This window comes from Callorhinchus milii, unplaced genomic scaffold (assembly GCF_018977255.1).
Source record: "Callorhinchus milii isolate IMCB2004 unplaced genomic scaffold, IMCB_Cmil_1.0 Scaffold4, whole genome shotgun sequence".
NCBI classification, from domain to species: Eukaryota; Metazoa; Chordata; class Chondrichthyes; order Chimaeriformes; family Callorhinchidae; genus Callorhinchus; species Callorhinchus milii.
In genome coordinates, this window is record NW_024704745.1 from 65,895,504 (window position 1) to 66,031,669 (window position 136,166).

General features: G+C 41.5%; 1 protein-coding gene across 2 annotated transcripts; it reads right to left on the reverse strand.

Annotated features, from left to right (window-relative positions):
- Positions 1-35,092: 35,092 nt before the first annotated feature.
- Positions 35,093-98,685, reverse strand: LOC103186508 (rho GTPase-activating protein 20). 2 transcript variants are annotated; one of them, XM_007905607.2, is made up of 15 exons: positions 98,655-98,685; positions 83,275-83,360; positions 73,274-73,444; positions 69,068-69,217; positions 67,234-67,275; positions 66,341-66,425; positions 62,799-62,876; positions 61,503-61,569; positions 52,117-52,305; positions 48,234-48,412; positions 47,620-47,781; positions 43,191-43,300; positions 40,637-40,826; positions 38,494-38,611; positions 35,093-37,799 (listed from the first exon to the last, which is right to left on the reverse strand). In XM_007905607.2, the coding sequence occupies exons 2-15, from the start codon at positions 83,355-83,357 to the stop codon at positions 35,890-35,892; spliced, it is 3,534 nt and encodes a 1,177-aa protein (XP_007903798.2). In that variant the 5' UTR covers positions 83,358-83,360; positions 98,655-98,685; the 3' UTR covers positions 35,093-35,889. The 2 variants fall into 2 exon arrangements, with proteins under 2 accessions (XP_007903798.2, XP_007903796.2); XM_007905605.2 differs by lacking the exon at positions 98,655-98,685 and adding an exon at positions 96,469-96,625.
- Between the last annotated feature and the right edge of the window lie 37,481 nt (positions 98,686-136,166).

Below are 136,166 nucleotides of genomic sequence, written 5' to 3' on the forward strand. Positions count from 1 at the left end.
GATTAATAGAGTCCAGGAGAAATAAAAAAAACAAGATAATGCTAAACAATAATGAGACACTGGATGAATAAAGACATAAGGGCAAAGTTGAGGAGGAGGAAAGAGGTGTTCACTAAGTACATAAACCACAAGGGAGATCATAACAAAAAAAGGTTAGGAAAGACGTCAAAAAACAATTAGGAAGGCAAAGAGGAAAGATGAAATTAAATTATCAAGGAATATAAAAAGAAATAGTAAAATGTTCTACAGACATACAAATAACAAAAAGAAAAATCAAAAAAAGGAATAGGGCCACTAAGGGATGCACAGGATAAGCTCACAGGCAGCGACAGCGAAATGGCAGAAATATTGAACAGTGACTTTGCCTCAATATTTATCAGGGAGGTGGATCAGGTGGGCATGACAGTAGAAGAGATCAAAAATTATATAAATACATTTAAGATAAAAGGGGGGAGACAGCCGATAACGAAACTCAGGCAGGATAAAAGCCCTTTTCCGGATGGATTGAATTGCATATATTAAAAGCATCTAGGGAAGAGATAGCAGAGGCACTATTATACACACATATATAATAATTCATTAGAAAAGGGCGTAGTGCCAGAGGACTAGAGAATAGCTAATGTTATACCTATATTTAAAAAAGGAGATAGAACAATCTTAGGGAAGTATCGACCTGTCCGCTTAACATCAGTGGTAGTAAAGATAATGGAATCATTACTAAAAGAGGTAATAGAAAAACATCCAGAAACCGAAAATATAATAAAGAATACTCAGCACGGATTTCAAAAAGGAAGGTCATGCTTGACAACCTCATTGAATTCATTGAAGAGGTAACAGAAAGAGTAGACAAGTGTAATGCAGTAGATGTAATATATTTGGAGTTCCAAAAGGCATTCGATAAGGTACCACATAATAGACTAATGAATAAGGTCAGAGCATGTGGTGTCAGGGGAAAAGTAACAAAATGCAAGCTGTTTGCAAAACAGAAAACAGTAGGGGTAAAGGGTAGCTACTCAGACTGGCAGAGGGTGGGAAGTGGTGTTTCACAAGGATCGATATTGGGACCACTGGTGGTCATAATTTATATAACGATTTGGACTCGGGGATCAAAAGTACAATTTCACAATTTGTGGATGACACCAAATTGGGGGCTGTAGTTAATACTGAGAAGGACTGCAACAAATTACAAGACATTAATAATCTTGCTGAATGGACATTTAATTGGCAAATGAATTTCAATATACCTCAAATGTGAGGTGGTACATTTTGGTAGGAGGAATAAGGAGGTCACATACTGTCTGGAAAATAAGAATCCAAATGGGGTAGAGGAGCAAAGGGATCTATGGTACAGATACACAAATGGCTAAAAGTAGCGATGCAGGTTAATAAGGCCATAAAAAAAACAAACCAGGGTTCATTTCTAGAGCGATAGAAATGAAAAGCAGAGAAGTAATGCTAAATTTATATTGAACCTTAATTAGACCAGACTTGGAGTACTGTGTACATTTCTGGTCTCCATATTATAGGAAGGACATAGAGGCACTGGAGAAGGTGCAAAGGAGATTTATAAGGATGATACCAAAACTGTGAGGTTATACTTATCAGGAATGGCTGAACAAGCTTGGACTCTTGAAAAGAGAAGGATGAGGGGTGACCTAATAGAAGTCTTTAAAATGATGAAAAGTTTTGTTAGGGTAGACATAAAGAAGATGTTTCCACTTGTGGGGGAGAGCAAAACCAGGGGCAATAAATATAAAATAGTCATAATAAATCAAATAGGGAAGTCAGAAGAAACTTCTTTATTCTGAGATTGGTGGGAATGTGGAACTTGCTACCACAAGGAGTAGTTGAGGCGAATGGCATAGATGCATTTAAGGGGAAGCTAGATAAGTACATGAGGGAGAAAGGAATAGAAGGTTATTGTTGATAGGGTTAGTTGAGGGAGGGCAGGAGGAGGCTCATGTGGAGCATAAACGCCGGCACAGACCAATTGGGCCGATTTAGAAAATATTCTGTTTTGCTATTTTTTGATCCATAGTGGTTTTGCCCACTCACTTTATCTAAGTGTCTTTGAATCTTCCTGCTCCCATCTACACAATTTACTGCCTTCGTTCAGTGGGCTCCGGCCTGCTCCATATCTCCCGCCCGACCCGCCCTACCATCGGTGGCCAGGCTTTCAGCCTCTCTGCCCCACACTCTGGAACTCCATCCCATGGTCCCTTTGCCTCATTTCCTCCCTTGCCTCCTTCAAGGCCGGTCTCAAGACCCTCCTCTTCGATCGTGCCTTCAGTTGCCCTCCCACCTCTCTGCCTTCCCTCACCCCTACCCCACCCCTCCCCCATGCTCGTGTCCTGACCCCTGACCGTCCAGTGCCTTGGGACGTCCTCCCGTGCGGAACCTTATCAAATGCCTTCTGAAAGTCCATGTGGATGACATCTGTAGACACTTTCTTATCCACCATATCTCCTCAAAATATTCAATTAGATTCATTAGACACGACCTGCCCCTCACAAATCTGTGCTGACTTTCTTTGATTAGCTCATATTTGTCCAAGTGCTCAGTCACTCTGTCCCGGATAAGAGATTCCAGTAGCTTCCCCACAACTAAAGTTAGGCTGACAGATCAGTAGTCACCTGGATTATTCCTCCCTCCCTTCTTAAATAATGGAGTGACATTTGCAATTCTCCAATCCAAGGGTACAATTCCCAAATATAGAGAGTTTTGGAAAATTATGACTAATGCATCTGCAATTTCCTCCCCTACTTTTTTTTAATACCCTGGGGTGGAATCTATCAGGTCCTGGAGTTTTGTCTATCTTTAGTCCCATTATTTTCTCCATTACCTTTTTTTTAATTTATATTGAATCCATTTGGTACTTTCTTTGGCTTATTTTTAGATTCCCTTGTACCACTGGTATTTTGTCCTCTCCCTCCACTGTGAAAACACAAGAAAGTATTCATTCAACAAGCCTGCCATTTCCTTATTGTTCACTATAGTCTCACCTACATCTGTCTTTAATAGGCCCATATTTCCCTTTACTACTCTACCTTAATATATTGATAAAACTTTCATTGTTGCGATATCCCTTGCAAGTTGTTCCGCATATTCCCTTTTTGCACCTCTTATTACTTTCTTTGTATCTCTTTGTTGCTTTTCACAAGTCTCCCAGTCCGCTGGGTAAGTGTAAGCCTTTTATTTTAATTTGATGCTGCTTTTTACCTCATTTGTCGACCAGGGTTGTTGAACTACACAAGAGGAGCTTTTGTGTTTTAGTATATAGTGGTTTTGCATTGTACCAAATTCTTCTTTGAATGCTTCCCACTGAATGTCCATGGATTTACCCATTAACAGTTCAACCCAATTTACTGTAGTGAATTTGTTTCTCATCCCTTCAACGTTTGCCTTGCTTAAATTTAAAATCTTGGTTTGCGACTCTCCCTCTCAAACCTTATGTCAAATTCAATCATACATCACCATATTCTGCATCTAATTCTTCATGGAAGTTTATGAACTTTCCGTGACTCTGCTCAATTTCCTCCACAGATAATATTGATCACTTTGATGACACCAGTCATCACATTACTAATTTTCACTGGTTTTCTGCAAAGGGTGTATGATGCAGTGGAAACCAATACATTCAATTCTATTTTGTTTCAGCAAGACCATCAAACTATTTTTACAGCCGGTCATTGATTTTTGCACCATCTGTCATAATGCAGGAACACATCGGAAATACACCGTATTTACTGACACTTGAAGTAACAACCTGTAAATATCCAACCCCTTTTGAGCAGTTTAAGAGGAATTAATTCAAGTAATTCTTCATGAACAACAACATTTTCATCAATGGTTCTGATGCAAATTAATAGCTGACTGATATCCGTAACATCAGTGCTCTCGTCTAGAGCTAATGAGAAATATTTCAATTTTTTAACAATTGTCCTGAGCTTTGTATTCACGTGTTCGTTCGTGTCATTTATTCTCCTTGCCAGAGTTTGGTGAGACAGTGCTACACTTTAAAAATTATTGGCCATTTTTATATCACTAAATGCACGAGCCATTTTGTTGCACCATTTTTTAGCATTTCACCACCTCTAAATGACTTCCTAAATTTCGCTAGCTGAAGATGACCACATAAGATGCAGTCAGATTTGTAGTTTGAACTGTTGCAGCTTTGATGAAAATGTGCTTTTGCTTGTGACGTTTGCTTTTCCAGTTCTTGATGAAAGCAACATGTGAATCTCCAATGTACTTGTATTTTGTCTTGTGTCGTGTTGCAGTGCTTTCTGATGTTATAATAATAATCCTTGCATTTGATATAGCGCCTTATCACGTCTTCTAGACGTCTCAAAACTCTTCACAGAATATAATGTAAAGTGACTTGATTATATTTTGTAGATTTTTGGGGAACATTTTTTTTTGAAGCAATTATTATTCCCGGAAGAACAATCCTCCAATTGATTAACAACCTGTTTCCTACTTACTTGAATGTCCTTAATCATAGTTTTCAGCAGAATAATTTAATCTTGTTTTGAATAGATAATAGTGGAACATTTCCTTTATTAGATACTTACAAAATCTGCCTTAAGAAAGGGAGGGATTGAAACTAACACAGAAAGCAGCACCATTAAAACAAAGAGAGGATATATTTGGTCTTTTAGAGTCAAAGCTAAGAAAAACATAAATATAATAATTCTTGTGTTTGCTATAGTGCCATGGTATGTCGTTAGGACATCTCAAAGTGCTTCACATGCTTTTACTGTAATTTGTAGTAATAATTTTAGGTGAATACGAGAGCCAATGTGCGCATATCAATCTCCCACAAACAGCTATGAAGTGAAGACTAATTTTATGTGGGAAAATGTTGGCTAAGGTACCTAGAGCAATTCCCCTCTCTTTTCGAATACCATGACATATTTAATGTATACCTGAACAAGTAGAAGACATGTTGCTTTGATATCTCAGCCACAGGATGGCATCTCCAAAGATGCAGCTCATCCCCAGTACTCCATTGGAGTGTCATCCTAGACTGACTATAAAGTGAGGCTTGAACTCTGACTTGGAGGTAAAAGTGCAATCAAGTGAGCCAGGCTGACACCTGTAGCATAGAGAATATGAAAATATTGATTCCCTACCACCTCTTCTGTGTGGTGTTCACTCAAAAGTCTTCATGTGTGTAGTAGCCTTCGGCCTTCAGCCACTCTGCCCCACCCTCTGGATCTTCATCCCGCAGTCCCTCTGCCTCGCCCCCTCTCGCTTGCCTTCTTCAAGACCCGTCTCTTCGGCCGTGCCTTAGATCAACCTCCTTTCCCCCCACCCTCCCCGATCCCCACCCCCAGCTCAGGATCCCAAACACTGATTGTCCAGCGCCTTTGGACGTCTTCCCGACATGAAGGTGCTATACAAATATAATTTTGTTGTTGTAGATCTGGCTATCTTCAATGAAGTCTCTTTCATTTGATTTGGGGCCTTATCACTTCTTCGAGACGTCTCTAAGCACTGCACAGAATATACTGTAAAGTAAATTGACTGTATATTTTGTGAGCGAAACTGCAAGATTTAGAGGAGCAGACTAGGTACTGGGGCAGGGATTCTTCCCACTCAGCTCCTAGAGTTGATGGGAAAAACAATGCTCCTAGTCCTCTGTTGCTCTTGATCTGGCAAATAAGGGTACAAAAGTAGCCCCAAGTGACTTTCCCACCAAATTGCTCTTATTCCCTGATGGCAGAGAAGCACGAAGCCTAAATTAGGCTTCTGCACAAAACCTACAGCAATGCACTCATTCTGTGAGTTCTTCTGACGACTTTGAGGTACGTTTCCTTGGTTCACTGATGTGGTTACGCCACACTGCCTCAATTCTTCACTGACTCCACTATGTCTTGATAAATCCTTTTTAAACTGCATTCATTCCTTGTCAGACAACCTGCAGTGAAAAGGCTAAGGGGCATCACATTCTTTGTGTGAGATCTTATGTGAATCAGTGTCAGCAATGCAGTAACTTTGAATCCTGATTTAATAGAATGACATTTCAAGTGATTACAAAAATCAGGTCAACAATGTTGAATCATGATATAAAGTAGTAAAATATGGAAATTCACATGTTGTCCCAAAAAGATTCTGGTGTAGATATTTGTACCAAAATCAAATGTAATTATAAATGTTCGTTCTACTCTTAAAATAAAACACTGAATGAATCTTTGATTATTTTCTCCAGCAGAGTAATGCACTGTAGTTTTGAATTACAAAAACTTGCATTTATATAGAGCCCTTACATAGGGTAACATCCCAGAACGCTTGACAATTTCCGAGCTCAACAGGAGGGAGGATGGAGGTGACCATAGACACAATCGAAGAGGAAGGTCTTCTAGAGCGATCTGAAATGGGGAAGGAGGGGGCGAGGCGGAGGATAGAGGAAGAGTATTCCGGAGTTTCAGTGCATAGTGGCTGAAAGCGCGGTCACCGATGGTGGAACGGAGGGCTCAAGGGACAAGCAGGAGAGCGAAGTCAGTCGAATGGAGGCAGCAGGTAGTGGGTTGGGGAGTCATTAAATTAGTCATTAACTCAGACAGCAGTTTACTTTCTGGGGTTAATAGCCTGTGAGCACAGATTCTATTTTATTCTAAAAATGAGCAATTTGTAGTAGTATGGCAAAAGGCAGGTAAATGTGGCCAATGGATTGTTCTTTCCAAGGGCAACTCAGGCACAATTTATCAAATGATTGTGTGCTTTAAATTTCTATGGTTCTATTAATTGGTTCTCATCTGATTCCATTTCCACAATCTGGTTCAGTGTTACTGTATAGATCCTCACACTATCTCCCTGTGCCGGTATTCTAACTTGAGTCTAGAAAATAGGTAGAGGAAAGATTGTGACTCATTTTGTGCTTATAAATACAACTGATTAAAAATGCATTATTCCTGAGAAAATAGAAAAGAAAATTGTTGAGCTAAGCATTATTTTGGCCGTGGATAAATATGATTTTTTTTAACATTTTCTTTATAACTTTCTTTGCTTCCTTACAGTTTTCAGCTGATTTGTGTAACCTGCTAGGTTACAGAATCAGAATTTTCAATGAGTAGGTGATTCAGCCCACTGTATCTCTGTTAGCTTTCTATAGGTCATCTGTTTCATCTGGTTCCCCTATCTGATTTGGTTCTGTTGCATTACACTGGTGTCAGAAGTGGGGTCACCATGTGCTTGTTAGCCCTTGACGATGAGCAGGTGGATACTCTGTGTGTAAGTAAGACAAGACAAACAGTCAGAGTGAGTGAATGGGACCCAGAGACTCAGACAGAGCCACGTTCTGGTGTCAGAGATATTTAGACACACTTGGATAGTGTACGAGAGATTGAGGCATTGTGAGGCCACAGGGCCCGAGACATGAGGAAATGGCATGTGACTGCTGGGTACAAATACACTGGCAGCCAAAGATGTTTGGCAACACAAAGCTGAAGCAGGAACTGTGCTGACCCATTCTCTTTGACCGTGCCTTCAGCTCCCCTCTCGACTCTCTTCCCCCTTCTCGCTCCCTCCCATCCCTCCCCTCACCCTGACCATTTCCTCGCTCCCTCCCCTCACCCTGACCATTTCCCCCCTGCTCGGGTCATGACCCAACTGTGCAGCGCCTTGGGACGTCCTCCTGACGTGAAAGGCGCTTTATAAATGGAATCTTGTTGTTGTTGTTGGGCAGTGGGTGCATCACCCAACACTTAGCTGGTTAACTCCAGCAGTACCCACTACACACTGGGGTCTCCAAGCCTTGATTCTTGCTAATCTGCGGCTGTTGCTCCCCAGAATTAGTGAATCTCTCCACAGAGTGAACGTACATGCATTCCATGGAGAGGGACATTTCCATGTGTGGGTGGCATATATATGAAGAACGTTGTCTGGTTTGGATATTTATTAAGATGATGGTGGGTTTCCGCGTGGATCAGCCAAAAAAAATGACCAAAAAAATAAACATCTGCACAGACGCAGAGGACCTCAGTTTAACATTTCATCTGAAGGACAACAATGCAGTACTCCCCAGCATTTGCACTGGAGTGTTAGCCGAGACTGACCTCCAAGGGTTTGAACCGATAACCTTCTGACTTGGAGACGAGAATACTGCCAACTGAGGAAGACTTGATACCTGTGCAGTTTACAAATAGGAAGCTTCAAATAGAAAAGTAAATACAGCTGAATATAGACCCTGTATTAATTGTTAACAATATGGGAGGGGTGCTGGTGGGGGCAAAGCAATCAGAACTTACATTATTGAAGAGGCCAAATGTTCAGAGCTGTTTCAGGGACTAAATTGCCCTATTCTGAAATTGCCTGATGTTTAAGTTTTTCATTGCCTTTTTGTTGCAAATTCATCAGAATAAATACAATTTTGATAGAATTTCAGTATATGAACATGAGAGAGAGAGATTCTGATTTGCCAACAATGCTTGGTCTGCTGTTACCTTATAGGGTAGGCATTTTCTGACATTGTGTCTGGAGATGAGATTCAAATTGACATTAGACATTGTCATTGAAATAATTAATCCAAGTAACTGAGTGAGCAGATGGAGAGTTCAGGATAACACCTGACTCCATAAGGACATAGCAAAAAGAATGCAAAGTACAGCCATTGACGAATCAGTATAAAAACACTGCCAGGCGTTCTGAAAGCATGTTCTAATCGTGACATGTATAATTATAATAAATTTGGACATTTTACTTAGCTGCTCCAGATGGTTGGCTGGCAACTGCTAGATGAGTTTGAGTGGATCAGCCAACCTGTTTTAAAACCGTTTCATGAACTGAATAAAACTACAGATGTATGTATATTGGTCGTAGTTTCTCTAAAAGAGGTATTCAGAAATCAGTCAGCCTTTAAACAGAATGCCTTAAAAAGTATATAAAAATGTATTGATGTATGGTAACTCTTAAATAAAATATTCTTTTTCTTTTACGATTATTTATTTCCCAGATTTATTTGTGGCTGCTACTACTGTTAGTTACCCGTGGCGGTATGAACATTGCACTGTATTTAAAATTGAACTTGTGAACTCACCTGATTTGTATTCGTGATCATAATAATTTAAGGCAGCATTTAAAATATTTGGGCTACTAGAAAGGTGATTGAGGCCAGAACGCTGGGTTTATTTAAGAAACCACTTGATCTTGGAAAGGGAAGATGATAACATAGCTTTCTGGAACAATTAGATCAAATGAGCCAAAACAAATTATTCATACAGATGTCTTGTGAGCTAGCCTGCCTGTTCAATTTCTAGCAAAAATATTTCAGTGTATTTGTAAATCTAATCAGTGAATTAGATCAGTTGGTAGGAATTTGTCCAATTCTCTTTTTTTTCAAACCCTTTTAGTGTCTTGTACCACTACATATGCTGGTATTCTGCTCCACATTGGCTAATGCTTTTTTTTTACTAAATAATAGCTTCTCTATTCTCTATTTTCTGACCTTATTTAAAGATAATTGGATAAGATTATTGGCAGGAAAGCACCAAGGATGATTACCAGTGTTAGAGGAATGAGCTATGTGCAACAATTAGATGAGCCAGGTTTACAGGATTTTAAATGGAATTGTGATACCAAACTCAACAATATTTTAGGATGCTCTAAGACAAGAGAACATGGGTTCCAGGTTGCAAAGAGCACCAGGAAATATATTTTCTCCAAGAAAGTAATTAACAATAAGACCAAATCAAGGAGCTATTTCATATCTGGAAAGCCCACCAGTATAGTAGTATGCACCAGACTACTCATGTTACCAAACATTACCCTTATGTGAGAACTATATCCTCAGTAAATACTTTGTTTCCCAGACATATTTGTGCTTTCATTTTTGTAATGAGAATTATATACAAGCTCACCAGAAGGATCTTTAGGCAATATTGTTGCTTATATTTATATTATGTTTGCCTAGATATTATTATTTCAAAGTAGTTAAGTCCACATAGTTTTGAACTTCTTATTCATATTTTACATGAATCAATCATGAAATGGAAACCAAGGGAAAGACCTTGGGGGGAAAAGCACAGAAACAAACTGAAAGGAAAAATGTAACACTATTTAATCAGTAAAGTCTCACAAATTTGTGTTGTGAAAAGTTATATTTGCATTTATTGTTCATGTTACTTGTTCTAAGTAGATACATGTCCGTGTATAAGAGATTTGTTCTTGTATAAACGCATACTTCATAATCTGTGTCAAGGTCCCTGTTCTGTGTGGGTTTGTTTTAAAAGGAACTGGAAAAAATACTGTAAATGCTAATATAATATGACACAAATAAATATTAATAAGTTTCTAATTACCAACTCATGGAAAAGAGTTTCCAAAATAAATTGTACCAGGCATAGGCAGAAATACTTTTTGACAAAAAAGCATGTCCAACTAGCCTTCTGGAAAGTAATCATCAAACCCCAATTATGTGTCTGTAATGATAAAAAAACAATCGGGAGGACTTTCCAAAGCGCTTCACAGGATTTACAGGAGTCCCTTTGCCTCTCCCCTTTCCTCAGCCCCCACAAGTTCCGTCCGAAGACCTTTCTCTTTGACCGCGCCTTCGGTCGTCTTCCCCAACCCCTCCCGAATCCAACCCCCAGCTCTGGTACAAACATTCAACTCTCCAGTGCCTTGGGACGTCCTCCTGATGTGAAAGTCGCTACATGAATGCAATTTGTTGTTGTCTGGCAAAGTGCTGTATGGTTTAAGTGGAAGCATCAACCTGCAGTTTCTGTGATATCACATTTGTTTACCTCTGCGCTGCCACTACTTCAATGGATCATTACTAGGTTCTACACTGTCATGTAATACCTCAAACACACTGTGTATGTATCTGATTACATTTTTATGCAGAAAAGCTTGTGAGAACCATTCGCTGATTATAGCAATTAATCCTATGAGTAAGATCATTAGGAATTACTCATATTACCTTTGAACTTTTAGTTAATCCTTTAATCTTGCTTGAGTCTATACATATACATTCTGTTTGCTGTGCACCTCTCTTTCATTTTTACTCCTTTTAATTTAGCTGACATGAAAATGTTATTTTGTGACATTGATTTAATTTTTATTACAAATTGCCTTTCATTTTTAATTTGCATTGAGCTTTTATAATGGCATTGAAGCACATAATACTGTATGCACTTAGAAGCAGGTTCCAAGACTGACCTAATGAATGAAGTCAGGTAACAGTGGAAACCATTAAAATGTTATTCTGTTTAATTTGGAAACACAGTTTGAACCCTGATTAGATAACACCAGGAAATTATTTCTAAATTAGGGCCTGTTATTTTTCAATTAATAATATGTGATCATATCAATTAATTACTGCTTTATAACTCACTTCTTAGTAACTTATTTTTATCTGTGTTTTTAATATAATACAAGTATCTAGTTTTTATTTGTTTCCTATCATGGGTGAGAGCGTTCTAGTGCCTCAATGATATTGAACGCAATGATGCTAAGAATCCAAGCGACCTTCAGTGACCAAGCTTTTAGATGCTGTGCCCTAAACCTCTGAAAATACCTCCCTCTGACCCTCTGTCTTAACCTCTCACTATCCATCTTCATATTTCCTGGGATCTGTCCTGAAATTGGCCTTTACAATGCTAAACGTATGTCCTCTTATTGGGGGCCAAACTGCAGCCCATGAGTGGGAAATGGCCCGCATGGCTGCCAAGAAGCATCTCCCCCATCCCCAAACATTCACACGAGTCCAGGTTGATCAATTTATGACATGAATCAAGAAATATTCAACGAAGAAAATGTGTTTTGTTGGCCAGCTATACAGGTTCGCCACCACTATTCTACTGTCTTGGGGACATCTGAAAGTAAAACTGATCATTAAGAATCCAAGTTGTAATGTATTCTTCATTAAACTCCAACAAGCCTTTATAAATGCCGTTCAAAATGTCAACAAAACACATGTTTGAGCTGGAATGGCGATTTTTTTCCCCTTATCGTGAAATTTGTACGAATACAGACATTTCCCTAATTTTCACGTCAAAATCTTCAGAAGTGGTTTGGATGACAAGTGCAATCTTTATGACAGAAAAGGCAAAATGTGTCAATGATTAAAAAAAAATGACATAAAGAAGTATTTTCTGGAGATTTCACACATGGACAGATTCTGAGACAGGCTGGGTTGTTTTGGAGTTCAAGCAATCATTTGATAAGCTGCCCAGATAGCTTTCACATGGGAGAATGTTTCCCATTGCACAGAAAAGGTCAGAATCCTGTGGTCTCCTAGTTTGGACATGAAAACGGGGTTTCCTGCTAAAGTGTGAGCTTTGATTCGAGAGGTGCGCCTTCACCAGCAGCAAAGATCATCAAAGCACATGCACTGTCTTGATAAGCAGTCAGCATACTTGTGTCAGGCAAGTCCAAAGGACAGAAAGGAGAAGAACAAAGAGTCTCGTGCTGTCAGATACCTTAAGGTCAAACACAGAGGCAGCAGTGACCCCACTGAGTGTCCTTATCGGCAGTATATTTTTTGCACAGGAACAGAACGTCTCGTGGCTCTTTTTGAATAACACTTTTATCTCATTCTCAGACTGAATAAACTCTTCATTTTCATTTCAAACTTGCTTTTACAATATGATTTTTTAAATATTGTGGCTTTGTGGTGAGTGATATGGGCATTTAAATGTTTGTCTTAAGTAAAGATAGCATGCAGTAAAATATTAAGGGGAAATATTATTGTGCATTTTAGGATAAATGTTATCAAATAAATTAACCAGTTTTACCATTTTTGTCAGTTAAACCTTGAATACTGGATAATATAATCAAAGGGTTTGTCAACCTTCTTTCTATTTGTGCATTAGAATTTCTTCTTTGTGAGATTCTGTGAAAAAAACACATGAAGAAAGAGCCCTATAAATTGACTTCCTAAAGTAAAAGGTTAAGTACAAAGCAAACACATTTCACTTTGAAACAGAAATTGACAGCAGGCAGTGAAATATTTAGAAATACAGCACTATCTCTTACTGTTTCCCAATTCTCCTTTTTGTTCTATTTCATTGCATGTTCAGCGTTGGTTATTTATTTGTTCAAAATGTATCACGGTCGTGATGTGCTTTGTTTTGAGGATATTTGATTTTTGTAGCATAGATCAATAACTGAAAATGTTGATCTTGTATAATAATAATAATCCTTGCATTTGATATAGCAATTTATCACGTCTTTGAGACGTCTGAAAGTGCTTCACAGAATATACTGTAAAGTGATCTGCCAATCGATTAACAACCAGGTTCCTAGTTACTACTAGGTAAACAGACACATGGTGTGGCACTTACATTTCTGTTTCCACCAGGAGAGGATCTGTATCACATACAAAGTGTGTGCTTCTATTTCTCAGTCTCTTGAGATTAATGATAAGGTTCTGCAGTTTCAAATCTGCAACAGATTATAAAAGTCACCACAATTTTTAATAGCTTTACAGTGCATTACAGTACAGTACATTTTGTGATGGCTTAAAACTATCTGATGTTTAAAAAAAACATAAAAACTAGATGACTGCAGTTAGAAGGTTGTTTGCAGATTATGCCTTCCTTTTGAAACCCGGAGGGCATCTTTCCTAACTAGTGTCAACACATACCTCTGCAGCCGCTGTGATTAAAGTGACAATATTGAGGTCCCAGTAATTTTCCCCATGATGTGTACTACTGATGGACAGCACCTGAGGGATTCACTGGTTCCATCTTTCTGTTTCCACCCTCCATTCACAGTCTCTTGTTATCCTTTCCCACTAGCCCTATCTTGCACAAACAGATCAAATTACACTTGTTTTGGAAAATCCGAACTTTGCAAAATGTTTTCAATGTTACATAACAGCATTCCTTTTTAATCTTTTTTTCTGACAGAGAATTTTCCTTCCCTGATATTATACAAATCCGGCTCCACCACATTGCAGCTGTGAGAGTGTAGAAATCCTGGGATCATATTCCTTAGGGTTGTGCTTACACTGTGGCTCCATCTTCTTCTGGGAAGAAAGCTGCAATTTAGGTTTGAATGAAAAGTTTTCTGTTTACCCAATACTTGACTTGAAACTGTTAGGTATTTGCTGATGTGTAATTAGTGGGTGTTTTACTGCAATGTAATTTTCCCTAATATCGACAACTGTACAAACAGAATAATACAGGCTTACCAGGAAAGGTTGGCAAATTTGTCGACAAAGGCAGAATAAACCCATTTAAAAGCCAAAGTGAAACCGATGCAATTCAATAAAATAATAATAGGTTTCTGAAGGAGGCTGCTGCAGAGATTTGGGAAATCAACAAAGGGAAGGTGCATTGATTTGATTCTCTATGTGCTATGGAGTTGCTGATCTATGCTGGACAAGCACATGAATAAGTAAGAGTTGTGTGTCTTCCTGCAAAAGAAAGCTGCCATCACACACTAACTCATACATATCCACCAAAGAGTGACACTAATGATACTGAGCAAGATACTGGATCTGTAAATGATGGAGCCAGAATAAAATTATAAAAGGTTCGATAAGGTTAACATAAATAGGCTGCTTCCATTGGTTGGAGAGTCCGTAACCTGGGGACACAAATATATGATAATGACTAGGGGATCAAAAAGAGAATTTAGGAGGAACTACTTCATGCAGAGGATAGAGAGTTTGTGGATCTCACTGCCTGAATCAGTGGTTGAATTAGATTGTGTAGTTGCATTCAAGAGGAATCAAGACTTTCACATGAGGGAGGGGGGAGTGGAAGGCTATAAAAGAGTAAAGAAATGGATTTATACTCATGTATAAACACCAATAGCTCATGTCACACACCAGCAGTAACAAGCTCCAAAATGGGTAAATGGGTCGAGTGGCCTGTTTCCGTGCTGTACTTTCCTTTTAGATCTTTGTAACTAGTCGAGGGAAGGAATGCATAAGCCTGAAAAATGGACAGGCTTCCATCTTAACCAAGAAAACCATGATTATAAAAATAAAAGGGCCAATTAAAGTGATCTCTAAACAGTGTATCTAGAAACAGACCTCAGATGAAGCCTAATCCAATGCTACGTTTTAAATCTGGCAAGAATATTAGTTGCAGGGTAGCCATTCTTATTATTCCTTATGCAGGCATCACAGCCTCTCAATACAACATATGTGATATGTCATGATCTCTATTATAACCAAGATTGTTTTTGGCTCCTCTTTAATGCGGACACCACATGAGGCACTCGATGACATGATCTTTTCTATAATCTTTTTGTCTGGTTCCTGAATAAAAATAAATAATCCTGCTTTAGTGGTAGTACCTTGGTAACTTCAGTTGTGAATCACATCATATTTTGTTTTTATTTAGAAGAAAATGTCATTTGAATTCCTATTTAGGTCGGTTTCTAGTCACCCAGCATGGTTAAAGCTGCAGCAGCAATATTGAGCTTACTGCTTTAAGCTCTCGGGTCAGATATCAGCCGCGAGTGAGACCCGATTGTACCTGTCCTCCATGGAGATTTACCAGTTTTGAATTAAAGCATGTTTAGTGCTTGTGGTTTGCCAATGCGTGTGTGCTGACTTGAAAGAAAAAGAACCAAAAAGATAGTTTCAGTCAATGTAAGTACTGTGCATGCCTTGTCTCCACAATGATACACTGAGTAGTAAATGTATTGCATGATGTACCTCAAAACCATAGAGATCAGAAAGGTCGTAGGTTAGATGCCTGAACTATGTTGAATCAATCAGCTACAGGTAGAACAGAATAACGTTTTGAGATGTGATGGAGGGAGGCTCAACCTGCCAGAATTTGCTGTCTACACCGACTCTAATCAAGTAAAATAACTTACAAACCATCACAACAGCTGAATCCTTTCCACTCTCACTCGAAAATGGTGCATGACCAAGGGGACTAGTCTAGAGAAGAAATGGGGGTCAATTTTACCCTGATTTAGCAGGATTTCATAATTTAAGCAACCTAAAGTCTGTGAAGCTGAGTCACGGGACTCCTGTTCCAATTAGATCTATATTTGTAGCAGATCCATTGAGCCAGCTCATGTCACACACCAGCAGTAACAAGCTCCAAAATTAGGTTCAGTTAGACCCAGGTTCCCACGAGGCAGCAGCATAGACTTGCAGATTCCAATTTCTATTACAAATCGCTGTAACATCGAGCTCAATGTGAATTTAATACAGAGATGACACATTGACAGGGTTAATATTCACCGTTTCAGATAGGGAAGATTTCCAACAGGTGGAAAACACAGAAAGTATTAAAAAATAAAGTTACATGAATAAAAATAGGTTAGACAAAGAATAGCGGAAGAGAATTTAAAAAGAAAAAGTGATGACACAGGTAAAGTTTTGAAATGTTTTATTAATATTTTAAATTCTGCTTTGTGCTTATTTCTATGGTTTGAATAAAATGACAGAAATAAAGTTAACTGCATCACCCATGTTGCTTTATCACTATAATAGTGTGCAAGGTGAAAACGTACAGACTTAGTTGGACCCATAGAGAAGAGTCTGGATGAACCCATTGCTAGTCTAAGGGTTAGGATCAATCAGTATATTTTCTTAAATGATTTAGGAAGCATTCTCAAGTTTCTCATAACTAGTGTTCAAGTTTATTCAAATGGATTCAAGTGATTTTTTAATTTTTCATTTCATCCTTGTACTTGATGTAGCACCTCATCACATCAAAGAACTTCACAGAATTATCTGTAAAGTGTAGTAATTATTTGTGTGTAAATGCAACAGCCAATCTATGCACGACAATGTCCTACAAATAGGCACCTGATGAATGAGCAATTTTAACCAGTGGACTGTTGGTCAGAAAATCCTTCTCTTTTTGAATAGTGCCATGATTTCTTTAAAATCCATCCAGCAGACAGACAACCAGACAATACATCAGCTTAATGTTTCATCCAAAAGTACAAGATAGAGCTCCCCCAACTAAAATATCAGCCGAGACCATGAGTTCAAAGTCCCAATTGTCTGGCCTAAAATTGCCCTTCACAACTCTGAATATGTGTCTTGTAGGTAAACTTATGCATTTGCTTATTTCTAACCCATACAGCAGTGTATATGCTTCTGTAAGATCCCCTCTTTCTTCTCAAGGTGGAAGACCCCTCACTGTGTACCATTGAACTCCCAAAACTGAACCATCGGTTTGCCTAGTTTTCAGGTTGGGCATAAGAAGGTTATTTAATATTCCTGAATCATCACTCATATAATTCATGTAGTACCCATTGAAAATGACAGTACGTTATGAAGAAACCACACTGCCCTCATAAATGATGACCTAGATTAATATCTTATTCTCATGGATAACTGTTGAGAGAATAATGATTCTTCCTGCCCCTTTGTTTGCAACAAAGCAGAGAAGGGTAGGCTGAGAAATAGAGATCACAGTTTTCCTCCCTCTTTTCAGAGATCCAGGAGATATTAAGATTTCTTGTCAGTGTCCTTTGATTTAGTTCACTATATTTAAGTTGCAAACAAATTACAGCTGGCAGCTCCAACATTGGCTAGAGTAGAAAACGCTTTCTCGTCATGACCTTGCTGTGGCAAGAAAGAAATATTCAGACTTATTATGCTTCATTCTGAGCCTGGTTAATATCAGTTAGTATAATAACCTTCCAAACAAATTTGAGTTGATCAAAATTGCTTTTATTTTCAAGGGGTTCTTGCTAAAAAAACATACAAATCATGGTCGGAAAACATACTGCAGACAGTGTGAAGCTCCCAATGGAATACAGATCGCTTTTAGTTCCCTCCTCCTCCCTGACACCAGATAAATCACTGGCACCTGACTTACTCTTTTATAAACACTATAATAATAATAATTCTTGCACTTGATATAGCACCTTTCTATGTGTAGGTGGGATGTATGGAATTCGCAGTTTGGTTTGGATACTCTTAAGCATGGTGAAGGGTTTCCACATGTATCGGACAACCAGCTGACCAAAAACATTAGCACTTTTCATAGCAGGAGGATGTCACAAATCTAGTGATTGTGAAGTATTTTATAGGCAAACATAGCTGCCAATTTGCACACAGCAATGTCGCACAAACAGCCATGAACAGCCACCAATTTAATATGCGGAATTATTGGCCAGTGAAAAAAAACCTGAAAGATATGTTGGTAGTGATGGGCAGTGTAAAATGCCAGTGAGAATTAATCCATTATTTACTGAAAACACTAGTTTTGTTCATCTTGTATACTGGGACAGGAGGAATGTAAAAGTTTCCACATGATTGAGATGAGCAGTGCCTGGAAGGTCTGATAAAGCCCCTGATCATGGGATTAAAACATCTGCCAGTTAATTGGGGTATCGGGCTTGACGGGCTGAATGGCCTCCTCCTTTTCCTTGGTTCTAATGTTCCTAAGAACTGACACTAATAGTCAATTGAGAATCTTCAGTAACATGGCATACGGTGTCCATTGAGTACAATACTGTGTTCAGTGAACAAAATATAATCGTTATGTTGTATTAGTGAATACTGTGTAGTGAGTTGTTTCATAGTCTGGTTGATTGCCTGGAGAACATAGCATTAACTTATTAGACCATGCACAGCCAGTAATTGAACCTTGTAACAGGTTACCATTTGCCCTGAAAGATAAACCCAAAACAGAATTGAAGAGCTTGACCTGATTACTATAGTTGATATGCACATTAAGTAAATTAGTTCCTAGAGGTTGTACATAAATCAAACGGACAAATACTTGAACTGTGGAATATAAGCAAGGCTTTTCAGAACGAACACCACAAGTTACCCATGCAAGAATTAATTATAATCACACTTTGCAAAGAGCTAATATGTTTTCCAAATTAGATATAATGTAAGAATTCTGGCACCGATGATGCCTTGATAACACAAGCTAATTCTTGCCTCTGCGTTTTTAACATATCCTTTAGAAGGGATTGCTACCCTAAGTCTTAGAATTTTGTAATAATAAATAATAATCCTTGCACTTGATATAGCACCTTTCATGTCAGGAGGGGATCTCAAAGTGCTTCACAAGACATACTGCAAAGTGTAGTGACTCTATATCGTGACAGTCAAATCCCAGTCATCAGTTATTGATGTTATACCACATTCTATAGAAATAATGTAGCAAAAGCTGGACCTTCTTGTAATACCATTTGTATATAGCCTTTCATGTTGGGAGGACATCCCAAGGTGCTGGACACCAAGTTGGGGGAAGCAGAGGAGGCAGCAAAGATCATTTTGACAGTGTGATAAGGCGCTATCTCAAATGTAATGATTATTATCATTTTTATACCTGAGCTGCTTCTGACAGATTCTATTAAGTTTATTCCAGCAAGTATAACACAATAAGGAGGCCATTTGGCCCAGCGAGACTATGCTGGTTCTTGAATCTAACCACTCCAAAGATCATGTTACTGTCCCATCTGTTTACTAGTCCTTTTTTTACAATGATGTTCGTGTCATAGTCACAATTGTTGCCTTGTTTGTGCTCAATGCGGATATATTGATGAATGTGTGAGCCATGAAAACAATGTGTATTATTGATCATCTGACTGCTAGTGTACTGAAAGGTTATGCTTTAAGTTATTGCATTTGGTAATGTGTCAAATACATAACAGTATCATCTTACCAGGCAGAGTTTCAGCAGTTTTGTATGTACACATTATTCTTGTAAACAGTATCAAGTTCCTTAAACTACTACAGATGATCATTGTAATCCACATGTGACAGTGTTAAGTCTTAAGCTCTTTACGACACAACCCCACTATATAAATGCAAGTTGTTGTAGTTAAATTGCAAAATCCAAGCATAATAACACAGGACAAAGAAAAGTGACTCAGGACATTAGGTTTCTCCCTCCCCTGGAGCTTTTCCATTACCCCATTCAATCTGCCAATTTTTGTTTGACAATCCCGTTACCTGTGCTTTCCAGATAATCAGGATTCCACAAGTATATATTTTTAAGCTGCCACTTGCTTCAATTCTCTCTCGCCATGTTTAAACTCTAGAATCATCCTGGAGGCAGAGAGAGATGTGAATAGGAAGCAGAATGTCCTGGATGGAGTAGGTCAGGCTGGTTTATGAGAGGATGTGGATGAGCTGAAGAAGAACCAAGCAACATGGCTACTTGTGCAGCTGAGACCATCCTCTCATTTGAGCAAGATTGTGGACATGTCTGTATCTTCAAGTGTGGCTGAAGAGCATAGTAGACTGGTCAGCCATTACCAATGGCGTAGGCACTGTTTTACCATGCACGTGAGGTGAGACAGCAAAGCTTCCTGTGCATAAGGTGAATGCTCGCAATGCACAGGAACCGACTTCCAGCCTGACATCCTGGAAGGGGCCATGTTTAATATAGGAAGCTGGCTAGTGAATGCCAGAAGCCAGATGTACCATGTTTCTGGTGTAGCATTGGTCCACAGTAACCTATGCTATAAGTGAACCTGCGCTAAACCAGAGTTCTGCATGTTGAAATTGACCCAGTCAGCTCCATAGAAAGCCCTCTGCACTATCTGCTGTCATCACTCATTCTTTTTCATTCCCTTCCAATGCAAACCTCCTAAAAGTATAAAGGTCCGATTTACAAATAACAATATTCCAAAATAGTCTCACCGAAAAAATTAAAAATATAAACAGTACTGCTTGTCCTCTGAGCAACCTTCGCAACCCTTGATCGCATTAGTTGTGGGTGGGAAGGTCAGGTCATTTGTTGAATAGCCTCTGTTTACATGGTTAAATCCAAGTGAATTCGTTCCACTTCAGTTTTTGACCCTGTTGATGTGAGAATGGGATTATTTGTCAGAGAGGTTTGTAAATGCTTTAAGTGCATCTTCATGTTATATCTGCCTTAGTGCAGAGTGCAGTACATGTGACATTCACAACCTGGGGCTTTAGTTAAACAACTGGAGACAGACGCGTGTGCTGGTGTGAACTTTGACAATTGATGACACAATGAGGGATATTACTGTAGCACCCGGTAGCAAGGTTGATTCTGCATGACTGACTGAGGGGAAAGTTAGCCAGATGTTTGGAACTATTTAGATAGGTATGATTCATCACACAATCAATCCTAATTTCAGAACAGCTCCATAAGCAGCTTTTATGTAAACAGGGATTTTCATTCCTAATCGCTATGACCGTGAACTTTTTAAAACACATTGCTCATAGCGCTCTGGTTCCCCTCAGTGAAGTGTTGGACTCTGTCACTGATGGCTTGAGCTTGTCTCCCAAAATACACCGACTCTCAAACTGGCCTGCTGACTTACAACAACAACAACAACAACAACAAGATTCCATTTAGGCAACGTTTTAGCAGATCTGGGTTGGATCCAGTTCGAGAACACAGATCACCTCATTCTTCAGAACCACATTCTCCTGGCTTGAATATATATAATAATTATAATAATCTTCGCATTGAATATAGAGCCTTTCACATCAAAGTACAGGATTTACTGTAAATTGTAGTGTCTGTGTATTTGTAGGCAAATGAAGCAGCCAGTTTTGCACACAGCAATGTCTCACAAACATCCAGGTAGTGAATGGTCATTTTTCTCTAGAGGATTGTTGGTCAGGACACTGGAAGTAATGTGCTTCTCTCTGTGAATAGTGCTGTGGGATCCACCTAAATGGGCAGGTTTAAAGTCTCACCTGAAGAACATCTGCTCACCACTGGAGTATCAGCCTAGACCGTGGCTGCCCTATTGAGGATTTAAACCCACAACCTTCAGAAGCAAGAATGATACCAACTAATCCTCTGGATTAGAAGTTAAACAGAAGCCAACCTGCCATCAGGTGGATTATAAAGATCCCACATCAATATTCGAAAAGAGAAGGAAGTTTCTCTCAGTGTCCTGGCAAAAACATCCAGATAGAAACAAATTGATCATTCACCTCATGGCTGTTTGTTGGGTCTTACTTTTATAGGTAAAAGTGGCTTTTGCATGTAAAAAATAGTCACTGAAAGCTATCTCAGACAATAATAATAATAATAATCCTTGATATAGCACCTTATCATGTCTTCGAGCCGTCTCAAAGCAATTCACAGAATATATTGTAAAGCGAATTGAACTATATATTTTGTGGGCAAAACGAAATGCACATAAAATGAAATAATTACTGTAAAGAGCTTTTAGACAATGTCATAAACAACAATGTAATAAAAATGCTAAAAATCCTTAAAAAAAAGTTTTTCAAGGTTGCAACATATCTTTTAAAATTTATTGTATATATATATATCATGATTGACACTATTACTGATGATTGTTTCATTTATATGAAAGACTGTCATAGATGATATGCGCTGAAGGACATCTGAGTTATGGTGCTCCCATGCTCCTGAAAGATGGTGAGCCACCATCCTCCTCAGCACCTTATTCCCTTAACAAAGATAATTACAGTGAGACAGCACAAATCTTTCCTACCCACTGACACAAGACAAGCTGCAGAGTGCAAAAGAAATGTCGCACTCCACAGTGGATTAAATTGCAGAACGAATTTCACTGTCAACATGTGTTATTAATGAGGCAGTCAGACTAGCTGACATATGCACTGAATACAGCATGGCGTCCCTTGATTAATGTGCAGGGCCAACCCCGAGCCCATTTCATCAATTCATTTGTAGTTCTGACCTCGCAGAGTAGGGATCAGAGTTCAACTTTGGGAGCCAATTTGGTCCTAACCTTAACATTGCACACAGTATCCCTTTTGATGGTTTATATAGACAGACTTTATCAGAAGATACATTATAAAGGAAAAAAAGCTTTCCTAAATATAACTCAGTCTGCTTCATATAATAGGTTAGATGCTTTTGACATTCCCAGCTCAGTGGATAATAAAAGTCACTCCATAAATATTTCAATGTTCAGTCGGCACCTTTTGATTTCTGAGTCAGTACAAATTGCCCCGAATCAATACATTTTTCATTGTCACTATGAATACACACATCGCTTTGTGGCAAGGGTGATGAATATTGACAAAAGCAGTGTGTCATTATTCATTTTAATAGTTTTTAAATGCATTCTAGGGTATTGTTAATTGAATTAAAAACCATCTCAGTCTCCAAACAATATCTGGGTCTGCTCCTGGTATGATAATAATTCTTGAATTCCTTGGCTTTGATACAGTGCTTGTAACATCGAAATGTCTGAAAGCACAGCTCCAGGTAATTTCAGTGAAGTGTAGTGACTGTGTATTGGTCTGCAAATACGGCAGCCAATCTGCACGCAACAATGCCTCACAAGTGGCAATGGAGTTCATGGTCAGTTTCATACAGTCAATTCACTTTACAGTATATTCTGAGAAGTGCTTTGAGATGTCTAGAAGACATGAAAAACGCTGCATGAAATCCAATTATTATTATTATCATTACAAAACACTGTCAGAAAATCCCTTCTCTTTTCAAAGGTTGCCATCAGATCTTTAATGCCTACCTGAACAGGCCAATGGTACTTTGGTTTAACATTTCATCTGAAGGGCAGAAACGGATATGAAACAGTACACATAACCCTCACAATGTCCATTTTCTATTGTTTGTTTTGTTCAAGTGACACAAATAAATTTTGTTAAAAGAAACAGAGGAGAGGTAAGGAGAAATTTTTTACACAGCGAGTTGTTTGGATCTGGAATGCATTGCCTGAAAGGGTGGTGGAAGCTGATTCGGTAGCAACTTTTAAGAGAGAAGGAGATAATTATTTAGGGAGGACAAGTTTGGAGGGCTATGGGGAGAGAGCAGGAGAGTGGGATTGATTTGGATAGCTCTTTTCAAAGAGCCGACACAGACACGATGGGCCGAATGGCCTCCTTCTTTACTGTATAATTCTATGATTCTAAACAATATTTGATATATAGTCTGCCTCTTTGTTAAAGGTTGGGAGTCTCTGAATCTGCTACTTGTCCCAATGCTGGGCAGCCTGCAAGGAGCACTTCAGCTTTGATGAATAGAGAAAAATGCACCATATAAATTACACAAATCTACCTGGTATTCTGTCTCCTTAAAGACAGTCCTTTGCACAATGATTTAAGAAGATACTTGAGCTCAGCTGATGCACTTCATCATGTCTCTCTCAAGAGGTGTTCACTATATTGCTGTTCATTGCTTTTTCCAATATTTTCGGTTACACCACTTGCAACTCCTAGATCAGAAAGCTTCTGGCAGGGTAACCCTGAGCTATGCACTAACAGGTTCACATCAGGCAAAACAAGGTGCTTTTCCCTGCCAAGGGAAGGTGATGGAGGAGGGAGAATTCACAGCCCCAATAACAATGGACATTGACAACTTATCCTTTGACAACTCATGATATCAGCCTGCCTTAGTAGATAGCACTCTTGCCTCTGCATCAAAAGATTGTGAGGTTAAGACTATCACAGAACATTGAACTTATGTAGTCTAGGCAAACACTCCAGTGCAGTGCTGGGGAAAAGCTACTTTCTTTTGCATTCTGGAAAAGCTGTTTTTGCAGCTTTTCCCGGCATATACTCTTCTGAAGTCAGGTGATCAATTTGCTCCCAGGCCACTGTTATGTCTCCCCCAGTTAACTTGCTCACAGCTGTCTCTCTCGCTCAGCTGCCAAACAGCATGCAATAGTGATGACCGATCTGATCTCTGCTTGTTTCTAGTTCTGGTGTAATAGTTGGGCAGACAGGGCCGCTTAGTCAAGGGTCCTTTTAGGCTTCACTAAGAAAAGAGGCAATTTAAAAATGGTGCAAGCAGCAGTTTCTGTTTGGTAAGAGACCTTTGGTAAGAGTCGTTGGGAAGCTGAAGAGGAAAGAAGACATCAAAGGATTTGCTTCTTAGAGGTAACCATCAATTTCAAACCATTCATTCAACCTTAGGTTTCGTTGTTACAGTGGGAGCTTTTTTAGGTTTGGTTGTGAACAAAAACACACTGTGTTTTGCAATAATAATAATAATAATGGTTGCATTTGATATAGTGCCTTATCACACCATTGAGACGTCTCAAAGTGCTTCACAGAATATATCGTCAAGTGGATTGACTATGTTTTGTGGGAGAAACACGGCAGGCAATTGCGCACAGCAATGTCCCACAAACAGTCAGGGATTGAGTGAACAATTCTTTTTGAGGGATTATTGCCAATTGACTAACATTTGCATTAGTCTAGGTAAATCCGTGTTCTATCCATGGTGTGTTTTCATTTCTTTTTCTTTTGAAGTGAATATTTTTTGATTTATGGCATAAATAAAACTATAAAGGTTGGCCACCTTTATAGTGTCTAGCGGTTTCCTGATCAACATAAAATAATGTCTTCGAAACATCACAAGCACTTCATGGGATTTACCGTAAAGTGTAATGATTGTGTGTTTCGTAGGCAAAAGCAACAATTAATTTGGTAATAATCATTACCATTCAACTACTTTTTACTTTTAACATTGAGTTTTTTTCTAGATTGTGTACTAGAATACCTGTGAGCAATTTGACACTTTTTTTCAAATTCATATCAGCAAAATTGCTGCCTTGCTATCTTATTTGCAATGATTTCGATGGTTTGCAACCTGCTGTGTTGAAGCAACCACTATGTGCTTCACAAACCCTATAAATCTGCCTTTGGAATCCCTATACGAAATAGACTACACCAAGTGATTAAATATATAAAAATAAGATTAACTGCGATACTGGAATGAGTGGATTTTGAGGCATCAGCAATTGGAGCCTTGCAGGCAATCGTTTGACGCAGAGCCTGTAAACAGTCTGTTTGCGCTGCATGTTGGCACACTGTACGTACTGCTGGGATGATCTCTCAAGCCCACTGCCAACTGTGTATTGTTTGCCTGACTGAACATTCATCTCGTTTCAGAGAGTTGCTCCAGGGTGTGCACAGTTGGAGCAGAGCTCTGACCTGGAGTAATTTCAGCTGTTACTTTGTCGTGAACAGGCCCATTGTATTTAGCTGTTGTAGAAATTATTTCCCACCAATCTTATTTGTAGGAATATTATTGCATTCTCTCCAACAAGATAGAAATTGAGTAAATAAGAAAGTCTTTGCAATCTCAGTAAATTGTCTTACTATCAAATAATAGTGTCAGTTTATTACCTTCTCATCTAACAAAATTGAGGTGAAAATGTGATGTTTGCCTCTTTGCAAGACATTCTATTTGTTTTTATTTTGAACCCACAAAGGGTCTCGAGAGCCCCGGTTGATGGATTTTTTTGTTTTTATGTTTTGCTAAATAAAGGTAATGTGGATTTTTTAAATATATGTTCCCCATTGGTAATCACATGTTAAAAGAAACCTGTGTAATGTGAATCTATGTCTTTTGAAAGTCATATTATATAGACCCCAGCTTTATTTTTTAGTCAAGCCTTTTGTTGCATTTTTAGATAGGCAGGCAGGCAGGCAGGCAGGCAGGCAGGCAGGCAGGCAGGCAGGCAGGCAGGCAGGCAGGCAGGCAGGCAGGCAGGCAGGCAGGCAGGCAGGCAGGCAGGCAGGCAGGCAGGCAGGCAGGCAGGCAGGCAGGCAGGCAGGCAGGCAGGCAGGCAGGCAGGCAGGGGCAGGCAGGCAGGCAGGCAGGCAGGCAGGCAGGCAGGCAGGCAGGCAGGCAGGCAGGCAGGCAGGCAGGCAGGCAGGCAGGCAGGCAGGCAGGCAGGCAGGCAGGGGCAGGCAGGCAGGCAGGGGCAGGCAGGGGCAGGCAGGGGCAGGCAGGCAGGCAGGGGCAGGCAGGCAGGCAGGCAGGCAGGCAGGCAGGCAGGCAGGCAGGCAGGGCAGGCAGGCAGGCAGGCAGGCAGGCAGGCAGGCAGGCAGGCAGGCAGGCAGGCAGGCAGGCAGGCAGGCAGGCAGGCAGGCAGGCAGGCAGGCAGGCAGGCAGGGCAGGCAGGCAGGCAGGCAGGCAGGCAGGCAGGCAGGCAGGCAGGCAGGCAGGCAGGCAGGCAGGGCAGGCCAGGCAGGCAGGCAGGCAGGCAGGCAGGCAGGCAGGCAGGCAGGCAGGGGCAGGCAGGCAGGCAGGCAGGCAGGCAGGCAGGCAGGCAGGCAGGCAGGCAGGCAGGCAGGCCAGGCAGGCAGGCAGGCAGGCAGGCAGGCAGGCAGGCAGGCAGGCCAGGCAGGCAGGGCAGGCAGGCAGGCAGGGCAGGCAGGCAGGCAGGCAGGCCAGGCAGGCAGGCAGGCAGGCAGGCAGGCAGGCAGGCAGGCAGGCAGGCAGGCAGGCAGGCAGGCAGGCAGGCAGGCAGGCAGGCAGGCAGCAGGCCAGGCAGGCAGGCAGGCAGGCAGGCAGGGCAGGCAGGCAGGCAGGCAGGCTGGCAGGCAGGCAGGGCCGGCAGGCAGGCAGGCAGGGCCGGCAGGCAGGCAGGCAGGCCAGGCAGGCAGGCAGGCAGGCAGGCAGGCAGGCAGGCAGGCAGGCAGGCAGGCAGGCAAGGCAGGCAGGCAGGCAGGCAGGCAGGCAGGGCAGGCAGGCAGGCAGGCAGGCAGGCAGGCAGGCAGGCAGGCAGGCAGGCAGGCAGCAGGCAGGCAGGCAGGCAGGCAGGCAGGCAGGCAGGCAGGCAGGCAGGCAGGCAGGCAGGCAGGCAGGCAGCAGGCAGGCAGGCAGGCAGGCAGCCAGGCAGGCAGGCAGGCAGGCAGGCAGGCAGGCAGGCAGGCAGGCATCAGCCAGGCAGGCAGCAGGCAGGCAGGCAGGCAGCAGGCAGCCAGGCAGGCAGGCAGGCAGGCAGGCAGGCAGGCAGGCAGGCAGGCAGGCAGGCAGGCAGGCAGGCAGGCAGGCAGGCAGGCAGGCAGGCAGGCAGGCAGGCAGGCAGGCAGGCAGGCAGGCAGGCAGGCAGGCAGGCAGGCAGGCAGGCAGGCAGGCAGGCAGGCAGGGCAGGCAGGCAGGCAGGCAGGCAGGCAGGCAGGCAGGCAGGCAGGCAGGCAGGCAGGCAGGCAGGCAGGCAGGCAGGCAGGCAGGCAGGCAGGCAGGCAGGCAGGCAGGCAGGCAGGCAGGCAGGCAGGCAGGCAGGCAGGCAGGCAGGCAGGCAGGCAGGCAGGCAGGCAGGCAGGCAGGCAGGCAGGCAGGCAGGCAGGCAGGCAGGCAGGCAGGCAGGCAGGCAGGCAGGCAGGCAGGCAGGCAGCAGGCAGGCAGGCAGGCAGGCAGGCAGGCAGGCAGGCAGGCAGGCAGGCAGGCAGGCAGGCAGGCAGGCAGGCAGGCAGGCAGGCAGGCAGGCAGGCAGGCAGCAGGCAGGCAGGCAGGCAGGCAGGCAGGCAGGCAGGCAGGCAGGCAGGCAGGCAGGCAGGCAGGCAGGCAGGCGGCAGGCAGGCAGGCAGGCAGGCAGGCAGGCAGGCAGGCAGGCAGGCAGGCAGGCAGGCAGGCAGGCAGGAGGCAGGCAGGCAGGCAGGCAGGCAGGCAGGCAGGCGGCAGGCAGGCAGGCAGGCAGGCAGGCAGGCAGGCAGGCAGGCAGCAGGCCGGCAGGCAGGCAGGCAGGCAGGCAGGCAGGCAGGCAGGCAGGCAGGCAGGCAGGCAGGCAGGCAGGCAGGCAGGCAGGCAGGCAGGCAGGCAGGCAGGCAGGCAGGCAGGCAGGCAGGCAGGCAGGCAGGCAGGCAGGCAGGCAGGCAGGCAGGCAGGCAGGCAGGCAGGCAGGCAGGCAGGCAGGCAGGCAGGCAGGCAGGCAGGCAGGCAGGCAGGCAGGCAGGCAGGCAGCAGGCAGGCAGGCAGGCAGGCAGGCAGGCAGGGCAGGCAGGCAGGCAGGCAGGCAGGCAGGCAGGCAGGCAGGCAGGCAGGCAGGCAGGCAGGCAGGCAGGCAGGCAGGCAGGCAGGCAGGCAGGCAGGCAGGCAGGCAGGCAGGCAGGCAGGGCAGGCAGGCAGGCAGGCAGGCAGGCAGGGCAGGCAGGCAGGCAGGCAGGCAGGCAGGCAGGCAGGCAGGCAGGCAGGCAGGCAGGCAGGCAGGCAGCAGGCAGGCAGGCAGGCAGGCAGGCAGGCAGGCAGGCAGGCAGGCAGGCAGGCAGGCAGGCAGGCAGGCAGGCAGGCAGGCAGGCAGGCAGGCAGGCAGGCAGGCAGGCAGGCAGGCAGGCAGGCAGGCAGGCAGGCAGGCAGGCAGGCAGGCAGGCAGGCAGGCAGGCAGGCAGGCAGGCAGGCAGGCAGGCAGGCAGGCAGGGCAGGCAGGCAGGGCAGGCAGGCAGGCAGGCAGGCAGGCAGGCAGGCAGGCAGGCAGGCAGGCAGGCAGGCAGGCAGGCAGGCAGGCAGGCAGGCAGGCAGGCAGGCAGGCAGGCAGGCAGGCAGGCAGGCAGGCAGGGCAGGCAGGCAGGCAGGCAGGCAGGCAGGCAGGCAGGCAGGCAGGCAGGCAGGCAGGCAGGCAGGCAGGCAGGCAGGCAGGCAGGCAGGCAGGCAGGCAGGCAGGCAGGCAGGCAGGCAGGGCAGGCAGGCAGGCAGGCAGGCAGGCAGGCAGGCAGGCAGGCAGGCAGGCAGGCAGGCAGGCAGGCAGGCAGGCAGCAGGCAGGCAGGCAGGCAGGCAGGCAGGCAGGCAGGCAGGCAGGCAGGCAGGCAGGCAGGCAGGCAGGCAGGCAGGCAGGCAGGCAGGCAGGCAGGCAGGCAGGCAGGCAGGCAGGCAGGCAGCCAGGCAGGCAGGCAGGCAGGCAGGCAGGCAGGCAGCAGGCAGGCAGGCAGGCAGGCAGGCAGGCAGGCAGGCAGGCAGGCAGGGAGAGAGAGAGAGAGATAGATAGATAATACACAATAATAATTCTTGTATTTGATATAGCACTTTTTCACATGGATATGTCTCAAAGCATTTCACAGAGTTATCTGCCAAGAGTAGTGATTGTGTATTTGTAGGAAATGCACCAACCAATTTGTGCTTTGCAATGCCCCACAAACAGCCATGAAGTGAATGACCTTTTATTATCTGGGGGAATTATTAACCAGGACATTGGGAGAAATTCCCTTCTCTTTTTAAATATTGGCCATGGGATCGATACCATCTACCTGAACAGACAAACAGGTTTGGTTTAATGCCTCATATCTGAACTGCAATATTTCAGCAGTAAAATCAGAAAACATATTTTGGAGATGGTTGTGAAAGTGTAAATGGTTGTAAATGTAAATGGTTGGGAAATAAATGTATGAAGAAATATGGAGTAAAGGTGGAGAAATGGGATTAAAATTTCTGCCACGACCCAATAACATTTGTTAGGTCTGAGTATTAAGAGCTATGGGGCAAGGGCGGCTAATTGGACCTTGAGATAGAGATCAGCCGTGATCTTATAGAACGGTGGAATGGGCTCGAGGGGCTGATGTTTCTATGGTGGAATAGACTGGGTGAGCCCAATGGTCTGCTTCTGTTACTATCCCATCATAGAAAAGTAAGTAGGTTTTAGCTCATCCAAGTTAATTTGGAGGGTGAAGTGGAAACAGCTTGAAGTGTGCCCTGCAGAGGTTTAAAATATTTCCAGCCTAAATAATTAAGAATTTCTGTAAATTTTATGAATTTCAACCGCCTGAAGCATGTACATTGATCCGTAAAATTTGAAACTCAGAATTAAAAGGTTGAGGAATCTTTCCCTCCCCATATTTACTTTATTTGTACTCCCCTCTTTATTTCGTCTGTCTGTCTCATTCTAATTTCTCAATTGCCTATCTTTCTGTTTACTGTCTGTCTCTCTGTGCCAACACTTCTCTATTTGACTGTCCCCATCTCTTTTTCTGGACCTTTCTGCCGCTCTCTGTTCTTCTATCTCTTTGGTCCATCTCTCTGTTGTGCCTCTGACGATTAGTTTCACTATCCTTCTGCTTTTGCCTCTCGTTCTGGCTGTGCTTCTCTTCCTTTTGTCTATCTGTCATAATATTACTCCAACTTTCTGCTTGTCTCTATCTTGCTTCCATTTCTCTAGAAACATGTAGTGTTTATATGCACACATTTTAAAACATGTTTTACTTTTGATGCATTTTACTTAAAAGCCCCACATTTTTGGGGGAATTAAAGACAACATTATCTTGACTTAAAGAGAATTCAATACTGTATTAATCTGGACCAGTCACAGAGCATGCACCATTTTCCTTAAAACCTCAATCTGACACACAGCCTCAAGTCACATTGACTTGCTGGGTACTTGATTTTGTTTCTATAGATGGTGCGTGCATGAAGCAAGGGAGTTTGCCCTTAAAATATTATGCTGATTGTCATTCATAAAAAGTAGTTTTATGATTGCGCCAGATCTTAGCCTAAAAAACCCTACTATCTTAAAAGATAAATTGACAATACAATTTACATTTATATAGCACTTTTGACATTGGGGAGCTGAGTCTGGAACAGTATGCAAAATGGAATTGGAGGTACTTGAGGAACAATACTATTAAAGGATACAGGGAATGGCAGGAAAATGAGTTTTGAGCCGTTAGCTCCCATGAAGGGAGCTTGTCCCAATACAGACACAATATGCCAACTTCACAAGATCAGTTTGGTTGAAGAAGGCCCTTCAGCCGATCTGATCTCATCTATACAGAACACTCATCCTACTATGCCCCCATCATAGTTTCAAGTTGTTTTTAAATGACTCCAGTGTGCTGGCTGTAACCACCATTCCTGGTACCTGTTCCAGTCATGAATCATGAAGCTCTGGTGGATTGTTACCTTTCTATCTCCAGTATCTTCTGTTAATGCATGCGTCAAATTCTGCAGTATATCTCTTTGAAAACTTGAAAATGCACAAATGTATCCATATATTTCAGTCGAACTTTATTATACAGTATAAATAACTTACATACGTATACTTAAGAAAGGATATATTTAAAACAAGGAAAAGGTGCTTTTTATATTGAATGCTTTCTCTAAGAATTGAATACATACAGTATAGTAATGACATGAAGACACATCTTTCCTGGTGATCTCTTGCTCCTAACACAATAACAAACACAGTGTCATTGAGTGACATGATGTGTAGGCAATAGCTGCAGATTTATTTAATGGCACAAACAGATTTTGGGTCAGAAAACCAGAAACACACAATGATCTATTTAAATTCTCAACCATCAAAACGTGGATATCTGCATTTTTTACNAAAAAATTGCAGAAATTTTAAATTAGCTGAATTATATTAGGTTTTACTGGGAGGCAGTAACGTAATATAAAACACTTCTGGAATACTAGCAAAGGATGATCTTGTGGCAGTTAAAGGGATTTGTCTGGCAGAGCGGAGTTTAAAAGAAAAGGAAGATACCGTTTCAGATTGAAATAGATTTATTTTGTTTAGTTGGTTGTACTGAACTACACCCCAACTGGACAGAACAGAATATGTGTATACAGAGGTGATAGGGGAAAAAAAGAGTCCCAGAGATTGAAGCTCATGTCAAAAACAAATAAAGCTGTATCTATAAGGCAGCAGAAACTATACTATAATAACACATTGTCTGGATTAAGACTGTTTTTACAAAGCACGACTGTGTTTCAGTGCCTCGAGTTTACAAATCAAACCCTTGCATTTAATGGGAACGGCAAGAGGAACATTTTAGGTTTAGCAATTGGTAATCGGCTGGCATCATGTGCCATTAAATTGGCGTCAATGCTTTCTGACAAACCACGATTCCCACTGCAGTTATTTAAAATAGCTCATCCACTGCAGGCTTTATACCAGAGCTTGTATAAGAGCTAAACTGTGATTCCAACTCAATGTTGAGAAGGAGCTGCATTATTCAAGTACTTTCATTACAATAAGAGCTGTCAGTTACATCAGCAAATGGGCAGCATGGCAGGCAGTTGCTGTGCCAGTTATTAATGGAAATAATTGGTATAGAAACCAAATTAGGGGTGCTTTTATATAAGTAGCTATTGCTGCAGAGCAAAGTTACTGCCTGGACAATTACAATCTAGTTATTCTGCTTTCTTACAGTAAGAAAAAAAACTTAAAACAACAGCCTAAAGAAAACGACTATCTGTGTTAATGAAATGGTTGGCTGATATGTACCTTTCATACAGATCTACATATGTCATATGTAAGTCATTCCCTTCCATCAGAGCTATCATGTTCATTTGGTTTGTGATGTGCAATGTTTTATACGTTTTTCACCCTTAAAAAATGTTGTGTTGAGAAATGAAACACTTTGCAATTTCAGGCACCCATGTTAGCATGAAGCACTCCTAGATCAATTAATAGTTAAACCTAGACTAGAGCTCCCTCTGCTCCACCTTGAAGACATATACCTCAATCTCCAATTCGGAAGAGAATCTCATACTACTACAAAGTGATATTTATTTCCCAAAACCAGCCATCTTGTGACTTATCTGAGTGAGATTGCCAGTTTAGCATTGTGCTGAAACTGCACAAACACCTTTCACACAGGACTTTTGTAGCCAACAAACAGAAGACCATATTCCCAATGGTCTGTGCTGGATTCAAACACTGCAGTTCTTAGATGAGGTTAGACAAGTCAGGCTAATGTGCAAATCCAGCTCACTGCTCATTGCATATTATTGGAAATTGTAATGTGTATTTTATAGCACTGGCTCAGTATTAAATAGCAAATTAAATCATTGCACAGTAACTTTTCTTTGAATTTTTCAAGCAAACTGACCCAAATAAATGGCAGCTCTCATTTTTTTTGAGTACTTTTGTCTTTTTTGTGTCCCAATCTTTTCTTAAAGCCATGGTATATTTTAAATGTGTAGCTTAATACATATGTGTATATAAAAAAAAGCAAATTGTCAACTCTTGAAATCTTCTTCCCACATGTTCCTTATTAGTTACATTATTTCTTTAAGAACAGCCCAACATGGTCATTGACTGAAGGATTCAGCTTCCTAACCAGCCTCCGAGGATGAACTTACTGGAAGGTGGGTTTTAACTCCAGGAGATTGATGGGAGAGATTTTTCCAACAAGAAAAAGGCTAACTCTCAGTTTGAAGGAAACGCAGTGCAATCAGAAATGATCCACATTATCTGCTCAATACAGAAAAAAAGTGCTTTATGTTGTATTAAAAAAAGGTGGAAGAAAAGCAAAAAGTGCTGAAAAGCTGTAATAAATAGACATATATAAAATAAAATCTGAGGAGGGTTCAAGGGGATACGAAGACTGAGTGTGAATCTGTTATCTGGAAATCCTCAATGTACAGTATGCCGTGGACAACTGGGATATGCGAAGAAATGAAAGGATCCAGTCAGACTCCTGGAGACGGACTCTGATACTCAAGCTTTGACACGAACCACACTTCGATTATGACACATTTTCCATCGACTTAACAGGAAAATAAATGTTGTCATTGCATGTTTGTTTTAAAAAAAAGATTTTGTATTTCCTTTTTGCTCGAAAACATTTCATTGATTTTGGCCTGGGTTCTCAGCTCTCCTATACAATACTGTTCCGTGTCCACTTGTAAAGAAAGGCAAGCAACTCTGAGGCTTATTTTGTGCGTTTTGTATCAGATTGGTCAAATAAGATTGGGCACTCACTTCATAGCTGTTTTCAGGACATTGCTGTGCACCAATTGGCTGCTGCATTCACCCACAAAATACAGTCACTGCAATTTAGTGTATCCTGTCAAGTGCTTTGGGATGTCATCCTGACTTGAAAGGCACTGTACCAAATGTAAGGATTATTATTGTTATTGTTATTAGTCTCCCCAGGTTTTGCCACCTAGAATACAAGCTTTTATCTGACAGCACAGCTTGCCCTCTGTGGACCTCTACGTGCCAACCTATGTACTAGCATTCTTCAGCTGGTAGATTGATACTGAGGTGCTTCACCTCCCCAAAATATTTTCTCTTTCTTTACTTGCCAGGGTTCTCCCCACATCATTCCCCGACGGCACCGATCCTTCTCTAGGATACAATTCCGTGGGAGCCTGGTGGCCATCGTTTATTCGTGAGCCAAGACAGTGACTCGATCACAAGAGAGGTTCCAAAGAAATGCCGTTTAGCCCATCTGAAGATGAACAGGCTGCTTGGCCATGTGGAGCACAGTGGAGACCTGTAGCTCAGTGATTAGAGCACTCACTTTGCAAGCGAGAGACCTGAGTACAATTCCAGGCAGAGGGCGAAACCTTGGGCAAGTTTTCTTACTCCACACGCCTAATAATAATCCCTCCAAAACCAAAAACAATAATAAATCGGTCATTTTCAATCTACGACTGTTTGTGGGACATTGCTGTGCGCAATTGGCTGCTGCGTTCGCCCACAAACATACAGTCAATTCACTTTACAGTGTGTTCTGTGAAGCGCTTTGGAACGTCCTCCCGACGTGAAAAGCGCTATCTCAAATGCAAGGATTATTATTATTATTATTAGCTGAGCCTGATGCTGTTCTCACTCCACATCCACACATATGGACTTTCCACCAAGAGACACTGAATAGCGATAAGGAGCACAAAACCTGCTGATTTATTACTCTACAGACGGCAACTGTAGCTCTCCTATCGGCTCAGATCAACTAACTCAGACCAGGATTTGAACCTGGGATCTTCTGGTGTATGTGGTCTAGTCTTACACCAGGCAGTGCCTTACTCCACACTGAGGCATCAGATAAGCTCTAGGCTTCTCATTCATTCAAACATACCCAAAATTATGGATGCTATTAGACAGGGTCAGGTTGATGGGTATCAATGGCCCACAATGACAAAGTATTTACATCTGTCTGCTACAATATCATTCCCTTTGCTGCTTGGGTACATTAATAATATCAGAACAGAAGGTACCAATACATTTCTTTGCATATCCCTTTAGCAGCCTTTATTTTTAACACACAAATATTTTTAAATCACTTATTCTTTCTTAACCAAAACTGATGTAAATACATTTTCTTAAAAAAAAACCACAGACAAGCAGATTACAAGAGTTTACATTATACAAGACCTGCAAGTACAAAAACAACACAATCTCTTCATAAAGCATATTTGATAAAAATCAAATTTGACAATATGTCAAAAATGTATACGCACCTTTTACAGCTACTTAGACTGGGCGTTAATAACTATGTCTTAATAATGTTATCTTACAAGATGGCTTGAACTGAACCAGAGTTCAACTATCTGAAATAATACGTGAGGCTGTTTCACAGATTGTTTTTTTTACACATAAGATTCTTCAGAGAAAAACACTTGTTCAAAGTCTTCAAATTTCCGATTATTGCAATGCTTCTTCTGCCATTCCTTCTTGCTGTGGATCACAGCTTCAGTCACTTCCTGCGTTTTCAACAAGCAGTTTTCAACATCAGTCTGAAGGAAATATTCCTTCACTGCTCTGGCCGCGTTGGAGGAAAGAGTGACAGGGCACCTGCTCTTCAGCTCCTGGTTAGTCATGTGCGGCCCATTCCTGCGATCGCTCGCAGGTGATAGCTGCTTCTCTTGATAGATTTTGATAGACCTTTCATGTGGGCTCGTAGCAGCTGCAGGCTCACAAATGTTCTCCTGACTTTCACTCTGAAAACCCCTCTGCACAGCACTGACTGACTCAGAGCAACGCCGAACCCCTGCTCTCCGGACAAACCCCTCGCCCAAGGTGAATGAACGAGACTGCGGTCGTGAAACCGCCTGAAGACATAACGATGAGTTCTGTCCATAGAAGACGGTCTGAGGAATCTGATCGAGTATAGTCTGTGGTGGAGGCATCTCACTGCCTGTGCTGTGAGTGGGAGATCTGCAAGGTTTGGAGACTCCCAGGTGTTGCTGCGAATGCGGTGAATCAATGTGATCCCACTGACGAGAAGGGACAGTCGAAGCCTTCTCCTTTGATACTGTATTGAGTAGTGGTGACCGAATTGCCTCCTGGTATGAAGGTGGTCTACTGGGGGGACTCCTGTTTGCGCTCTGAACTGTACCTCGTGCCATCGGGTTGCTACTGGCCACGTCTTTCTGTTCTTCAAAGAATGTATGACACGACCCACTTCCAGGTGACGCAACAGACAGCTCCACCTGCGAATCAGCAGTGGAAGCCTTCAGAGAGGTTCCACGTTTATCTTCCTGCTTACTTCCTTTCTCCTTCCTCCTGAGGGTCCAGGTCCCACTTTTCTTCAGCCAACTGTTTGGGTGAAGGGTGACGGGGTTCCTCTCCGCGATGCATTTGGAGCTCTCCTCCTTTGCACCGCAGGTTTTCTTGTGTTTCTCTAACGAAGTAGCGCCAGAGGCTGGCCCGGGAGACAGGAGGCCGGAGAAATGCTTAAAGAGACTGGAAGTGGTGGGTGTAGATGGCTGGCTTTTCTGAGCCTGGATCACAGAGCAGGATGGAGCAAAGGTTTCACTTGGGGTAAAAACAGAGCATTCGGAGTTGTGAGAAAAAGCACTGTCCAGTGAACTCATTGAAGAGCCCGAGGGTGAGGAACCAGGAGAGGACAAACTTGAGCAACTTGCTGTTGAGGGGATATTGAGTTTGAGGGGTGGCGGTGGTTGAAGTCGGCTTCTGCTCTGTGATCCCTTTTGTGTCCTTTTGTGACTGTTATTGCTGGTCTTATCCAGATCTATGCCCATGTTCAGACTGCGATTTATCAACTTTTGTCCCTCGATTTGCAACATGCGCAGTTGAGTGATGTAGCTGTCGTCAGAGCGGGTCATAACAGCATCGCAGCTGGTCTTTCGGATCACGGACTCGTGATTCTGGCCAAGCTGAGCGAGAGCAGCAGGTGGTGCTATACTGGGCTCTGAGGAGCGTCTGTGCCTTCTAGGTACTGTCAGCCACTCCGATGTCGAGTAGCCCGAAGTGTTGGAGCTCAAAGGTTCGCTGTCGGAGAGCTCACAGCTCGGAGGTTTATGCTGCCCCCCTGAGGGAATTTCCCAGGCTGTGGTTATTAACGGGACCTTCTTCTGAACCCCTTCGTCCTCAGGCTGGTCCAGGTCGCAGTCACTCCAGGTCAGCACCGAGTCCCTGCTCCTGTTTTCCTGGCTCCTCTTGGTGATCAGGTCGGACAGAGGAGAATCTGTGTCATCGTTCAGTTCGTTTTCCAGGCTGTCATAAGACGAGTCGTGCATTTGAAATGAAGACACGTCTGCAATGAAGAAGCAGGAAGGCTATTTTAGCAACAAATTTGTTAACTGAGGATAAACTCTCACCGCAAAATAGAGGAAAATTAAACATGTAAACCATGTATTACTGGCATCATAGAATTACAATATGAAGATAAAAACAATGACTAAATGCTTGCTCCATCTTTGGTTTATCGTGCTTCCTCCCTCCTAAGGCGAGTTGTGGAGGGGGTTGTAAGCAGGTCAGAGAGGTGGGGAGCTGAGAGGGCATGTGGTGATTTGTACAAGTCTGAGGATCTTCTAATTGATCCATTCTGTAATAGAGAGCTAGTGGAGCCTGGAAAGGCCTGGTGTGACGGGCTGTGCAGTTTGATGTGAGTGAGGATATGGGAGGGCGGAGTATTGAATGAATTGGATTATGCGAATGGTGGAACTGGGGAGACCGGCAAGAAGGGCATTGGAATAATCGAGGTGGGAGGTGATGAATGCACGCATAAACATGAACAGATTCCACAGGTTTTCTAAGAAGCAGTCAGGGTCCAAACAAATAGGCATTGGAGATATTTGTAGCCTCTCCAATTGTTGTTCTGACAAAGAATGGTTAACTTAGCACAGATCGAGTCTATGACTTTTTGGTCTGGAGTAGTGCTACACAGTGATGAAGTTCATCATTATTATCTGTGTGTAGAAAGCAGGAAACAGGTTACATTTATTTACCTGAGCCATCTTCTGTGCTTTCACACTTTCTGGTTGGTAAGTCCCCAATGAGGCAAGTGAAGTCATTTCCAAAGATCCTGCGGCAGTTTTCAATTAGAAACTGCACAAAGACAGCAACCTGCAGAACAGGAGAGTTAAACACAGTTACCTCACTGCTTCTGTGAAATTTTGTTCCATTAATAGGACAAAAAACAACCTGTAGGCATTACAATGTGCATAACATATACACAGAAGATACACGTTTTCTGCCCTCCCAAAAAGTAGTAAGATAGCTCACAACCACAACAATATACCCCAATGAACACGCTAGTGTCTTTGACCTACACCTAAACTCTCTGGGATTAGGTAAGCAGGGTGTATTCAAGTGCTCCAGGATGCTACCCCGTGTGATGGGCGCTATATAAATGTTGTTATCGCTTCAGGAGAGGAGTGCGTACACTATACCCGATGAATGAAAACCAAACACATGTGAAACTCTTTTTGGGTTGGGTTTTCTTTAAGTGTAGTGATTGGTTTCTGCCTGTATCTGACACCACTGACCAAAAAAAAATGATAGCCCAGTCAATGTGGCTCTCTCCATCAAGTCACAGTGCATCTGAAAATCTGGCATTCACAGGAAACAGTGACTCCTGATGGTAACTGGAAGTATTTCACGTTTACTATGGGACCTGTGAATCTAACTACAAAATACACAGTCATTACACTTTACAACAAATCCTGTGAAGTATCTGAGACATTCTTACTACGTGAAAGCCGCTATATGAAATGCAAGGATTATTATTTACTATTTTTCGGGCTTGTATAAATGGAGCTCCTGTAGGGCGGGGTGTGTACATGTGTGTGACACACATCCACGTATCCACAGGAGTCACTATTTATGCATCCAGATTGCAAACACCACATTTTTGACGCAAATATGTGACGCAAGGCAAAAGGAAAGAAGCCAAATGCTCTCAACCTACCCTTTGCCCGTGAGCAAAGCTCAAAACAAACTAAAGATTTCTTGGAAAATATATTTTAGTTGGCGTGCTTTAACAAAAATGCTTTAAGTCCCAGAGCACTTTGGGAGCTAACCGCACAAACCCTGAATCTGCTTCTCCATGTTTAAACCTTTAGGAGACGTGAGGAGCTGAAATAGCGACATATGATACCACCGAAGTGAGGAAACATCCTCCCTTCAAATCCCTATCTCAAGATGAATTCAGAGTGAAGGAAGTCTCGTTACTTTCTTCGAGAATGCCTATCAAAATGCCACGAATGTGTGTAAATGTAATGATAGTGAAGTGATCATCCACTAATTTTACCTTGAGGGGACAGAGTGGAATATAGTTCCAGTCTTGTGTTGCCATCATCTCAAACACAAATGTATACACTCTGGCCCACAATATACACACAATCTCTACACTTTACAGTATATCCTGTGAAGCACTTTGAGACGTCTTGACGGCGTGATAAGGGTTATTATTTATTATTACACTGTCGTTTTATTGGCATATGGCTCGACTGCTGTGGCGGTTATTCCAGTTCACTTGGGTCTAAATTTCTATTTAAAAAAAGATTCCAACCTCCCAACCAAAAAACTCACCCCCTACGTTTCCAATTTTCTCCTCTCTCTTTCCCCCCTCCTAGGTCCCAAAGATGCCTGCCATTCGGCTCAACGTGGCTATTCCAGCTCTTTGAAAGAGCTATCCAACTAGTCCTACTCCCCCACTCTTACCCCATAGCCCTGCAAATTTTTCCTTTTTAAGTACATATCCAACTCCCTTTTGAAAGTTACTATCGAATTTGCTTCCACTATCCATTCCAGATCATAACAACTCCCTGAGTAAAAAAATTCTCCTTGTCTCCCCTCTGGTTCTTGTGCGAGTAACTGGGTCCTCTGGTTATCAACCCACCTGCCAGGGGAAACACTTTCTCCCTATTTACTCTTCTTTCCTTGTAGTTTTATAGATTTTCTTTTCTCTTCAAATAATTATCCTGTTCCCTTTTAAAAGTTAAGTTTGGTCTGTAGTTTGTAAAAGTGCGTTCTGATGTTTGCTTCTCTGACTGCTGTTGAAAGTATCTGCCTAGGCTTTCAAGAGCTCTGGGAAGTTACTCTGCATGAGAGCGCTATATAAATGTAAGTTGTTGTTGAAGTTCTCACCTTCTTCGTTGACTCGCTCTCAATCTCTGGGCTGCATGGTGTGGGAGGCCATAAGATACTGGGCGCGATGCAGACAGCCAGGTTAAATGCATTCATCTGGTTCTCCTCAGCCTGCTGCTCGATGCTGTGAAGAACTCCAAAAACATGATGTAGGAGCAAATTGTTGACTCTTGGAAGTAATTCCAGCAGCCTGGAGAAAATGAATCATCAAGCCACAGGTCAACCTTAACATCAGAATTTCTTTTTTTTAATCAATATCAATAGGCGGTCGGGCCAAGATCCTTTCTGACTCTAGTGTGGAACTCTATCCCAGAGTCCCATCGCCTCATCCCTTCCCTCACCTTCTTCAAGGTCTGTTTCAAGACCTTCATCTTTGATTGTGCCTTTGGTCATTTTCCCCCCACAGCCCCCAAACCATTGGTCCCCACCCCTCCCGAATCCAACCCCAGCTCAGGTGCAAGCACTTGACTATCCAGCACCTTGAGACGACCTCCTGACATGGAAGGTGCTATTATAAATGGAATTGTTGTTGTTTTGGACCATTTATCTGTGACAGAGCTTGAACGAACCTAAGAGAGGTGAGGTGACCATAGTCGCGGTCAAAGAGCAAGGTCTTCAGATGCAATCTGAAGACAGCCAAAGAGGGGCAAGGCGGAGGGATTGTGGTACTTACAATACCAAAATTCACATAACTTTTTAAAAAATCATGATGATTTTGTTTCCCCCGTCTTTCCTATTCCAGGGGCCCTGAGACCAATCGTAAGACTATCTAGTTAGATCAGCTAACTCAACACAGGCTGAGGATCAAACCTGGAACCTGGTATATCTGGCTCAGCTCCACGCTGGGGAGCAATCTCACCATCCAAGTTCTCTGAGGATTTGACATAAATCATCACAAGAGTTCTTGAACCTCAACCAACTATTTTGGTTCGAGGCAGAATGCTCCAGTGTACTGCTATTTAGCACCGCAGTTTGACAATTTAATATATCCCAGACATTAGCTTTTGGTTTCCCAGTGCAAATGTTAGATTGTATATCTTTTTCAGCTCTACTCTGGATTATACTATTAATATTTCTTATTACAATAACATGTTGCTGTAGAAAATAATAGATCAAATGTCAATTCTTAGAAAACGCCAAGAACCTCTGTCCTGGAAAACTGCCGTTGGTTTACTTCTTATCATTCTTAGACTAATATTTCTGGCATCACTGAGGCGTAACTAAAGTTTTCAGTGACATAATAGGGAAAGGTTGGCAATAAAATATTAATAATGAAGGAGCTGGAATGTGCCATTGTGGAGTAAGTAACCTTTGGTAAAAGATCCTGATAAGAATATAAATTACATCCAAGTCCTTGAAAATATTAACAGTTCGAAGCAGCACCTGTACAGATTATGATCCCCAAAATAATAATAATCCCTACATTTGATAAAGCACCTTACATTTCGGAAAGGTGCCCGAAAGCTCTTCACAGGATTCACTGAGTATTTTGGTAGGTGACATGGCAATCAGTTTGTGCACAGCATCGTCCCACAAACAGCCATGAACTGAATCACTATTTTTTTTTATTTGGGGGACTGTTGGCCAGGCCACTGGGAGAAACTCCCTTCTCTTTTTGAACTATGCCATGGGGTCTTTACCCCTGATCAGGCAGACCGGACCTCGGTTTAACGTCTCATCCAAAGGCACCTCCAACAATGTTGGGCTCCCCTCAGCATCGCACTGGAGTAATAGCCTAGTTATAGCAATTCAGTGTCTCAACGTGGGGACTGAACCCACAGCCTTCTGACCAACTGAGCTAGGATGAAAAAAAAATCCTATGAATATACTGTACATGAAGGATGTACACATCCTCCTGATGTGAAAGACACTGTACAAATATAGACTCTCCGCACACTTGCCGAAAGTTATGCCCTGCCAGGAATCAAACCCAGGTCTCTCGCTTGCGCTGCGAGTGCTCTAACCACTGAGCTACAGGGCTCCACAAATGCCATTTAAAAATTGGATTTGGAAGCATTTTCTTTCTATTGGATTTTTACTCTACTAAACAATTATTTTAACAAACCACTGGGGGATGCTTTCCATTATGGTGGGTAATCAAGATTACACTACAGATACTATATGTACCAGAGCTTGACTATCACTTAGATGGAACCATTTGCAGGATGTACCTGCATCCTTGTAGTTGACAATTCTCAGCTAATCATGCAGCGAGATATTGAGAGCAATAACACAATACATTACAATTTACATTTATATAGTCCGTTTTACATTGAGAGGAAGTCTCAAAGTGCTTAATGGAGGGGAAAGATAACTGAAAACCAGGTCAAAGAGGTGTGTTTTGTGATGTGCCTTCAAAGATGGGAGGGAGTGAGTCAGAGGGACTCCAGAATGGAGTTTCAGAGAGCGGAGCAGAAAGCCTGAGAGCCTGCTGTTGATGGTGGGGTGGGCAGGCCAGGGAAATAACATAACACTCAGTGGTGAAATGCTAATTTAATTCCATCACTGTGATAGTGCAAAGCGCTCACCACACTTTGTAAGATCTTCCACTGACCTTTGGATCTCCTTTATCTTCTCCTTGTGACTTCCCCTTTCCATCGCTGTCATCCAGCTGTTGTACAGCTCTGCAGAGAAAATACTGCCAGGAATATTCCGAAGGAAGTCCTTAATTTACAATAGATAAATAAATGTTTAGGAGAGTGTCAAATATTACAATGTTTTTTTTTAAATGTGTCAGATTTCCCTGGCTCCTCTCTACCTCTCCGACCTGCTTGCACTGCACGCTTCTACCTACTGCCTTCGCTCAGCCAGTTCTGGCTTTCTCTCGTTCCCTCTGTTCCACCATTGGTGGCCGTGCTTTCAGCGACTATGCACTGAGGCTCTGGACCTCTCTGCCTCAATCTCTCTGCCTTGCCTTCTCCTTGTCCGTCTGAACACCTTCCTCTTAATAATACTAATAATAATCCTTGCATTTGATATAGCGCTTTTCACGTCGGGAGGACGTCCCAAAGCGCTTCACAGAACACACTGTAAAGTGAATTGATTGTATATTTGTGGGCGAACGCGGCAGCCAATTTCGCACAGCAATGTCCCACAAACAGTCGTAGATTGAAAATGACCAATTTATTATTGTTTTTGGTTTTGGAGGGATTATTATTAGGCGTGTGGAGTAAGGAAACTTGCTCAAAGTTTCGCCCTGCCCTTCCTGGAATTAAACTCAGGTGTCTCACTTGCAAAGTGAGTGCTTCTTAGATTCTGCACCTCTTTGACCGTACCTACGGTCACCTCTCCTTTCTCTCTGGTTTGGCGTCAAGCTCCGCCACTGTTATGCGCTCCTAGACGCTACCCTGCATGAAGGGTGCTATATAAATGCACATTGTTGTTATATTTCACAAATAGAGCAACCTACACCATAGAACAACACTCTAGAAAAGGTTAACATCTCGAGAAGGGAAGGAAAAAAATTGTTGGAGGCAACATAAAAGATATTTTCCAGATATTTCTGTGGGTTATTTCTGTTTTATAAATAATATCATTGGTAGTTTTTCTTTAAAAAAGGGCCCTTTCATAATTTGCCCAAAGGATTGCTTCAGAAAGGATTGTAAAACGCTTTGTGAATTACCCAATATTTCTTAGGTTAAGTGGACTGACAGCTGGATTAGTTCTTTTTCCATTTCAGTACCTGAGCCACAGTCCACATTTCTGACCATTATGTATATCACATAATCAGCGCCTTGGGACGTCTCCCGACGTGAAAGGCACTTTACAAATGTAATTTTGTTGTTGTTGTCACAGACTCACAGGAAATCATTTCAATTAGAAGCTCAAAATGTTCTCTGATCCGTTGAAGGGAAAACTGTGAGTTTCCATATTCAGCGATTTATTGCAATAATTACGTAACTTGAAAGTATAAAAATGATGTCAATTTTATTTACTTTCTAAGATTCTGAAGCGTTTAAAATTGGTTCGTTCCACCAAATGAATCACACTGGGATTATTCATTTTCTAACAGACTCTTCCTTACAGGCACAGTGTGCTAATGGGAGGTGCTTATGATGGTCCTATGCCAAGAAATGCAGCCTTGTTTCACTGAACACAGTTGCTCTGTTACCAGAGTGAAATATCTTTCTTGACATCTATACTATTCAAACTGTAAGCACTGCTTTATTGTGGGATTAGAATTTTATTCTGCTTTCTTTGAGGTAATTGAACAGATTGCCAAGTGTGTTCAGCTGCTTCTTGATTCTGAAATGTAAAAATTATTCCTTTTTTTACATGGATACTTTTTCCCTTTCACTCCCACCCTCCACTCCCCTCATCCCCAGGTAGTTGGTCATTTTCATGTACATTTTCTTGATCTTGGGAAGGATATGGGTCTATGGGCTATTCAGACAATTAATCTATGTATCAGCCTGGTTAACTTGGTAGCACTCTCACCTATGAGATTGTGGGTTCAATACCCTTTGACCCCACTCTAGGCCAGAGGGCTCCAAGCAGTCGATCATCACTAGGTGTCTCTGTCAAGCACGATCAAAACGACAAGAAGAAGGAGCGATTGAACTGCGTGAATATTTAGTGCAATTGTAAGCGAAGCCAGATGCAGGAAGTATTTCATGCACACATGAAATACCGCTTCTTATTTTTAGCGCGTGTGTGCGAGACGCCACCTTGAGACTATCAACTGGTTGAAGACCCCTGGTCTAAACTGTCACTCCAAGCTGCATTGATAGATGTGCCGTCCTTCAGATGAGATATTAAACTGATGTCCTGTCTGCCTGTGGAAGTTAAAGTCAAGGAGACTACTCAAAAAGAGAAGGGAGTTTCTCCCAGTGTCCTCACTAATAATCCCCCAAATTAACATAAACTGGTCATTTACTTCATAGCTGTTCATGGGATATTACTGTGTGCAAACTAGCTGTCACTTTCACCTACAAAATGCACAGTCACTACAAGTTACAGCAAATCTTGTGAAGCCCTTTGAGACACTCTACCAAATGTAAGGAGTACGATTATTTTTCTGTAACTGCACCAACCCCATAGAAGGATGAATCAACAAGAACATTAAACAATAACTGTAATTGCAATCGGATGACAAAAGCAACAGGAATCATCCTTTCCCTTCGGAGACAGAACGTTCCTGAATTAGATCTTTCTCTCTGCAGTCCATGCAACAACTGATAACAGATTGGGAGGAAATCATCCAGGGCTCTCCTCATCACTATCCCATGAAACCTGCTGGAGTGCTGCGTGGGCTGGGCATGGAGCTCAGTTGTGATATCCCTCCTGTAGTCAACAGCCTGTTGACACTCACTGTCCAGGACCATGAAAAATGGGCTTGTGGACAAGGTATCAGGGAACAGGCAGCCGAGGTCTCAGCAGGACTCTATGCCTTCAGGAGAGAAAATTTGGTGGAAGAGACTTAATCCAAACCCTACCTTTTGGCTGTTTGTTGCTGTGAGCAAATTACTGTGTTTGCTCAGAAAACACATAGTCACTACACTTTGCAGGAGATCCTGTGAAGCGCTTTTGACGTCCTTGAAAGGCGCAATATCGAATGTAAGCATTATTATTAGTTTAAATATTAATATTTTTGGCATTTTTAAATTTCTATTAAAGTTATTTTCTGGGTTTTTTATGTTATTGCAAATATTAAAGAATTTGGGGATAGAGCTGGAAAGTGAAATTAATACAAAAGGAAGACTTTGAGAAAACAGGTAGCATTTGGTTACATCAGGACCTCCTTCTGTTGAAAATGTTTATGTTTCTATGTCATTTGCAAAATCATTGGTATAAAACTTTCTGAACACAATAATATTCAGGTAACAGTGTAAACAACAACCACAGAATTACATTTATATAGCCCCTTTCATGTCGGGAGGACGTCCCAAGGAGCTGGACAGTCAATGTTTCGGACGAGCAGGGGGTTGGAATCGGGGAGGATGGAGGGCATGGGGAGGGAAGGAGGGAGATCAAAAGCATGGTCGAAGAGGAGGGTCTTGAGACGGGTCTTAAGAGAAGTCCAGGGTTAATGCTGTGCAGAGGGTGGTTTGTGTCAATGAAAGACTTGAGGGATGGGTGGAAATGACTTCCGTGCACATTTTATCTCTGTGCTCCTGTCCTACCTTTGCCTTACTGAGCATGGAAGCTGCACCCTGACATCAGGAAACCTCAATAGCATTTCATTCCCAGTACTGATAAAATGAACAAGGCAGTTCATGCATATGTAAAACACAATGCAGCCAGACTCCATCAGCTAGAGTGCATTAAACCAGCACGACAAATGCCGCATTTAATCAGAAAAGGGCCTTGGGTGAGTTGTAAATTTAGATTAATAAGGTTTTGGAAGCCCAAAATTAATATGTTTAAACCTCTTAGGTAGCATGATGAGAAAAGCCATTTCCCTGCGGCAACAACGTCATCGACAATTTATATATATAAAATATATAATCTAATAATAATCCTTGCATTTGATATAGCGCTTTTCACGTCTTCTAGACGTTCCAAAGTGCTTCACAGAATAGACTGTAAAGTGAATTGACTGTATATTTGTGGGTGAAACGCGGCAGCCAATTGTGCACAGCAGCGCCCCACAAACAATTGTTGCTTGAGTGACCAAATTGTTATTGTTTTTTCTCTTGAGGGATTATTATCAGGCGTGTGGAATAAGGAAACTTGTCCAAGGTTTCGCCCTGACAGGAATCAAGCCCAGATCTCTCGCTTGCGAGGCGAGTGCGCTAACCACTGAGCTACAGAACTCCAGCTGTATTAGGACTTGCATTAATAAAGTGCCCTTCACTAAGGGTGATGTCTCTGAGTGCTTTACAAGGACACACCAAGCAAGGGAGAGAATGGAGGGGAGAAGGTGGCCATAAGTATTTCCCTTTCCTAAGCCCCTCTATTCCTTTGTCCCTCGTGCACACATCGAGTTTTCTCTTAAATACATGGAATAGGAGGCAGAACTGAAGTGGCCTCTATTAACGTACTTTAAAAACAGCAGCGGTGACAAACACGGATTCACTGGCTAAGTGCACTCCTGTGCCAGAATTCAGCTTCTCCTTCAGTTCTTTGCAGGCTTTAGCATTAGCCGAACGTCTGAAAATACCCCTGGTGAACGGACCTTCATGAAACAGAAAGGAAAGCATGTCCTGCAATATAAAAGGGTGGAGGAAGACGCCATGAATCTGATATGATGCACATTCAGCTGTACAAATGTAAACCTGCCTCCGAATCAGCCCTGTGGCACTGACACTTGTAACTATATTGTCACCAATAACAGAGGGTGATTAGAAGGCTACACATCAGAGAACAAGGTTAATAGACGTGTAAAATCGCACAGTGAGAGAATGAGTACAAATTAAGATTCCATCTCACTGCTATGCTACCAGAATTTTTTTCACAATGCACATGCAAGATTATTAAAAACGAACCGTACTTTTATTCCCATCCGCAAGGAAAACAAGGGGTGATTTTAAAGTTAAATCATAAAATATCCTCTTGTCCCCTCTCCTCCCCTCAGCATGCATTGCTAGTAAAAGTCTGTGGTTACAATGCCCTGGATTAATTTACGCTCCCTTGCTGCAGCCATTTTGTCACTCACCATTATTGGCTTCGGGAGATTGTCATCGTCACAGATGGCTAGCAGTGGCAGGCCAAAGAGCCTCCCCGGTGTTAGGGAGGTGGGAGACAGAGGCATGCTGTCTAACTGAGCAGTGGAACCACGCCAGAAGGCCCAGCTCATAATCGACCTTTTCCTTTTAAATTGCTTTTGACTCGGCTCTGCAGAAAGGAGGGGAAAAAACAGCATGAGGTAAGAGAGGCTTTCTGGAAAACTCATATGTGAAGCATATTCCAGCATTTGCATTTCACAGCTGCCATGGTTACCAAAAGAAATCGTATAAATATTAACATCTTGACTGGCCTTGTAGGGTGGCTGTGAGGAACTGTCTTGTGCTTGAGATGAAACATTTTTTCTTTTAGCAAAACAATTTTAGAATTTTTGCAAAGAGCTGGAAAAAGAAGTATTTAGTCCACGGTGACCTTGTGGTAATCAATTGTGTTTGTTATACTTTCTTTTAATTGAACAGCACATTGGAAAGACATAGTACAATGAAGTAACACAACATCCTGTCTTAATTTAACACAATTCCATATCTTTTATCAAATGTTCTCATCTCCTAACACAGTAATTCACCACACAACAAACTGAATGAAGGAAATGCATTGCTTGTATAATTCGGAACATACAGAATATTATAAACAGTGTTACAATGGGACTGCTACAAAATCAAACTATTAAAAGAATAAAAAAGCATTTGTATTTGTTTCTCCAGCATCTGTCTTTGGCCCGTCTACGCTCCAGTGTTGTTGAACTTGTGACGGTAAATCTGCTTTAATATGGAAGGCTGTGCTAGACATTGCACTGCTTAATATATGGCTTCAGTGCACTACTAGCATTATTGTGCCACCAGCATGTCACTTCAAAAGAGGCTAGAACTGTCTGAAGGATTTGTTCACATCCAGTTTGAGACTCTAATAATGATGATAATAATCCTAGCACATGATATAGTACCTTGTCAGGTTGTCGAGATGTCTCAATGCACTTCACAGGATATACTGTAAATTTTGTAGCTATAAAATTAGAATGTCTGAAAGATGGAACAAAAAAGCGATTCGGCCTTTCAATCCTATGCTTCCTACAAACCACACACAACATTATCTCATCACCAAACTTCACCCACTCACTGTCAGGAAAAAGGTTTGCATGGATATTACTTGACCTCCCAAAGGTAATCCCACAAGATCGCAGAAACCATTGTGGCTACATTTCCTTTATCAGGAGTAATACTGTATGATCAGCACAAGCCTAAAAGAGGTGCAGTTGTAATGGTGAACAGTATCAATCTCCTCCTCTTTCATAAAATTCAAAACTTGATGGACCAAATGGTCTGTTTCTGTGATGTAACCTTGTTAATAATAATAAAAAAACTTGCATTTGATACAGCAGCTTATCACATCAGGAGGACATCACTGAGATCAGGAGGTCATCTCAAAGTTCTCCACAGGATTTATTGTAAAGTGCAGTGAGTTTGTAGGAAAATGTGGCAGCCAATTTGCATTTAGCAATGTCTCACAAACAGCTATTGTTGGCCAGACACTGAGACCAACTCCCTTCTCTAGAATTGATAAAAGATTTTCAAGCATGACACTAAGAATCCACTGCCTAGTGCCTCCAGTCGACTGGCACCGGCCTCCTGCTCTTCCCTTGTACCCTCTGCCCCACCATCGGAGGTCGCACTTTCAGCCACTACGCCCTAGAACTCTGCAACACTCTCCCACAATCCCTCCGCCTTGCCCCCTATCTCCCCTTTTTCAAGTCCCACCTGGAAACTTTACTCTTCGGCCACCTCCCCCTCTCCCTGACTTGGAGTCAGGCTCCGTCACTATCGCTATCCTGCTTGGAGGGAGCTTTATAAGTGCAAGTTGTTGATGTAGTTGTCTTCCTAAGTGTGAACTCCACTTTAAACGCATCATTTTGAATAAAATATCCATTCATTATTTTCTCTTATTAATTAGATTCAAGCTCAGAATGAATAGTTAAACCAACTGAGGTTTAACAATTGGTTCTTTTCCCCTGCTGTTTATAGAATCCTGCTCTAAGCATAATATTGATCCAAGCAGAACATTTCTTGGCAAAGTAGCTGTGCAGCGTTTATTGGAGTTTAACAGTGTAAACAAGCCGTGGTATCCATGTCTGGGGGGAGAGCACAGAAGGCATATTAAAGAAAGAGATGGGATTTTCTCTTTTAGTCACTCAGTTCCAGCTCTGCCGTGTCTAATTCCATGCCATTAAATCAGTTTTGTCACCATGACAGGCCCTAATTATATCATAATTTCCAATTCGTGATACAAAAGCCAATTCCTGGTACTATTTGAAGTATCTCTGTTACACGTTGCTTGTGTTGTGATGAAGTATAATTCTTGAAGTCGTAATTCTATTTTATGCTTCACCTACCCTGGCCAGAATTAAAAATTCCAAATCAGATTAATTCATATTTAGGTCTAATAATCATCAAGACATCTCAAAGGGCTTCACAGAATATATTGTAAAGCGAATTGACTGTATATTTTGTGGGCGAAATGTATCCTTGGGGAAAAATTCCACCCGAGTCTAGATTTACTCTGTACCATTCTAAATCGTCCAACATAGCCTTAAATGTAGTATTAATTTTGAAGCCAATTTTCTGTCAGTTCTGTTAAGAACTACTGCGAATTGAAGGACTAAGACAAAATTCAACAATTGGCCAAACTCTTGACACGGGTGAGCAAATGGTCAGGTTTGAAGAGGTTTGTGTAGATTGCTACTATAATAGTTGTGAACCCCGCTTTAGAGTAGCTAAAAATAAGATACAGATTTAATCAAGTGGTTCCAGGATCAGAAAAAGGATCGATCTTGCTTAGCAGCAACCAAGACGGTGACGAGGAATTTTGCGAGCGAAACTGACCAAAGAATTGTGCGCATACTGGGAGGGGTTTGTTTCCAATCGATGGCCAGGCTGAGCAAATGGATGGAACAATGTGACATTTCATAACAAAATCAATGTGGATACATCATATCAATCATGTTCTGAAAGACCATGCTATGTACTGTCACACTTGTCACTTCAACAATTAAATGTCCGTCTTTATTCCCATTGCATATTACCGCTAGCACTCCGTACAATACAAATTTACATATATATAGCGGCTTTCACGTCAGGAGAAAGTCCAAAAGCCCTGGGATGCTGAGAGATTGCTGATGATTTTCAGCATTTGAAGTCTCTTTATATTAGAAATCCACTTGCCAGTATTATGCATCTCATGTTAGAGAAACAGAATCAGAAAGCCCTGAGTTCAAATGTATTCACGTCACAATATATTCAAGTTTGATACGCATCAAGCATTTCAACAGTTACAGTGAAAATGTGACCATACTGTAACCATTTTTTCTCTCTTTAAATCCTAGATGTTTATTTCAAGGCATTGTTGTGGGCAATACGGAAAAACAAGGAGGCAAAGATTTCTGAAGTTACAAGTGTTATTTTTTGATGTCTAAAAACAATTTCGAGAAAGGTCATTTCCCCTTTGGCAGCAAGTGTTTTCGTTTCTTGAGCTGAATTCTCGGTGAGTAATAAACTGGCAGGAATTTGAAAAGGAAGGTCTTATTTTCATAATTGTAGGTCTTAGAATAACTGTTTCCCTGAAATCCCAAGGGAAAAAAATCCATAAATTTTCCTTTGTTCCGGGGGAAGAGAAAAAAAAATCCCATACCTTTTCTCCCATTTTTCAAAAACAATCTACTGCCACATAACACTATTCAACATCTGTCATCCATCTGGAATTTGAAGCTCATTTTTCACTAAAGGATGATGCCAGGTTTAAATAATAAACCAATAACTCTTAAGTTTATTTGACGGACTTCAACATCTGTGAAAAATCCTTACCAGTAATCTGTTGGCTCGATGCCAAGTATGTTGGCTTCAGTGTGAACTGGCACTGCATATCCATGGGCAACTGCTCAATGATGAAGGACCCTTGGAGATCCAGAGGGAAGATGGAGTCTTTGCATCCTTGTGTCTGGGCAGCTGCTTCTCGAACATGACTCATTTTAATGCTAAACGGATATTCATGGCCTGTTGCAAAAAAACAAAGCAAATCTTCAGCTTCTAATTCTGTAACACCAAATCAATTTGTCCCGATGACATCCCTTAATTATTATATCATGAATTCCAATTATAATTAAATATTAGTAATGCAAAAACCAGTTCCTAATACCATTTGAAATATAGGTGTTATATATTGATGGTGTTGTGTGGAAGAATAATTGTTCAAGATGAAATGCCTCTTTAGTTTCTCCTATGCTGGGATTAATTGGATTAATTCAGATTTGGATTCTGGAAAAACTTCACCTGGGTCTAGATTTAATCTATTTATGTTGTATTTTTGATCATTCAGAATTATGTCAATTTTTTAAATGTAGCACTAATCTTGAAGCCAGTTTTCTGTAAGTTCTTTTAAGAACTACAGAAATCCGACTTCAAAGTTGAACAATTTGCCAAATTCTGGCCGCTCTAAAATGCTACATAAATAGAGTAAATCTCAACCCAGGTGAAATTTCATCCAGGTTTTTGTCACCAGATTCTTTAATAAGAACAATCATTCAACATGCTTGAAGTTGCATATGATGTTTTAGAAATTCAATAATTTCACATCTTTTTTAAGAAATATGTTAGAAATCCTGCATATTAGACCCATATATTTCTATAAACTGAACCTAACATAAAATCTACATCATGAAACTGGAGTCCACTCTGCAGTGAATGGATGTTTTTCCCCTATATTTACTATTATGTTCAAAGAAATGTTCACAGATCCAACAAACAACTTCAAAGGAGTAAACCAAACATACCAGAAAGAATTTCCTAGTGCCTGTAATTTTTGTGGCAATTTAGCACCAATCAGAAAAAATAAGAGTCTTGGCACTAATGTTCATTTAGCTGAGGTTAATGCTTGATATTGTATCCTGGCCAACAAAACTTGTCATTCACTTCATGGCTGTTAGTGGGACAATGCTGTGTATAAATTGACTGCCGCGTTCGCCTACAAATATAGTCACTCCATTTTGCAATAAACCCTGTGAAGCATTTTGAAACATTTCAAAAATATGATAAGGCACTATATCAAATGCAAGGTTTATTATATAGTATTTTACATAGAATTGCATAAAATTACATAAGGCACAAAACCAGGCATTTTAGCCTAACTGGTGGTTATACTCCACACGAGCCTCTATCCCTCATGTTTCTCCTCTCCTGTACCCCTCTATTCCTCATGTCTGTATCAAGTTTCCTCTTAAGTACATGGCTGATTCAACCACAGCTTTCAGCAGTGAGTTCTACATTCTCACAACCGTCTGCATGAAGAGTTCTGATGTTGATTTTACTCAGTTGGAAACACTCGGTGCTGGTGGATTTAATTATTTAATTATTCTACAATAGACTGTCAATAGACACTGTGGGAGAATTTGTATTTTGCAATATTATTCATCGTCTGCAAGATAGATCCATGAAGGTGAGAACCCAAGATCCAAAAGGACAAAGGACATCATGTATAAAAATAATCTTACAGCAACACAATACAATTTGCCCACAAATACACAGTCATTCCTCTTCATGGTAAATCCCGTGAAGTGCTTTGGGACATCCTCCGGTCAAAGACGCTATACCAAATGAAATAATTATTACATTTATCTAGTGTCTTTCACATCAGGAGGATGTTTCAAAGTGCTTGACAAAGCTGATGGGGCCATGAGCTGGGGGTTGGAGCCAAAGGAGAGGGGGGAAGAAGAATGAAAGCACGGTCAAAGAGATACATTTTGAGACAGGTTTTGAACGAGGGGAGAGAGCAAGTCAGAGTAGAGGTTAACAGGCCACATCATAGAATAGAGGAGCCAATTCACTACACAGGCAGCAACACCTTAAAATCAAAACCAAGATAGTTAAAACTGAGGTCAGGAAACATTTCTTCAAACTGAAACTCTGTTTCAGAAAGCTGTAAATGCAAAATCAATTGGGAGGTTTAAGAACGAAATAAAAGATAGCTGGGTGGTAGAGATACAAAGGAGTATGGCAAAGGGCAGGACATTGAGAATAAATGTTTTGCTAAGATGTAATAAACTAGTAGAACTGTATGTGATAGTCTGAATGACGTGAAAAGCACTATATCAAATGCAAGGATTATTATTATTATTATCCTCTTTTTCTTCTTTTTGTGGTGTGTGTTCCTCTATTCCAGATGTGGAATTGGAGAGTAGAACTGGTATTGAGTGGGTTCAAAAAAACACTGAACTTCAAAGCAATAAAAATAAACTGTTTAGTGGAATCAGTTTATTAATAATTCAGGTAATAGAGTCACAGTGTAAACCCCAGCCTCGCTCCTGTGCAAATTCTGCTCCCAGCTGAAAAATATTTGTTTGCATTGGAGGTGGAGAGCGAGGTGGGTGTGGGAAGTCTATAGAAACTCTTAAGTGCACCCTGTTTGTTTTCTAAGTCTTCACATTTCAAAATAAATGATAAGGAATAAAGTATTTCTGTACAAAGCATTGGACTTGTGTACATTTGCCACCGAGTAAGTCAGAACCAGTTTAAATGCTCAGTGACTAGGATAGTTCACACACTGCAAATTATGTTACTCGCACTATATGTGATATCTTTGAAAAGTATGTGCATTCATTCTCTTTTCAGATCTCTCTTGTGAATAAATGCTGGACCCTGAGAGAAACCTGAAGATCCTTCACAGAGTAGCACTCTAGAAGTGAGCACATCAGCCTGGGGACATCACTGCAAAGCTGGCTGTTGATGATTGTCGAGGTTAATGGAAATGTTTCAGGGTGAAGAGTAACTGTCTTTTCACCAAGAGGTCAATGACAAAATAAAACCTGGGTCATTAACCAGGTCAGTTAACTCACTGTCCATCTTGAGCATCAGGCTTCACAGATGCATTTTGCATCAGTAGAAATGAGTTTCTTGGTATCCTTTTGTAGCTAAATGTTCTCTCCATGATCGTTGTAATTACACTATGCAGCTCTGTTAAGGCCACTGGTTCTCCTGTGCCTTAACTGTAGACATTTGTGTGTGCTTCAGAGTAACAATTCTCTGTTTTCCAAATTTGCTCCATGCGTTGTTGTCACGTAATGTTCAAAAGTATTTCTCTGCCAGAAAACATTCTTCTTGTGTTACATGTAAAGTTTATTTGATCACGAGTGTATACAATCTCTTTGAAGCATAGCATAGCTCCCTGACCACAATTCTCTGTGTTGGTCACAGACCAATCTATTGCCATGTCATTTATATAGGTCAATAAATCTGTATGATAATAATATAATAATCCTTGCATTTGATATAGCGCTTTTCACGTCTTTGAGACGTCCTAAAGCGTTTTACAGAATATACTGTAAAGTGAATTGACTGTATATTTTGTGGGCGAAAAGCGGCGGCCAATTGCACACAGCAGTGTCACACAAACAGTTGTGGATTAAAGTGACCAAATTTTTTGGGGGAGGGATTATTACCCTCAGAAAGCGATCCACAATCAACTAACAACCGGCTTCCTACTTACTGCTAGGTAACTAGAGGCACGTGGAGTAAAGATACTTGCCTAAGGTTTCACACTGCTCAGAAATCAAACTCAGGTCCTCTCGCTTGCGAGGTGAGCGCGGCAACCACTATGCTACAGGACTCCTAGACACACTCTTGCACATTAACACACATTTGTGCACATTTCTCATCTGAAGGACAGGTCCTCTGACAATGCAGTGTTCCCCCGGCATCAGCCAAGGCTGTGGCAGTTCAAAGTCCCGACATGGGGCTTGAATCCAGAACCTTCTGACTCAAAGGCAAGAATACTATCAACTAAGCCGGGCTCACACATATTTATGAATTTATCATTATTAATAAATGAAGGTCTCTATAGCATTCTGAAGGCGAGCATTGCCAATCTATTCATTACATGTTTAAAATGGGAAATTTCTTAGGTCAGAAAAAGAATGCTATTAGTAAATGGTACTTAATAGACAAACACAGAAGAAATGTACGCTCTGCCACATCAGATACGACAATAATAATCCTATATAACACACTTCAATGTTAATCTTGTGAAGAGAAATTGCCAAAGCTGGGAATGTATACACTGGATAAGAATTGATTTAAGAGGATAATGATTTTATTATTCGTTATTATTATCTAATAATAAACAACAACAAGCATTTTTATATCGTCTCTCACACAGGGTAGCATTTCAGAGCGATTGACAATGGTGGAGCATGACACCCAGCCAGGGGGAGGTGACAGTAGACACGGTCGAAGAGGAAGTTGGGGAAGGAAGGGGCAAGGCCGAGGGATAGAGGAAGAGTTTCTGGGCTAGTGGCTGAAAGCGCAGCCACCAATGGCCAAAGCCAGTTGAGCAGAGGCAGTGGGTTGTGGGGATAAATAGGTCGGAGAAGTAGGCGGATGCCAGGGCATGAAGGGATTTGAAAATGAGTGTGAGGATCTTGAAATCGATCTGATCGGCAAAAGGGAGCCAGTTGAGACTGGCTAGTGCTGGTGTGATGGGGTACGGAGTTTAGTGCAAATGACTATGCGGGTGGCGGAGTTTGGGATCGTGTGCTCGGTGGAGCTGGGGTTACGCACCGGTTTGGCAAGTGTGAGGGGTAGACCAGAGAGATTGAGGAGGTCAGGATGGAAGTCGTTGACGGGAGCCAATGAGTATGGCTTCCGTCTTGTCAACATTTAGTTGTAGGAAGTTTTCGCTTCTCCAGACTAGCCGAGAGAACATCGGCAGAGCTGGAGTTCAGGCTGAACTTCAGGCTAGATTATGTACCCAACCTGGCTCTAATATCCTCTTGAAAAATTACCCAAGAAGAAATGGTTTGAAACTCAAAAGGATAGGTTCATAAATTAGAACTCTGGTACAGTGAAATTACTACACAAAGCTGAGGTGATGAGGCAAACATTGACATAGTCTCCATCCAAAACAAGAACAATGATTGTGTCTCCCTTTGTTGTTATTGGAACTACATGAGCTGGGGGGAGGAGGTCCCAGCTTGCAGACGACAAGTTAAATTGAGGTCCCATCTGCCTGTTCAGGTGGATGTTAAAAGATCCTGTAATACGATTTAAAAAGAGACAGGAATTTCTCCCAGTATCTGAGCTGAGAATTCCTGAGAATTAAAACTAAACTGGTCGCTCACTTCATGGCTGATTATGAGCATTACTGTGTGCAAACTGGCTGCCACGTTCCCCTACAAAATATGTGGTTACTACGCTTTACAGTAAATCCTATGAATCGTTTTGAGACGTGAAAGGTGCTATATTAGCTGCAAGCACAGAATATTATTATTCCATCAACCAAAGGTTTCATTGCAGGAAATTGCTGGCTGTAACAAGGAGTATGTAGTCATAAAAGAGAGGGCCAAGCTCTTCAATTAAACAGTCATATTTCCAAAGATAGTTCCAAATCAATGTAAGACCAGTTCTTTTTCTTGAAGTAACTTGGCCTCATCTTTTATGGCTGCACACTTACTTTTACCTCAGTCAGCAATTTCTTACAAGGCAACCTTTGGTACATGATATCCCTGCACCTACAGGATATGTCCCAGGCATTCCTTCTGTAGATACACAGAGGCATCTTTCTTCTGAGCTTGCACTCTCACTTCCTCTTTGAAAACAGTTTCAGTTCTACATACTCTCAATCCCCTTCATTCGCACAACTTCTCAAAAAAAAACAAATACCTTGCGGATGCATCTTAGTATCAATTGGTATCATTTTGCCGCCCCAGAAATTCAATAGGCCCGTATCCAAAATGTCAGATGCCTCCTTGTAGCTAATAAAAATAATGCACATATTTTCTCACTCACTTATTTTAGAAAGTTGAAGTAATTTAAGCTAGGTGTAAATATCCCTTTGGCAGCACTGTAGCCTGGTCAGTTAAGAACATAAGAATTTGCTAGGTGTAACAAGACCCAGGTCCATCTAGTTCACCTTCCATCATCCTGGCAATTGGTTGACATGTCGTGCCCCAAGCTATATACTGTATCCCGAGATATTATTTTGTAGCAGAAATCTACGTAATTTATGCTTTGTTCAACAGGAGGTTTAGTGTGTCTTCTATCATTGTGTTGCTGCTGGCTAACTATCTGACCATACAATGTTTCGCACATCAACTTGGCACCTTTTTTTTTAGCTGGAAAAAACTGATTCAGTCCAAACAACTGGAAAATGTTCTGACGAAGGGTCGTGGACCCGAAACGTTGACTCACTTTCCTTTCTCCATAGATTCTGCCTGACCTGCTGAGTTTTCCCAGCTCTCTCTGTTTTTGTTTCAGATTCCAGCATCCACAGTATTTTGTGTTTTGAACTGGAAAATGTTCTTCATTAAAAAAGACGTGTGCATCCTAAATGGAGCATCTCTGAGCAAAATAGAGCTTGGCTCACTTGTTGATGTTATACACTAAGAATTTCACAATAACAAATTGCATTTACAAAGTGGCCTTCACACAGGATAGCATGTTGGAGGATGGCACATTGACAGAGTTAGATGCCAAACAAGGGAGAAAGGGAAAGAAGCAGGTGATCACAGAAGCTGTTGAAGAGGTAGGTCCTAAATTGGGGTTTAAAGATAAAGCTTTAAAGATTTAAAGATTGGGGTTTAAAGATAGATAGAGGGGAGGATGCAGAGGTAGATAAAGGGAATGAGGCAGGGAGTTCCAGTGATCATGGTTATAGCACCCTTCACATAGGATAACATATTGAAGTATTTCACTGGGACAGTGAAATTAGCAGATTTCCTAACTTTCAACAACTTTATTGCAGATCTCACCTGATCTTTGGCAAAAGTTGGGTCCCACTAGGTGCCTAAAGGTTGTTTTAACATTTTGCCATCCAGTTTATAATTGCTCTTTACATCTTTCAACGACATCAGATTCAACTGCGGGGAGCTTTTATTTCACTTGACTGTGCAGCACAAAATTAATTCTTTACTGTCGCTTTGATCTTCTGGATGATGACATTTGTCTTTAGTGTATTCGAGTTTTTTGGCATTGATTATTAATTTAGATGTAACTGACGTTTTGTGCTGTATCTTCTGCATCATCTCATTGTACCTTGGCTTTGGTTCGGATGGGCAGTTAGATGTGTTTTTATGAGATATCGTTATTCATTAAGATCTAAAAGCCTGTCCAAGGTCTCATGGATATTTTTACCCTCTTGATTCCAATAACTTCTTCAGCAGAGTTTCTCAGACTTGGCCGTCAGCTCAACTCTGTCATACTGCAACCACAGGAAATTTATTCCTACTGCTATCTGTACAACTGCTGGGTTTTAGAATATTTCCAGGTGAAGTCCATCTTCCTCACAGAACTGAAGCATAGATAGTGTTTACTCAGTAAAGGTTTGTGGTCACGACTACTGTCCAATCTGCAGTGCTCATTGACAATGGTATATACTGCGTGGCATACTAGCATACTGCGCACAGTCAAATTATTAGATTCATAATTTTTCGTGCTGAAGACGTGAATAGGAAAGCACTATTCTCCTTTGTGGGTTCATTTTAGAGCTGAACTGGCCCCAACAGAATGTTGGAATCGAGCTCGTCCTCTATGACAGTCTCAGTAGTCCAGTTCCTGAGCCAGGCAGGTCTGCAGTATTCCAGGGCACTGCTTGTAGCAGCACAGCCAGCCTGGCTCATCAGCAGGACTTGGAAGGTCAGACCAGTCACTGCGAGTAAGGAATCCTCCCATTCAGCTCCTGTTAACCCTGTAAGCCCTAATGGATAGGGTGGTCCTAGCTGGACAAGCTGAGGAAAAGCTGAGGAAAAGCTTGCCAGATAGTGTTATATATGGCAAGCTATGCGGTTTTAGCTGATTATACTCCAGCAGTACCCCCAACACACACTCTGGGGTCCCAAGCCTTGGCTCCTGCCAACCTGCACCAAATATTTTTTGGAATTAGGATGGATGTGTCCCTCCAGGGAGAAAATTACTAAAATTATTAAAATTAGAAAAGTTTCCCGGGATCCATTACTGTAAAGCACTCTAAGAAGCGGTCCAGCGTAGAGGGCGCTATATAAATCCAAGTTGTTGTTGTTGAAAATGCGCATTCCAACAGTCTCTCTCTGGAATTTTCACATGGCAACGGGATGCATGGAATTCTCAGCTTGGTTTGGATACTCTTCAGCATGGTGACGGGTTTCTGCATGTGTCAGACACTCGGCTGACAAAAAACATGGGAATTTTTCTTGTACTGTCGTCATCCAAGTTGCCATGAACATAGTTTCCCAAGATCTGGTTTCCAGATGAAAAAATTGTAAACCAACATCATTGCTGACAGTGATATCCAATATAGAACCATAGAAATGTACAGTGCAGAAGGAGGCAATTTGGCCAATATGTTTGTGCCAATTCTCTGAAAGAGTTATCCTTTTATTTCCCTTCTCCTGCCTTTTCCCATATCCTTTTGCATTTCTCCTTTTCAAATATTTATCTAATTCAATCTTAAAATGTAATATTTTAGCTTCCAGGTAGGGTGTGACTAAAAAAGATAGGAAATGACTGAATATTAATACAGATTTCAATATAGTTGGTTCATAATAAATGCAACTGATTCCTTAGATATATTCTTAATGGAAAACAATGCAGATTGTATTTTGTAAAAACAATACTGTTATTTCTAGCATCACTTTATCATAACGTTATTATACTAAGAAGCTAAATTCTGTTTGTAACGATTATGAGTACTGTATAATGACAATATATGCAATCACACATCATGATTTCATTCTATAAATACACAAAGGAGACTGTAAAAAGATATCTGGGCAATAATGTACAAGGTCTCACTGCACCACAGAGAGATTTTATTACTAGTGTGCACTACAACAACAACAACAACAACAACAAGATTCCATTTATAGAGCGCCTTTCACCTCGGGAGGACGTCCCAAGGCGCTACTTTATGAGATATTGTGGAATAACACCTTCAACATAAATTATTTATTTTGGAATGATTAAAACAATGGTACTACAAGGTAGATTTTGTGGTATTTCATAACTTTATTTCTGTATTAAGAAATCCGAATGGTGAAGTGTGTTATTCACCAGAAGCTCAAGGAAACCCCTCTCTGAATGTAGATTGATTTTAAGCAGCAGTCAGTATCACAGACAGAATGTCTTCAATAAGAAACGCCATTAAGAAACGTTGCAAAATTATCGACCCATCATTTTCCGATGCTCTGTAGACTGGATAAACAAATCTTTTAAACAATTCTGTAACTTACCAATCAGAGGGTAGGGGGCATCCTCTTTGCCAGAGTTGACCCAAAGCTGATAATCTTTAGTGCTGCCCTATATGGTAAGAGCCAAGTAAAATATAATCAGTACAGCAGAGATACTAAGAATGAAGGTGAACTGTAGATGGGGGAAATAGCAAGCAGTCTATATCTACAATGAGTTGGAAAAAATAGAAACAGCTTTAAAGAGCTGACCAAGACCAGACTGCACTTAGTAACCAGTAGAGAGAACAAAGCATTCCGAACTTAACCCTCTGTGGCAGTCTCAGATATCTGGCCTGTGTGGTTCATCCATCCTGTATATTAGTTAATAATTCTACTTGCTTTGCTTACTATTTGTTTTAAAATATGAATAATGGATGCCCACTATCCCAAGGTTTTGACATTCTTTCCCATGGTAATTATGCACCATGTGCAAACCATGCATCAAATACCATTTTCTAAGCTTGGACTTGATTATATGCAGAATATAATACAGGTACCCTTAATTTAAGTAATAACCAATCCTTTTCATTGTGTATAGAGTGATACGACATGGAAACAGGCCATTCAGACCAACTTGTCTGTGCCCAACGAGCCTCCACCCCTCCTAATCCCCCCATTCCTTTCTCCCTCATGTGTGCATCATGTTTTTTTCTTAAATATATTAATGCTATTTGCTTCAACCACAGCTTCCAGCAGAGAATACCACATCCTCACCACCCACAGTTTTGCTTGTTACAAAATTAAGGGTGCCTGTGATTTCCTCTGTACACATACATTTATACTTGGGTTGCAACTGGCATATAATATATCCAAAGGCAGACACAATATATCTTGTTGTTTTTGGATCCATAATTTTTTTGCTTAAGTCAGCTCCCACTACAAGAGCGCTCATATTTGATGTGCAACAGAGCAGCAGATATCATAGGATGATAACCTGTGTTTAAAGCTCTTTTTAATAATATATTTAACTCTGAATCTTGGATGACATTCTCACAAATTTACAACCCCTGAAATCTTTCTCAACTCAAAAGTATTTGACCGTCCAAAGACCGTCCATAAAAACGGATGAGAATAGGTTTTGATTTACTCTCCTTGGTTAATGAAGGTTTTGAATTATAGAGCCACCAGTTATATATTTATCATATTTAGTCATGATTCATTTCTAATAATAAAACCCTGATGTGAGTTTGGAGGACTCTTTACGGACTTGGACAGCTCTGAAGATTGGGGTAACTATAAATAGACCGAAGAATTAATTAAGTAACAACGCGGAAAAAACACAGTTATGAACCAACTTACTGTGATTGCAAACTGCTGAAGTGCCATGGCAACAACATCATTCGCAGTGTCTGTGTTGTTCACAGTTAGAACTTTTGACTGAAAGAGATAAGAAGGGGGGAAATCGTATTATCGGAGGGTAATTAAAATCTATAGATGCCTCCATAAAAAGACCTTGGCAGGGAACTCAGACTGTTTTATGTCCAAAGTCAAACTTGTAAGGGCAGCGGGTTCTGAATATGAACTTAGGCTTGTTGCTACAGATAAGCTTTTTTGACCTTGCTGTTGTAGTTCAGATCTGGAGTTAATTTTTTTTTGTTGACTCTTTTGGCTAGTTTCAGCCATGTTGTAAATATCTAGTATGAAATTAGTTACATTAGTCAGGGTTTTGCTGTGACAACAACGACTTGTATAGCACCCCTCATGGAGGGGGTAGCGTCCCAGAGCGCTTCACAGTGGCAGAGCATAACGCTGGGCAGGCTGTAAGCACGGTCGAAGAGGCGCGGCCTTAAGATGGGGAAAGAGGGGCCAAGGCAGAGGAACAGAGGGAGAAGAGCTTCGGGTGTAGTGGCTGAAAGTGCGGCCACTGATGGTGGAACGAGGGACAAGCAGAAGGCTGGAGCCGCCACGTGTGAATAGACTGGAAACACTGTCAAAACTCACAAATGAATAATGACACTGGAAGCTGCCTGTCACATGTGGGACACAGTGCTCACGGTAGGAAAAAGCGGTCAAATGTTTCTACTTTTGACTATAGGGAAGATGTTATTTTCCTAAATCCTTTTATAACATGTTCATTCAGTGATTTCTCATCAATTCTGTGAAGAAAACAGCACTAACCACAAAAGCTGGCAGAAAGGATCTTTTTTTAAAAAAAAATCAAGTCAACTTTCAAACCTGGCACATCCTTTGAATAAATCAGTTTGGAATAACACGCATTCCTAAATACATCAAAGGAGATTTTACCAATATTGTACATTTATGTGAAAGCAGCTCACAGAGCACAAAGCTGGTCATTTCAGTGACCACACAACAATAACAACAACAACAACATTACTGGGCCCAAAGGGAGAATAAATCCAGAAATTAAAGAGGATAATCTGGCGTTATGATTTCTCTTCCACAGATTGTAGGAAGCTTGTATATTTTAAGTCCTATAAGTGTTTCGGTCAATTTTATATTAAAAAAACCCAGATCTACTAATAATTTATTTTGTTCCCATCTCACTTCCCTGTACAGTGTAGGGCAGGGAGGGGAGGGGTAGGAAGGTGGCCGAAGGTGCGGTCGAGGAGGAAGGTCTTGAGACATGCCTTGAAGGAGGCAAGGGAGGGAGCGAAGGGAAGGGACTGTGGGATGGAATTCCAAAGGTGGGGGCAGAGGGGCTCTAGGTACAAAGGCTCACACCACCGTCATGTTCTTTCTCTGTCTTTCACCTTATGCTCTGGGCAAGAACAAGTACACTGTGACTTTGTGCTTAATGACAGGGAAATTTCTTGGGGGTTCAGTGTAATGTGCTAACTCCAGCTGTTAAGTGAAAGAGGGCACATTCAATAGCTAACAATTGAAGTGCAATACTTTCATATGTATTTTCTGCACAGGGTCCAAGACTAGGTGAGCAGGAGTGAGTTTAGGTGAAAGTGCGGCTTTTGCTTCCCTGATCGATGCAATGAAGCTGACGAAAACTAGCTTGGAGGGATTGTGATTGTTGGTTCACAGTGACAGCAGAAAGAAACCTAAAGGTACATTATCATCAGACCCACAGGTCTGAAATCTGGCAGCCGCAGACTTCCTCAAACCTCCCACTGAAAGGAACCTAGGGAACTGTGCTGCAGAAACGGCACAGTTACCAGAATGAGTCCTTTTAATTTTAGTTGAGAACTGGGAAACTTCACTCATTACGGTTTCTTTTTAAAGCTTGCAAAATGTGTCACAAGATATTTTACTAGACAACAATGTCCCTTTAATTATCATTGTGCCAAGTTCTGATGCTGTTATGGAGCTGGATTTTCATTTGTGTCAGGCTATATTGGGGTGGGAGGGGGGAAGGGGGAGTCCAAGCAATGGGTTAAAAGAAAACGTGAACCAAAGTTTCACTGCTGCTGAATCCTGGCAGCTGAGCCATGCAATAGCGATCACCACTATTCAGCTTGTCTGTCTGATGCTGCTCGGATAAGATAGAATTAGTGAAGCACTCAGAACACTGGATGTTTGAGCTTTTATTGATTACCCTCCAGAGCAAAGAAGCAGGATGTGTTCCTCTCACGGCTTAATAGGTTTTGCATTACAGACAATTCAATAACTAATTAAAGGAACAGTTTTTTTTAAATTGTTTACTTGTGGTCGAGCCCTCGGGCTGCATCGCACATGCAGAGGCTCAATAGGACAGTATGTCTAGCTGTGGCCTATATAGGGAACACTTAGGAGTTCCGAAATATACGACTACCACATTTGTCACACATATAATTATCAGTGGTCCTCAAGGATTCAAACACCTCAACCATTTAATTGTGTCTGTAAGTTGAGACCAGTTAATAATAGCAGACAATTGAGAAATGCAAATTGATAGGCTGTTAAATTGGTGAATCTGATACTACACTTGAGGCTCCTCAGTTAGTTCCTGAACACGCTTCCCTGGTTGTCTGCAAGGTGTATATTTATGTTGACATAAGGAAACAGTTGTCCTCACACTGTTTGCTGTATTGTTTCATTGCCAGGTGCTATCAAGATAAAAGGGCATTTTGTATCAAATGTAGGAAAGGCTATTGCCACCTCCAATTTATGGTCTAATCTCCAATATTTTGCAACGTGGGTATTTGTGATTTTTAAATTCTGGCAAAGTATGAAAATAGTTCTCTGAGCTACATCCCATCTCCTCACAGCTGTTTGTTCTCATCCCCAGCCATATTTAATCGGTCTTGCGCTTACCTGCCCATACCCTCCGTTCCTCTGGCTCCGGTCTGCTCCACATCCTCCGCCCCAACCGCCCTACCATCGGTGGCCGGGCCTTCAGCCTCTCAGCCCCTAGGCTCTGGAACTCTATCCCCCAGTGCCTTCGCCGCCTCCTCCCTTTCCTCCTTCAAGGCCGGTCTCCAGACCTTTCTCTTTGACCGTGCCTTCAGCTCCCCTCTCGACTCTCTACCCCCTCCTCGCTCCCTCCCTTCCCTCCCCTCACCCTGACCATTTCCCCCCAATGCTTGGGTCTTGACCCAACTGTACAGCGCCTTGGGACGTCCTCCCGACGTGAAAGGCGCTCTATAAATGGAATCTTGTTGTTGTTGTTTTGTAAATAGAATATTGCAAGAATGAACAAAAAACACAAGTCACAATTAGCAGTTCCCAGGTCTTTTAGGAATATTGCCTTTTGGACTGAATGTTCAGGGCCTAGAAATAGTTACTCGTCGTTTTAAACTGATAGGCTTAGACATGATTTTAGACTATTTTCTTATCAAGAAAGTCTTTGAAATCTCTCTTTTTACTCTCTTAGCCACAATCTTGAATTCATGCTCAATTCTCCTTGCATCCCCACCAGGGGAAAACGATTTTCACGATTAACTGATACTTACATGTGCACAACTTCCAACATTTCTGGTAATGATCTTTAACGGAGTGCTTTTGAATTGCTGCTTTTCTTTCTCTTGTTTAATGAATCTGAAAAATCAGGAGAAAAACGATGAGTAACTATTATCATTATTACATCTCCTGATTTTCACCCCAACATAAATTATTTTTTCAGCCATCTCACTGACATAAAAAGCTTCAGGGGAATGATAATCACCAAAAACCCTTGATATGTAAACCGTGCACCTTCTAAACTCAGTACAATCTGGGATCCAAATATCTTAAATTTCCTCTGCTTTCCTGCTACTTCAGTACACAAGAAATCCACTCACAAAATACATTTATTAATTTTTACATTTGAAAAAAAAAAGCAATCACTAACCGTGAAAGTGGAGTATGTATTAAAAACCAAATAGGAATACTCTGCACAGTATATATATATATTTAAAACAATGCTTCCTTTCTCTCAAAGCTCCTCTTTCCAGTAGGCAATCCATTTATGACATTCAGAGCCACCACTTACTAGAGCAATATCAATGTCGTTGATTTCCCCGCCCAATCCCCCACCTCACTCTCTCTCATACACAAAGGCTCCCAGTTGTAGCCAAGATCCGAGGAATAATAACAATCCTTGCATTTAATACAGCGTCTTTCACATCGGGAGGACGGCTCAAAGTACTTCACGGAATTTATTGTAACGTGCAGTGACTGTGTATTTTGTAGGTGAACACAGCAGCCAATTTGTGCACAATGTCTCACAAACACAGCTTGAAACAAATCACAAGTTTTCCTGGAAACGGTTGGACTGTGATGTGGTCCATAGTTTGTGAAATCGAAAGATAATTAATCCATTTATATTGGCACACCACACACCAAACAAACAAACTGCAGCCATTACCTTTGCAGGAATGAAAGCCATTTTTCTTTCTGTTCTGTCGTACTGTAACAACAGAAGTAAAATCAGATCAATAAGATGCACAGAAAGTGAGTAATACACAAGTAATAAATCAGAGAAAGTTTATTGCACAAACAGCCCATCACATCTGTGCTGGTGCTAGCTTTCCCCCAGATGTATCTACTCTAATCCCACCCCTTCCTCTTTCCCCATGATCAGCAGGAATCGTTTATCGTTATTTGTTATTTATCCTACCAAATACATTCATAATTATGAAAGCTCTATTAGATACTTGTTAACTCTCTCTGATCATGTTTTCTGGATTCCCCACATAACTAAAACCTCTCATTCCTGGCACTGTCGGACTGAGGAAGAGGAGACTGTACACAGTCTGAAGGAGCACACTAGAGACACACCGAGAGTCAATGTTAAATGCTCTGAGAGAATTGACTCTTATGAAAACCTTATTAAACATAGTTGACAAAGAAGTTTATGCGTTTCAGCTGTTTTCCCACTAGAAATATTTGGGATTAATTACACTTAGCTAAACAGACACTTGGCAGTGTGATGTAGCGCAAAGGGTTGGTTTATACTGGTTTATAACACCGTAGGATGCAATTAGATGTGATATAAATCACTCCTTTGAACAAATGTGTGTCCTGTATTGCTGTCTATTCATTGAATTATGGTTCCTCATTGACCTGCAAATTTTCCTCTTTTTTAACTAAAAAACCATTTATTTCCCAGCATTGCTTGATGTATACAACCTGCTTAGTTGTTTAAAGTTGTCCTAAACTGGGGTCTAAAATCTTACATTCACAAATAACAACAACAACAGGGTTGTATAAAGCTCCATTTATGTAGAACAGGGTCTTGGTGTTCCTCAGTGATGGAGTTGATCACCAAACAAGGGGAGGTGGACACAGGATTGGATTTGACCAAATTGGATTGCAAGTAACTCAACTAATGCGGTTTGCAAATATCACATTTTAGATCCCATTATAAGAGCAGGAATTTGAAGCTGGTTGATGGACATAAAGGTGTATATCCTTTTGATTATTTTCACATAATCCTATGGGGGGGGGGGTGGAGGAAAGTTGGGTTAAGTTAACTCCATAGTCTCTTAATGAAAGTGGACATGAATTCTGTATGTGTAGTGAATTAGGTAATTGATATCTGAGCCAGGCAGTTCACAGTATTCCAGCAAGGGGAATGATGATTGACTCCTCATCAATGAGATGTAGAAGGGAAGAAACATCATTGGGAGATGGGAATTGTTCCCATTTGGCTCTTGTAAACCCTGCAAGCCAGAGTCTGGCAGAGTGGTCCGAGCAGCACAAGCAGCTAAAAGCATACCAGTGCCATGTTCTAATTGGTGTGCAATTTTAGCTCATTCAATTCCAGTCCAACAGTACCACCGATATACACACTTTGAGGGTCCTTAATACCTCAACATCTAACAACCTGCGCTGTGTTCTCTAGGTACAGATTAAGCAAAAGCAGGCATTGTTTTCTCTTTCTCCCATGGGAGAGATTGTGTACAGTTGAACTCACAAACAAAACTTAACTGTGAGCACTAAGTGGCTGGAATTGGAGGCTCTTAAGCATGACGTGTGTTAAACTCCCAGCTGACAAATAAAAAACAATGCTGTTGATTTACACCGCTATAAAGCCAATGAATGTAAGTACTGAACAGCGTGTAGGATAAAATTGTGACTGGAGCGAGAGGCACTGAGACATGTTCAATAAAGTGAAGAGGCTATCATTCAGCTGACCGTCCATTTCTATGACCCCACCAGCTTGATGCCAATGTAGAATCATGGAGCTATATCAGTACCTGAAAGTAGCCACGCAGTTTGTTGTGGGCCAGCCCATAACAAAGGACCTATCCGGGCTTGTGCTTCCCTCACAGACTTCCTCCAAACAGGACGCTGTCCACATCTCACAGATCTGTGCACGGTTCTTCAGCTTGAAATGAGATGCAGATCTGTAGAAAAATACAAATAGGTGAATAGGAAGGTGACATTGGGTTTTTGGGAAGGATGAGATCAAACGGGCTAAAGATCCTTCGTTATACAAACTCGTCGTGTGATCTTTGAAGGTCTTTTAATACCATTTCCCCATCTTTCCCACATACCCCTTGGTATCTCCCAAGTGTCTAGTTCATTTTTAAGCATACCATTACTAGGCTGACACATAAAAAATAGAGTGGGGGAACTGGAGGGTTATGTTTCCATAATGCAACACACGTCAGTGTCTTCAGGAGAGGAGGGAAAAAGAGGGCGAAAACTACAATATTATTGTGAATGAGTTACACTGTTTATTAGGAGCTGTGCAAAAGCAAATTTTCCATTACTTTTAATACAAACAGATGGCTAAAACTCAGCTGTGAGTTGGTGTTTAATAATGATTTACTGCTTTGACTTTTCAAAATAGAAGTAAATCGTCAATGCATTTTTCTGTCAAAAAAGCTTATATCTGCTTGTCTTGAGAATGATTTGTTACATTGGCTCAGTGTGTATGTGGGAGAGTGTTGATGCATTGTGCACAGTTTCCACTAAACTTTCCATTTAGTAAGAAGGTAACATAGCCAGAGGAAGGTTTGGATGAACGGCAGTAAACTAAAGCGGAAGAACTGTAGCCAGATCAGAGGATAGTCAATAGCTAGAATGGGCTAATTAGAAAGGTGATTGATCACAAGAGGCATGGCCTCATTTAAGAAGTAGTTTGGTGCTGTAATGGGAAGACATATATTATATATATATTCTATGCAATCTCAGTGTCACCTTGTGTTAATGGATCCAGATAATTATTTACAAACAACAAATTTACACTTATGTAGCTTCTTTCACGTCAGGAGAATATCCCACCTGAGCTGGGGGAGGGTGAGCCGAGGGGAATGGGAGGGGGGGTGCAGTGTGAGATAGTTAACCGAAGGTGTGGTCAAAGAGGAAAGTTTTGAAGGAGGCAAGGTAAGTGATGAGTCGTAGGGACTCCAGGATGGAGTTCCATAGAGTGGGGGCTGAGAGGCTGAAAGCCTGACTGCTGATGGTGGGACAGGTAAGGCAGGGGACGAGAAGCTGATTTATTTCCGGATCATCATTTATTATTGACAGAGTTATTAATTTAGGTCTCGTCTGCCTGGTGATGCAAGTGATCATTAACATTTGTAAGATGTGGCTGTCATTTGTTTACATATCGTTCATTAATGACATTTTATGAAGCGCTTTGAGATGTTATGTCCCAGGAGTAGTGGCTCCTGGGGCATATTGGACTGAACTGAATATATATTGGACAATCCATCTAGTTTCTAGGCTTATTTTTAGTTGTCTATTTTATCACCTTTTATCGCCTGCTGTCAATAATAATCCTTGAATTTGATATATCATGTCGTTGAGATGTCTCAAAGAGCTTCACAGAATATACTGTAAAGTGAATTGACTGTATATATTGTGGGCGAAATGTGGCCAATTGCGCACAGCGGTGTCCCACAAACAGTTGTGACCAAATTAGTATTCAAGCATTCTCCTCAAGGGAGGAGGTTGGGATGGTGCCTGTCATTCGATTTTCCAAATAATTTGGGATTAAGGACAGTGTGATGCTCTATTAACTAACTAACCATTAACCAACTGCAAGCAATGGCAGTTTATGCTTTGCAGGAATTGAGCGTGAACCTGAGAATTTAATGCTGGCTGGCGCAGTCATTTTCAGTAGAACTTTTTTTCCTTCCCTGAGATGGAATGTCCTGGTGGACACTAATTCCGACTCGAGGCTCGGCTAGAGCTGGTAGAGCTCACTGTATGTACAAAACACAAAATACTGCAGATGCTGGAATCTGAACAAAAACAGAGAGAGCTAGGAAATCTCAGCAGGTCAGGCAGCATCTATGGAGAAACGAAAGTGAGTCAAGGTTTCGGGTCCACGGGTCCAGTTCTAACAAAGGGTCGTGGACCTGAAACGTTGACCCACTTTCCTTTCTCCATAGATGCTGCCTGAGCTGCTGAGTGTTCCCAGCTCTCTCTGTTTTTGTTTGAGCTCACTGTATGTATTTGTGTGACAGGCAGCCCTGGGACTCAAACTCACAACTTTCCTCTATTGGTACCGAGATGCTCTGACTAACATGTTCTGTTGCTGAAATAACAACAACTTGCTGTATAGCACCCCAAATTCAGGGTATCGTTCACAGGGCTTGTAAGTGACATTTAAGTGACCTTTAAATTAGTGATATTTCACCCTCAGTTTAAGCATTTTAAAGACATGAAACAAACTCTCACTGTTGTTCAATGTAATGAAGCATTTTTCTCCAAAAAACGACCAGTGTGTGATGTAATTAATGATGACAAATATCGTACTATCTTTATTATTTATTACTTGTGACAGCTTGGCTCAATTAATGGAAGTCTCACCTTGTGGGTTATTATAATAATAATCCTTGCATTTGATATAGCGCCTCACTTCTTCGAGACGTCCCAAAGCGCTTCACAGAATATACTGTAAAGTGAATTGACTGTATATTTTGTGGGCGAAACATGACAGCCAATTGTGCACAGCAATGTCCCACAAACAGTCATGGAGTCCTGTAGCTCAGTGGGTGGAGTCCTGTAGCTCAGTGGTTAGAGCACTCGCTTTGCAAGCGAGAGACCTGAGTTCAATTCCAGGCAGAGGGCGAAACCTTGGGCAAGTTTCCTTACTCCACACCTAATAATAATCCCTCCAAAACCCAAAACAATAATAAATTGGTCATTTTCAATCTACGACTGTTTGTGGGACATTGCTGTGCGTAATTGGCTGCAGCGTTCGCCCACAAATATACAGTCAATTCACTTTACAGTGTGTTCTGTGAAGCGCTTTGGGATGTCCTCCCGACGTGAAAAGCCCTATATCAAATGCAAGGATTATTATTATTATGGCTTAAGTGACCAAATTATTATTTTTATTGGATTATTACCCCCAGAAATGCGATCGGCCAATCGACTAACAACCGAGTTCCTACTTACTATTAGGTAAACAGAGGCGTGTGGAGTAAGGAAACTTCCCCAATGTTTCACACTGCGTGGGAAACGAACTCAGGGAGGTGAGTACTCCAACCACTAAGCTACAGGACTCTGCTTGTATCCAGTAACAGTGTCTTGGCCTCGCAGCCCGAGTTAATATGTTGATGAAATCAACAGTTTCATTGTTTACATTTTTTGCCTCCATTTTTTGCTTCGGTCAGCTGGGTGTCTGACACAAGTGGAAACCCATCACCATGGTTTGGAGTATCCAAACCAAACTTGAGAATTCCATGCACCTCACCTACACATGGAAATTCCAGGGACAGATGGTTGGAATGGAATGCGCACTCTCTCCTCGGAGGGATGGATCCTGCTTACCTAATCCCGGAAAGTATTAGGCGCAGGTTTTTTTGTCGCTTGTTTTTTTTGCTCCAGCATTTCAGTCAAACAGGTTATTGCATGAATTGAATGCATAACAGAGAATTGCAAAAGTTATTCCATGATTGCTCGCTGAATCTCCTCTAGCGCCTTCAATAAAAAGTAAAGAAAACATCCAGACTCACACAGCAGCCTTGAGACATCTAGAGGCGCACACAAGCTGTTGTTTGCACAGGCGTCTCTGCTCTGGGCTGTTTTATTTAAAAAACATTTCTGTTTATCTAGTGGTCTGTAGCAAAATGTTGATTTTTCCTGCAGAAATGTACATTGAATTTTTTTCCTCTGGCTTTCCAGAAGGTTTGGACTCAAATATACAGCACTTTAAATTCAGATTTCTGATGCTTATAGTTATAGCAGCCACAACGCTGTGGATAAGCCTATTTGTTGTTTCTCGTAACCACTTTTGTTTCCAAATCTATTCTAATCTATTCAAACACTCCAAGAAGCTGCCCAAGTGAAGGACAATATATAATTGCAAGTTGTTGATGTTGTTGTAATGAACCAGCCAACTGTGCAAAGGCTTTGTGTTTTTTGCCCCTGGTCTATCAATTACTTTATGTTATAGTTTGGGCGATAACCAGTTGTGAAATGGAGACTTGCTCATCTCTTACTTTGATTTGGCGATGACGAAGATGTCATTGAAGAGGAAGAGATGTCGCTCTTGGGTTTGCAGCCCGGTCTTGAGCTGCGCGTGTCCTTCCATGACAAAGGCTCTGTTTGGTCCTATGATTGACTGAACGAGGGAGCAAAGCTCAGGGCTGACAGGAGACAGGCAGCTTTCTCTGCAAAACAAAACAGAGTTGAAGGTGAAAGGCATTCTTCCATTACTGCACCATTGCACAATTCAAGTTCACCAAAGCTCAATTAAAGTAAACTTGGGGCTGAAAACACACATAAATAAACCCTCTGCGTTACTGGCACTTCATGATGTAAATTGTTATTTTCAGGGAATCCTACTGTCACGGTGACTTGTAAGGCTGTGGATGCAAAGATATCGCGGTTCGTTCCGAAGTCTCACAAGTTGGCATGACGTCCACGGGATTCCCTGCAGAAAGCGCAGCTTCCACCGTGAGGCTGTATTTCTAGTACGAGGTGTGAGTAACAAGCCAGTTTACTGTTTGACTACTTTTCCAATCAGTCCCAAAGTTTTTCCACATGTTTAAACCCTGCAAACTGCAGCAAATATCTGGAATGAGTTATTCCTGGTTGTCCAAGGTGCAGAACCTAACCAAACACCTCATAACATAGTGATACTGGTCCTTCAAAGCCTTCAAACAGTTATATTTTTGTGTTCCAAGTCCTTAATCCTTTTCAGCGCCTTGGGACATCCTCCTGACGTGAAAGGCGCTCAAAAAATGTAATTTTGTTGTTGTTAATCGGGACAGAGAATCCTTTCCCACCATTATAGGACATAAGCTGCCTTGAAACCTGCCAGTGTTGAATAACAATCCCACTGTGTGCAAAATCAGGAGAAGGATCTCTTCCTGTTCTTGGGGATTTAGTTTTACTTGGCTATAACAATAACTTACATTTATATAGCAGCTTCACATGATCTTTAAATCCTTTATTGTTCACTCCCTACTCCCTGTGCTCCACTATGAGTGGCAAAACCTTCAGCCATCGTGCTTATGTTTCCTTCAACTCTCTTCTATTTGGTCTTATAACCTCTTTTCCTGCCCTCAAAAACCTTCTAAAAATATATTCCTTCAACTGTGACTTTGAGTTAATATCCTTAAATGACCCTTTAAATTCACTTCATAATAATAATAATAAACCTATTTATTAGCTCAAAGCACTTCATAGAATAGACTGTAAAGTGGATCGACTGTGTAATGTTGTGGGCTAAACGCTGCAGCCAATCATGCACAGCAGTGTCCCACAGTCGTGGATTGAGTGACCAAATGTTTTTTTGGACAGATTATTAGTGGATTGCTTTCTGGGGAAAGCGATCTGCCAATCAACTAACAACCGGGTTCTTACTTACTGCTAGGTAAACAGAGGCATGTGCAGTAAGGAAACTTGCCTAAGATTTCCCCCTGCCCGGGAATCAAACCAACGTAAAAGACTCTACATTAAACCTGAGGATTTACCTGCTTGGTGCTCACCGCATTTCTCAAACACTGAGAATCTTGTTTGAAGTGAATTAAAAGGAGCTACGCAAACATAAATCATTGTGATTATTATTTGTAAGATTCACAACGGGGACTGGTCTATTTACAACAACAACAACTTGCAATCACATAGAGCCCATCACCCAGAGCACTGAAATGTATAAAGCTTATGAAATTAATTCTGCTCTTCCAGAGACAGAAGCTTCCGAGAAACATTTGGTTTCACTGTTCTTGAGTATTTTTAAATATATATATTATATAGATATATATAAAATATATCCAAACGGTATTTGTGAGTGAACATTTCTTAGAACTGGAATGTCTGCCAAGTGAATAGCGAAATCTCCAGTTGGCAGCGGGACAGTTTTTTACCCTGTCTGTCAGCACAAGGTGGTTTTCTTGCACGCATTTTGGGTCAGCTGAAGAATTCCAATTCAAATCAGCCAAGTCAAGGAACCGAACTCAAGCTGCAGTAATGAATATTCCACAAACACCCTTGAACCTCCTGACCCTTGCCAGTTATTAACTTTGCACGGGAGATGTGGTGGGGAGAGGAGAGAGAGAGAGAGAGAGAGAGAGAGAGTAGGGGCAGATGGGGAAAGAAAAGGGAGGGGAAGGAGGGAGACTTCAAAGAACCCAGAAGACACAGGTATGGTGGCTGAGACTTTGCCACTCTCCATAGAAGAAAGCATCAAAGATAATAATAATCCTTGCATTTGACAGAGTGCCTTACTACGTCGTTGAGACATCTTAAACCGCTTGACAAAATATACTGTAAAGTGACTTGACTATATTTTGTGGGAAAGATAGAACGGAGCAAGCAATAAAGGATTTAAAGATTGTGTGAAGGTGCTAAATGAACGTAAGCTGTTCAACAATATACAAACAACAAGTAGAGGACCAATGAAAGCTGGTAATAGGGAGGGAAGGGAAGGTAAAATGTTTGTAAAAGCAATCCATTGTTATTTCATATGAAGTATTTAAGATGACTTTGTACCTGATTGGTCATCCAACTCTGATCAAGTTGTGAAAACTTTCCCAAACTGTGAAGCTACGCTTTGTTGCTCAGTTGGGAAATTGATACAATTAATATTAAGTGAGTTAATTCTGTACTCCCGTATAGCACCATGTTGTTAGGTCATTTGTCTCATTGCACATTAAAAGCTTTCTTTTTCAATTCTCGTTACTGGAGATGGCGCTATTGATGGGCTAGTGTAGGCTGACTGCGTCTCAATCCACCCATTGACAGTACTACAGGAGTTTATGCTACTCTGAAGGAATAAAAGACAGGGAAATCTTCTATGATGTAGTGCTACAGATATCACTCTGTTTTAAGTTTCCTTACTCCACACGCCTCTATTTACCTAGCAGTAAATCGGAACCCGGTTGTTAGTCGATTGATGGATCGCTTTTCTGGTTGAAATAATCCCTCTAAAAAAAATAATAATAATTTGGTCACTCAATCCATGACTATTTGTGGGACACTGTCGTGTGCAATTTACTGCATCACCCACAAAATACACAGCCAATCCACTTTACATTATATTCTGTGAATTGCTTTGAGACGTCTCAATGACGCAATAAGGCGCTATATCAAATGCGAGGATTATTATCATCTATAAAATGTCCTCTGGACTAAACATTCACATTCGTGACAAGTTGAAACACTTGAGCATTGAACTAGGAACAAATACATTGCTCACAGGATTCCTGCACCAGTCTGCAGCATTTGCACACAAATAACTCAAAAAAACCCTATTGTTTTGGCCCTAGCCAAAACAAAAGGAAAGAGATTTGCACCAGTCAACAATCCAAAAAACATATGCAACTCAAATTCACATGTGCTAGGTTCAGGCAAACATTGATAAGGAACTTGTTTGCTTAATCTGGTAGAATTCTGTACTTGATACAAATGTCGGGTAGTGAGATCCAGTTAATAATCCTTGCACTGGGTGATATTTCCCAATGGGATTCCTTGATAAGATGAACTGTCAGGATTCCCGCCAAACTGTTGAAACTCTGTTCCAGAGATAGACTGACAGAGAGCAGAGACCCTCTCAGTTCTGTGGGACTTGCAGCCAACAACAACATCAACAATACTGTTTGGATAAAGTCTCAGAGCACCTCACAGTAAGTCAACAGAAGAGAAGGGGCGGGATCATAGCTGCTCTCAAAGAGGTAGATTTTAAAGCATAATGTAAATAACATTCCAGTTATTGAAAGGAGCCCCCATTGTATGTCAGCCTGACTTAGTTGTTAGAGCTCTCGCCTCTGAGTCAGACGGTTGTGGATTCAAGCTCCATGTTGGGACTTGGAATTCACACAGTCTAAGCTAGTTCAATGGGGTGCGGGGGTACTCTGCATTGTTAGAAGTGCCATCCTTTGGATGATACTTTAAACTCGGGCCCCATCTGCCTGTTCAGGTGGATATTAAAGATTCTATGGCACTATTCAAAAAGAGATGGGAGTTTCTCCAGGTGTCCTGGACAACAATCTCCCTAAATAAAATTGACCACGCATTCCATGGTTGTTTGTGGGCCTCTGCTCTGCACAAAATTGGCTCCCACTTTCTCCCACAAAACAGATAGTCACTGCACTTTACAGTATATTCTGTGAAGCGCTTTGGAACATCTGCATGATGTGAAAGTCACTATAACAAATGTAATGATTATTATAACAGTATTATTATTATTATTTGTTTAACTCAGATTCCTTATTAAGGAATATTACAGTTTAGACATCATTGTGTTAATTTCTTGGTTCCTATTTGCTGTACATATAACTGTTCAAGGGTATTTTGTGTAATTCATATTGCATTTGTATTGACAATGATTATTATGATTTTCCTCAAAGCATTTCCTTTTCAATCACAAGAAAGATACCATCAGAGGACATTAAAAATGAATACCGTTTTTGTCGACATATAAATCGTGCATTTTTGAGCCCAAACAAATATTGCTTTTTCGATTGACTTACAATTATACAGCCTGATTAACTCATCAAATAAACTATGGGAAATATGCAAATAAAAAAAATTCTGAAAGGAGTACATTCATCTTTACTTTCCCACAAGAAGTATTCAGTTCACCAACACAGCACAGAGAAATATTTCAGGGTCCCACTAGGAGTGTCCATCCAGGGAGTCAAAGAGCTGCAACGATTTTTTATGAACCTGGACTTTGTAGATAAGTGCATGCAGTTCACTGGAGGGGGTGGTGGGAGGGACGAAACCCAGCTCTACACAGACAAAGTCTACCGCAAAATGAATATCAGGCATTTATGATGGCGGTAGAGGAAATCTATAATATTACTAATTACCTGTGGCAGTTCTATAAAAAGATGTCATTTACGGCTATTTTGAAAGCAGCTGTGAAACGTACTGAATAAGAAGCGCTCGGTAAAATGGAATGCGCTGACGTCATTGGCAGAGTCAGAGTAACTCACACCTGCCTCAAAGTATGTGTTTCTGATTGATTTTGTGTGTGTGTGTGGGGGGGGTGGGGTGGGGGGGCAGCCTGTCTCAGTTAGTAGCACACTCATCTGTGTCAGAAGGTTGTGAGTCTGAGATCCACAGAGACTTTAAACTCATCTAATCTCATTTGACACACTAATGAAGGCTGGTGGTGTGCTGGATTATCAGACGCTAAAACCATCTGCCTGCGCAGGTGGACATTAAAGATCCCACGGCATTATTCGAAATGAGAAGGGAGTTTCTCCCCGTGTCCTGGCCCAAAATAAAATTGATCATTCACTTTGTGGGACACTGCTTTGCGCAAATTGGTTGCTGCTGTTAAAAAAATACGCAGTCACAGCCAGTACACTTCATAGCATATCCTGTGATGCCCTTTGAGATGTCCTCAAAGTGTGAAAAGGTGCTTTATCAAATATAAGGATTATTATTTAGCTAGGTAAATGCAAACATGTGGCCTTTACTCAAGAACCCATCCCAGGCTGAACCACATCCTAAATTACAGCTTAAAAATAATAATAATAATTGCATTTAATATAGCAATTTAATACAGCAATTTTACGCCTTTCACATCTTTAAGAAAGCTCAATGCACTTTGTAGTGACCTAAAGTCAACAAGGTTATTTTGAAAGAAAAGATTCCAAAGGTTTACATTTCAATCTCTGTTGTTAATGCCTTTGGGGAAAGCAAAGTGAGATGTTTACTTTTGCTCTGCACTGTCTTGACGTACACAATTGCACTTGTGTGATAAGCGGACGTGCAAGACACAACACACGTGCTGTTTACCACTCAACTGTGGTGCTGTAGATTGTGGCTTTCCATCCTACCACACTACCACGCTAACATTTTCCACAGCAACTGTGAAAAAGCAAACCAGGGAAGGCCAAAACTTTTCAAAGTGCAACACTTTCCAAATGTAGACATTTGCAAGCGCTTCACTCCAACCCCATCGTAGAAACCTCGGATTCACTCCAAGTCAACATTCCCTTGATGTTGAAAGATCCCCAAGCGCTCTTGGTGCACACTCTCCCCTAAATAGAATGTTACAAGGCAGGGAAATACTTCTTAAAACTAGAGACCACTGTCAAGAGATCTTCAGCAGTCATTTGTTTGTATATGCTAACAGGCTGCACTGTCAGCTTGCCATTGACCTCCTCGATTGACACTCAGCAGTTAAATTATGAATAATAATAACAATATTGGAGTGAAACATCTGTTGGAAGGTAACGGATCCAGTTGAAGGTTTTGCTCTTTGCCAAACCGAGTGAAGAATTTTCTCTGAACAAACATTTCAAAGGGTCTCTGCAGTCAGCCAGCATGGGGTGCAGAGCTCTCAGCATGGGCCAGGCTCACATATATAGTATCACCAACTTTAAGGAAGGGAGGGAGAAAATCTACCCACGCTAGACATTTCATCCTGTCCCTGCCAAAGCAGCCAGGAAATGCTATTCAAATTCTTACTGAAAATAACTGAAATTCCTCACAGTTCTGGGTGGGAACACATTGATTCAGAGTGTTTGGAATTTAATGGGTTTCACAAAATCCCACTTTGTTTCTGCAATAGAGAAACAGAGAGAGAGACATTTCCGTTTGCATAAGAAATTTCAGGGACGAATAACAGCCATTTGTTGTTATGTACTCTCTGGTACACAGCAATTTATTTTTTAATAACTGGTATTTCAATGGACAATTGAAAGCTATTAATAATAATAATCTTTGCATTAGATAAAGCGCCTTATCATGTCTTCGAGGCATCTCAAAGCGCTTCACAGAATATACTGCAAAGTGAATTGACTGTTTATTTATTAATATATTAATATTAATAGACATCTATGAAAAGATATTTCCATCTTTACAGTGAGATAATTATAAGTGCTCCGAGATATTACCACAAGTGAAGGTATTATATAAATGCAAGTTGGTCTGTTGTTGTACAGAGAGAAGATTTTTTTTTAAGCAATCAGTACATCTCCTCCAAGTCAATTAGAACGCTATTTTGAAAGAGAATGTTCCACGGGATTGAGGAAGATGAATGTGACATTTAATAAAAGCTATATCATGTAGCCACATGGTTTATAATTTAATCTCTGGTGTCTTGAGGAAAGGAATATAATGGAAAGAGCCTTATTTTTAGTGATCGGTGTACAAAAGACTATTATGTAACAATAATAATCCTTGCATTTGATATAGCACCTTTCAGCTCAGGAGAATGTCTCAAAGTGCTTCATAGTATTGACTGTAAAGTGTAGTGGCTGTGTATATTTCTGCAGGAGCAAGCAGCAGTCAATTTGTTCACAGCAATATCCCACAAAGAGCCATGAAATGAGTGACCAATTTTATTTGGAATTTGTTGGCTGGGAGATTCCCTCTCTTTTCGAATAGTGCCATGGGATCTCAACGTACACCTGAACAGGCAGACTCTATTTTGTATTAATAGAAAACAAATACCTCTATTAGTTTTAAATCACTCTGAGTAGATTTTGTCCCTCCCTTGCTTGAGTAACAAAATCATTCTGATGGGCATTTCTGTAAATGATTGTGCCTATAATGTGGAACGCATTTACAATGTCAATGGGCTTTTCAATGTAAAATAGTTATTTTGTGAAAAACGACGTGAACTTGACCTGTTCAGAATGCTGTGAATATAACGACACTCCTGGGTAAAACCTTTGGGATGAGCCTATTCATTTCAAGGGGAAGTGATGAAGGGTAATTCTGTGAATTGGATACTGTATATGCAATCCTCAGGTTGTATAGTAGTGATCAACAACAAGAGAGAACTCCGAGCCAAGCTGTATAAGATGTTAAGAGATGAATATCTCCATGTAAACAGTATGGTGATATCATTCCAAAGGCAATTTTCAAGCCCTGAAAGTGCTGCCTAAATGTTGGAATGAGCCCAGCCAAAAATCTGGTCTCAAATGATTTTCTAGGAAATGTAGATGGAGCAAACAAACCCTGCCAGCTGTCATCAGCTTCTCAAAGCCTGCCTCCGATGCATAGTAGCAGAGAGGTTCGAAACTGTTGCCGAACAAATGTTAAGTCCTAGAGATCCAATTAAATTTAAGTTATTATGGAAATTAATTAATTAAATGAAAAGCCAGCCTGCAAAATGAGGCAATTAAATGCCAGGACGATTGAGATTGGAAATGTTCGCAGATGCCAGCTTTACCCTGAAGAATCACGTCTCCTGACCACTCATAGAGCAGTGGATGCCAAAGCCTGTGGTCCAAAGCCTCCCACCCTCTCTGTTGAAGGAGGCAGCACTGAAGGATCTAAAGGAGAATATGGGGAATAGAAGAGGACCTCTGCTTAAAGCGCCTGACTAGTCCTACGTTGATCGAAATACACAATTTAGGGAATTGGTAATGACAGATGCAATCTAGCTCAAGACTTAGTTTCTTAATCCATATTATTGAATTGGATACTGTTTGCATTCTTCAGGGGAGAAACATTGGGCAAGTTTCCTTGCTCAACACGCCTCTGTTTACCTAGTAGTAAGTAGGAACTCGGTTGTTAGTCGATTGGCAGATTGCTTTTCCGGTGGTAATAATCCCTTCAAAATAAAACTTTAAAAAAGTAATAATAATTTGGTCACTCAATCCACGATTGTTTGTGGGACGCTGCTGTGCGCAATTGGCTGCCGTGTTTTGCCCACGAAGTATACAGTCCAGTAACTTTACAGTATATTCTGTGAAGCGCTTTGAGACCAATTTTATAAGGGGGTTGTTTGCCAGGACAATGGGAGAAACTCCCCTTTCATATTTGAATCATATCATGGGGTCATTAACATCCATCGAATAGGTAGATAGACCTCAGTTTAACCTACAATCCAAAGGACACACCCCTACAATGCAGTCCTCCCCATCGCTGTATTGGAGTGTCGGCCTAGACTGTGTTCAAAATCCAGATGTGGGGCTTGAACCCACAACTTTCTGACTCAGAGTCGAGAGTGCTACTGACTAAGCCAGACTGATGTTATTATTATATTCACCCTCAAGAATAAATAAATAATAATAATTTGGTCACTCTACCCACGAATGTCTGTGGACACTGCTGTGCACAATTGGCTGCCGCGTTTCACCCACAAAATATTCACTTTACAGTGCATTCTGTGAAGCGCTTTGAGACGTCTAGAAGATGTGATAAGGAGCTATATTATATATCAAGGATTATTATTAAGAGATCATCATTTAATGTAGTGGGATCTCATTTGCATATAATGGATGGGAACTACCAATTGTGACTTCTTTTTTCCTATTTAATTGGTGGTAGTGGTTAATTGCGAATTCTGAAAGACATCAAACAGATAAAAAAAATTGCAGCATTTCCTGTGTTAAATGGATCGCTGCAAACTTCATTCCTGTCAATCAGGTGTAGCTGCTTCCGACTATTTAGGAACCCGACTATTTAGCCGACAAGCCGCTCTCATTGACTGAGCAATTGACACCAAAATAAGTTAAAGAATGAAGTTTACCGTTTCCAATAAGCTATTAAACACATTGTGAAACCATTGCAAACTATATCCAAAGCTACAAAACAAAAGGCCAGAGAGATTATTTTGCTTTCCAGACTATTTTTAATGCACCTTTTGTATCTGGGAGCACCGAGCCCCAGCTGAACAAACAGTGAGAAATAATAAGGATAATCCTGGGACTTGTCTTTCACATCGAGAGGAAGTCTCAAAGCATTTCACAGGATTTACTGTAAAGTATAGTGACTATGTATTTTGTAGACAACTATAATTTCAGGACGTACTGACTCTTTCTGGTGCCAGTCATTATGTTTCTGGCTGAGCATTGACCTCCTTCAAATGTCAGCAAAGGCGAGGTCACCTGAAATCAGTTGCATTGATGTGAACGTGTAGTTACTTGTGTATCATTGATTGCCCATCCCATAGTGTAAAACTATCAGATTCGCAACCTAGGATATTGCTGGGCTACTTATAGATCAACCTTTTTTTTAACCCCTCACCCTTCAGTGGGGGAATTGTGCAAAATGCTTGCAGGGACGAGGGAGAAATAAATCTTACCTGGATAGTGTTCTGGACTTGTTGAATGCTTTGGTAATCACCAAAGAAGGTGCTGACTGACGTCTCTGCGCCAGACTCTTCATTTTCTGTGTAGCAAAAAGAAAGACAATGAAAATTAATTCACCTGATCAGTGACTTGTCTACACATGATTTGTATCACAGCCAAAATGGAAAGCCACTAAAAATCAGAAATTATCTACATTAGCCTTTATATCAATGTCATTTTAGCAACTGAACAGGCTCATAATAACAGCATTGGTGTCCCATGGCAGTTGCGAGACTGGATAAATGAGTAGTGTTAGTTTTATGACCAAGCCAAAGGCTGTTGGTGCCTTATTATAAGATACAGTAATCCTGGGGCTTCCCAGATGGCTGTGAGTTGATCCATTAAGTAGCCAAACTATATAGATTAGAAAGGTCCCAGGTTCAATTTTCAGTGTGGATAAGTAACCCAGTCATTGAATGGGCAGGACTAAAGACTCCTACAGTTGGCATCAGTTGGCCTGGGTTATAAAGTGGAACAACAGCCAGGGATCACACTCATGGCTGCTATCTTGTGCTGCCTATTGGAGTTATGTGTGTGGATGTCAATTGAGGATGGGATCAGTTCAGTTCAGGATCAGTCTCCTATGGTCCAACGGCCTCTCCACGCTCTCACATAAATAATGACCACTTTTGCAAGCCACCAGAAGGTAATCAGCGCCCGGTGAACCTTACCCCAACAGAAGGAAAAGGTTTTCAAATGCCTTGAGGGAAGGGGGAAAAGATAAGACAGGAGGAAAGCAAGTTTGACATCAGCTTTTCACTCCTATAAATGTATCTCCTGTGGCGTACTCACTGATCACTATTAATAACCAGGTAATTCCACAATCTAGGAACATAGGAGAAGGCCATCCAACCCCTCGAGCCTGTTCCACCATTCTATTAGATCATGGATGATCTGTACCTCAATTTCTTTTGCCTGCTTTACTCTCATCGTCCCAGCTGGAGTAGGGGAGCTTGAAAAGAACAGTTAGAAAACCAAATGAAACGAGGTCTTTAAAAAACTTTAGCATGTTGAAAATAAGGTTGTGATTGCTTCTTGCTGAAATCTGACAGACAGTCATTGCAGTTCATTACAGACCCCCAAGGCCTGTTTTAGCTCTTGCTGTTAAAACACCATATGGCTGTCATGCTGAGAACAGGCCTCTACTGTGCAAAGCATTCTTTTAGACAAGTGCCAAAACATCTCAGAAATTAGAATGTCATTTGCATTTGAGGAGGTTTATTTATAGACATTTCATGCAAAGTGTGTTTTCTTTTATACCAAATGAAATGTTATGTCAAAATTGCAAAGTTGTCACTTTCTGACAAGCTGGTGCCTTGTTCGGCTATGCATGCTTAGTCTGGATGGATTTAGTCTGGTTTGTGGCAGCTCATTAAGTAACTCAGCCACCTGCTCAAAAAAGAACAATTCAATTTTAGGGGAGGACAAAGTGATGGGACTCATTGTCTGACAGCAACTATTCTGTTAGCTAAATGTGGAGCGATATCAAGAGTCCTTGGTGCAAGAGATCTATCACCTGAACACCCACTCTCCTACCTAATTACATCTAATACACCATGGACTTTTGTGTTCTGTTTGTTCAACACATCCAAGAACTGTATCCCCTGCCCCCCTGGCTGTAGTATCAGGGTATAGTCCACCTGTTACTTTTGGCTTCCAAATCTGAGGGTGGATCTGGGTCTGGATGCAGCAAACCTCACAGCATGGACTATGTACTTAGAAACTCACGGCACTGACCACCTGCTCCTCTCGCTAGAAACCTCAAAGACTGGATCACCTCCTCAGAAGCTGTACAATTCCCAGGCTAAAAAGCTCTAAAAGAAGGAACAACCATGCCCCTGGCTGAGAACACCATGACAATGAGATACCTGCTTTCTCAGACAAAGAAACTGTGGTGAGGCAGCCTGGCTTTGCAGCTGACTGACATACTAATCTGATGATCAGTAGAGGTGGTAGCACATGGTAAGTATACCCCACGATTCCTCACATGAGGAGTTACCATTGAGGAGAGTGGTCAGGCTGTGCCAAATGGAAAGCCTGAATCAAACTCCAGCCATGCTGTCACATGTCGTATGTGCTGGTTACAGAACTGCTGTGGGATTCTGCCAATTAGGGTTAGGGTCTTGGTCAGCAATGTTATATGATTTGGGAGGAAGGGGATCAAAAAAAAGAAAGAAAATAACTAAGGAAAATGCATAGTCACTCTTTACTAACTGCAAGGAGCCAAGCTTATTGCATGAGAAAATATTGGGAGGAAACTACAGATTAAACACAAATTTTTTGTAAAAAAAAATGAATTCTATAAACACTGCCTTTAACTGCATTAGCCTCTTCCAGGTAGATTTCTATGAAGTTACTAGCACCTGGATTGAGTTGAAATGTTAGCCCCAGATTGAATTTTGTTGTGGAGCTAATAGGTAAAGAGGGCTTTAGAAATTTACAATAGCTTACATTGACAGATGGTAAGGATATTGTCAGCTAAGCTTGAGGATGCCCCTTAATAGCAGTCTGTATGTCAACAACATGTGGAAGGATGCTTAGTGAATTAATCATTGAAAAAAGAACATTTTAAACTGTATCTTTTACATTGCTAGATTGAGGCAGATGTGAAAGGCTTCTTTAAGCATCCATAATTTATGCTATATTTGCATTCACAATGTTTGGTATTAATCCAAAAGAATTCACAGCAATCGTTAATTTGCCATTATGACCAGTTCTGGGTCAGGTTTTTGGCAAGGCAAACATACATATGTTGTAATAAACTTTGAGTGCTGTAAGATGTTAATCCCACATGAAAGGTGTTACATAAATGCAAGTTGTTGTTGGTGGTGATGGTACATTTGATGTATTTAGACAAATTTATAAATTGTTATGTTTAGACAAAACATACACAAAAAACTTTACTGGATTCACTGTAAAGAGTACTGACTGCATATTTGTAGGCAAACACGACAGGCAATTTGTGCACAATAATGTCCCCTAATAGCCATGAAGTGAATATCCAATTTTATCTGGTGGATTGTTGGACATTGCAAGATACTGCTTTCTCTTTTCAAGTAGTGCCATGGGATCTTTAATATACACCCAAACAGGCAGACAGAACCTTGGATTAACATCTCAACTGAAGCATGGCACTTCTGAAGATGCATCGCTCCGCCAAGGCTGCGTGAAGTGTCACCCAAGAATGTGTGAGTTTAAAGTCCTGAAGAAGGGCTTGAACCCACAACCTTCTAAGTCAGAGACGAGAGTACTACCAAGTGAGCCAGGCTGACACAAAAGTGCAAATAAAGGTCCGAAACACTGACTGTCCAGCGCCTTGGGATGTCCTCTGGATGTGAAAGGCACTATACAAATGTAATTTGTTGTTGTTGTTGCAATTGACATTGTACCCAAATCCAAGGTGAAAATGACTGCACTACTTGTGGCAATATTGATAGCCAGTATGCCAGAGTGCTGCTGTGCCAAAAGTAGATGAAAATCATGTTTACTGTGTCCAATCCCCAAGACGTCTTTGATTCCCTCGCCATTTAATCCTCACTACATTCTCATGGTTCAGTCACTAACAAACCAATTTGATTGCCAAAATAGTCATTTCCTGTCCTTGTTGTATAACTAATAATATGTGCAGGATCTGTCAGCATGGCAATATTACACATACTAATAAGTGGCTGCCAAGACTACACATAATAAATTATGTAAAGCTGCTGGAGACTGAGACTGCCTCGTATCAATGGACAAAGGCCCTTTGTGATGTGTTTCGGGTGAAAAAAGAAACAAATTTAATAACACAGAGAGGATAGTCGCTTGAAATAATTTCAATAAGTACAGCTATAATCATTCTATGTAACCATTGGAAATCCAATGTTAGAAAAACAAAGGGATACCATAGAGTAACCTTTTGATTCACGTTGCAATTCAGCTGAAGCATTGTTATAGTCGTGGGCAATTGTTTGGTACTTTGTAAGCTAATTGTTCAAATATCATGAATTTTCAGATATTTCAGATGCCCACCTACAGAAATGTCACATCATTGTAACCTTGATTTTTTTTGTGTCAGCAGATGTATAGTTTGTTACTGTCAGTTTACAACTTATCTTGGTGTGTGTGCCAGGGGCTGATGGAGGGCATTGTGTGTTTAATGCATACCTGCTGATGTCAGGAGGCCAGGAGTGGAGATCAGCATGTGCTGCCCAATATCAATCCTCACTGGACAAAAAATACAACTGCTGAACATGTGTTTGTAATGCAAGTTTTACCTAGATTCACTGCTTTAAAAATTCGTAGAACTGGGAACTTGCATCTTATGTTCTGATGTGATCTACTTCATGGCTGTTTGTGTGGCATTCCTGTGCGCAAGTTGGCTGCCACATTCAAATGTAAATATACAGTCATTACACTTTGCAGTTAAAATCCTGTGAAGAGCTTTGAGAAGTGCTGATGACATGAAAATGCATTAAATCCAATACAAAAATTATTATTATATTATTAACTGAAGTATCTCACAAATAATAAATGTCCAATACGCACAGGTACATGAGTTAAGTTTATTTAAATGTTATTTGCACTTGTCTAGGACTGCTATATTTGGATTCCTAAATATATGCAACAGTAACAGATTCTATTCATCTGAAATAATAATAATAATCCTTGCATTTGATATAGCGCCTTATCGCGTCTTGGAAACGTTACACAGCACTTCACAGAATATACTGTAAAGTGAATTTACTGTATATTTTATGGGTGAAACGTAGCAGTCAATTGTGCACAGCAGTGTCCCACAAACAGTCGTGAATTGAGTGACGACTTTTTTTGTTTAATTGTGAAGGGATTATTACCCCCGGAAAAGCGATCCGCCAATCGACTGACAACCAGGTTCCTACTTACTGCTAGGTAACCAGAGGCGTGTAGAATAAGGAAACTTGCCTAATGTTTCACCCTGCCTGAGATTTAAACCCAGATCCTCTCACTTGCAAGGCGAGTGCTCAAACCAGAACTCCATTGAAACAGATTCAACACAAACAGTTTCCAATCGAAAGATGTTACCTCCATATTTTTACTGTAGTTATATTACCAGTTTAGAGCTGGATTTATGTTCAAACTAAATACTGCAGTCAGTGTAACACCAAAGTATACCAATTTCCTTGGAATATGTGTGCCTGTTGCGCTTCCCTTGTGAACGTTGAAAAATGGACTGCACTCATGGTTAGTCTGTAACTCTTTGTGAGCACACAGTGCCAAGGCTAGTGACTACCAACCAGTTAAATTTCACCCCAAGATAATGGATTGAATATGGTGGCCAACCTGTAGCCCCCGGGCCAGAAGTGGCCCAAGGCGTTGTCAAGAAGCAACCCGCAAACTTTCGCACAAGTCCATGTCCGTGTTCAATCGGTATCGTCTTTTCAGTTTTTTCTTGATTGAATATTTCTCAACATATGGCACAAATCAAGAGATATTCAATCAATAAAATGTATTTTGTTAGCTGCCCATAAAGTTGGCCACCTCAGAGATTGCTCCAAATTCTTTCCATCATCACTTTTAACAGGGAGGAGCCTTTGACTCCAACTGCCCGGGATAAATTCTAACTCAGGTTTCAGAAGTCAAAGAATACTCTTCTTTCAACTTCAAAGTGTCACTCAGTTCCCAAGAATAGGTGTTTCTATCTATGATAATGCAGTATTGATAACCAGCAGAGAGGAAGATGGGAAGTTATAGTTCTCAGTTATGATCTGCTAAATAAAAAAAAATTCATATAAACATAACTTTTGTTTTGTCTACAAAATATACAGTCAATTCACTTTACAGTAAATTTTGTGAAGTGCTTTGAGACGTCTCAAAGACATGATAAGGTACTATATCAAATACAAGGATGATTATTATCATTATTATTACTTTATTTATTTGACTGATAATAATAATTTCAAAATACAAAAGAATTGAATTGTAGAATGTTTGATGGTCATCTTTAACTATTGGTTGATCAACAAGATTTGCATTGAAAAGGTGTGGTCTGATATATTGTTGGTTATTTGTAGAACTTTGTAATAACACCTTCTTGCAGAAAAAAATTTGATTTTTTTCATAAATTATTGCTTGTATGTAACGTTAAAAAAAAAGTGACATGATCCACAGTCCAAAGGTCTAACAACGAGTATCATGAAAAAGTGCAGGGCAGTGTTTTAAAGAGGTCATTTCTAAAATTTATAAGATCACCAGCTCCAAGCACCCACTATTTTGACTCTTCATTTCAAATGAAGAATGTATGTGGTGTGTTACAATTCTGTGTGTGTTTGTGTTGTAGAAGCAATAAAGGTGCTGTTTGTGAGAGTGTTTGGATGCACAGACCCTTTTTGCAGAAGACTTGGCACTTCCAGTTTTCCTCTGGTTAACAGTAAGTCACTGTGAGAATAGATTTCCTGAAGCCGTGCAGTATCTGGATGTGTGAGCAGGCGATTGTGCATTCATCTGTAAGTGTGGTGCGCGTTACAAGCAAGCCTGCAGACTGGATGGATAGGCTTACTGTCACTGTGGTAAGCAGCACTGAGCCAAAGGATACAGCGCATTTCTATACATGGTATGCTCCAATTTTTTTTACCCCAGTGAGTAAGAAGTGGAAGTGAGGTTTTTATTCAGAGTTGGGTTTATCCAATTAGATCATGATAACTGTTTTCCAAAAACCGTCATCCAGGGATTGGCTGTAATCTTGCCTGCATTTGACACTATCAATTGGTCAAATAATGTATTTTGATTTTGTAACAGCACAACTTGGACCCAGCTCGGGAGTACGTCCCACGATGGCGCCAATTCAGTGCGGGCACAAGCCAACATAAACTGCCAATGGACTCACAACTTAAATTCCAACCCTTGCTCAGGCTGACACATTCCTCCCCTGCTGATTGCAGCATTCCATACCAGGCACAGCATTTCCCTCTGTAATGCCCTCCACCATTCCCACTGGCATTTGTTTTTTCACTAGCTATTTGTGAGGCCACATGCAGGCTCACACACTGCACTTTAATAAGCACAAAATATCTTTTTTTCTGAGGACTTAAATGGCCTTTCGTTCACCAACAGACATTTCAACTAACTGCTGCTCTAAGAATACAGCACCTGAAGCCCTAATATCCACTTAGCCTTAGCCTCGTAAGAACATCTTGCCTTAAAATGTTAGAATTGTAGAAAATTCTTAAAGCCTAAATTCAGTTATCATTTTGGGAGCTTGAAACAAAAAACAACCAGCAGCTGAGATAAGATGACTCCACACAGACTGGGATTCAAACCTTTTGGTCTGTAGGGTGGAATGCCTTTCCCTCAATGGACCATCAGGGAAGCCGAATAAACTACAGTATATTTATAAGCAGTTACGTGTTGGTATTTTCAAATGCAAGCTCTAAATAGTCATTGCATGGGAACTCATCTTGCAAAGACGGTCATTCAGAAACACAAATGTTACTTCTAGCGTTCAGAATATATAACAAACTTTTATAACAACATGAATTTATATAGCACCCTCACACAAGGAAGCATCCCAGAACACTTACATGCCCAATGTCCCAAATTAACCGAACCTCAAGCCACTCATTAAAACTTTAGTTCCGTGGGTTTGCTTTTATTATTTTGTTTACATAATTCCTTTGCTCTGCGATCAGATAACAGCGCAGATACTCCTTCCTCCCAATACTTGGTATCTGGCAGGCAGAGCGCAATGGCTATGATTGTTTTACTGTACTTCCAAACGTCCAACATTAGCCGCAACGTGGGAACACAAGCATATTAATACTACTGAATCCAGGACCACCGAGACAGCACTCAGAGGGTCCAAGAGCAGTCTAAAGAAATAGTTCCGTCAGCACCACTGGGGGCACTACCAACCCTGATAAAATATAGACACTGGAGATGTAAAGCAGCCATTGTTTGACAGTACAGGCTGAAAGTCTCAGGCCAGCCGAACATGTTCTCACTCACTGGCCTGTGACCTTCCCAGTCTCACACTATGATTTAAAAACTTTTTTTAAAGAAAACACTGTCTTTCACATACAGTTTCCTTCTGTTGTCCTGGAGCACTTTCCACAACTCGAGACCCCTGAAGCACTTGTGTAGAACTACTTTTGTAATATAAATATGCCATAATGCTTCAGGCAGGGCTGAGCAGCAAGGTATTAAGAGCTTCCTCATGGTCAAAGGACATTACTCACTGTGTTAATGTGCAAGAGTGTGTATAGGAGTCCTGCAGCATAGTGGTTGCCGCGCTCACCTCTCAAGCGAGAGGACCTAAGTTTGATTATTATTATATATGCATGTCTCTCGCTCCTTCTCTGACTTGCCGGCATATGTCATTTGTGTTTTTCCCCCTCTCTGCTCTGTTAAAAGTGAACAGATTAATCCAATTACTCCAACTACCTAAAAAATGGATAAAATCTAGCATCAAAGGAGAGAAAATCAAAATAGACAATTCAGGCTTAACTTACATTCAATATATTCTTCATACAAATGAACATCAATACCTGTATTAACTATCTTTATTATAAAAAGACAAATATATGCAATCTAATGGGCTATCAATAATAGCCATTCTGAGACCATTATAGATCCCTCTCTTGATATTTGACTTGCAGACAGATAATACAGCATTACCCTAATAGTTTTATGCAGAAAGATTACAGTTAACAAGAAATTGTGAATATTGTAAGACCACAGTTAAACCTTATTTTCTTCTACATCCTTCAAATGCATTGCACAATATTTCCATTTGGATATTAAAGGTCATTAATTGCTGTGAGGACTCAGTGCTGCCACAACCGACCAAAATTGAAATGAACCTCTATGTAGGTCAGACTATATTTTTTACAGGACTGAGAGTGGAGAAACTGAGTTTATTACCATTTAACTCCTTTTTGAAAAATAAATCTGTGCTGTTCATTTGTAATGGTCACGAATGTGAAATATAGATCTGCACATTCCCATTGATACACTGAAAAATTATGATGAATAATGAATAAAGAGAAGGAAGTTTTTCCTGGTATCCTGGTCAATAAACCTGGCCTCCCAAATAAAATTGTTTCAGGGCTGTTTGTGGGACATTGCTGTATGCAAATGGGCAGCTGCATCCAAAATACAGTCACTGCCCTTCACAGTAAAACCCTGTGAAGGGCTTTGAGACGTCCTCCCAAAGGAAGGAGCTACACCAAATGCACGGATTATTACGATTAACAATATACAGGTTCCAAGTTTGTCTTTTAATTTTTCTAACCAAGTTCAGCATCATTTTGGCTTGTCCTGGAGAGCATTGAACCTTAGCCACCAATAGCCTCTAAAGAAACACTCGCCGTCTTTTCCATCCTCTGGAAATGGAACTGTTCCATTGGTGCAACATAAATAATTCAAACTTATTACAGTGGGTACGCTTGCTTTGCTTGCTTATGTCAAGGTACTTGAGACATGGTTAAAGATGGTGATTTCTCCACTCCTGACGCACAGCGTTTGCTAAAAACACTGGTCAGCTTCACTCATGACCCCCAATAACTCAGCTGAAATCCAAGTATGATCCCTCCAGCGGTCACCTCGCAAAACGAATGCCTTTATACAGTGCCTTTTGTACAGTGCCATTACACAGTGAAAATGTATTCCAGAATAAGTATTTTACATTCAATGCTATCAGCCATTAAATGAAATGATCTGCAGCGTGTTATTTTCATCACAAAATGACTATTACATTACTTGCTGCTGAATCTGTCAGCTTCAGACAGCAATTGCTTTTTAAGTCATCTTCAAAGCGTAAGACGGCTTTTCACACAATTAATCACTAGACTTTTTTTTGCCTGAAATCTCTCAGTTAGTTAAAAAGCCCTGGTACGTTGCCATTAGTAGTTTCCCCGTGTATTGCAGCCAACAGTAACAAGAAGTGTGACGTCTCATGCTCAGTTTTCCAAACTAGTCAATGACTGTTATCACAGTGTAAAAAAAAAATCCTGTGTAGATTAACTTGGAAAATAAGGAGGAGTTCTCAGTCTCCTCATTTTTTGTTGCCTGTGGAACATGGTCCAATGGTTCAGTTGAGGTGCAGTCAATGCCTAAATACTACAGTCTGTGTTGGTTTCCTTCTCAGGTGGCGGGAGTGAAGCTACAATTCTCCTCAGTACCACTAGGCTAGGGAAGGGGTTTTAACCCCACCTTCGGCACTGTAAGAAATGTGTGTGTATATACTGTGGACGTCAGGTGAGCTCAGGATTGAGTTCAGCTGTGATGACCTCACCCTCTGGACTTACACATTAAGAATGGTTACATGGCCAAAGGATTGGAGGACAGTTAGAGGCCATAGAACTGCAACAGGTGAGAAGAGCAGACACGTGGGCAGAGGTGAAATAATATCATTAAATAATCAGCATATGTGCATTTAATATAGGCCCTTTCATATTAGGAGGACGACTCAAATAGTTTTGCAGGATTTTATTATGTAGTAAAAGTGTAAAACGCAGCAGCTGATCGCACAGCGATATCCCACATCCGATCTGCATAATATGGAGGAGTAAATTTGTGATGCTTCATAACAAAATGGGTAATTATGAAATGATGCAAATTTATCCCCATAGGTACGCCTACCATTTGGAATCGGGAGCTAAGCTTTAGTTTGGGTGATCTGGTTGCATGGCCCCATGTGGTGCCCGCTGTCGTGATTAAGAGGGTTAAACTGGACCTTCACCAAATAAACTGCTTTGGGACATGTATTGTGAGTGCCGGCACATAGCTCCCCACATTGCTGCAACCTCACCCACATTTGGGAGGGGAGGGTTAGGGTTCTCTGCAGCAAGAGAGACAAGCAGTGGGTGAGTTCACCGCAGTCATTCTCATGCACATGTTGATAGGTGGTTCAGATTAACATCAGTGGAGCTGGGTATGTCCCCAATGCCTCAGTCACAGTGAGTATGCCCGAAGGGGAAAAATAAAAAGCACCATTAAACAAGAATATTCACACCGATTTCTTATTTTATATCTAAAAAAAATGTTACAAAGAAGCACAGTATACATATCCATGGGGGGGGTTAACCAGACGTCCAAATATTTTTCCTCCTTGATTTGGCAGTTGAGGTGCGATTGTGTTGATGTGAAGAACTTTAAATTCTTCAAATGAATTGTGATTTCCTGAGAGAAACTTGGCTCTCAAAGAATTATTTGTTCAGGATAATGATTCTGGAAACCACTCATGGTTTGAGTGTTGACGATTTAATCCAATTGGAGATGCAGCAATGATAAACATACCAGCAATGTATCACTCACATTGTCCAGTCTCCACCGTGTCTCTGACGAGACACTTTAAAATTCCCCAGATCAAGCGCTTCTATCTCTCTCCCTCTACCTACCCTGAAGCTTCAAGCTATCAGCTCGCTGCTTTCATCAGCCGTCCTGTTGACAAGCTGCGTATTGTTTTATGCAGAAAGTGATCCACAATTCTAAAAAAATGTTTACTGAGATTGGTGTCAAGTAAACATAATTTGCAACTATTTCTCAGTTAAGTATAAAACTGCAGTATATTAGTACACATTACCTGTGTCCACACACACACACAACCACAGTGTGCATATCTGCACTATACACCCACAACTGTATATATTTACTACGTGTACACACAGTCACACAACCACACAAAAGCAACGTACAGGTATGTAGTCAAATGTATACAACCACATGCTCAGAGAGGTTAAGTATGTACAGGAAGAAATTCCATCTGGGACTAAATTTACTCTGTGTAGCATTTCAGAGCACTCAGAATTTAGCAGTTGTTGAAGTCGATCTTAACTTTGAAATTGTTTTTCTGTAGTTTCCAAAAAGAATTTTCAGAAGACCTAAATAATATTTTAGTTTAAAAATAAGCCTTGTCTTTTAAAAAAAGAAAAGGTTTCACATCACCAAAGGCAAACGAGACTGTAAATTGAACAGAAATGTCAAATCGATTAATTCTGAAGCATCTTCCAAACTGTAGTAGACACAATTTCAAATGTGAAATTTTAAACACAGGTCCGGGCCACTTGTGTATTAGATCAGTCAACTCCTAAAGGGGAAACCCTATGTTAGGGTTCAGACTAATAGAAATATTTCCCTGGGTTAGGTTCAGGATTTACACAACAACCTGTATCGGGGTTAACACAACCCAAAGCCTTGTTTTCAGGTCAACACAACCTCTGAATCCCTTATACCACTAAACACAAGTGCCCTGTCTCCATTTCCAACCAAACTCGATGAATAGAACGTGTTCGACCCTCTAAACCCCGAACAGCCATTCGCCCACAAAATACACAGTCCATCTACTTTACGGTATATCCTGCGAAGCGCGTTGAGATGTCTGAGCGGCGTGATATGGCGCTGTATCAAATACAAGGATTATTATTATTATTAACAGCGAACTTGGATCAAAGTCGCTGGGGTTTGAGGAAAGGGACTTAGATAAATGGCAACAGTTACAAATCACAAGCCTGTGAGTGAGGAGTGAGAGAGAGAGGAGAGAGAGAGAGAGAGAGAGTGAGTGAGAGGAGAGTGAGAGGAGTGAGAGAGTGAGTGAGAGTGAGTAAGAGCGAAAGGAGTGAGTGAGAGGAGAGAGTGAGTGAGAGGAGAGAATGAGTGAGGAGTGAGTGAGTGGAGTGAGAGGAGAGACTGAGAGTGAGAGGAGTGAGAGAGTGAGAGGAGTGAGAGGAGAGAGTGAGAGGAGTGAGAGAGAGTGAGAGAGAGTGAGTGAGAGTGAGAGGAGTGAGTGAGAATGAGAGAGAGTGAGAGGAGAGAGTGAGTGGAGTGAGAGGAGAGAGTGAGAGTGAGAGGAGTGAGAGAGTGAGAGGAGAGAGTGAGGAGAGAGTGAGAGTGAGAGGAGTGAGAGGAGAGAGTGAGTGAGAGAGTGAGAGAGTGAGAGGAGTGAGTGAGAGTGAGGAGTGAGTGAGAATGAGAGAGAGTGAGAGGAGAGAGTGAGTGAGAGAGAGAGAGAGGAGAGTGAGAGGAGAGAGTGAGTGAGAATGAGAGGAGTGAGTGAGAGGAGAGGAGTGAGAGGAGAGGAGTGAGTGGGAATGAGAGGAGTGAGTGAGAGGAGAGAGTGAGTGAGAGAGTGAGAGTCGGAATCTCTCTCGAACAGTTCGCACCAAAGACGAAGCCACCGGTTGGTTCCCCGTTACCTTCTCTCCCGGTGTGTCCCCGCGGGCGGGGGGTCGGGGCTCCCCGGTCAGGGAGGCGGAGCGGCTCTGCCCGACACTGTCCTGTTGCGGCGACATAGCCTTTACGAAAGAGAGCGTCTAAATGCCCCCTTTTCCCCCTCGACAGCCCGGGCCGGGCCGGGCCAGGCCGGGGGGCGCTCAGCTCAGCTCAGCACAGCTCAGCACAGCCCCGGGAGCCCCGGCGGAGGCACTGCACAGAGCTCAGCGCTGTGACTGAGGGAGAGGTTCATTGGGTTCAGGTGGGGGTGTGTGTGTAGGGTCTGTGTGGGTGTGTGTAGGTGTGTGTGTAGGGTCTGTGTGTGTGTAGGTGTGGGTGTGTGTAGGTGTGAGTGTGTGTAGGTGTGGGTGTGTGTAGGTGTGGGTGTGTGTGTGTGTGTGTAGGTATGTGTGTGTGTGTAGGTGTGTGTGTGTGTGTAGGTGTGTGTGTGTAGGTGTGAGTGTGTGTAGGTGTGAGTGTGTGTGTGTGTGTGTAGGTGTGTGAGTGTGTGTAGGTGTGTGTGGGTGTGTGTAGGTGTGTGTGAGTGTGTGGATGTGTGTGTAGGTGTGTGTGAGTGTGTGTAGGTGTGTGTGAGTGTGAAGGTGTGTTTGAGTGTGTGTGAGTGTGTGTAGGTGTGTGTGAGTGTGTGTAGGTGTGAGTGTGTGTGTGTAGGTGTGTGTGGATGTGTGTAGGTGTGAGTGTGTGTAGGTGTGTGTGAGTGTGTGTAGGTGTGTGTGAGTGTGTGTAGGTGTGTGTGTGAGTGTGTGTAGGTGTGAGTGTGTGTGAGGGGAGGGTTTCACACACACGCTGCAGGTGTTCAGGCTGACACTCAGCACACGCTCAGCGCTCACATCAGCTGTGCTCCCGGACTCTCCCTCTCGCTCTCTCCCCACCACCAAACCGGGCTATTAAATAACCTTTACTGAAGGCAGCGGCGTCATTGCTTTGCCCTGAACACCATCTCACCCCTCCCGGCTTCACTGTACCCCTAAAGCCCTGGGTCCTAAAGCCCTGGGTCCTAAAGCCCTGGGTCCTAAACCCCCCCCCCCCCCCCCCCCCCAGCTCAGCTCAGCTCAGCCACACAACCCTTTGGGGGGAGAGAGAGAGAGGTCAACCACAAATCCGTGCCGTTTGGCTGCGATTGGTCTCTGTTTAAACCTAAACCCTCTACCTCTCAGCACTTACTAACCTGGTTACACAGTGCAAGGATCGCACTCCCCTCCCCCCCCCCCTCCCTCTCCCCCCCCCCCCTCCCCCCCCTCCCCTCTCCCCCCCCCACTCTCCCTCTCCCCCCACCCTCCCCTCTCCCCTCCATCCCTCCCCCCCCCCACTCTCCCTCCCCTCCATCCTCCCCCCCCACTCTCCCTCTCCCCTCCATCCCTCCCCCCCCCCTCTCCCTCTCCCCTCCATCCCTCCCCCCCCACTCTCCCTCTCCCCTCCATCCCTCCCCCCCCCCCACTCTCCCTCTCCCCTCCATCCCTCCCCCCCCCCCTCTCCCTCTCCCCTCCATCCCTCCCCCCCCCACTCTCCCTCTCCCCTCCATCCCTCCCCCCCCCTCTCCCCCCCCCCCCCCCCCCACTCTCCCTCTCCCCTCCATCCCTCTCCCCCCCCCCCCCCCCCACTCTCCCTCTCCCCTCCATCCCTCTCCTTCCCCCCCCCCCCCACTCTCCCTCTCCCCTCCATCCCTCCCCCCCCCCCCACTCTCCCTCTCCCCTCCATCCCTCTCCCCCCCCTCCCCCCCACTCTCCCTCTCCCCTCCATCCCTCTCCGCAAACCCACCCTTTCGCGACGATCCAGTTCGGTTTGAAAAATAAGGAATAAACTTTTGCATTTGAATAGCACAACACCCACCACCCACCCACCCGCCCACCCGCCCACCCACCTGCCTACCTACGTGGGTGCAACACAAAATCCTCCCGCAGTGCTGCCCTCCCCGACAGGATCCCGAGTCACCGCCGAACCTCTTGCAAAGCGGAGTCGCTGCTGCGGTAAACGAAATGGCTCTGTCCTTCTCAGCAACAGCACCGGGACCCGAGCAACGGGGCTCCCACACTGCGTGAGTGAGTGAGTGTGAGAGTGAGTGAGTGAGTGTGTGTGTGTGTGTGGGGTTACATTTGGATCTCATCTCGCAATCAGTTCACGATCTTCCAAACAAAAATCCCTCTCCTACCTGTCACACCAACTACCAGTGCAACCCCGTGGGCTGTTGGCAAATCAATCTCCGCAGTGGTGGTGGTGTGGTGGGGGAGTGGGGGTGGGGGGGGGGGTCTCAGTGGGGGGAGACCTCACGGGTGCATCTCATTTCGCCGGGACTCCATCCGGGCAGAATATCGGCTGCAGTCACTGACCCCTCTTCTTGCTCGAAAAGCTATACCCGGAACAGAGTGAGGTTTGCCCCCAACTCACTACCTGCTTTGCACAAGCACTGACTGGAGCTGATGCATCTCTCTCTCTCCCCTCTCTCCTTCTCTCCCTCTCCCTCTCTCTCTCCTTGGCTGGACATTCACTGAGCTGTTCCCTGCAGTTTGAGAAGCAAAGAGCACACACTTAACGTGGAAGGTGCAATGATTTGCCAATGCCCCCCCCCCCCCCCTCCCCGGTGAAGCTGAGATTATTTTTTTCCCTCTCTCTCTCTCCCCTCTATTTTATCTATTATCTTTTTTTAAAAAAATGCATCGAACCTTTGAAACTTTATTGCCCCGACATGATTTGTTTTGTTGCGTTGTCTCTGAGCACAGAGCTCTCAGACTCTCTCACCCCCTCTGCCTGAAAGGCTCTGTGTAAATGCAAGTTGTCGTGTTAGAAATGACCAATAACACAATTCCACCTAATGCAGTCACCATCTTCCCCTCTCTCTTCCAACTCCACCCTCCTGGGGAGTCCCACAATAATCCTAATCCTCCAGACTTTGACCAGACCTCCAGTTCAGATTTTATCCTTCAACAACAAATCTGTCCAGTTCTCTGTCGAGAGGTTAGATCCATCAGTGGACCCCTTATTCCGAATGGATTTTCTCTGCCCCCCCCCCCCACACACACACACACAAAAAAAAAATTCTGCATTATTTGATTGACATTTTGGAAAATTTTTGCCCACAAAATATGACCTTACTATATTACATTTGTGTAACACCTTTCACGTGGGGAGGACGTCCCAAAGCATTGTCAATTCACTTTACAGTACATTCTGTGAAGCGCTTTGAGACGTCTCAAGAACGTGTTAAGGCGCTATGTCAATGGGAAGGATTATTATCATTAAATTTCATATTGGCAATTTCAAATATTTATTTAGACGCCGATTACTGTAAGGTCTTACGTGCCATCACTGACAGTCATGGCAGGGGGCAGTGTGGAGTCTACAGACCAGGAGATTGCTCCTGTCTTCATTGACATCTAAAATAACAACAGCAATCGAATCCTGATTGGCATTTCAACGCAATGATTTTTTTATTAAACAACTCAGTCTTGGGTTTGCTGATGTAGTTTTTGCACGCGAGAACGCGCCTTGTAATATCTTGAGATGCAAAAAAAATAATCTAAGCATAAAACATCTCCTGTCAAAAGACTTAATCGTCAGAATAATCAGTCAGTGACTTAGGTCGGCAAGGAATCAGAGAGCGCTACATAAACCAAAGCAATGACAAACTTAAATCAAACTAAGAAGCTCCATTACCCATTTCATTTCATAATAATAATAATTATCCACACATTTGACATGACGTCTTATCTCAAAGCGCTTCACAGGATATATTGTAAAGTGGTTTGACTGTGTATTTTGTGGGCGAAACACAGCAGTGTCCCACAAACAGCCTTGGAGTGAGTGATCAATTTAATTTGGGGGATTTGCTGGCCAGGAGATATGGAGAAATTCCCTTCAATTTATGAGAAAATAACGATAAGTGAGATGTAAAGCGCTGCATCACCGAACACTGCAACGTGTTCGATTATTTCATACTTCATATTCATAGCTAGGAAGATACTGTAACATACAACAGTGTTAATGAGCTACACTGTAGACCACATTACAGGATTTCTTGTCTTTTCTTCGCTTGTCTTCGCTTCCAATATTTTTTCATAAGTCTTGGTGTCAGTATGGCTCAGCTTGGTAACATTCTAGCCTCTATTCAGAAGGCTTTCCGTTCAGGTGGTGTGTGTGTGGGAGGTGGGGCGCGGGGTGGGGTGGTGTTGAGCTGATGGTTTAGGTTGACACTCCAGCACAGGCTGGGGGAGCGCTGCTTGGTTGGAAGTGCTGTGCTTTAGAAAACAAGGTTCTGTCTAGTTGGATGTTAAAGAACCCATGTCACTATCCAAAAAGAAGGATGTTTCTCTTGGTATCCTGGCCAGCAAACTCCAGTAAATTAATCATTCACTTCCTAGCTTTTTGTGGTACATGGATATGTGCATATTAACTGCCATATTTGCCTAAAAATTACACAGTCACTTAACAGTAATTACTGTGATGCTTTAAGACATTTCCAGGTGATAAGGTGCTGTATCCAATGCAAAACTTACCTGAACCACTGGTGAATTTGAAACACCAGTGATAAATGGCAGATTCTATGCCTCGGTTAATAAACAAAGCGCACAATGATGTACAACACTCCTCTGTAACATAAACTCTTTGAGATCAAAGGAAGAGCTGTGTGTGCCAGAAATCTGAAATAAAAACATAAAAGCCTGGAAATCAACCAGGATTTTGAGGGGAAAGATAATGTTAACGCTGTGGGACTTTGCTGTGGTTTTATAACATTTTCTTTTTTATTAATTTGGGGCTGAATCTGGTAGATTCTAACATATGAGTATTCTTTTATATCTGATGAATTTATATTATAATCTCAGGGCAAAATTGAAAAGCTGAAGCTAACATTGTATCATTTGAATTATCCTGCAGAATGATTTAAAGATTACCCTTTAAGTTGATGTGACTGCTCCATTCAACAACAACAGCTTGCATTTATATTGCGCCCTCCACACAGGGCAACGTCTCAGAATGCTTGAAAAAGCGCTCCAAAAGAGACGCCAAGGAAATTCACCCATTTAAACATGTGCTGAACTTAATGAAGGGGGCAAGGGAGATGGTCTATTAGTCCAAAGGGCTGTGTGATACACCTTTAAGGAGATTGTCTTCACGTGTCTGGATGAAAACTGACCAAATTTAATGCTGATGGGATTAGACTCAATCAGTTAAACCTTCACTGGATTTCCACAAAACCTTTCTAATTTACTACAGTAATTCAATTAAGCACCAAACGCTAGAGTAAACGACTGGTGCTAATGGTTCCAGGAATAATCAGGACATGTTTTAAATGGGTTTTAAATAGGTTTGAGTCAGTCAAAGATCTTGCACTAACACCCAGTGAGTGTGCTACCATTATCAGATTCTTCTCCTGCCGCTGACTGATCAACGAATTGCCAACAAATTCGTTATTCAAAGAGTAGTTGTTTGTGGGACATTCTTACTTCCGGGTCCATTCTCATCTGATTATCATACAACTCTGCTCTTCATAAATCCTACAGCTCTTCTTTTTTTAAAAAATGGAGGAAAATGCTGATGCTAGAGCATTTAAAACCTGATCCGTCAAATTGACTTTAATAATAATAATCCTTGCATTTGATATAGTGCTTTTCACGTCTTCTAGACGTCTCAAAGCGCTTCACAGAATATACTGTAAAGTGAATTGACTGTATATTTGTAGGAGAAATGCGGCAGAAAAGCCTAACACTGAGGCAGAGGGTGGGTGACTGTAAGTGACTACATAACATTAGCATAATGTTATTGTATTTACATTAACATTAGCATAACCTTACCGTTGGGTGGTTACACTGTATATATGTTTAGGTTACACCTAATTCCAGTCCAAGCACAATGTGCCAACTCCTGCATAGTCCCATTATATAAAAGCATAGATTCAGGTTAAACCCAGATCCAAGCAAATTTCTTGGTAAAATTATTTTTCATGATGAGGTTTAACAGCATCAACACGATAGAGGTGAATATTGATGTTTTCTTAATAACATCCAGGCTTGACTATGCAAACTCCCTGCTTGTCGGCCTCCCAACTCTTCCTTCCATAGGCTGCAGATCATCCAGAACTCTGCAACCCGTATCCTCTCCCGCACCAGGCTCCGTGACCCTATCACCCCTGTCCTTGCCCGACTCCACTGGCTTCTCATCACACAGAGGATACAGTTCAAGATCCCGGTCCTCACCTTCAAAGCCCTCCATGGTCTTGCTCCCTTCTACCTCTGCGACCTCCTAACCCCTTACCATCCTGCCCACTACCTCCGCTCAGCGGTCTCCGGCCTGCTTCATGCCCCCGCCTTGCCTGTCGAACCATTTCCAGGCGGGCCTTCTGCCACTCTGCCCCCACCCTCTGGAACTCCATCTTGCAGTCCCTCCACCTTGTCCCTTCCCTTGCCTCTTTTAAGACCCATCTCAAGACCCTGCTCTTCGACCGTGCTTTCGATCACCCGTCTTCCCCCCACCCTCCATCCTCCCCGACCTCGGGTCTGAAACACTGACTGTCCAGCGCCTTGGGACATCCTCCCGATGTGAAAGGCGCTATACAAATGTAATTTTGTTGTTGTTGTCGTTGTACTTCCTCAAGTTGATTGAATGTTGCCTAGCGATTGTTCCGAATTATGTTTCTCTCACACACTTTGTGTTATTATTATCACTATCTGGAAGGTGATGCATGTACAATTACATTTATATTTACCTAATGATTTGTAAGCCATTTGAACTGCAATTTGTTAACTGCCTCTGATAATAGTATTAAAGCTGAGCTAGTATTAAAAGTACATCAAGCTCATAGCACTATGCACGTTAAGTTTCATATTTCTCCTCCATGGGACAAGCTTATTTGTTAACTTGCTTCACCTCCTGCTGGAATTGACACGATCAGAGGCAAGGAGGAGTCTGTCTGCACTTCCATTTGCTCTGGATTCAATGCTGGAGATTCTGGACCAGATCTGAGAATGCAACACTACTTGGTATTGGTTGACCTTTGAGAATTAAGCCATTGGGATCTAAATTGAGGTATTTCTTAATAAGAAATGTGTAATGGTCATATTTTTATAACAATAAGTGTCAGAGAAAGTATTGTTAAAAATGCACTTTTCAGCACAGTCAATGTTGTAGAAATTTGACAATGACAGATTTCTTATTTTTAAAAAATCTGCAAAGCAATATCACAAATTATACCCATTATTGTACTGAACTAGTGTTCTACAGAAGATGCGATTCCGCAGTGAAGAAAGCGGTGTCTTACTTATGCTGTGTTTATAGTGCTCAATACCTGTATTTATGATGTTTATACCACTGGTTGGACAAGGAGAATTATAATGGGGTTTCAGGCCACGAGTCTGATACTGGGGCTGCAGTCCTAACACAATCTGGAGGAGATGGTTTCAGTCGTGAGGGGATCTGCACCCATGCACTATATAACTGAGTTGGATTGCAATGAGCTTGATCCATCAAGGTATATTCAAAGTTCTTGCCCAGAAACTTTGAATGGTATATTTGGAGCACTATTCAGCATGACCAACTCTTTAATAATATTAAAAATTCCCCCCACCCCCCACCCCTCCTCAATGTGGTGTCATGCACTTTTTTTTCCAATCCAATATGGAGAGGGTAATATAGGCCTATCTCCTTTTCCATGTTTCAGTGATGCTGAGAGCACAGTGGTTCACTATCTGTGTGCTCCTGTTTCCACATGTATCCAGATGACATCCAACTCTATCTCTCTGTCTCCCCCCTTGATTCCAGGACCACTGCTGTTCTGATCGTTTACCTGTCAGAATCAAGTCCTGGATGAGCTCTAACTTTCTTCAGTTGAACGTCGATAGGACAGAGGCCCTCCTTCTTGGCTACTGTCAGCACCTTCTCACTGCAGGTGGTGAGAGCATCAAACTACTTGGATAGAGACTCATCTTTGTGGAGCCCATGCGGAATTTTGGTGGCTCTACCTCTGTGACCTCCTCAAAACCTACAAACTCAGTCACTCCCTCTGCACAACGGGCACTGGACTTCTTCATGTCCCCTGCCCCACCCAACTCCCCATCAGTGGTCAGGCTTCCAGCATATCTACCCCCGCTTGCTGAACTCCATTGTGGAGTCCCTTCAACTCGTCCCCTCCCTCCCGTCCTTCAAGGTCTGCTTCAGGACCTTCCTTTTTGTGCACCTTCCACCATTCTTACCTCCCTCACCCCCACCATCACCCCAGCCCCCCCCCCCACACACACACACACACCACCCTAAGCTCGGGTACAAACCTTAAGACTGTCCAGTGTCTTGGGATGCCCTGCAATGTAAAAGGTGCTTGTAAATGTAAATCTGTATTGTATTCTATTGTGACCTGAGGTTGTGAGGCTAATGCTCGTGACCCCCATTTCCACCCAATTAACAACTGCTAACAGCACAGGAAATCTGGCACCATCATCAAGAGAAAGCCATATTGAATTACATTCCAAAACAGAAGTCAGGTCTGATGTGAAGGTAAAATGCCAGTATAAATGGGCATTTAGAGACGGTGTCTTGATGTCGTTAATGTCATGGACAACGTAACATTGGTGAATTTTGTGTTTTCTTCCCTACTCTTTTATTCTTTAAAGCAGATAACCTTATTCTTTGGGGATTACACATTACAGTCTAGCTCTTNAAAAACAGTATTAACTTTCATAACTTTATAAACCAATTAAATTTCATTTGCTTTATTAAACTTCACTGCTTTTGTGAAAAGTTTCGACCCCCATTTCTGAGGGTCACAATGTAGTCCAATAAACCGCTTGTTCCCTTCGAGGGATTTACAATTTGTTCCAGAACATAGCGTCTCAGCGGTTGCAATGGTCTGACCTCCCTGGATCTGGTTTTACCACATTAGCAATGATGACTATTGGCACCAGAGCCGCAGCCCAGAGAGTGGCAGCCGTTAGTTAATACAAGTCCAAGGACTGACGGGGAGGTGATAGAAATCTTAATAATAAAGGAAAAATGGGACTGCTTTCCTTCAATTATTTGTTAGATCCAGATATTTAATATGGCTGCTTTGCATGGCCATGTGTAGACCATCACTTTTCCAGCAGGCTATTTATGTGACTTGATGAAATGTCAATATGAATAGTCAATCCTTTAAACATGATAAATCACTGTTCTTAGGTGGCACACAGCCAGTTCTAAATGGGAACCTAGAAGCCGGAGTAGACGAAACACCCCATGAAACCTGCTTCGCCCTTTAATTAATTTATTGTATATCCGCTCATCCCATTTTCCCTTCCTTTTCTCTGTATTTTTTGATGCCCTTATTTCTGAACTATTTCTCTGTCTTTCTTTTAAAAATCCCACTCATTCGTGCATTTTGGCGCTCTCATTGTATTCAACACCACAAAAATCAAGCGCTGGTTCATGGGAACAAAGGTAAAACATGGAGTCTGTGCTAACCTAGTCAGGCCTCACAAGTCTCCTTAACAATTTTGCAGGAGACTTGGGATGAGGTTCTCTGATCAGAAATAATCCATGGAGCATTAAAGGATTAATGCCCATTTCACTCATAGAAGTGAAACAGCAATGGAGACACTGTGGAGAGGATTTATGCTTCGTCATATCACTGGCTAAATATGGTGGATGTGACTGACTCACCAAAATAAACATTGCTCATGAAGAGTGTAAAAAAAACTTAAACAACTACCTCCTTCAATGCCTCAGCAATAATAATAATCCTTGCGTTTGATATAGCGTCTTATCACGTCTTTGTGATGTCTCAAAGCTCTTCACAGAATATACTGTAAAGTGAATTGACTGTGTATTTTGTGGGCAAAACCTGGTAGCCAATGGCACACAGCATTATACCACAAACAGTCATGGATTGAATGACAATATTATTTTTTTTTCAAAGGAATTATTACCCCCGGAAATGCGATCCACCAATCGACTAACAACTGGGTTCTTACTTACCACTAGGTAAACAGAGGTGGGTGGAGTAAGGAAACTTACCCAGCATTTTGCCCTGCCCAGGAATCAAACACAGATCCTCTCGCTTGTGAGGCGAGTTCTCTAACCACTGAGCTACATAAATCCACATTGTGAAATATAACATTGTGAAATATGAACCAATACATCTGAAATCCTGAAGTACTTACCAGAGTATTAGCAGGGAGTACTAAAGCAATGTCAAACCATTTTATCCACAAAATACACAGTCAATCCACTTTACAATATATCCTTTGAAATGCTTTGAGACGCCTCAATGATGTGATATAGCACTATATAAAATCCAAGGATTATTATTATATTAACCAGTCATCCTTAGTATATGCCGCACAACTGTTCTTCCTTTCTTTCTTGAAGGTGTTAAATTAAGTACAGTTTCACTGAATCGCAACTAAGATCAATAACTTGGTGGTATAGAGGAAGTAGTTGAACTTGTTTTCCACCATTCTCGCGGTTCTCTAATATATTGGTTCATCTAAATGTTTTACTTCTGCCAGCTCAAAATGTGTTGTAATTTGCTACTGATGTAGTTTAAGTAATCAGGCGCATGTATCTCAACTTCTTGATGTGTTTCCTATTATAAAGACATTATAAAAAGATTGCCATCTGTAAACAATATCATGTATAGTAGATTAATTCTATCAAATGCATCATGTGTTAAAATATATGGAGCAGCACAAAACTAACAACCTTTCAGTGAGTGTCATTCTCTGATCTTTGGTAAAGTTACGGAGCTTGGCAGCATTCACATTAAACATATAATAGGAAAATCATGTCAACCAACAGAGATTTAAACCCATTTGTCTGCCAAACTCAGTAAACGTACTGAAGATCTTGGAAGGAATTAAATCTGGATTCCCCATCTTCCCCCTTAGGTGATGATATCAGGGGCATATAATGCGCAGTCCACATCTCACCAACAGTTGGAAACCATGGAAGCATTACACTTTATCTATTTGTGTACTGTATACAATCGTCTTTCATGAAAACCTAATGACCCAAATTACATTTAGCAATTAAAAATAATTTCAAAAATGTTAATTATTTTGTGCCTCAGATGTCCTTCTAGTCACAAAATAAGCGTGGCTAATTGTATGTAATTAAAACCACTCTAAATCCTGTACAAATATCTGGTCAGGAGCCAACTTCCATTTCCCAGAGTTTCAAATGCACAACCCAACATTGCTGCTCAACTCCCTGCTATCATTTGAGTATGTATAGGATGAAATTCCACTGGCCAGCTAAGTTATATAATTTAACTTATTAATATTGACAGTGTGCACCTATAATGGGGAAATCCTCCCCCCCCCCCCCCACCCCCCACCAAAACAGATACACAACTCAGCTTACTCTCGAAGATTTATAAAGCCGCTTCAGCAAGGAGTTGGTCATAAAGCAGGCTGATAAGGAGAGAGAATAAGACAAAGAAGGCTTAGAGGCTAATAATGGCCTATGTGCCAGCAATAATTATGGCATTGAGGTGTAAATATAATCTTTCATGTAACTATCTACATTTTTGGGGGGCTGAAACAATTAAGAGGATGCTCCCATCACCATTCCCTACCGTCAGAAGCAATTCTCTGACCACAGTATTGGGGTCAGTGTAAAGTTAGTATTCCTCAGGCCTAATCCAGGGAGAATACATTACAAGTCATTGCAGCAGAGGCTGATCTTGGGAGGAATTAAATATGGTTCAGTGTCATCTGTGCGCACTAGAGGCCTATTTTGGGAAAATTAAATAATGTACGACTGTGACATAATGCACTATCAGCAATAAATATTGCATGTAGCCATTGTTAGCCGTTGAAAACATGAACTAAGTTTAGAGGACTATTATTTTAAATTTATCAAATTTTACATGAAAACCATCACCAAACGTCACTGTCTGAGGAAACATATCAAGCAGCTCGCAGCAATTATGTTATCTGTGAACATGTTATCACAGGGAGTTTTCAGTAATAGACAAAACAGCTGCAAAAGCAGATATATTTTGAGGTTCAGTCAGAACATTCTATCATTACCAATGATACAAATATTCTGATTACGCTGCGAATATCAGTACAGTCTGTTATGTGTGGACTGAGAGAATCATCATCTGTATGCACAGTGTTGGATTTCCACCACTAGGAAAACAATCATTGCCCCCACCATAGTGATTTTGTACTTCAGGCATTAGTAAGTCTATTAGTTTATTAATTTACATCTTTGCCAATTGTGTTTTGCCATGCTTGCCCGAATGCTTAACATCACTGACCTATCCAATCCAACTCCTATTTCTGTGAAAACATATATTTCAGTACATTACCTCACTGGGGACCCAACTTCACTCATTTACTTAGTTCATGTTTTCAACGGCTAACAATGGCTACATGCAATATTTATTGCTGATAGTGCATTATGTCACAGTCGTGCATCATACAAAAAGTATTTTCTTTAAAAAAATCTATTTAAAATAAGTGGAAACAAATTACGAACACATACTGTAATCTTTACTTATATTTGCAGCTGAAACCCTCGTGCATGTGTGCGTCACCACCCGTTTGGATTACTCAAGCGCATGCTTCGCCAATCTCCCCAGCTCCGCTATACAAAAGATGCAATTTATTCAGAACCCTGCCGCCCGCATAATCTCACCAGTTCTGGCCAGGCTCCACTGGCTCCCCATCACCAAACAGATCGACTTCACAATTGTGTTCAAATCCCTTCTCTCTCTGGCACTTCCCTAGCTCTCTGACCTCCTCACTCCCCAATCCACCATCTGGCACCTCTGCTCGACTAGCACTAGCATCATCACTCGTACCCTCCGCCCCACCATCAGAGGTTGCGCTTTCAGCCACTACGCTCCCAAACTCTAGAACACTTTCCCTCAATCCCTCCGCCTTGCCCCCTCTCTCCCCTTTTTCAAGTCCTGCCCGAAAACCTTCCTCTTCGACCGTTCTTACCGCCATCTGCCCACCCCCGCTCAGATTCAGGCTCCACCACTGTTAAGCATCTGGGACGCCACCCTGCGTGGAGCGCGATATATAAATGTGAGTTGTTATTGTTGTATATGTACAGAAATTGGCTGCCGTGTTCACACATAAAACACTGCACTTTACAGTATATCCTGTGAGTCGCTTTGGAACATCCTCACGATATGAAAGGCACTATATTAAATGCAAGGATCAGGAATAGAATTGCAGGAAGAGCTACATTTCAAATGATGGAATAATACTGTTACAATAGGCAACCACAGGGGCAATGTTAAGTCTATTCTTCAAAACCAAATTTGGGTGTACAGCACAAAAAGTGTAAGCAGTGGGTGTGCCTAATAATGGTGATAAACTGTGCAACACAAGTTCCTATCTAGCAGACCACACCTTTAGTGTCCAGTCTTGCAGAGTTGAGGATACATGTCTGCACTTCGAGACACTACCCTGCCTGACGGAGAACTATTGCAAAATTGGTGTTAAGGTTATTTCTCAGTACAATAATCTTGTTTAGTTGGTAACACTGTCATCTCTGGGTAACAAGTTTGTGGCTTTGAAGCCCTATTTAGGGGCTTGTTGCCCAGGCTGACAATCCAGTGCGAATCTGGGGAAGCACTGCATAGTCTGAGTTTGGATCAGTGTTTAAACCAAAGTCCAGTTCCACCTGTTCAAGTGGATATTAAAGATCCCATGATACTATTCAAGAATAGTTTTTCGCCTACACATTTGATGGCCGTGTTTGCTTACAAATACATTCACAACACTTAGAACACCAATTCCATATGGAGAACTTTGAGACCTTTAGATGTTAGAAGTACTATGAAGGATTTTGTTTTGGTCAGCTGGGTGATGCGGGAACATGCGGGAACCCATCACCATGCTTCAGAGTATCCAAACCAGACTGAGTGTTCCACATATGGAATTCTCCTGGAATCGAACGCACACTCTCTCCCTGGAGGGATGCACCATTCTTACCTATTTCTGGAGAGATTAAATAATAAGAATGCTTGCATTTAGCACCTTATCACCTTATAGCACCTTATCACATCTTCGAGACGTCTCAAAGCGCTTCACAGAATATACTGTATAGTGAATTGGTTGTATATTTTGTGGGCGAAACATGGCAGCCAATTGTGCACAGAGATATCCCACAAACAGTCGTGGATTGAGTGACCAGCATTTTATTTTGAAGGAATCTTTACCCCCGAAAAAGCGATCCACCAATCAACTGATAACTGGGCTCCTATTTACTGCTAGGTAAACAGAGGCGTGTGGAGTAAGGAAACTTGCCCAACATTTCGCCTTGCTGGGAATTGAACCAAGGTCTCCTGCTTGCCATGCGAGTGCTCTAACCTCTGAGCTACAGGACTCCACTGTTGGTGCAAGTTGGCAGGAACCAAGCTTGGGGGCCTCAGAGAATGTGTGGGGTACTGCTAGGGCTATTACTTAACCAGCTAAAATCCCAAACATTACTTAGTGATCACTGCAGGAAAGTGTGTAATGATGTGAATGAGGACAGGAATAAATCCACACAGTCGAACTGTTTGCCTTAACATCAGTGCCTCAGTTTGTGCATAAGAATAACTATTTGGATGAGGTACAAAAGGAAATCAAATAGAACGTACACAATGAGAGCAATTGCAGACAATAAATCATCAGTTAATGTCAAAATGGGTAACGTACAAGAGAAACACATGGAGAACACAATAAGATTATTCTATAATATATGAATTTCCCTGTCAATGTATCCTGTTTATGCCATATTTTTGTATATTTGGGTATTTTTAGAATATGTTCATCCTTATAAAAAGTGTATTGATGCTATCTATACTTGGTTTTCACGTCAGTTGAAATTATAATCCTTGCATTTGAAACTGTGCAGACACGAAGCTAAACTCTGGCATGCCCTTCAGGTAAATATAGAAAGGCTTCAGATGACATAACAGGAAACCTTTTTCCCATGTCTCTCCTACACCTCAAATAGCAAAGGAGAATAAACACCCAATGGTTGCCAAATGCAATTTGACTTGAACCACAATGAATGTTCCATATCTTCCTCATCCTAGCGCTGCAGATTTCTTAAATGGATTATTCCAGCTATCTCCACGTGTGGCATCATCCCTCCAACAGCAATTCACTACAGATACAAATCAGTGCTGCTGGAAATCATAAACAGCTATAATAACAGGTGTTACTGCAGCTATTATAACAGTCATTCTAACAAGTAATGTGTTTTAGCAGCTATTATAATGAGTATTATAACAGGTATGGTTAAAGGCATCCACAATTACTATGATTTGTTCCTCATCTCACGTAACTCTGGATCTGCAATTTTTTTCTTTTCAAGTAAATATCCAGTTAATCCTCTGTTAAATCTCCCCTCAACCTTCTCTGTTCTAAGGAGAACAATACTGTTTAATCTTTTAGTCTAAATTCATTTTAATCTTTGCATTTCACTGAAAAAAAGGGGCAATGTCTTTATAAATGTGTGTAGAAATGTACCTGATTTTCTTCTTTGCCAGGTTATAAATAATCACAGATGGGGCATTAGGATTGTGAAGGGTTACGATTAGACAAGTAGTCACCACAGGGCCCACACATCCCAATGGCCAGCCATCCATTCTCTTTCTTCTGTTTTAAATAGATGTGGAGCAGTTTAAGCCTTCATAATAAGCTCTCCCTAGAAATCATCCTTTGACATAGAAAACTTACAGCACAGAAAGAGACCACTCAGCTCATCATGCCTGTGCTGCTGCTAATTCCCTCGCAGGCATTATATGCTGTAACCCCATTCACCTACTCTTTTGCCTTGTCCCTTAATATTATTTTTGAGTACTTATACTGTATAATTCACTTTTAAGTGATGGTAAGACCTCAACTTAAAAAAAACATTTTTTGACATTACACTGCATATTCTAACAACCCTCTTTATGACACAAACACTTTAAATCGCTCACTTTTTCCCCTGATAGTCATATTCCTCGATTTATGCCCTTTTGTTGTGACTCACCGATAAAGAAAATAGTCTCTTTTCACTCAATCAAAATTAGTAATAATTTTGAAACTTCTAGGCAACTGGAGGAAATCAGGCTCAGTTGCCGCTGTGTGATGCCCCCTAAGTAGTTTAACAGTCTGCCAACACCCACTGTCTGGACACGCATATGAAGAAAGGTCACTCAAGTGAGGTAACAGAGGGCTGAGATGCCGTCCGGCATGAAGAGCACTATATAAGTTCAAGTTGTTGTTGCTAAATCCAAGTTGTTGTTGTTGTTATTGTTGGCTGTTGGTGCCCATGAAACCATACCCCAGTGCAAATCAGAACCCTCAAGAAAGGAAGGAAGAATAAGGGAGAAATGGCTTAACAAGGGAAACGTGTAGATGGATTATTGAAAAGCACAGATAGATCTTGATGTGATACACATTAACTGATCTTGCTCACTTAAGGAAAAGGCAAGCAAACGGAAGCAGGTTGAATATCTCAACCTGAATTATTTGCTGCCGCTCTCTGGCGTTTGCTCACAGTGAACTTAGTGGAATGTGCTATTATTAGAAAAGGAGCAGGACACAATGTTTTCCCGAGACTACTGAGGGCAGAAAGGAAAACAGAAGAGTATCAATAAATAACACTTGTGCCACACTTGAAATTCTATGTTGTGCTACGTTGGTTCCAACATGGACAGTCTGTTTATACACCAAGGTACTGAGTGTAATAATTGTATGCTCCAAAAAATTATATTTTCCTTTTTTGTCCACAGGTTGGTCTCTTTATTATAATTTGTGCAACTGGAAGTGCTGAAACATGCCCCTACACAACAGTATAGTTGAGTCATTGGAGACATTTTGGGACACATTTAGGACACCGTTCCTACAGAAAACATTGTAAATCTGATAGAATTCTTTTTCAGTTTCACAGAATATTTTAGGAACTATTAAAATTCCTGACATTTTCAGAATTAATTTTTAATTCTGTACTTTTTTGTGTTTGAGATTCTCTAATGTGTATGTGACCACAAGTATATGCAAACAAAGCACAGGATTTGATATGCCTAGTGTATGCAACAAATAGGAAGTGACATCCATAGGGAACTTATGACCTAGAAGTGGGTTATTTTGTAGTTTAAAATGATACAACAAAATTTAACAAAAAAACAATGTTTGATGATGATAATATATTTTCCTCCAATGGGAAAAAAATTGGAGAACATTTGAATACTGATTTTTACCAATTAAAATCAGGAACTGGCGAACATAACTATAAGCATAACCTGGGTTATGATGGGATTCTATTGTAGTACTGACACTCTTTGAGTGAGATAAAAGCACTCTCACATGGTCTATTAGATCAACCAGAGATTATTGCTATTGGCTCAATGAGATTATTGCTTTGTCTTCACTCTATTATTCACTGTTTCAAATATCACGTTTTATATTACTGTTGTATTCAACTGAACATCAGCAAGACCAAGGCCCTCCTGATTGGCTCGCGCCAGCACCTCTGCACCTTGGCCGATGGCAGCATCAGCCTCCAAGGCTGCACACTCAACCTCAATAAGCCAGTCATGAACCTGGGTGTTTTGTTTGACCCTGAACTGTCCTTTCTCCCCCACATCTGCGCCATGACTGGCACTGCCTACCACCACCTCTGCAACATTGCCAGACTCCGCCACTGCCTTACCCCTCAGGCTGCCGAAACCCTCACTCACGCATTCATCACATCAAGGCTCAATTATGGAAACTCCCTCCTCATTGACCTTCCGAACTCTTCCCTTCACAAGCTGCAGATCATCCAAAACTCTGCATCTCTTGTACTCTCGCGCACCGGGCTCCGTGACCCCATCACTCCCACCCTCGCCCAACTCCACTGGCTCCCTATCCCCCAGAGGATCGAGTTCAAGATCCTCGTCCTCCCTTTCAAGGCAATCCATGGCCTTGCTCCCTCCTACCTTTCTGACCTGCTGACTCCTTACCAACCTGCCCGCTCCCTCCATTCAGCGGGCTCTGGCCTGCTCCATGTCTCCCGCCCGACCCATCCTACCATCGGTGGCCGGGCTTTCAGCCTCTCTGCCTCCACATTCTGGAAGTCCATCCCACAGTCCTTTCGCCTCGCTTCCTCCCTTGCCTCCTTCAAGGCCAGCCCCAAGACCCTCCTCTTCTATCGTGCCTTCAGTCGCCCTCCCACCTCTCTGCCTTCCCTCACCCCTACTCCACCCCTCCCCCCATGCTCGGGTCCTGACCCCTGACTGTCCAGCACCTTGGGATGTCCTCCCGATGTGAAAGGCGCTCTATAAATGTAATTTAGTTGTTGGTGCATTTGTGACACATTAGCACTGCTAGTGACCCCTCAGTGATGAAGACACAGTCGCATCTGCTATTGCTTTTCCATCTGCCACCTGCTTCCTTTCCAAACTTAAGAAACTAAATATAGTTTATAACATGATAGCTTTACAGGATCAACTTATCAGGATACAGTAAATAACGCCAACCTTTAGAGTTTCATAGTTGCCTTTTCAAGTTACTCTAAGCGGTTATAAATAGCCGGTGCCTTGGGACTGCTGTATATTCTGGGCTTTTTGCATTTGTTCTGTTATGTATGGTGTCATGGAGTAGAGCAAGAGTCATAAAGCAATCAAGAGTGAAAATCCTGGCTCATTATCCTCGCGTAGCCCAGTATGCTGAACTCATATGCAATGGTCCCAAGATTATCCAAACTGCAATCATCTAATACACTACAGTTCAGAGATTGAACAGAGGCACAGGTGAATAAGACCATCATTTTTATGTGAAAGATGCTATATAAATGCATATAATTATTACATTGTTGCTGTGTGCAAATTGGCTGCCATATTCACCTACAAAATACAAACTCATTGGACTTTACAGTAAATCATGTAAAGTGCTTTGAATTATCTTCCCAACATGAAATGCACTACATGCAAGGATTATTCTTATTCTCATATTATTACTGAACCCAGGACATTCCTCGTTTTATGGTCAGTATCACACCACATTGTGCATTTACCCCTTCGATCATCAGGAAGTTCAGGATACAGAAAAATACCGTGCTTTGTATCTGTTACAAATAAGACATGATATTTATTATAACAATAAATAATTGTGTGAGTTCAAAATCCCAAAATGGGGCTTAAAACCCACAGTCCTCTGATTCAGATTCGAGAGTGGTACCTTGAGTATTAGCTTCAGACAATCAACACTAAAAGTTTGCACAGTGAAGAAGTGTCCATTTCCAGAGGTGAATGATTTCGGTGTGATTATTGATCAACCACTGATGTTTTTTAGTTGAGGTGAATGAAATGTTAAATTGCAGCTTGATGCTATTTGAAAATATAACAATAAGAAGTTGTTAGCGGCTTGCTGCAGATCATTGGTAAAGCAACATTGGGAACATTGCATGCTTCGCACAATGGTAATACAATTGACTAAACAGTTTACATAGAATACTTTGAGAATCAGCACAGATGGCCAGATATGCTTCCCCCGACCCCGAAACCTTAGTTCTTGCCAACCTGTGCCTAATATTCTGGAATTAGGTAAGCAGGATGTGCCCCTCCAGGGAGAGGGTGCACATTCCATTCCAGACACGGGAATTTCCATGTGTAGGTGGCATATATATGTGAAACTCTCAGTCTGGTTTGGATACTCTTAAGCAGAGTAATGGGTTTCCATAAACATCAGACAAAAGAAATAATCAGAATAGGCACTCAATTTGATGCCTCGTCCACCTTTAGTGGCCGTTTTATTCTTGGGGCCACATTAATGCTTTTAATGCTGAAAGTTTGTGACTCTTCAATAATGATAAAATATATACCTGTTAAATTGGATACCGATAATACAGCACTATTTAAAATCACTACTCTGCTATTTTCTGAATTAAGTTGTCACTAAGGAAAAAATAAAACTGATAAATGTATCTCCCCTCAGTCTGGTTCCATTTATATCATAGGACCAGAGAAAGTTACAGCACGCAAGGAGGCCATTTGGCCCATCGTGTCTGTGTCACCTGTCTGAAAGCTATCCATTAAATTTCATTTCCTTGCCATTTCACCATACAACTTTATATGTTTCCTTTTCAAATACTCAAGCCCCCACCATCACAAACACTTTGCATTTGTGAATCAGCTAAAATAATCAATAGTTAGCAGTAATTCATTTTTGTGACATTTAACATTCTGTTGATGTTAAAGAAATCCTCACCAGTTGCCTAGTGACTGATATTGTTAAGTAAATGTGTAAAGGTTAGGCACACAATAATGAGTTCCTTTGCAGTTAATGGTCTGAGCCCACACTAATAAAATTAATGACCTTATCTCTCCGTGTAAGTAACCTCTTATGTTTTTATTTTAATAATATTGGTTGTCAACCACTTACGCACTGTGACAACCATTAAATTGTCTGGCTGTTTGTTCATACATTTACTTAGTACATTCATCATGTCATGCACGCGTAGGAAAAAAAGCTAAAAATAAGCTGAACAGAAGAATTAAACAAATCTTTGCTTTATACCACATTTTGTTATTGATCTATGGAATGGACTGCAAAGCCAAAGTAGAGGCACTGGCAGTCCAGAGCTGTTTTTTTTTGCATCCACTTCTTTTACCTTTGCAGATTTTGCTTCTGTGCTTCTGAGAGGGGAGGACAGCAAGTGCTTGTATTATGAAGACAGGCATACCCAGTGATCATCAGGTATAGGGTGTGATGATGTCAGATGTGTCTTGTATGGGCAAACACTTTAGAATTTTATTTCTGTAATCACCATTTCTAAAATAATGGCAAAGGAGTCCAGGAGATGTACCTGAATATCAGATATTTTTGATAAGGGCAAGATTTAGGGCAATGTAGAACTTTCACTTTCAACTGCGTTTCATTACATATTGCCTGCTGAACCCTTGGGGAAGTTTTCAAATGCAAATTTGTCAGTCTGGAGCTTTTTGTTTTAATACCTTTTAGCTCCATCTTCTGCTTTGAAAGTATCTTTCTTAAATTAGAAACTGTTCCATTCAGCTTCTTCTCTCAACAACCACAACAAGATTCCATTTATAGAGCGCCTTTCACATCGGGAGGACGTACCAAGGCGCTGGACAGTTGGGTCACGACCCGACCCTTGGGGGGAAAAAGGTCAGGGTGTGGGGAGGGAAGGGAGGCAGCGAGGAGGGGGGAAATGGTCAGGGTGAGGGGAGGGAAGGGAGGGAGGGAGCGAGGAGGGGGTAGAGAGTCGAGAGGGGAGCTGAAGGCACGGTCAAAGAGAAAGGTCTTGAGACCAGCTTTGAAGGAGGAAAGGGAGGAGGCGGCGAAGGCACTGGGGGTTGGAGTTCCAGAGCCTCGCGGCTGAGAGGCTGAAGGCCACCGATGGTAGGGCAGTTGGGGCGGGGGATGTGGAGCAGACCAGAGCCAGAGGAACGGAGGGTACGGGCAGGTAGGTAGGGGGATAGTAGGTCGGAGAGGTAGAGGGAGCAAGGCCGTGAATGGCCTTGTAGGTGAGGATGAGGATCTTGAATTCGATCCTCTGGGGGATGGGAAGCCAGTGGAAGTGAGCGAGGGTGGGAGTGATGTGGTCTCTCAGCCCTGTCACCAGCAGGTAGGATGCACAGTGATCATTTTTTGATGATAATGCTTAAAATATTTGCTGCATTGTCTCCAAGGGCTCCATCATGTAATGAGAGAAGCACTGGAGAGTTTATGTCACACCTCACAAAACACGCTTACACTATCATGGCCAGTTGTCATTTTAAAATAAAGTCACAAGGATACCTGAAAACGGGTCATCTTTCAACAAATAACACAAATTGTATAACATTCTGATGACAGGTACTGTCCGTAAGTTGTACTATAAAAGGGAACATTCAAGAATTTGAGATAAGGAACTTTTTGAAATGACTGGAGGCTGACTGATGGACTGACTTGCTATCAATGTGCCTATAGCTTTGGGTTATAAACACTCTATAACACTACTTCAGTGACAGAGTAAAGAGCAGCAAGAGTTTTCTGCTCTCTTTACAACATCTTCCCAGGCCCACAAAGTGCACTCTTGAGTAAGTCTTGTCAAAATTTTTAGTTATTGATTTCCAGTTTATATACATCAAACAGAAAGTTCTTAGTTAGGGGTTTTCTTGATCAAAGACTTTGGCCTCAGTTATTTAAGCCATCACAAGATCACAGAAAAGTAGGAATAAAGAAGACTCTTTGATTTCATCCTTACAGAATATGCACCCTACCCAGTCCATAACATCATCAAAATGTTTCTTACATTAGTTTAGTGTCTTGACCTCCACCATCCTTCCTGACAACCTGAACCTTCTGTGTAAAGGTATGCCTCTTAGTGTCTGTTCTAAAATTGCCTTGAAAATTGCCTTGAACCTGTGCCTTCTTGTTCTAGTGCCTTGGCGTATCTGAAAATATTTCTATTATGTTTGAAGAACCTCCATTTTGAACTTTGTTGCACGGAGTAATTAATGTACAAGATGGTCTACATGTTCAAATCCCCCAAAAATGATTATAACTTAGTGGGTGTGATTTTCTGGTCATCCTTAAGTTGATGGGTCTTGACAGTATGAACTTATAGATGGGTTCTCCATCACAAACTAACATCACCATGGTCCATAACTTTACAGACCAGCAGAGAATGTAATGTTCTTGCTTGTCAAGGTCCATCAATTTATCAATGACCAGAGAATTTCCCACTGTGCACTTCCCCACCCCACCACCACCTTGAGGTGTCCACATGAGGTATGCTCCAATATAAAAAGTAAGAAATTAATTGATAACCGCACATACATGTCTAGCTATCTGTCCGTCAGATGAGATGTTTCCATCCTTTGTATGAGACGTTAAACCATGGTACCATTTGCCTGTTCAGGTAGATGTTAAAGATCCTATTCAAAAAGAGAAGGGAGTTTCTCCTGGTCAATAATCCCCCAAATAAAACTGGTCATTCATTTCATGTCTGTCTGTGGAACATTGCTGTGTGCAATTTGGTTACCATGCTCGCCTACAAGTACACAGTCACTCCATTTCAGGATAAATTTTTGAAGCCTTTGGGATGTCCTCCTAATGTACATGGGCTATACAAAATGCAAGGATTGTTTATTATTAAGGATTTCAGATCAATCCTATTAGAGGTTTGGGTCTCAGGGTTAAGGACATATTTACAGCACTAAATCTAGTTGATAAAGTAGGCAGGCTAGTCAACCACAAACAATATTTGCACTGCTCCAAACCTAATAGCTTGTTCAACCCTAAAGAAACTCATTAACATTTTAACCCTTCCCCTGCAAAATATTTTCAGATGTGTCATTCCATCAACCTCAAGAGTGTGAAGAGCTCAGTGGCTAATCATTATTTAAAATCCAGAAGCTTCTCATGCTCATGGACTGTGCCATCGGGGACTGTGAAAGTTTCATTTTTGTCATATTTGTTCAATCAGAAATGTTGTAGTTGGTAAGAAACAAATAGCACACCTCAGCCAGAATGGTTGTAGGGAGCACTGGTTTGCTGGAGGGATGTTCATCGGTCATCTCTGTTCAAGTGGTCTTTAAAGTTCAAATAACTGTTCAAAAAGGAAGGGAATTTCTCCTGTTGTCCTGGCCAAAAAACTGCCAAATACATTGGTCCTTCACTTGTGTCTGGTAAATGCACTTTCGTGGACTTTGCTGTGCACAAATTGGCTGTTTGCCTACAAATATACAATCACTATAATTGGCATTAATTCCCTGTGAAGAGCTTATTATTACTAATAAAATTGGCTAAAATGACGGTCTGACTTATTTTGATCAGATTTGCTCCTCGTGAATTGGTAAGACATGTTTTGGACCTCAAATATACCTCTTTGTCTGTGCTTTAGGTCATCTTTTCCCTCCCTACCCCTTTTTGCTCCCACTGTCACATTCAGTGCCCATTCAACACTGTTAAGCTCTCTGTGACATCTTCCAGACACAAAAGCCACTACATAAATATAAATTGTAATGCATCGCATTGTTCAGCCATGTATTATCAGTGTAGAAACATCAGTTTGTATGTAATAATAGCAAAAGTACAGTTACAGTCCAAACAAACAACCCAGGCAGTATGGTGGTGGAGGTTGGGGGGGTATAATTCTGCTCTAGATTCCTCCAATCAGTCTAGTTTTTATTTTAAAAAAAGAGATTATATGTAGATTGGTGAAATGTTTAACATTTCAGTCGAAAATAATGGCTGGGAGCTAATTAATAGGAGTTCAACAGGAAATAATATGCTTTTGATTTGGAGATTTAAAAAAAATATTATTACTCAGTAGAAATCCCACAAAAAGGAATTTAATTCTCTCTGGCTTTTGATTGACTTTCGCCTCATAGTACCAACAGGGATTGCATAAATCTGTTGGAACAGATGCTAGGACAAAGTGCCTCTAGGGTTAAATAAATTCCCATTTGTATTCAAATAAATAGAGCCGCTAAAAAAGGCTTACGTTGGCTATGGGGCTGCTCAATGGCTGGAAGCTGCAAGTCAGAATCAATTCAGATTGGCTCATTCAAAATCTCTTTAATAGTGACACATGCAGATAGGAAGCAGTCAAGATGTGGTACTACATTCCTTGACGTCTACGCCAGATACAGAATCAGTGTCTCAGAAATATGAAGTCCAATTACTTTGACCACTTGGAAGAGATCCAGGAGACTTTTTTTTAATTGTCGAGGGAGGTCTTGTTTACACTCCTGACAGCTGAGTAAATGGTTGTGGTCATTTCACCATCTGGTGACAGTGTGGCACTGAGAAATGAGCACAATGATGTTTTAGTTGCCTATAGCTAATGAGAATACCAATAGAGTATTAACACGATGGGGTGTTTGTGATTTGAAATGAATAGTCTTACAATGGGGTCTAATTGTGGTTCTGAACAGTCAACTAGTCAAATAGCCAACCAAGAATTCCAATACAGAAGTAAATCACATAACCTTAGTTCCTGAGGTGATGTACTTCCAATTATCAGAAATAATCCCTAATTGCAGGAAATACCTATTAAGACATGCCATTTAGAAATATTGCAAATTAGACCCTAATATTAACCAATTTACCCACAGTGCATTTCTGTTAATTCATGCCACTGTACATCACACTTTTTAATGATTATGTTAATAATAATATAATAATCCTGCATTTGATACAGCACCTTGTCACATCATTGAACATCTCAAAGCACTTCAGAGGTTGTTTACCGTAAAGGATAGTGACTGTATATTTGTAGGCGAACACATCAAAGTAAAGGCTTGATATCGAATCATATGGTTGTTACGGCTTATCTCATCTCAGTGTGATATGTAGCCTTGTGAATTAGTTCAGGGATTCAAGCAGTAAATGGAATGCAATGGCCAAATTGATCCCAAAACAGTGTGACATTCACATCCATGAACAAGATGAAATGTAAAATGCTATCATTCTCCTGTATTTAGAGGTTCCTCACTCTTAACTATTCTTACCATTGAGAAATAAAATAGGGATTGCAAGCACTAGCGAAGATGAGAATCTTCGTCTGAAGGGATTTAGAAATTGTAAACAGTGTAGAATTGTACGTCTGTATACCATACATCTCTGTCTATTTATTTTTGAGTAATTAATGCAGGCAAACAATATAAAAATGGATAAACTACTCTCCAGCAGGGGGTTCAATTAAAAATAATCTTGTCTTGTTATGTCAGTCTCCACATAAACAGCTCATCTTTAGTGCAGAAAGTTAGGCTTTTCTGATGCCATTTTGTTCATTGTTCAGTAAGTCCTGTCTCAAAGGTACTTGTCCTTTTGTATAGGAATTTACAACTAACCAAATACTGACTTTACTGTATGTAATAATAATAATCCTTGCATTTGATATAGCACCTTATCATGTTGAGAGGTCTCAAAGCACTTCATAGAATATACTATAAAGTGGATTGATGGTTGCGCAAAGTATGCTATTAATTTACGGGAAGTACACATTTCTGAGGAATGTGATCATACATATTTAATATCGAACTATTAAATATTACTTTCCAAAAAAAAGAGAAGGGAGTTTTTCCCAGTGTCCTGGACAACAAACCCCAAGATAAAATTCATCATTCACTTTATGGCTGTTTGTGGGACATTATGTGCACGTTTTGGCTGTTCCATTTGCCTAAAAAATTTACTCACTGCATTTTACAGTAAAATCCTGTGAAGCACTTTCAGATACTGATATGAAAAGTGCCATATGAAATGCAAGGATTATTTATTTGAAATATATTAGAAGTAGATCTTCAACACTTTGCCAAACGGTTGAAATTACAACACTAAATCTTTATAACAGCAGAATTCTCCAAATTGATTATGATGGGGGCAGAGAAGGGTGGATGAGAAAACCAAGGTGTAAGGGAAATATGATGGATTTACTGTGAAATGGAGTGACTGTATATTTGTAGGCAGCCCAATTGGACACAGTAACGTCCCACAAACAGCCATGAAATGAATGACGAGTTTTACTTGAGGAGATTGTAGGCCAGGATTCCAGGAGAAATGGCCTTCTCCTTTTGAGTAGGTGTTGTATTATTTAAAATAATAAAATGCAGATTAAATAAATCTTAGCAAAGCAAATTCATAGGTGACCTAGATAACAGTTTAAATTTCAGCGAGAGTAATCCTAAACTTGTTTTACGTTTACAATTACTGGAAGTGTCAGAAAATCATCAGAATACTTCTCCTTAAACCCTTTCTAGAGACTCTTAAGTTACCCCTCAGCTGGATGGAGACAAGTCAAAACAACTCCTGCTTTATTTTCTTTTTCTTTGACCCTTTTCAATCTCATTTCATTCATCACCCATTGCATAAACTGACCTGATGTGGGAGCTCACTGGCATAAGACGGGCTGAAATACTAATAATTAGGGTCGTGTGCCAAAAAAAAGTGCAAAAAGATGAGGCTTGTCTACACGGCTGTTTTTTCAATTAGTATTCAATTACCTGAAGTATGTAACACAATCTCGAGGTGTTGAAGTCACAGTGAGAGACATACAAGAGCAATATTATCTCGCTTGCAATAAATTTTAAACAAGATGAACTTTAGCTGGAAAATCTCCCAGCCGCTGTTTTGGTCACATTAAATGGAGCAAGAGCTCTTTGCTGTCATGTACTATTCCAAAGTAGATGAGGTTTCCTGGCCTGTTGCCAGTGGTGGGCTGGCTGGCTGGCTGGTTAGCTGGCACACTGGCAAAGATCCCCATATAACTCGGCCAATGGTTTACAGGAGCTGTCAACGTCCATCCTGTGGCAGCTCCAAAGCTATAGCAGCCCAGACGAAAACAGCCACCCAGACACTGTGATGCAATGGAAAGCTGGAGTAACATATCCAGGGACTTCAAAGTCACTGTAATACATCACCTGGGCCATCTGCAAGTCACTGAGCAACATTCTCTTGCTACCTAATAACTGCAATATTTACACAGCACCAAATATACCGCCTCACATGAGAACAAAGTACAGTATTGATAATGTCTCACAACTGATGAATGATTTTCGCCGGAAAAAGGAGAAAATACACTTAACAAAACTGATTTGCTGGGGACCAGCTGACTCACAGCTTAAATTCAGCTTCAGTAATGCTTCAGTGATGCTTTAGGAGGGTGATCAGGTTCCTTTCTCAGATTGGTAATTGATTGATTGGCTTGAGCATTCACTCTGCATTCATGGGAGTGATGTCCTTTGAATGAGAGTTAAATCCAAGTCACCATTTGCCTGTTCAAGCAGATATTAGGTATCCCATAGTATTATTTAAAAATAAAAGAGAGTTTTCCAGTGTTCTGGTCAACAACCTCCCATATAAAAAATTAAAAATTGATCATGGCTGTTTATCAGACATTTCTGTGCATAAATTGCATCATATCTGCCTACAAATGTCATTACACTTTATAGAAACCTTTGTAAAACACTTTGAGATGTTTCAGTGTGATAAGGTATTATACCAAACACAAAGATTATTATTTTAAATACTTTGTTGTCCATATGATTTGGGCTTCTGCCTCTTGAGTAAGATGCAGGAGAGTGGTCAACATCCAGGCAACAACAGTGAGTCAGTGGCTTCAGGGGAGAAGGGGATTCATTTGGATGAGGAAAAACACACCTTATTTAGCCAGTCTCTTCACTCAGTTGCTTGTAACGATACTAAGAAAATTAACTTCAGACAATCTCAAGCCAGAATTCTTAATCAGCATGGATCCACAATATAATTGTGCCCAATTCCACAATCCCACACAAATTGAGACAAAATTGGCACGCTCACTTCAACAGATCACAAAGCTGGCTGCTGTGCATATGGAACATTAACGTGTAATTCCATGTTCATAATGAGAAATCCCCAGTGTAAGGAAACACTCAGGATTTCCCATTGTAAACTCACATCAGGGGATTCCTTGCACTGAGCGAAGAGACTAGAATAGCCCTCATTATTGGGACAGAGAAATAATAATGTAATAATAATCCTTGCTTTTGATTTAACAACTTATCACGTCTTTGAGATATTTCAAAGTGCTTCGCAGAATATATTGTATAGTGGATTGACTGTGTATTTTGTGGGCGAAGAGTAAAAGGAGATTTGATTTGCACTTCCTAAACTAGAATCGCGAGGTAAAAATGACAGAAAGATAAAATAAAATTCTTCCAGTCTTACCAACGTTCTATACTGTTGCTTTCAAACCCAGATTGAGAAAGTCTTAATTTAAATCATGGCAAGCGGCTACTGTTAGGGTTGATACAGTAGTCCATTCGATCTGCCCCTGAATAATTGGTTAAATGGCAGATTTCTGGATTGTGTGGAAAACTATTTCCAATGATTAAAGGATGGCTGGTTTGAGCTCAGGGAAAATTCAGCCAAAAGCCATCCAATTTCCAGTCTGGTGGAAAACAGACTACCTCCTGTTGACACAGTATTTCTGTGGGACTCTGTCGTCTGTCCTGACATTGTAAGCATTCCTCCTTCAATTTAGCAGCGTTTTCCCTTCTACTTGATCAGAGCAACCACCAGACCTGCAGCACACCCATTCACATTACAGGAAACGTTGGGCCCCAAAGCACCAGACTTTTATAACATGTTTATAAGTACTCTAAGACATTCATTGTAAACAAATGCCTTGAGTTGTTGATTGGAATGAAATTAGCAGCATTTCTTAATGAGTTTGACATGATTATTATAAAATCGAACATATTGTATTATGAAACAATCCCCTCTAATTTTACCCAAACTTGCCTAAAGACTTATTCTTTCAACCTGCTTTCAGCCATCTGCTCCCTCCCTTCAGTCTCCCTCCCCCACCCCGAGTCTTCCAGTCAACAGTGTGAAGCAGTTTGAGATGTCCCTTCAACGTAAAAGGCGCTAAAATAAATGTAAATTGTTGTTATTATGTTTTATATAATGTGTTTTGTTTTTGAACAGTTAAAGCTATTATTTTTATCTTTAAAGAATGAACTGAAACAATTTGTTGCAAAAATGGGAGACAATCTGAAAATTCCTTTTACTATAGTATTTAAAATATTGAGAAGTAAAGTTGATGTAAGAAACAATAGCAACATCAGCCTTTTGCCTCAGTGACAATAATAAGTGCACAGTTTCCCACTAAGAAACGCTGGTAGGTTTCAAGGTGTTATACTTATGCTACATACACTCTACCGATTAAGACTATGGCTTGTAGAGTTCAGGAAATGCCTACACCTAGGTCTCTATGAGCCAAACAGGCTAGTATAGGCCATTTGAAGAACACCTCTTTGATTGTGCTTTTGGTCATCTTTCCCCTCTTCACGGCTGCCACCCCAGTTTGGGTGCCCAGCCAAACTGTTTCAAACGCTTTGAGATATGAAAGGCCATATATAAATATAAATTGTATTGTATTGGTAAATCATCCTCAATAGAGTTAAAAACTAACTTCTGAAAACTGTAAAGCTACAGCCCCCATCAGTAGAGAGAATCCCAGTATACCACTCCCACTCACGAGATCTCAGCTCCCAGGTAATCTCAGGTCGGAGGCTCACAAGTCAACATAATAATGATAATTCTTGGATTGATATAGCTCCTTATCACGTCATTGAGATGTTACAAAGCGCTTCTCAGGATATACTGTCAAGTGGATTGCCTCTGTATTTTGTGCGGCAGTCAATTGAGCATGGCGATGTCCCACAAACAGCCAAGGTTTGAGCCACCAATTTTATTTGAGGGATTTGCTGGCCAGGAATCCTGGAGAAACTCCCTTCTCTTTTTGTACAGTGCCATGGCATCTTTAACATCCACCTGACCAGGCAGATGGGATCTTATCTCAACTGAAGGGAAGTGCCATAAATGGGATTCTCTGCAGAAAATGGAGATTGATTCATGAAATACTTTATTTAGCTCAGTGGTTAGAGCACTCGCCTCGCAAGCGAGAGACCTGGGTTTGATTCCCAGCAGGGTGAAACCTTGGGCAAGTTTCCTTAATGCACACGCCTGAAAATTAGCCCTCAAAAAAACCAATAATATTTTGGTCACTCAATCCACAACTATTTGTGGGACACTGCAGTGCGCAATTGACTGCCACAATTTGCCTACAAATATGCAGTCACTTCACTTTACAGTATATTCTGTGAAGCATTTTGAGATGTCTCAAAGATGTGATAAGGCGCTGTATCAAATGCAAGGATTATTATTATTATTATCATTTCCTAATTTGGGATGGGAGTCCACTCTCCTTTCACTCAATAAAAAAATCATTTACAACATGCAATAAATTGTCAATTACTAAGTACACAGTTTGTAACTGAAGAGAATGTAGAGACAGTACGTGCAGACAATCTACAGAACCTAAACCCACAGAGTACATTCAGTCAATAAATGAAATGGAAAGTCACAGATAGTACTGGCAGACAGTACATGGATGTTTTATGCTTTTAAGTTCTGCCCACAGTGCAGATGACCAATGCAGGATTCATCAATGCTGTACAGAGTCATTTCAATCACAGGCAGCTCTGCAATACCATGAGCTGCCGATTTTTGGGCCCCTTTATAATAATCCTGTAATCCTTGCATGTCATATAGTGCTCTATCACATCTGTAAAGAGAATTGACTATATATTTTGTGGGCGAAATGCGGCAGCCAATTGCGCACAGCAGTATCCCAAAACAGTTGTGGATTGACTGACCGTGTTATTATTATTATTAAATTATTACTTTTGGGGAGAAAGGATTATTACCCCCAGAGAGCGATCCACCAATCGACTAACAACCGGGTTCCAACTTACTGCTAGGTAAACAGAGGCATGTGGAGTAAGGAAACTTGTCTAAGGTTTTGCCTCACCTGAGAATTGAACTCAGGACCTCTCATTTGAGAGGGGAGTGCTGTAACCAGTACAGTACAGGACTCCAAAAACTCCGATCCTTTATACCATGCTATAAATTTCACAGAACTACAATAAAACTGTGCTTGCATGAAGTTAAACTCCTCGACCACCAGTTTAGTTTTCTGGGTGCCAGGGTTGTGAAAACCCCATCAGCAGTTTGTGATGGGTGGGCTGGTACAAGGCATCACCAGAAACAGCAAAAGTTCTCAGTGCTGGCTTTTAGTCTCTTGGACAAAACCAACTCTGTGCTTCTGGAGACAATGTTGCTGCCTTCTTTTTTTTCAAAGCTGTAATTGCTAAATGCAGCATGTGGCTGTGTAACGATCTTACATCCATATGAATTACTCAGATTATCAACCCTCCCACTAAATAGTGGGATTGAAAAAACACAGGATTCACAATCTAGATTCACAAGGGATTCAGAGATCTTGAATCCTGCAGGTAACTGAATGTATGTTCATCTTATGAACTCATAGGTTCACAAGAGAGGTTTTGTTCATTTAATTTCATGCTTCCAAAATATTCAATCTACCCTCATTCCATTGTAGTATCAAGCTGTTTCTCAAATGAGTCCAGTGTCCTGGCTTCAACGACCTTTCATGTTACAGTCAGAACTATTACAGTCATCAGTTATCATCTAGGTAAAGAAATACCTCCGTTGACTGTCCTGAACCTGCCCTTTACTACCTTAAACCTGCGCCCTCTTGTTCTGCTCCTCTACCATGTCTGAAAGCATTGTTTTAGATTTACTTTATCAATCCCATTTAAAATTTTATATATCTCTAAAACATCGCTGTTCAAGGCCGAAGAACCCTCATTTATTTAATTATTGCTTATAGATCATTCCTCTACAATGGAAGCAAGAAAGTGCTGCTGTATTTAGAGTACTATGGTCCCATTTGGGTTCATGCCCTTAAGAATGATATCCAGGACTAATCTTGAAGAAAATCCAATGAATATTTACCAAATTATACCTTGGATGAAGCAATAACCATACTCAGAGGTTGTGTAAAATCGTGTTATATTCCCATATCTCCAGTAATTATCAGCCTGGCTCAAATGATCACACTCTCACCTCTGAGTCAGAAGGTTATAGGTTCAAGCCCTATGTCAGGACTTTGAGGTCATAGCCAAGGCTGACACGATACTGGGATTGTCAGATGAGACATAAAGCAAGGTACCCTTTGCTTGTTCAGAGATATTAAAGATCCCGTGATTCAAATTCAAAAGAGAAGGGAGTTTCTCCCAGTGTCGTAGCCAACAATACCCAAGATAAAATTCATCATTCATTTCCTGGCTGTTTGTGGGACATCGTTGTGCGCAAATTGGCTGCTGCATTCACCTCCAAAATAGTCACAATACTTTACAGTAAATCCTCTGAAGCTATTTTTGACATTCCAACAACGTGATAAGGTACTATATCAAATGCTAGGATTATTAAAATCCTTTTCATAATGTCTGTCCATTTTTCTACTATATCAGCTGTGTTTGTTCATCCAGTTTTACTTTTTACAGTACCGATAATGTGAGTTACAAAATCCTCCAATAATTCCAAAACTATCCTTCAGAAAATCCACCCTTGGTCACTTCATAAGTAATTCACAATACTTTACAATGCAGCATTGTAAATTTTTCAGAGAAGAAATATGGAATCAATGAGCTGGTCTAACATCCTAAATTGTTCCTCTCCTGAACACTGACAAAATCTTTAGATGTTTCATTGCTGAGACTTTATTAACTTAGCGCGATGCACTTGTTGATTCAGTGTAACACTAACACTCTGGCTATTCTCAGGAGTGCAGAGATTTATAAAAATATGTTCTCATTCATCAAACTGTAGTTCTCTAAATATCTTGAGCTATTTTTACCAGTACATTTAATAAAGCCAGAGATAAATAGTAAAGTTATTTGAGAACAACAATAGCCTTTCAAAAGCAACTTTTTATCCTGTGTATTAACCTTTAAAGTACTTCTCACTCCACTTGGTATGTTAACCTTAAGCAGTTCCTATTTATCCAGCACCACAAAGTAAGGGTCAGCAATATCTTCAATGCCTGTGTGACTTATATATAACAGCAGATGTTAGCACTTCCTCAGTTGACAAAAATGTTATAACTATCAATTTACAGAATGCAAAAAATGTAGAATTTATTTTAAACATATATACACGTCATGCAATATTTTCTATAACATTTATAGTTGGAGACTCCGGTTAGAATAGTAAGAGAATAAACATTAAATCTCTGTATATCCTATTTAAAAATAGTAAGTGCACGTCCTACCAATGTAAAGCAGTGGTATGTTTTGTGATATTTGTCCAGCCAGGATTGCCTACCCATTGAGAATTTGACTCCTACAGTTGAGCTTTCACACCTGCAAATCTCATTGAGGAGCAAGACAGCCTGGTCAAACATAAGCAATGTCACAAGTTACTGCATATATTCTCAAAGCAAATTCAACTCCAAGGAGCCTTGCGTTATTGCCCTCCCCACTGAGAATATTTATATGTATGGTACTTATTGTGTTAATTTGAAAAAGGTGCAGGTTGGCAAGATTGCAGGCTTGTGGATTCCAGTTTGTGTACTGAGGTGCTCTGACGTTTAAGCAGCTAAATCCACATAGCTTGCCAATGAAAGCACCGTCTGGCAAGCTCCACTAAGGGTTTGGCTTGTAGGAACTAAGGGAGAAGAATCCATGTCCTCAGGGACCCCTCTGTCCCTTTTAGTCCTGACAATGAGACAGGCTGGCTGATCTGTTATCAGCAGTACCTTGGAGTACTGCCTATCTGCCGGCATAGGAGCCAGATTACCAAGACGGCCCCAGAGTCAATTCAAGTCCAACATTCAATTGCCAAGTGAGTCACCCTGGCTGGAGCCAGTTCAGTCAGCTCCAAGGAAATCCTGCTTACCTGCTCAACTACCACTGTTCCCTTGGTTATTTGATGACTGTAATACTCACCAACTGAGACTTCAAAGCAATAAAATTAATTATTGCTATTGGCTGTAAGGAGCTCAGAAAGGCTCCGCCGGGAGCTTCTTCCTGTGAATTACTGGCACAATTTTCACTTTCTACAAATAGGCAAGTGTGACCTTCACACAGATCATGTGGATTTGTCAAAGTATTTACAGCATCCACCAATGTCACTAGGATTTCAGGGAAAGCAAAACGATGAGCCTATAAACTTTCTGCTCAGCTGTCCTTTCTGACTTTTTTGCTGACAAAAAGTGCAATGGTGGAATTTAGCATATTACTTAAACTTGGACTGTAAAAATCAACCCACCGACCAATTATAAAAATACACAGACTGTAAGAGGCCAGTGAAATATGATCCTGTGTTTCTGAACTTCTGTCCAGAGAAGGAGTATTAGTCACGTGAAGTAGGAATAGCAGGAATAATTTGAGGTGATGAAATTTCGCCTACAAAATACACAAGTCAATTCAGTTTACAATGTGTTGTTTGAAGAGCTTTGAGATGCCTTAACAGTGTGATAAAGCCCGAGATCAAATGCAAGTACAATTATTATTATTATCATGAATGAGAAATATCATACAAGATATGAGGTATGAAAATGTGTTGTCTTAACCACAGTGTTCCTAAACTATATTGGTACGAATAAGCCCAGGCTTTGTTATAATGAAAACGCTGTCTTTTTTAGCAGTTGACATATGATAGATCTATTGTAACTACTCTAATGAATGAGCATTCTTTCAGTGGGACATTCCCCCCAGTAACTCATACACCTCTTGTTGGAGTGGATTTACTGAGATGTGGGCCAGTTATACCAACCGTACACATCTGACACCCCGCTAGATTCCAATGAGTATTGGAGATGCCCTCTGGTGCCTTCTGGTGAATATGCAGCCTAGGTAGTGGTGAAGAGTGCCGCATTATCAAAGGTGCAGTACTTTCAGATGAAATGTTAAATCGAGTTCTGTTCTCCAGACAGATGTTAAAGAACCGATAATACTAATCAATACAATACAATTTACATGTATATAGTTTGGAGGAGCTCTATACATGTGACTGGATTTGAGCTGCAGGTTCAGATGGTTGTGGGTGAAGGTGACTTGGAAGTGAATGTGACAGGCGGTGGCTGCAAGTCCCCTGACCCTTTACTCCATATTGGATAAGGTAATGAGCATTGTGCTGGCTACAGTATATCTCCAGTCAATAACCTCCAGCATCAGAAGGAGAAAGAACGTAGTTCCTTATCATGTCAACAAGCAGCTCACAGTAATTACAGTCAAATACAGTGAGCACTTCTGTAGGCAAACTCATCTTGCACACAACAATGTTCCACTGTCAGCCATGAGGCAAGCGTCCACGTTATCTGGAGTATTAGCCATGATCCAGGCAGTAACTCCCTTCGCTTTCTGATTATGCTTTAAGCGCTTTGAGGCGTCCTCCCAACCTGAAAGCCACTATATAAACATGAATTGTATTGTATTGATCATTGTCAGAGGATCTTTAACGTTCACCTGGACAACAAAAGCTTGGTTTAACAGGTCATCTGAAAGTTCCGCACCTCTAACAATGCTCTGAAACAGGGTGTTAACCTAGACTGGTCATTTATTGGGTGTTAGTAAAGTGCAATGGTAGAACTTTACATACTACTTAAACTTAGGCTGTAGAAAACAATCGAGTAATACAACACATTGGCTGTAAAGGAGCCTATGAAATATGATCCTGGGTTTCTCGACTGCTTGATTTAACATTTCATCTAAAAATACCACATCTCTGACAATGCAGCACTCCCCAACCATTGTAATAGGGTGTCAAAACAGACTGCAACCTCAAAATTGATATGAGGAACTCAAAAGCCCTCTTACGTAGAAGTGAGAGTGCGACCAAATGAGCCAAAAAGCCAGTCATTGACAATCTCATTCCCACCCAACACAGTGAAAGGTGAGGCTGTAGTGCGATTAGCAAATCTACAGTGAGATTATGATGCACTTTTAATGATGACAACAATTGTAATGCAACACCAAACCTGAGAGTAAGTTTAATTGTATTACCAGGAAGCTGATACTGTATTACTAAACCCCTGTAGTCAGTACATTTCTGATAAATAGCTTGCCACAGGTGTTTGCATCAGTCAGTCAAGTCAGTGCAACTAATATGATGACTGTTTATCAGACAGATCATCAGGGCTGATAACCATTCTCAACAAGTTTAGTTAAAGCTTAAGCCAAGAAATCTTGTTGATAAATATTCACAATTTGCAGTTTTGGCTGCTGCCAGGAGAGGATCTTAAATAACCTATGTTGTTTTCTCACTAAGTACAAATAGCGGAGGCTTTGGCTACAATTTTTCAATCTTCGTTGGACACAGGGGATTGGAGAGTGGTTAATGTTACTCTCCTGTACAAAAAGGGGCAGAAGGATAAACCTGGGAACTACAGGCCAGTCAGCCTAACATCAATAAAAATAATAATAATAATAATTCTTGCATTTGATATAGCGCTTTTCACGTCGGGAGGACGTCCCAAAGTGCTTCACAGAATAGACTGTAAAGTAAATTGACTGTATATTTGTGGGCGAACGCGGCAGCCAATTGCGCACAACAATGTCCCACAAACAGTCGTAGATTGAAAATGACCAATTTATTATTGTTTTGGAGGGATTATTATTAGGCGTGTGGAGTAAGGAAACTTGCCCAAAGTTTCGCCCTGCCTGGAAATGATCTCAGGTCTCTCGCTTGCAAAGCGAGTGCTCTAACCACTGAGCTACAGGACTCCACAATAGTGGGGAAGCTCCTGGAAACTATAATCCAGGACAGAATAAATCTTCACTTAGAAGAATATGGGTTAATTAGGGACAACCAGCACGGATTTGTTAAAAACAAATCTTGTCTAACAAATCTAATAAAAATTTTCGATGAGGTAACGGAGAGGGTGGATGAAGGTAGTGCAGTTGATGTAGTTTAAATGGACTTTCAAAAGACATTTGACAAAGTGCCACATAAAAGACTTGTAAGAAAAATAGAAGCCCATGGTATAAAAGGGAGAGTGGCAGCATGGATCCAGAACTGGCTGGGAGACAGAAAACAGAGAATTGTGGTGAACGATTGCTTTTCTGACTGGAAGGAAGTGTACAGTGGTGTCCCCCAGGGATCGTTATTGGAACCACTGCTCTTCTTAATATACATAAATGATCTGGACTTGGGTATAGTAAGTAAAATTTCCAAGTTTGCGAACGACACAAAGTTAGGTAGGGTAGTAAACAGTGAGAAGGATAGTAGCCAACTGCAGGAAGACATAGACAGAATGGTAAAATGGGTAGACACATGGCAGATGAATTTCAACGTGGAAAAATGCGAGGTAATGCATTTTGGAAGAAAGAATGAGGGAAGTCAATATAGGCTGGTAATACAATCTTAAGGGGGGTGAAGGAACAGAGAGACCTGGGGGTTCAGGTAAATGAATCCTTGAAGGTGGCAGGAGAGGAAGATAAAGCTGTAAAAAGGGCATATGGGATACTAGGCTTTATAAATAGGGGCACAGAGTACAAGAGTCAGGAGGTTATGATTAACCTATATAAAACACTGGTTAGGCCTCAGTTAGAATACTGCGCCCAGTTCTGGGCACCACACTATAGGAAGGATGTTAAGGCATTGGAAAGGGTGCAGAGGAGATTTACGAGGATGGTACCAGGAATGAGGGACCTTGATTATGAGGAAAGGCTAGAGAGGCCGGGATTATTCTCATTGGAGCAGAGAAGGTTACGAGGAGACCTAATAGAGGTCTTCAGAATCATGAGGGGATTTGATAGGTTAAAAAGGAACAACCTGTTTCCACTGGTGGGTGTGTCAGTGACTCAAAGTCACAGATTCAAAATAGTATCTAAAAGAAGCAGAGGGGAGGTGAGAAGAAATTTTTTCACGCAGCGAGTTGTTCGAATCTGGAACGCACTGCCTGAAAGGGTGGTGGAGACCGAATCGATAACAACTTTTAAAAACGTGGTGGACGGGCATTTGAGGAGGACGAGTCTGCAGCGTTATGGGGAAAGGGCTGGGGAGTGGGATTGACATGACATTGCTCTTTTCAAAGAACTGGCACAGACTCGATGGACCGAATGGCCTCTTTTTGTACTGCACGATTCTATGATTTTATGAAGTGTGCAAATGTTGTAGCTACTGAGGATGCTCAGGAGACTGCTTATTGTTCAAATTGAGGCAATTGATACAATAATATGATCCTTGCATATAATGCTTTTCACATCTTCTAGACATCTCAAAGCGCTTCACAGATTATACTGTAAAGTGAATTGACTGTATATTTGTGGGCGAAACGCGGCAGCCAATTGCACACAGCAGTGTCCCACAAACAGTCATGGATTGAAGTGACCAATTTCATTTATTTTTCTTGAGGATTTATTCTCAGGCGTGTGGAGTAAGGAAACTTGCCCAAGGTTTCGCCCTGCCAGGAATCAAACCCAGGTCTCTCGTTTGCGAGGCGAGTGCTCTAACCACTGAGCTACAGGACTCCACTGATATGTTATCATATAAATGGGGTATGCATTACTTTATTGAATCACAACCAACCTGTTATAACACATATGATTTGAGCTTCGGCAGTTGTTACAATGAACTACTTTTGTTCACAGGGAGATATCATGGTGAAAAGTGTCATAAATCAGGACAATTGCATGCCTAACCTTTGTACTACCAACTCACGAGCTTCTGGCCCAACCTGCATTACTAGACTCTGCTCTGATCGCCTCATCATCCTGGGCGACTTTAACCTACACTTCACCCCCTCCTGCTCCATCTCCACAGACTTCTCTTCCCTGCTCTCCTCACTCAACCTCTCCTTACACATAAACTCCCCCACTCACAGTCACGGCCACCCACTCGATTTGGTGATCACCCGGGGCCTCAGTGTCTCGGATGTCACTATTACCGACAAGGCCATCTCTGACCACTACTTCATCTCCTTCACCACCTCCACCCCCCTCCCCACCTCCACCAGACCCACCACCATCTTCTACCGCCCTTGGAAGAAGTTACCCCCACAATCCCTAACCGATGCCTTGGAGTCCTCTGAACTCCTCTCCCTCTGGCCTTCAACCCTCACCGACCCCTCTTCTCCTCTCTCCCTCCTCCACAATACCCTCTCCTCCACACTCGATACTCTTGCCCCCATCACTTCCCGCACTGTCTCCTACTCCCGCTCCTCCCCCTGGTACACCACCCACCTCCGCTCACTGAAAAGCCAGGTGCGGGCTGCTGAACGCACCTGTGTCAAATCTGGCCTAACGGTCCACCGACAAATCTGGCTGGACCTCCTCAAAATTTACCGCTCCACTCTAGCCTCGGCCAAGTCGTCCTTCTACTCCAGGATAATCCTGGAGGCGAAGAACAACCCCAGG

Bases quoted from the DNA above. Each gene is read 5' to 3' on its own strand.
- LOC103186508 (XM_007905605.2), bottom strand. From the start codon at position 96,564: ATGTCGCCGCAACAGGACAGTGTCGGGCAGAGCCGCTCCGCCTCCCTG. The intron at 73,445-83,274 runs GTAAGATTTATT...TTTGTTTTGCAG, and splicing joins AAGTCCAGAACACTATCCAG to AGAAAGCTGCCTGTCTCCTG. The intron at 52,306-61,502 runs GTAAGTTACAGA...TTTTTGCAACAG, and splicing joins TGCCCCCTACCCTCTGATTG to GCCATGAATATCCGTTTAGC.